This window comes from Aotus nancymaae, unplaced genomic scaffold (assembly GCF_030222135.1).
Source record: "Aotus nancymaae isolate 86718 unplaced genomic scaffold, 86718_ANA_hifiasm-v0.15.2.pri h1tg000010l, whole genome shotgun sequence".
In the NCBI taxonomy this organism is placed as follows: Eukaryota; Metazoa; Chordata; class Mammalia; order Primates; family Aotidae; genus Aotus; species Aotus nancymaae.
In genome coordinates this window covers 37,799,529-37,918,082 of record NW_026988421.1, presented here as the reverse complement: position 1 = coordinate 37,918,082, position 118,554 = coordinate 37,799,529, and the positions used below count along the sequence as shown (strand labels likewise).

Genomic DNA, 118,554 nt, shown 5'->3' with positions numbered 1-118,554 from the left:
CACTGCCACACTTGATCAATTTTTTTGTATTTTTAGTAGAGACAGGGTTTCACCATATTGCCCAGGCTAGTCTCAAACTTCTGACCTCAAGTGATTCACCCACCTCAGCCTCCCAAAGTGCTGAGATTACAGGCATGAGCCACCACACCTGGCCTGCTGACTGTATTCTTACAATGTGACTTAAGGTGTTTGTTTCCTATATTTCCCGTAAATGGTAGTTACATCCACAGATTTGATCAGATTCAGCAAATATGCATTTGGCAAGCATTTGCTAAGCACTGTGCTTGCTACTAAGTGGTATACAAAAATGACTAAGATATCACTCTTAATCTATTGTTTATTATTAATTTTATTTTATTATTTATTTTTTATTTTTATTTTTATTTATTTACTTATTTATTTATTTTTTTCTGAGACGGAGTTTCGCTCTTGTTACCCAGGCTGGAGTGCAATGGCGCAATCTCGGCTCACCTCAACCTTCGCCTCCTGGGTTCAGGCAATTCTCCTGCCTCAGCCTCCTGAGTAGCTGGGATTACAGGCACGCACCACCATGCCCAGCTAATTTTTTGTATTTTAGTAGAGACGGGGTTTCACCATGTTGACCAGGATGGTCTCGATCTCTTGACCTCGTGATCCACCCGCCTCGGCCTTCCAAAGTGCTGGGATTACAGGCGTGAGCCACTGCGCCCGGCCTATTATTTATTTATTTATCTTTTTGAGACTGAGTCTCACACTGTTGACCGGGCTGGAATGCAATGGCACGATCTTGCCTCACAGCAACCTCCGCCTCCCGGGTTCTTGCAATTCTGCTGCCTCAGCCTCCCAAGAAGCTGGGACTACAGGTGCACACCACCACATCCGGCTAATCTTTTGTATTTTTAGTAAAGACAGGTTTCACTATGTTGGCCAGACTGGTCTTGAACTCCAGACCTTGTGATCTGCCCACCTTGGCCTCCCAAAGTGTTGGGATTACAGGCATGAGCAACCATGCCCAGCTTATTTTATTTTTAATTTTTATTGTATTTATTTATTTTGAGACGGAGTCTCACTCTGTTGCTCAGGCTGGAGTGCAGTGCCATGATCTTGGCTCACTGTAACCTCCGCCTCCTGTTTCAAGCGATTCTCTTTGCCTCAGCCTCCCGAGTAACTGGGATTACAGGCACTCACCACCACACCTAGCTGATTTTTGTATTTTTAGTAGAGACAGCGTTTCACTGTGTTGGCCAGGGTGGTCTCGAACTCCTGACCTCGTGATTCATCCACCTTGGCCTCCTGAAGTGCTGGGGTTACAGGTGTTAGCTATCTTGCCCAGCCCCAGCTAATTTTTGTTTGTTTGTTTTGAGATGGAGCCTGGCTCTGTTGCCCAGGCTGGAGTGCAATGGCGTGATCTCGGCTCACTGCAACCTCTGGCTTCAGGGTTCAAGCGATTCTCCTGCCTCAGCCTCCCGAGTAGCTGGGATTACAGGCACGTGCCACCACACCCAGCTAATTTTTGTATTTTTAGTAGAGACAGGGTTTTGCCATCTTGGCCAGGCTGGTCTTGAACTCTGATGTCAGGTGATTCACCCGTTTTGCCCTCCTAAAGTGCTGGGATTACAGGTGTGAGCCACCATGCTCAGCGGAGAAATGTTGATTATTAGCCTGAGTAGTTTGAACTCAACAAAGGCAATGTAAAATGACATTTCAGGGACCTGCTTAGTGCAACACAACACTTACACATGGCCATAAGACCCTGGCTCTCTCTATTAGACTTAGCCCTGAGGGCAAGTACAATAATTCAGCCTGCGCATTCATTGCCAGGCCCACAGTAAGCACTTCAAAAAGAGTATAATAAAAGTGGATTCATGTGCATTTAGCAAATGAAAAAAATTCGGTGCGAAAGACAGTAGTTAAGAGAATTTGGGTGTTGGAATGAGAAAGTTTTGTTTTTTTTTTTTGAGATGGAGTCTTGCTCTGTTGCCTGGGCTGGAGTGCAGTGGCATGATCTCAGCTCACTGCAACCTCCACCTCCTGGGTTCAAGCACTTCTGTCTCAGCCTCCTGAATAGCTGGGATTACAGGCACCTGCCACCATGCCCAGCTAATTTTTGTGTTTTTAGTAGAGATGGGGTTTCACCTTGTTGATCAGGCTGGTTTCAAACTCCTGACCTCAGGTGATCCACCCGCCTTGGCCTCCCAAAGTGCTGGGATTACAAGCGTGAGCCACTGAGCTGGGCCAGAATAGGAAAGAATTCTAAGTTCCTTCCCCAATACTTAATCTTACACTATGATTAAAGTTTAAGTAGGGGCCGGGCACTGTGGCTCACACCTGTAACCCCAGCACTTTAGGAGGGCAAGGCAAGTGGATCAAGTGGTCAGGAGTTCGAGACCAGCGGACCTGGCCAAGATGGTGAAACCCCATCTCTACTAAAAATAGAAAAATTAGCCAGGTGTGGTGGTGGGCACCTGTAATCCCAGCTTTTGGGAGGCCGAGGCAGCTTAAACCCAGGAGGCGGAGGTTGCAGTGAGCCAAGATCAGGCCATTACACTCCAGCCTGGGTGACAGCCAGATTCTATCTCAAAAAAAAAAAAAAAAAAAAAAAGTATGGTCATATGCTGTATGATTACAGACAAACTTATTTGGCCAGTTTGCTGATAAAGTAGTGGAAAATAAGTTTTATTTCAGAAAGTTTTTCTGAAGATAAAATGAGATGATGCACACAAAGCCTTTAGCATGGAGTTTGACTCATTGTAAACCCTAGATAAATGGTAGCTATATCTATTATCAAATGGAGACTCTTGAATTTCTTGTGTCAACCTATTTGACTGTTAATGTAAATATTGTTTGGATATTTACTAAAGAGAAAGGAAAAAGGCTCAGCGCCTGTAATACCAGCACTTTGGGAGGCTGAGGTGGGAGAATTATTTGAGGCCAGGAGTTCAAGACCAGCCTGGGCAACAAAGGGAGACTCCCATCTCTATCAAAGGAAAACAAAATTAGCCAGGTGTAGTGGCTTCTGCCTACAGTCCCAGCTACTCAGGAGGCTGAGATGGGAGGATCCCTTGGGCCCAGGAGGTTCAGGCTTCAGTGAGCCATGATGGTGCAATGTACTCCAGCCTTGGTGACAGGGAGACCCTGACTCAAAAAAACCAAAGCAAAATGAAAGAAAAGAAGAAATTAGTCCAGGCACAGTGGCTCACACCTGTAATCCCAGCACTTTGGGAGGCTGAGGTGAGTGGATCATGAGGTCAGGAGTTCGAGACCAGCCTGGCCAAGATGGTGAAACCCGGTCTCTACTATAAAAAAAAAAAAATTAGCCAGGCGTGGTGGCATGCACCTGTAGTCCCAGTCACTTGGGAGGCTGAGGCAGAAGAATTGCCTGAACCCAGGAGGTGGAGGCTGCAGTGAGCCAATATCACGCCACTGCACTCCAGCCTGGGCAACAGAGTGAGACTCTGTCTCAAAAAAAAAAAGAAGAAATTAAGATTTTTTTCCTATTATATTCCAGGCACTTTATATATGTTATTTTAGTCCTCACAATAATAATTATTATCTCCATTTTACAGATGAGGAAACCAAGGCTGATAGAGGCTTAGTAATTTCCTTCAGATCCTCAATGTATATTTATTGAGTAAAGCCTTACTTTGTGTAAGACTCTGTTCAAGACACTGGGAAAATAATACTGAACAAAAAGACTGGGTCCCTAATGAAACTTACATTCTATCCATGGAGACACACGATATATTAACAATGTAATTACAGACTGTAGTGTTATGAAGAAAATAGACAGGGTTCTGAGATAGAAAATTGTAAGAGGAAGGCTAGGTACAGTGGCTCACGTCTCTAAGCCCAGCACTTTGGGAGGCTGAGAAGGGCGGATTACTTGAGGTCAGGAGTTTGAGACCAGCCTGGCCAGCATTCTAAAACCCAGTGTCTACTAAAAATACAAAAAAATTAGCTGGGCGTAGTGGGGTGCCTGTAACCTTACCTACTCAGGAGGCTGAGGCACAAGAATCCCTTGAACCCAGGAGGCGGAGGTTGCAGTGAGCCGAGATCCCACCACTGCATTTCAGCATGGGGGACAGAGCGACACTCTGTCTCAAAAAAAAAGAAAAAGAAAAAGGAAATTATGAGGAATGTGCTTTATTAGGGTGGTCAGGAAAGCTCTTTTTAAAAGAGAAAGTTCCATTGAGAGCTGAAGAATGAGAATGGGTAAGCCATGCAAAGAGCCAAACAGAGTTCAGGGCAAGGGCCCGGCCACAGGAAAAAGCTAGGAGCTCTGAAGCATGGTAATGAGATTTTTGGCAAGTGCCTTTAGTTGATGGTATGGACAAGGGCCAGATCATGAGGACCCTACAGGGCATGGTAAAGAGTTTGGATTTCATACCAAATACAAATAAGAAGCTAGTGTAAGATTAAAAAGCAGATGAAGAGCATGGTCTTACTTGTTTCTTAAAAGACATTTCCCTTGCTGAGTAAATGTAGTAGAGGGGTCGGAGGGAGGAGAAAAGAGCAGAAGTGAGACTTGTTAAGGAGGTGGATGACAGTGGTACAGGTAAGAGATAAGAGCCTTGGACTAGGGTGATCGCAGAGGAGATAAAATCAACACCACTCCACTACACGTGGAGGAATCAAAGGTTCTGGTTAGTACCAGTGTCTAGATAAGAAAGATTAGCGTGGAGTAAGAAGATAAGAGTTCAGTCTGGGACAGGTCCCATTTTGAAATGCCAGGGAGCCACCTAAGAGGAGATATCAATAGACAGCTGGCTACGCAAAATAGAGATGACCAGCGGAAGGAGCTGTGGATGTAGATATTTCCTTGGGGCGGGGTGCATGTAGGGCATTAGTAAGTGGAGGAACACAAAAAGGACGTAAGAGCTCTCCACTGCACCGGTTAGTTAATAGGTTCCCATGTGTTGTGTGGCCCAGAAGCGCAGTTGCAAGAACCGACTGCGGCATAGGCTTCTGTTTCAGTATTTCCTGGTAGGGCGTCCCACACCTACAGCAGTCGAGTCACGCCAGGAACCGCTAAGACGCTGAAGAGTTCGCCTGCAGCAGGAGGGAGTGGGCAGAGAGCGCGCAGGCCCCAGCGAGCGCTGCATACTGGGATTCGTAGGCCGCGGCAGCTGACTTTTGCGCAGCCTCCTTGAGACGCGACCGCCCGCTGCGCCGCGCGGAAAGGCGGAGCGTGCCGGCGGCCTGCGTCAGTCGATCAGTGCAGTCGTTCTAAAATTTGCTCGGACCCTGCTTTCTTGCTTGGAGTCGCTTTATCGATGATGAATTAGAGTCCTCCAAATGGCATTCAGTGTCCATTTCATCACGATTTGGAACCTGTAGTAGCGTTATCTCTTAACACTTCCTAATTACTCTTTTTCTTTTTTTTTTTGAGAAAGGTTATTGCTCTGTCGCCTAGGCTGGAATAATCTAGTGGCATAATCCCGGCTCACTGCAGCCTTGATCTCTTGTGTTCAGCGTTCCTTCCGCCTCAGCCTCGTGAGTAGTGGGGAGAACAGGCACGCACCACACCAGGCTATTTTTTCCCCCATTTTTGTTGTTGTTGTTGTTGTTGTTGTTGTTGAGACGCATGTGTGTTGGCGGCGGTGGTAGTGGGGTTCCCCCTATGTCGCCCAGTCTGGTCTCAAACTTCTGGCCTCAAGCATCCTCCTACCTCGGCCTGTTAAAATGTTAAGATTACAGGCGTGAGCCACTGAGCCCAACACTAATAATTCTTCAAGACTATTCTGGGCCGGGCGGGGTGGCTCATGCCTGTAATCCCAGCACTTTGGGAGGCCGAGGCGGACATGGGGGTGGGGGTGGGGATCATCTGAGGTCAGGAGTTCGAGACCAGCCTGGTCAACATGGTGAAACCACATCTCTACTAAAAATACAACATAGCCAGGCGTGGTGGCATGCATCTGTAATCCCACCTACCTGGGGGCTGAGGGAGGCGGAGGTTGCCGTAAGCCGAGATCGCGCCACTGCACTCCAGTCTGAGTGACAAGAGCCGAGACTCCGTCTCTTTCTTTTAATTTTTTTTTTTTTGAAGGAGTTTCACCATGTTGGTCAGGCTGGTCTTGAACTCCCGACCTCACGTGATCCGCCCGCCTTGGCCTCCAAAGTGCTTGGATTACAGGCGTGAGCCACCACGCCCGGCCGACTCCGTCTCAAAAAAAAAAAAAAAAAAGGTTTTTGAGTGGCGCTTCCTTTTTGTCCGACATCTTAGCGCGGTTGTAGTGTTCGCCGTTGCTCTCCGAGCTTCGCAATGCCGCCCAAGGACGACAAGAAGAAGAAAGACGCCGGAAAGTCGGCCAAGAAAGACAAAGACCCAGTGAACAAACCGGGGGCAAGGCCAAAAAGAAGTGGTCCAAAGGCAAAGTTCGGGACAAGCTCAATAACTTAGTCTTGTTTGACAAAGCTACCTATGACAAACTCTGTAAGGAAGTTCCCAACTATAAACTTATAACTCCAGCTGTGGTCTCCGAGAGACTGAAGACTCGAGGCTCCCTTGCCAGGGCAGCCCTTCAGGAACTCCTTAGCAAAGGACTTATCAAACTGGTTTCAAAGCACAGTGCTCAAGTAATTTACACCAGAAATACCAAGGGTGGAGATGCTCCAGCTGCTGGTGAAGATGCATGAATAGGTCCAACCAACTGTACATTTGGAAAAATAAAACTTTATTAAATAAAAAAAAAAAGTCTATTTTGGTCTCTGCCTCCAGGAAGGAGGTTCGCTTCTCTTCGGTGCTTCCATTGCCCTCTTACAATTCTCTAATAAGTATAATCATGGAGAGCGCTTACCATATATTCCAATCTATTTATTGCATAAGCTCATTTATTCTCCCCGTAACCCTCTGAGATGGTTACTAGTATTTCCTCTGCGCAGATGAGGGAATTTTGGGCCAGAGACGTCACGTAAGTTGAGACACGGTACGCTGAAATTCCACACTCCTCTCCTGCGTCTCAGCTCCGGACTACTGAGTTCCGGAGCGAGCTGACAGACCAGCTCTTTACGTTACTGGAGGTCACGCCCTGAGGGCGGGGCTCCGGTGAGGACACTACGTCCCATGGTGCCTTGCGCGCCCGCGCAGCCATTGGTCTGGCTACTCGACCCCTTTTTCAAATTGAGGCGCCGAGGCGTTTCTCGGTTTCTGGGACTTTGGGCGGAGACGAGATTGGTGATTTGGTGGCACCGGCTGGTGCGGGACCAACGCCACGGCCAGAGTACCGGGTGGAGAGCGGGGACGCCGAGCTCCGCGCGTCAATCCTCCAGGCTACTCCAGCGCCCAGCACGGGCCAGGGAGACTCAGGCTCCCGTCTGCCGCCAAGCCCCTACGTGCCCCACGGCGCCCAAGGCTGCGGCCAGGCGTTGATTTTTTGGCGGGGACCGTCATGGCGTCGCAGCCAAATTCGTCTGCGAAGAAGAAAGAGGAGAAGGGGAAGAACATCCAGGTGGTGGTGAGATGCAGGTAGGGAGAGGGCTGACAGGATTCCGAGCGCCGGGGCTTTGCTGCTGGGCCCCCTCCTGCGCGGTTTGGGGAGAGGGATTTTGTTTGCATTTCCTGAGGGTCCCAGTTTCTTTGTTGTCCGTGTTCTGTTCAATAAAAATGACACACGGTTGCTGTGTGTGTCTGATTTTCAGGAGAAAATAGGATGTTTAGTTTGATCACTGTTCCATACTGAAAAGTGCGTTCTTATTTTAAACTATAGTCAATAAAGATTTAGGTGTCACTTTTATATGCTACTTCATGTAGTTTGTCAGTTTGGAAGTAAGACTGAATACCTGTTTTGCAGATGGTTTAGCCCTTACAAAGTTGGTATTATCACCTCTAAAAAGCAATCAATCACTTATTATCTTTATTCTAGATGCAGTATTTTCTTCATCCCTACTAAACAAGTAAACATCTCTGTATGTAAACAATTAAGTTATAAAGTGTTTGTTTTTAAAAGATCAAGGCAATTTAAGCTAGTGTAAATTTCTGATTGTGCTGCAGTTTTCCTTTTCATCTGCCTGTTTATTCATAGACCAAATTAACGGATTTTTCGAGATAAGGGGATGTGGAGGGGTGTTCGGCTCTCCCCTGACTGGTTTCCAAATAACTTCTTAATTTTAAAATGAGTTAGAAACTGTTGCTTAGTTAGAATTGATTTATTCAACTTTTTAGAGGCTCTCCACAGTTTACTGAGTATGTGTGTTTTGTGTGTCTGTTTTTGTGGCTGTTGTTAACAGTTGCTGTTGCAACTTTTCTGTAAACCTTTCTAAACTAGGCGCAAGAGAGATTTGCTGGCAATCCTAAGTCTGGCCAGTGACACTTACCAGCTGTAATCTGGGCCTTCTGTTAGTAGTTGCTTGTTTTGAAGATTTTTATTTAAAACTGCAGTGCATATAACAAGTGCAAATTTTAAAATTATTTTGGTTGTTTAATAAAATCAGGCAATATTACCTTTTCCGTGTGCCTTTATTTGGTTTCTTTTTTAAATATTAGTTACAAAATACTTCAGACTTAGAAAAACTTATTAAGAATAATGCAATAAACATATGTGTTCATAATTCAGATTAAGAAACAAAACAATCATTGCTGGAGTCCCCTCTTTCCCCACTCCATCCCTTTTCCTCTGCCCACAGTTAACCATTATCTTGAACTTGATGTTTATGATCCGCATATATTTCAAGCCTTGCCATAGAATAGATTTACTTTATCACCAATGAATAGAATGGTACTTTGCTTGTATCTTGTGTATTGTAAAAAAAATTTACAATAATTTTTATGTAAAGAGATTTTTTTTTTTCTTTTCAGATTTTCAGATTAGCCCTTTTTTTTTTTTTTTTTTTTTTAAGACGGGGTTTCTCCATGTTGGTCAGACTAGTCTTGAACTCCTGACCTCAGGTGATCTGCCCACCTCGTCCTCCCAAAGTGCTGGGATTACAGGTGCAAGCCACCAGGCCCGGGCAGCCTTTTTCTTTCTTTTTTTTTTTTTGTTTGCATGCACTTAGGGCATATGCCTTCTTTCAAATAGCCTTCCTGGTACAAGTCTGTTATTAAGCTTTAGTAAATAGGCAACTTAGGAGTTATGAGGTCCTTGGGTTGGCAAGCCTTTTCTGTAAAGGACCCAGATAAATAAATAGTTATTTTATTTAAATACTCTAGGCTTTACAGGTCATGTGTGGTTTATTTTTTTTGAGACAGAGTCTCGCTCTGTCACTCAGGCTGTAGTGCAGTGGTACAATCTCAGCTCACTGCAGCCTCTGCCTCCCAGGTTCAAGCAATTTTCCACCTCAGCCTCCCAGGTAGCTGGGACTACAGGTGCATACCACCATGCCTGGATAATTTTTGTGTTCTTAGTAGAGACCGGGTTTCACCATGTTGGCCAGGCGGGTCTCAAACTCCTGACCTCAGGTGATCCATGGGATTACAGATAGGAGCTACCACACCTGGGCACATGTGGTTTCTTGTACATTATTTTCTGATCCTTTTTTCTTTTTTTTAAAAAAACAACCCTTTAAAACTGTAAAAATCATTCTTAAATCTTTGGCAGGGCAAGGGCCAGTTTCAACCTATAGGTTAAAGTTTATAGACCCCTACATAATGTGCTACTGGCTATCTTTCTTATACCCCATCTATTCCCTCCCCTATTTTTTCCCAATTCAAAAAATTGTTTTCAAATACACATAAAATTTACCATCTTAACCACCTTTAAGTGCACAGTTCAATGATATTAAATACATAATAATATTCTGCAGTCATTACTGCCATCCATCTCCATAACTCTTTTCATCGTGAAAAACTGAAACTCTATACACATTAAACAATAACTCCCCATTTCCCTCTCCCCTCAACCCCTGACACCTACCATTCTACTGTCTATGATTGTGACTACTCTACGTACTTCATGTAAGTGGAGTTGTAATACAATATTTATCCTTTTGTGACTTGCTTATTCCTACTTTGTGTGATGTCCTCAAGGTTCAACTATTTTGTAGCAAATATCAGAAGGTTTCCTTCTTTTTTAAGGCTGAATAGTATTTATTATATGCATATACCACATTTTGCTTATCCCTTCATATGGCAGTGGACACTTGAGTTGCTTCTTCATTTTAGCAATTATGAATAATGTTGCTATGAATATGGGTTTTCAATTTTCAATTCTTTTGGGTATTTACCAAAAATTATAATTGCTTGTAATATGATAATTCTATTTTTTTTTTTTTTTTTTTTTTTTTTTTTTTTTTTTGAGACGGAGTTTCGCTCTTGATACCCAGGCTGGAGTGCAATGGCGTGATCTCGGCTCACCGCAACCTCCGCCTCCTGGGTTCAGGCAATTCTCCTGCCTCAGCCTCCTGAGTAGCTGGGATTACAGGCACGCGCCACCATGCCCAGCTAATTTTTTTTGTATTAGTAGAGACGGGGTTTCACCATGTTGACCAGGATGGTCTCGATCTCTTGACCTCGTGATCCACCCGCCTCGGCCTCCCAAAGTGCTGGGATTACAGGCTTGAGCCACCGCGCCCGGCCTTTTTTTTTTTTTTTTTTTTTTTTTTGAGACGGAGTTTCGCTCTTGATACCCAGACTGGAGTGCAATGGCGCGATCTCGGCTCACCACAACCTCCGCCTCCTGGGTTCAGGCAATTCTCCTGCCTCAGCCTCCTGAGTAGCTGGGATTACAGGCACGCGCCACCGTGCCCAGCTAATTTTTTGTATTAGTAGAGACGGGGTTTCACCATGTTGACCAGGATGGTCTCGATCTCTTGACCTCGTGATCCACCCGCCTCGGCCTCCCAAAGTGCTGGGATTACAGGCTTGAGCCACCGCGCCCGGCCGATAATTCTATTTTAAGTTTTTGAGGAACCGACAAACAGTGGCTGGACCATTTTACATTCCCACCAACAGTGCATAAGTGTTTTAACTTCTCCACATCCTCACCAACATTATTTTCTGTTTCTTTTTTTTTAGTAGCCATACCACTGGGTGTGAGGTAGTATCTCATTGTAGTTTTGATTTGTATTTCCCTAATGATTAATGATGTTGAGCAACTTTTCATGTGTTTACTGGGCATTTGTATATCTTTGGAGGCGTGTCTATTTAAGTCCTTTGCCCATTTTTAAATTGATTTACTTTTTTGTTGTTGAGTTTTAGGAGTTTTCTATGTATTTTGAATATTTTCGGATATATGAGCTGCAAAAATTTTTTCGCCATTACTTGGGTTGCCTTTTTACTCGTTGATACTGTCTTGTCTTTTCCTTTTTTTTTTTTTCTTTTTGGAACCAGCGCATGGCCTCCTCTTTGCTGATTCTGTGTTTGGCCCCAGTGCAGCCTGTTCTACACTCCGTGTCTGCATTGCTGAAACCAGGCCTACCCAGCACCACGTAGAAGTCCAGGCTGTAGATATCAAATGGATGGGTCACATTTGATACCCAAATCTCTGTGTTACTGGATCTCCAAACCAAAGTTTCCAGTATCCAAGAAGTTCTTTCTTAATTCACACTCCTGCACCTTTAGACCTTCCTCCAGGATTTCTTCTGCTTTGGGCCTTCACACTGTGTACTGGGTGGCAATCTATTCATTTCTCCTGATACCAAAGGATCTGATAATATATCTAGCTTTGGGGAACAGGGGTCTGGCCTATGAACTGCTCCAACACCTTGGCTGCCGGGGTCAGTCGTCTTCAGTCTCCTCCACACAGATGTTGAGAGAATCTCGCTCTGTCACCCAGGCTGGAGTGCAATCTTGGCTCACTGCAACCTCTGCTTGCCAGGTTCAAGCAATTCTTATGCTTCAGCCTCCCAAGTAGCTGGGATTATAGGTATGTGCCACCATGCCTGGCTAATTTTTTGTATTTTTAGTAGAGGTGTGGTTTCACCATGTTGGTCAGGCTGGTCTTGAACTCCTGACCTCAGGTGATGTGCCTGCCTTGGCCTCCCATAGCGCTGGGATTACAGGTGTAAACCACCATGCCCGGCCTTTTTTTTTTTTTTTCTGCCTTTAAAGATAGTATCTTGCTTTATTGCCCAGGCTGGTTGTGAACTCCTGGGCTCAAATAGTCCTCCTACCTCAGCCTCCCAGGTAGCTGGGATTACAGGGATGCTTTTTGATACACAAACTTTTAAAATTTTTATGAAGTCCAATTTGTCTTGTTTTTGTGGCCTGTGCCTTTGGTATTATATCCAAGAAGTCATTGCCAAATCTATTGTTATGAAGCTTTTGCTTTATGTTTTCTTCTAAGAGTTTTATAGCTTTAGGTCTTACATAAAGTTTTAATCCATTTTGAGTTAATTTTTGTATATTGTGTTAGATAAAGGTCCAACCTCATTCTTTTGCATATGGATATTTAGTTTCCCAGCACCATTTGTTGAAAAGATTGTCTTTATTTTTTTCTTTTTTTGAGATGGAGTTTCGCTCTTGTTACCCAGGCTGGAGTGCAATGGCGCGATCTCGGCTCACCGCAACCTCCGCCTCCTGGGTTCAAGCAATTCTCCTGCCTTAGCCTCCCGAGTAGCTGGGACTACAGGCATGTGCCACTATGCCCAGCTAATTTTTGTATTTTTAGTAGAGACGGGGTTTCATCATGTTGACCAGGATGGTCTCGATCTCTTGACCTCGTGATCCACGTGCCTCGGCCTCCCAAAGTGCTGGGATTATAGGCGTGAGCCACCGTGCCCGGCTCTTTTTTTTTTTTTTTTGAGGCAGAGTCTCGCTCTGTTGCCCAGGTTGTAGTGCAGTGGCATGACCTCGGCTCACTACCACCTCCGCCTTCTGGGTTCAAGTGATTCTCCTGCCTCAGCCTCCCAAGTAGCTGGGACTATAGGCGCCTGCCACCACACCCAGCTAATTTTTGTATTTTTAGTAGAGACAGGGTTTCACCATGTTGGCCAGGCTGGTCCCAAACTCCTGACCTTGTGATCTGCCTACCTTGGCCTCCCAAAGTACTTGGATTACAGGCGTGAGCCACCGTGCCTGGTCTATTTTTTCTTTTTTTTTTGAGACGTCGTTTCGCTCTTGTTACCCAGGCTGGAATGCAATGGCGCGATCTCGGCTCACCGCAACCTCCACCTCCTGGTTTCAGGCAATTCTCCTGCCTCAGCCTCCTGAGTAGCTGGGATTACAGGCATGCGCCACCATGCCCAGCTAATTTTTTGTATTTTTAGTAGAGACGGGGTTTCACCATATTGATCAGGATGGTCTCGATCTCTTGACCTCGTGATCCACCTGCCTCGGCTTCCCAAAGTGCTGGGATTACAGGCGTGAGCCACCGCTTCCGGCTATTTTTTCTTTTTTAAGACAGAGTCTCACATTGTCGCCTAGGTTGGAGTGCAATGGTGGGACCTGCTATCACTGCAACCTCTGTCTCCCGGGTTCACGTGATTCTCCTGCCTCAGCCTCTGAGTAGCTAGCTGGGATTACAGGTGCATACCACCACACCCGGCTAATTTTTTGTATTTTTAGTAGAGATGGGTTTTCACCATGTTGGCCAGGCTGGTCTTGAACTCCTGACCTCATGATCCTCCCACTTGGGCCTCTCGAAGTATTGGGATTACAGGAATGACCCACTGCTCCTGGCCTAAGATTGTCTTTTTTCCAATTGAGTGGTCTCGGCAACCTTATTAAAAATCATTTGCCCATATATAAGAGGGCCTCTTTTCTTTTATTCCTTTCCTTTCCCTTCCCTTCCCTTCCCTTCGCTTCCCTTCCCTTCCCTCCCCTCCCCTCCCCTCCCCTCCCTCCCTCCCTCCCTCTCTCCCTTCCCTTCCCTTTCCTCCCTCCCTCCCTTCCTTCCTCCCTCCCTCCCTCCCTTCCTTCCTCCCTCCCTCCCTCCTTCCTTTCCCCTTTCTTTTCCTCTCCCCTCCCCTCCCCTTCCCTCCTCCCCTCCCGTTTCCTTTCCTTTCTTTTCCTTTCCCAGGCTGGAGTACATTGGTGTGACCTTGCCTCACTGTAACCTCCACCTCCTGGGTTCAGGCAGTTCTCATGCCTCAGCCTCCTGAGTAGCTGGGATTACAGGTGCACACCACTACGCCTGGCTAATGTTTGTAATTTTAGTAGAGACGGGGTTTCACCATGTTGGCCAGGCTGCTCTCAAACTCCTGACCTCATGATCCGCCCGCCTTGGCCTCCCAGAGTGCTGGGATTACAGGCGTGAGCAACTGCACCTGGCAAGAGGGCTTATTTCTAAGGGCTATTCTGTTCCATGGTCTATAAGTCTGTCTTGTCTTTTTTTTTTTTCCTGAAGTCACACTCCATCGCCAGGCTGAAGTGCAGTGGTGGGATCTCAGTTCACTACAACCTCTGCCTCCTGGGTTCAAGCGATTCTCCTGCCTCAGCCTCCTGAGTAGCTGGGATTACAGGTGCACGCCAGCATGCCCAGCTAATTTTTGTTTTTAGTAGAGATAGGGTTTTACCATGTTGGTCACGCTGGTCTCTAGCACCTGACCTCATGATCCACCCTCCTCAGCCTCCCAAAATGCTGGGATTACAGGCATGAGCCACCGCGCCCGGCCTTAAGTCTGTCTTTATGTCATTACCACGTGGTTTTGATTATTGCAGCTTTGTTGTAAGTTTTGAAATCAGGAAGTGTGAGTCCTCCAGCTTTGTTCTTTTTCAAGATTGTTTTGGCTATTTGGACTCCCTTGGGATTCCTTATGAATTTGAGGATAGAGTTTTCTATTTCTGCAAAATATGTCATTGGTATTTTAATAGGGATTACATTGAATCTGTAGATCACTTTGGGTAGTCTTGGCATCATCTGTGTCTTTTTTTTTTTTTTTTTTTGTGGTTTTAGTAGAGATTAGGTTTCACCATGTTGGCTAGGCTGGTCTCAAACTTCTGACCTCTTGATTCGCCCACCTCAGCTCCCCAGAGTGCTAGGATTACAGGCATGAGCCCCTGTGCCTGGCACCCCCCCTTTTTTTTTTTTGAGACCGAGTCTTGCTCTGTTGCCAGGCTGGAGTGCAGTGGCCTGATCTTGGCTCACTGCCACCTCTGACTCCCTGGCTCAAGTAATTCTGCCTCAGCCTCCTGAGTAGTTGGGACTATAGGTGCACGCTACCACGCCCGGTTAATTTTTGTGTTTTTAGTAGAGATGTGGTTTCACCATGGCCAGGATGTTCTTGATCTTCTGACCTCATGATCCGCCCCCCTTAGCCTTCCAAAGTGCTGGGATTACAGGCGTGAGCTACCTCGCCCACCTGGCATCTTAACAATATTGTCTTTCATTCATGAACAAGGGATATGTTCCCATTTATTTATGCCCCTTAATTTCTGTCTGCAGGTTTTTTTTTTTGTTTTTTTTTTAGGTGGAGTTTTGCTCTTGTTGCCTAGGCTGGAGTGCAGTGGTGCAATCTCGGCTCACTGCAACCTCCACCTCCTGGGTTCAAGCGATTCTCCTGCCTCAGCTTCTGAGTAGCTGGGGTTAAAGATATGCACCACCACACCCAGCTAATTTTTGTATTTTTAGTAGAGACAGGGTTTCACCATGTTGGTAAGGCTGGTTATGAATTCCTGACCTCAGGTGATCCATCCCCCAAGGCTTCCCAAAGTGCTGGGATTACAGGTGTGAGCCACCACACCTGGCCTCAGCACTGTTTTATAGTTTTCATTTTATAAGTCTTTTGCCTCCGTGGTTAAATTAATTCTTAATATTTTATTCTTTTTCATGCTTTTTAAATAGAATTATTTTTGTAATTTCCTTTTCAGATTGTTTATTCTTAGTGTATAGAAATGTAACTGGAGGCCGGGTGCGGTGGCTCATGCCTGTAATCTTAGCACGCTGGGAGGCCAAGGTGGGCGGATCATGAGGACATGAGTTCAAGACCAGCCTGGCCAACATAGTGAAACCCCGTCTCTACTTAAAATACAAAAATTAGCCAGGCATGGTGGCACGTGCCTGTAGTCCCAGTTACTCGAGAGGCTGAGGCAGGAGAATTGCTTGATCCCTGGAGGTGGAAGTTGTGGTGAGCTGAGATCATGCCACTGTACTCCAGCCTGGCAACAGAGCAAGACTCCATCTCAAAAAAAAAAAAAGAAATTAACTGGATTTTGCATATTGACTTGGTATCTAGCTACTTTGCTGAATTCATGTATTAGTTCTAACAGTTTTTTTCTTTTTCATGGAATTTTAGGGTTTTCTTTTTCTTGCCTTTTTTTTTTTTTTTTAACTATTTAACTTGTATTGATTTTTATTGTTTTTTTTTCCATCAACTTTTATTTTAAGTCCTGGGGTACATGTGCAGGATGTACAGGTTTGTTACATAGGTGAAATGTGTGCTATGGTGGTTTGCTGCACAGATCATCCCATCACCCAGGTATTAAGTAAGCCCAGCATGCACTAGCTATTCTTCCTGATGCTCTCCCTCCCTGCGTCCCCCTGAGTTTTAGGGTTTTCTCTCTCTCTCTCTTTTTTTTTTTAATATATTTTTTATTGTACTTTAGGTTCTGGGGTACATGTGCAGATCATACAGGATTGCTGCATAGGTACATACATGGCGATGTGGTTTGCTGCCTCCATCCCCCATCAACTATATTTGGCATTTCTCCCCATGTTATCCCTCCCCAACCTCCCTACCCCCCGAGTCCCTCCCCTAGTCCCCACCAACTGACCGAAGTTTGTGATGCTCCCCTCTCTGTGTCCATGTGTTCTCATTATTCAACACTGGCCTATGAGTGAGAACATGTAGTGTTTGATTTTCTGTTCTTGTGTCAGTTTGCTGAGAATGGTGGTTTCCAGATTCATCCATGTGCCTACAAAAGGACACGAACTCATCATTTTTTATGGCTGCATAGTATTCCATAGTGTATATGTGCCACATTTTCCCTGTCCAGTCTATCATCAGTGGGCATTTGGGTTGGTTCCAAGTCTTTGCTGTTGTAAACAGTACCACAATGAACATACGTGTGCATGTGTCTTTGTAATAGAACGATTTATAATCCTTTGGATATATACCCAGTAATGGGATTGCTGGGTCAAATAGAATTTTATTTCTGGGTGCTTGAGGAATCCCCACACTGTCTTCCACAGTGATTGAACTAATTTACACTTCCACTAACTTTTTTGTTTTGTTTTGTTTTTGTTTTTTTGAGACGGAGTCTCATTTTGTCACCAGGCTGGAGTATAGTGGTGCAATCTCACTTACTGCAACCTCTGACTCCCTGGTTTAAGCGATTCTTCTGTCTCAGCCTCCTGAGTAGCTGGGACTACAGGCATGTACCACCACACCCAACTAACTTTTGTATTTTTAGTAGTTACAAGGTTTCACCATGTTGGCCGGGTGATCCGCCCACCTTGGCCTCCCAAAGTGCTGGGATTAGAGGTATGAGCCATAGCACCCGGCCTCTTTTCTTTTTTTTTCCCGTGATTCTAGCCAAAGACCGGCCTCTTTTCTTTTCTTTTTTTCTTTTGATATGGAGTCTCGCTCTGTTGCCCAGGCTGGAGTGTAATGGCATGATCTGAGCTTATTGCAACCTTCACCTCCTGGGTTCAAGTGATTCTCCTGCCTCAGCCTCCTGAGTAGCTGGGATTTATAGGCATGAGGCCATGCCTGGCTAAGTTCTTATACTTTTAGTAGAGATGGGGTTTCAATATGTTGACGAGACTGGTCTCAACCTCCTGAGGTCAAGTCACCTTGGCTTCCCAAAGTGCTGGGATTATACGCGAGAGCCACCATTCCAGGCCATCAACTTTTTCCTTTCTTTTTCTTTTAACTTATTTTTTCATTTCTTTTCTTTTCTTTTCTTTTTTTTTTTTTTTTTTTTTTTTTTTTTTTTGAGATAGAGTCTCGCTCCGTCGCCAGGCTGGAGTGCAGTTGCACAATCTTGGCTCACTGCAACTTCCGCCTCCCGGGTTCAAGCATTTCTCCTGCCTCAGCCTCCTGAGTAGCTGGGACTACAGGCCTGCACCACCACACCCAGCTAATTTTTGCATTTTTAGTAGAGATGGGGTTTCACCATGTTGGCTAGGATGGTCTCGATCTTTTGACCTCGAGATCCGCCCGCTTTGGCCTCCCAAAGTGCTGGGATTGCAGGCATGAGCCACTGCTCCCGGCCCTTTTTTTTTTTTTTTTGAGACAGAGTTTTGCTCTTGTTGCCCAGGCTGGAGCGCAATGGCTTGATCTCACCTCACCACAACCTCTACCTCCCAGGTTCAAGCGATTCTCCTGCCTCAGCTTCCCAAGTAGCTGAGATTACAGGCATGCGCCATTATGCCCGGCTAATTTATTTTTTATTTTTTATTTTTATTTTTGTAGAGATGGGGTTTCTCCATGTTTATGAGGCTGGTCTTGAACTCCCATCCTCAGATGATACACCCACCTTGGCCTCCCAAAGTGCTGGGATTACAAGTGTGAGCCACCGCGCCCGTCCCAACTTTTTCCTTTTCGATTTGGATGCCTTTTATTTCTCTTTCTTGCCTAATTGCTCTAGCTAGAACTTACAGTAGTATGTTGAATGGAAGTGGCAAAAGTGTGCGTAGGGCATCCTTGTCGTACTCCTTTTATTTATTTGTTTGTTTGTTTACATCCTGCTGCCTCACTTTCCTGAGTAGCTGGTACTGTAAACACACTACCACACCTAGTTAATTTAAAAAAGAATTTTTTTTTCTTGTGTTTTGAGACGGAGTTTCACTCTTGCTCAGGCTGGAGTGCAATGGCACGGTCTTGGCTCACCGCAACCTCCGCCTCCCGGGTTCAAGTGATTCTTCTGCCTCAGCGTCCCGAGTAGCTGGGATTACAGGCATGCACCACCATACCCAGCTAATTTTGTATTTTTAGTAGAGACAGGGTTTCACCACGTTGGCCAGGCTGGACTTGAACTCCTGACCTCAAGTGATCTGCCCGTCTCAGCCTCCCAAAGTGCTGGGATTACAGGCATGAGCTGCCGTGCCCAGCCAAGAAGTTTTTCTTTTTTTAGAGATGTGGTCTCGCTACGTTTCCCATTCTGATCCTGAACTCCTGGCTTCAAGTGATCCTCTCTTAGCCTCCCATGGTGCTGTGATTACAGGCGCGAGTCACTGTGCTGGCCCTGTTCTTGTTCTTTGAGGGACATTTTTTGGTCTTTGACTATCAATTATGTTTGCTGTGGGTTTTTCTTATGTTGCTTTTATTTTGTTGAAGTAGTTTTGCTCTATTCCTAGTTTGTTGATCTTTTTTTATTTTTTTGGAGACAAAGTCTTGCTCCGTAGCCAGGCTGAAGTGCAGTGGCGTGATCTCGGCTCACTGCAACCTCCCACTCCCAGATTCAAGCAATTGTCCTGCCTCAGCCTCCCAAGTAGCTGGGACTACAGGCGTGCGTTACCACACCCAGCTAATTTTTGTATTTTTAGTAGAGACGGGATTTTACCATGTTTGCCAGGATGGTCTCGATCTCCTGACCTTGTGATTCACCTGCCTTGGCCTCCCAAAGTGCTAGGGTTACAAGTGTGAGCCACTGCGCCCAGCCTGTTGAGCATACTTACGACTAAAGGGTTTTGAATTTTGTCAGCTGCTTTTCCTGCATCAATTGACATGATCCTGTGGTTTCCTTCATTCTGTTAATGTGGTATATTCCATTGATCAATTTTTACATATTGTACCATCTGTATATTCCAGGAATAAATCTCATTTGGTCATGGTGTATGATCCTTGTGCTGCTCAGTTCAATGTGTTGGTATTTTGTTGAGGATCTTTGTATCAGTGTTCATAAGGGATAGTGATCTGTAGTTTTCTTTTAGTTGCCTTTGTCTGGCTTTGGTATCAGGGTAATGCTGACCTCATAAAATGAGTTAGGAAGTGTCTCCTATACCAGATTTTTTTGGGGAAAAGTTTGAGAAGAACTGATATTAGATCTTCTTAAAATGTTTTGTAGAATTCACCTAGAAAACTGTCAGATCTAGGCTTTTCTTTGTCAGGAGATTTTTGGTTAGTGATTCCATCTATTTACTAGTTACGGCTCCATTCAGAATTTCCATTTCTTTCTTTCTTTTTTATTTTTGAGATGGAGTTTTGCTCTTGTTGCCCAGGCTGGAGTGCAATGGCGTCATACAAGCTCACTGAAACCTCCACCTCCCAGCTTCAAGCGATTCTCCTGCCTCAGACTCCCAAGTAGCTGGGATTATAGGCATGTGCCACTATGCTTGGCTAATTTTGTATTTTTAGTAGAGATGGGGTTTCTCCATGTTGGTCAGACTGGTCTCGAACTCCTGACCTCATGTGATTCGCCAGTCTCGGCCTCCCAAAGTGCTGTCATTACAGGCATGAGCCACCACGCCTGGCCAGAATTTACATTTCTTTGTAGGTATTGTGTTTCTAGGAATTTGTTCAGCTGGGTTATCCAATTTGTTGGCATACAGTTGTCGATAATACTCTTACAGTCTTTTTTTATTTCCGTAGAGTCAATAGTAATGTTTCTGCTTTCATTTCTAATTTTAGTTATTGAGTCTTTTATTTTCTTAGTCCATCCAGCTAAAAGCTTGTCAATTTTGTTTATCTTTTCGAAGAACCATCTTTTGGTTTCATTGGTTTTTCTCTTCTCTTTTTTGTTTGTCTCTGCTCTAATCTTTATTATTTCCTTCCTTCTGCTGGCTTTGTATTGAGTTAGTTCTTCTGTTTCCAGTTCCTTAAGTTGTAAAGTTAGGGTGTTGATATGAAATCTTTCTTGCTTTTTAATGTGAGCATTTATAGCTACAAATTTCCGCCTTAGCACTGCTTTTGCTGTGTTCCATAAGATTTGATATGTTGTCTTTTCATTTTCAATCTCTAAGTTTTTTTTTTTTTTTTTTCAGACAGAGTCTTGACCTGTCACCCAGGGTGGAGTGCAGTGTGCTCACTGCAGCCTCCACTTCTCGGGTTCAAGTGATTCTCCTGCCTCAGCTTCCCCAGTAGCTGGGATTACAGATGTGCACCACCATGCTTGGCTAATTTTTTGTATCTTTATTAGAGAGGGGGTTTCACCATGTTGGCCAGGCTGGTCTTAAACTCCTGACCTCAGGTGATCCGCCTGCCTCGGCCTCCCGAAGTGCTGGGATTATAGGCGTGAGCCACCATGCCCGACAAATCTCTAAGTATTTTTAAATTTTCCTTGTGGTTTGTTCATTTAACCCTATTACTTAAACACACACATACACATTTGAAAAATATATCTACCTGCTTTTACTTATGGATCTTTGCAATTTTTGTTCTGTCTGCCTGGAAACTTTTCTGCCAAAATATCTACATGGACTGGCTCCCTTGCTTTTTAGATTCTGCTTAAATATCACCTTCAGCATAGAAACATTCCCTAACTACCCTAAAATCACAACCAACTATCTTCCCCCTTCAACACTTCCTGTCCCCCTTAACCGCTTTCTTTTCTTTTTTCTTTTTTTTTTTTTCGACACAGAGTCTTGCTCTGTTGCCCAGGCCTGGAGTGCAGTGGCACAATCTTGGCTCACTGCAACCTCTGCGTCAGCCTCTCAAGTAGCTGGGAGTGCAGGTACCCACCACCATGCCTGGCTAATTTTTGGATTTTTTTTTTTTTTGAAATGGAGTCTTACTAATACAAAAAATTAACTGGGCATGGTGGCGCGTGCCTGTAATCCCAGCTACTCAGGAGGCTGAGGCAGGAGAATTGCCTGAACCCAGGAGGCGGAGGTTGCGGTGAGCCGAGATCGCGCCATTGCACTCTAGCCTGGGTAACAAGAGCGAAACTCCGTCTCAAAAAAAAAAAAGAAATGGAGTCTTGCTCTTTTGCCCAGGCTGGAGTGCAGTGGTGCCATCTCGGCTCACTGCAGTCTCCACCTCCCAGATTCAAGTGATTCTCCTGCCTCAGCCTCCCAAGTAGCTGGGATTATAGGCGTGCACCACCATGCCCGGCTAATTTTTATATTTTTAGTAGAGACAGGATTTCACCATGTTGGCTAGGCTGGTGTCAAACTCCTGACCTTGTGATCCACCTGCCTTGGCCTCCCAAAGTGCTGGGATTATAGGCATGAGCCACTGCACCTGGCCTAGGACTTGTGTTTTTTAAATCCTCAATCTCCCTTCCCTCGCCATTTTGATTGTTTGAATATTTATATAACTGTAGTGAACCAGCAAATTGATGGATTTGCTAGTGTGATCAGCAGAAACTTTGCAATTTCTTTTTTTTTTTTTAAAGACAATTGTTTTGGATTTATTTATCCTTTTTATTTTATTTTTATTTTTATTTTTGGCTCACTGCAACCTCCGCCTCCCGGGTTCAAGCGATTCTCTTGCCTCAGCCTCCTAAGTGGCTGGGATTACAGGCACGTGCCGCCACGCCCAGCTAATTTTTGTATTTTTAGTAGAGACAGAGTTTTACCTTGTTGGCTGGGACGGTCTCTATCTCCTGACCTTGTGATCTGCCCACCTCAGCCTCCCAAAGTTCAATTTTGCAATTTCTAGTAAGAGAAGTCTGGGTAGGAAAATGATGGCTTGGCAGTTCTCCTCCTTAGAGTACAGATAGTCCCTAAAGCTTCCCTGGGAGTTTTGATAACTTTTAGGAATGTGTGATCTGTATGAATTTTCTATTACTCTGTCCTGGCAACGTGAATGGTATTCATTTGGTAACTTAATTATATGTTCAAGCAAGATACTAGTTTAGGTCTTTTTCCAAAAATAATAGACTAATTGGAAAAGCTTTAGCCACATGAGAGCGATTCACTCCACTTGATGCTCTTGGCCTACCTCAGTATAAGTTGGTTCTGCCTTAGTTTTGTTGAATTTTTAATCATACTGTACATTCATGTGGATTATATGCATTGTGTAGGTTTTAGTACAGTTGACAAATGACAGTATTAACAGATACTACCTGGGAGTTAAGTTTCCCAGGATAACAGATTTGGTCTTCTGATCACTCAGAAGTATACTCAGAATGGGCTCTGCTAGGGGAAGTTCAGGTATCCTTAAATAAATAGCAACTTGGTTTATCTAGTGATAAGGGGAAAATAATTTCCTGTTTGGCACTTTCTCCAAAATATATGATACTCAATGGGAAAAATGAACTCAGGTCAAGATTATATCTCTCCCTTTGGCCCAGACACATATTGAGTATATAGTTATCTTATTGATGCTACTCTGTGGACTGTGGTTCTTTTTAGCTTTCCCGTAATTCCTCTTAGGATGACATTTATTAGGTAATGTAGTTTAATAAATGTTTGAGAACCTACTGTGTGCTATGGATGGTAGTTGGTGCTGAGGAAACAGTAAACTAGACAGGATCTCCTTCCCTAGTGACCTGAGGTCTAGTGGGTAACACATAAAAAAAATTATAAGAGAGGTGATGTTTAGAAAGGGTGTATAAAGGGTGCTGTAGGAATATATAGCAAATATTTAATGTGGTCTTGGTTGGAGTGGGTGGGGGAGGCTCGTAAGATGGAAAGGACTTCCTAAATAAATGATCTTTTCAACTAAATAGCTATTGAGGCATTTTTGTAGATGAGGACTCGATCCAGTTGGCTTGGGTAGTGTAGCCCTTCTGTGCCTATTCACTCATTTGAAAAATGAGGCTAGTAATAGTACCAACCTCACAGTGTTGTGTGGACAAACTGAGTGAGCACATGTAAAGCACTTGAAACAATGAGTACCTGGCACATAGTAAGTACGCAACTTGTTAGTCATTATTTTTATGTATATTTTATTTTGTGCCAAGTATCCACTGGCAGATTAGTATTTTGAACACAAGTTTGACATGTTTTTTCCACTATATCATAACCTACCTTGATCAGATAAGAATAGTAGAAACGGAATTCTGAAAAATAAGTTTGGCATTTTTACAAGTTAAAACCTGTTAGTGGCCAGGCACAGTGTCTCACATCTTAATCCTAACACCTTGGGAAGCTGAGGTGGGATATCACTTGAGCCTAGAAGTTTGAGACCAGCGTGTGCAATACAGTGAGACCTCATCTCTACCATCAAAACAAAACAATTCTATTAGTATCTACTCTAAGAAGCTGCCAGAATTGTAATGTTTTATGTGTCTTTGAACATTTAAAAAATTATATTTGTGAAACTTGAGACACTTATAATTTTACTGTCTGCTTTAGCAGTATCATTTAATCCTGATTTAATCCCTGTCACCAATAGTATGGTCAGAACTTCACATTTTTTTTGACTAATGTAGTTAGTGAGAATGTCATTGATAACATGATAACTAAGAGTTCCTGAATGACCTTTTGTGTTTCTTTTTATAGACCATTTAATTTGTCAGAGCGGAAAGCTAGTGCCCATTCAATAGTAGAATGTGATCCTGTACGAAAAGAAGTTAGTGTACGAACTGGAGGATTGGCTGACAAGAGCTCGAGGAAAACATATACTTTTGATATGGTAACATATGGTGCAATTTCTTGATTATCCACTAATGTAAAATAATTTTAATATACATATTTCCCCTGGAAAATGGTATATACTTAGAAATTTCATTTGTCTCTTTGAATTGTCAGATGGCTTCTAGTAGGCTGAATTATGAATTAGTTAACATACAAAAACCAAAATTATTAATTCATATATAATATATTTTATAATTATTAAAATAGAATAAGTAATATTGAGGTTTTTTTTTTTAAATTCTTTTTTTTGATAGGTATTTGGAACATCTACTAAACAGATTGATGTTTACCGAAGTGTTGTTTGTCCAATTCTGGATGAAGTTATTATGGGCTATAATTGTACTATCTTTGCGTAAGTAAAACACTGTTTTTTTGGGTTTATGAAAAAGCGTAAATGCGTGGCTTTGTTTTGTTTTTGAGATGGAGTTTTGTTCTTGTTGCCCAGGCTGGAGTACAATAGCGCGATCTAGGCTCTCTGCAACCTATGCCTCCTGGGTTGAAGTGATTCTCCTGTCTTAGCCTCCCAAGTAGCTGGGATTACAGGCACCACCACTATACCTGGCTAATTTTTTGTATTTTTAGTAGAGACAGGATTTCACCATGTTGGCCAGACTGCTCTTGAACTCCTGATCCTGACCTCAGGTTATCCACCCTCCTCAGCCTCCCAAAGTGCTGGGATTACAGGCGTGAGCCACCATGCGCAGGCTGTTTTTTGTTTGTTTTTTTAGACGGAGTCTCACTCTGTAGCCCAGACTGGAGTGCAGAGGTGTTATCTCTCCTCACTGCAACTTCCACCTCCCAGGTTCAGGTGATTCTCATGCCTTAGCCTCTCAAGTAGCTGGGATTACAGGTGTGCACCACTGGACCTGGCTAATTTTTGTACTTTTTTTTAAACGGAGTCTTGTTCTGTTGCCAGGCTGCAGTGGTGTGATCTCTGCTTATTGCAACCTCCGCTTCCTGGGTTCAAGCGATTCTCCTGCCTCAGCCTCCCAAGTAGCTGGGACTACAGGCACACGCCACCTGCCTAGCTAATTTTTGTATTTTTAGTAGAGATGGAGTTTCACCATATTGGCCAGGATGGTCTTGATTTCCTGACCTTGTGATCCGCCAGCCTCGACCTCTCAAAGTGCTGGGACTACAGGCCTGAGCCAGCATGCCTGGCCTAATTTTTGTATTTTTAGTAGAGATAGATTTCACCTTGTTGGCCAGGCTGGTCTTGAACTCCTGACCTCAAGTGAGCCACCCATCTCGGCCTCCCAAAGTGCTGGGATTACAGACATGAGCCACCATGCCTGGCCTGTTTCTTTTAATCTGTCATTAATAGTCATATGAGTGTATGTTTGTTTTTGATTTACCACTTACTAATCTTGACAGGTATGGCCAAACTGGCACTGGAAAAACCTTTACAATGGAAGGTGAAAGGTCACCTAATGAAGAGTATACCTGGGAAGAGGTATTTATTGTTTATAACATATTTTAATCTCTAATGTGGTTGAAATTTAACTGAATAAAACTTGTTTGAGGGCCTCTGTCTTGAAATAGAGAAGATCAGAGTACTTGTGTCAAAATGAATTTAGGATAAACCACTACTTCAGTAAAATTAAAGTGTATGGTATGATTCCTGTTTAAGAAACAGCCACACTGGGAGAGGAAGGACCGATATATATGGCACAGTTATGTGATAAAAGAGGTGTCTATTTACAACAGAATGGTTAGAGCAGAATATTGTAGAAAAGTTGGAGTATGAGTGAGGCTTGAAGGCAGGGAGGGCTTTGTACTGAAGGAATGAGTCTCAAAACATTAGCATGGCCAGAGGAAGTATAGTACTATATTCATGATGATCTTAAGTGTTCATGAAATTAAGACAAATGTATTATTTAATATTGAGAAAGCACATACTACATTTTACAAAGATTTCTATGGGTTTAAGTGAGTTTAATAACTAAAGGAGAGAACCAATTCTGGAAGAATGTTGAAAGAAGAACAAAGACAAGTTGAACTATAGCAGAAGTGTTAAAACCTTTTTTAAGGGCCGGGCGCGGTGGCTCAAGCCTGTAATCCCAGCACTTTGGGAGGCCGAGGTGGGTGGATCACGAGGTCAAGAGATCAAGACCATCCTGGTCAACATGGTGAAACCCCGTCTCTACTAAAAATACAAAAAATTAGCTGGGCATAGTGGCGCGTGCCTGTAATTCCAGCTACTCAGGAGGCTGAGGCAGGAGAATTGCCTGAACTCAGGAGGCGGAGGTTGCGGTGAGCCGAGATCGCGCCATTGCACTCCAGCCTGGGTAACAAGAGCGAAACTCCGTCTCAAAAAAAAAAAAAAAACCTTTTTTAAAAAGTTTAGTTTTAAATTTAGTAATGTGTTTAAAATTTAAATGAGTTTAATAACTAGTTAATTGGCTGGGCATGGTGGCTCAAACCTGTAATCCTAGAACTTTGGGAGGCCAAGGCGGGCGGATCACCTAAGATCAGCAGTTTGAGACCAGCCTGGCCAACATGGTGAAACTTGATCTCTACTAAAAATACAGAAATTAGCCTGACATGGTGGCACGTAACTGTAATTTCAGCTACCTAGGGGCTGAGGCAAGAGAATTGCTGAAACCCAGGAGGTGGACGCTGCAGTGAGCTGAGATGGTGCTACTGCACTCCAGCCTGGGCAATAGAACAAGACTCTGTCTCAAAAAAAAAACTGGTTAATTTTCCACCCCAACGTTTTTTTTTTTTTTTCAAGTGGTGAGGTCTCACTATGTTGCCCAGGCTGGTCTTGAGCTCTTGGGTTTAAGGAGCCCAAGAATTCAAGACCTCCCACCTCAACCTCCTGAGTAGCTGTTACAGGCACATACAACCTTACCTGTCCAGTTTTCCAAATTATTGATATTTGGGTAGATCCTTTCTTCTAGTGGTTACATAATTGAGGCATTAACTTATTTTACATATGGATAATAAAGTTATGAAATTGTAACCATAGGAGCTATGGAATAGGCTTAAAGCATAGTTTAGTGGGTCAGAATTATTGAATTTGGCTTTATAAGTAGATGAGTTCCATTGGTTTCCATGTGATGCTCAGGCATGAAGATGGCTAAGAAGTATGACAGGTTTATGGAGGGTTTGAAGACTACTGTTGAACAGACTGTTGTAAGTGACTTCTTTAACATTAAGTTGTTTCTTTTTTTTTGTTTTAACTTAGTTTAACATACTTATGTTTAAATATATTATAAAGGAAGTCCATGTATTTTAACTGCCACAGTAAATGGCATTCTTCCTTTATATTAGTCCTTTTATAATTTCAGGATCCCTTGGCTGGTATAATTCCACGTACCCTTCATCAAATTTTTGAGAAACTTACTGATAATGGTACTGAATTTTCAGTCAAAGTGTCTCTGTTGGAGATCTATAATGAAGAACTTTTTGATCTTCTTAATCCATCTTCTGATGTTTCTGAGAGACTACAGATGTTTGATGATCCCCGTAACAAGGTAATTCAGTCTTTAAGAATGAAATGTCTCTGAATTTTAATGTGTGAGGTTTTGAGAAGTTGGGGCGGGGGGTGGGGGCGGGTGCGGAGAGAGAGAATGTGCATGTGTGTGTACATGTGCGTGTGCGTGTGCGTGTGCTTTAACCAATCTAATGGATGTTCTTTTGGTATTTTGGTCAGAGAGGAGTGATAATTAAAGGTTTAGAAGAAATTACGGTACACAACAAGGATGAAGTCTATCAAATTTTAGAAAAGGGGGCAGCAAAAAGGACAACTGCAGCTACTTTGATGAATGCATACTCTAGGTAAGAAAGCCATAGTCTCTTTCCTAGCCCCATTTTCTTTTAAGAAGAATTAAGAACTTGGAGAAAGTCAGACTGGGGTGGGTCAAGGTACGTGGGTCACATGCTTAGATTCTGTGTTATAAGGAGGGGTTGTTGGTAATTGGCTTGAGATTCATAGGGAAGGGCCCAATATTGGAAAAATGTTAAAAGAACAAAGATAACTTGAACCATAGCCGAAGTATTAAACTTTTTTAAAGTAGAAGAATCCTTTTGTTCTAGTGATATCATATATGGAAGCCCAGGATAAAATATGGCTGCTGTAGTTGATTTTGGTATGGAACGCTCAGAGGCTTACCTCCTTAGCCTTATGAAGGAGCCCCTGAGACACTTTTGTGGAGCCCCCTACTGATATTAGAATATAGCTTGAAAACCCTTGCTTTGAATAGGAATTGGAAGAAGTCAGGTCTTTTAAAATGGCTTCATTTTAATGTGGGAGACAGATGGTCACTAACACTATCTTTCATGGGGTGAAAGGGATGATTTTTTTTTTTCCTCTAAATATCTTTTATTGAAATACAAAATTTCTTTTAAAAAATTGTTTATTTTCCTTTCTTACCACTCTATTCAGTGAAATATAAAATTCCTATCTTAAATTTATGTAAGTTATTGCTTCTCGGCCTTTTGGCTAAGATCAAGTGTAGTAAATTTACATAAGTTAGGAACTCCTTTATTCTCATAAAGACCCCTGTAGGACAAATTTCCAAATTCTACAAATACAGTTTACTAAAACAGGTTTTTGTGTGTGTGTGTGTGTGTATGGTCTTTGAAAGAAACATGAGAATGTAATAGAAAAAGCGACTGGGAATTAGATATCGTGTGTAGTCTCAGTTTTGCAGTTAATTCAGTATGTGACTTTGGATAAATAAGTGAATTTATCTGCATATCAGTTTCTCTGAGCTACAAAATGATTGTTAGGATTAGAAGTCTTATTTCTTTGTTTACTCGTGGTTGAAAATTTCTACAAAATGCCATAACAATTATAGTTGCAACTCTCAAAAAAGTTTGCATTTAAAGCAAGAAGAAAAATATACCATAAAAGTTATTAAGATCATGGAATTTTGGACAATTTCAAATTTTTAATTAAATTTTCACTATAACACTTTCCAATAAAATGGAAATTTTATTCTGTGGATGATTTATAACTTAATTTCATGTAGAATTTAGAGAACTAAACTGAAGAGTAGGTAAAGTTTCTTTAGGTACACTTCACTAAAATATAAAATTTCTATTTTTCCTTTTTTCTTGTATGTAGACTTGTAAAGGTCACTTTTTATGAATGTATGTGACAAAGAGAAGTTAATTCAGTTTTCTCAAATCGAAGCTGACTTCAATGCTTATTTGTGTTAATTCCCTAATGTGGATTAGGAATGGATAGATAATGGTAGAAAATCATGAGATAAATATTATAATTCAGATCTGTAGTTTACATTTATGTTCTTTCTTGTACCTTCCTCTTTTTCTGTAATTTTAAATAATTTAAATAATTTTTATAAAAACGATTATTTATTTATTTATTTTGAGACACTTTCACTCTTGTTGCCCTGGCTGGAGTGCAATGATGCGATCTCAGCTCACCGCAAACCTCCTGGGTTCAGCAATTCTCCTGCCTCAGCCTGCTGAGTAGCTGGGATTACAGGCGCATGCCACCATGCCCGCTAATTTTTGTATTTTTTTTGTAGAGATAGGGTTTCACCATGTTGGTCAGGCTGATCTCAAACTCCTGACTTTGTGATCTGCCTGCCTTGGCCTCCCAAAGTGCTGGGATTACAGGCATGAGCCACCTTGCCCGGCCTTAATTTTTTTTTAAGTAACATGAAAGTGCAAAGAAGAAAATTGAAACTTATCATATTCTCTGTCAACTGTTAACAGCATTAACAAACATAACAATGTTCACCAAATGCCACTGGGTATAGAAAAAATGTCTTTAGTCATCTGTATAATTTCTTTTCCCCTAAGATAAGAGCAGAGTATTTGTTTTGTTTTTTGTTTTTTGGTTTTTTTTCCCCAAACCTCTGTACACTCTGATGTTTTTTGTTTTTTTGTTTGGTTAGTTTTTTTTTTTGAGACAGAGTCTCACTCTGTCACCCAGGCTGGAGTGCAGTGACTCAATCATGGCTTACTGCAGCCTTCACCTCCTGGGCTAAAGTGATCCTCCCACCTGAGCCTCCAGGGTAGCTGGAACTATAGGAGCATGCCACCATACCCAGCTAATTTTTAAATGTTTTGTAGAGATGGAGGTCCCACTATGTTGCCCATGCTGGTTTCAAACTCCTGGGTTCAAGTGACCCTCCTACCTTGACCTCCCAAAGTGTAGGGATTACAGGCATGAGCTACTGCCCCTGGCCTGAATATCAGTATTTAGCAGAAGTCAGACTTTTGAACATTTTATAATCTAGCAGTGATTATCTTGTGTTTTAGTAATCATGCTGTTTACTATTTCTGCTGTTAGGGGAGAGGAGTCACCTATTTCTAGTGACAGTCTCAAAGCAGAGAAATGTACTTGTGCATGTACAATGGGGAATGGGGAGAGTAAACTAATGGCTTGCTTGGTACCATTTGAATTTATGGTAATGACATATTTCAAATGGTTCTTATGAATAGGAAGATTGATTGCAAGCTATCTCTTCTTGACATAACCAGGCAACTGATTCAACCTCACCCACATCCAGTTTTCAGAGGTACCTCAGGCTTCTAAGTCTTTGGTTTTTTTTTTTTTTTTTGAGACGGAGTCTCGCTCTGTTGCCCAGGCTGGAGTGCAATGGCATGATGTCAGCTCACTGCAACCTCCACTTTCCTGGTTCAAGTGATTCTCCTGCCTTGGCCTCGAGAGTAGCTGGGATCACAGGCACCTACCACTACGCCCAGCTAATTTTTGTATTTTTAGTAGAGACGAGGTTCACAATGTTGACCAGCTGGTCTCAAATTCCTGACCTTCGGTGATCCAACACCTTGGCCTCCCAAAGTGCTGAGATTACAGGCATGAGCCACTGCTCCCCTGGCGGGATTCTATGTCTTTTAGGGTTCTTTTTAAGGTAGCTTCTTATTGATATCTCTTTAGCAGGCAGAAGATATGAGAAAGCAACCTAATCATCGTTCTATCCATCTCCTATCTTCCAAAATCTTGTTATCGCCTATCTGATGTTATCTTTCTCCACCCTTATATATTTAGATCTTCCTTTCCTGTTTTCAGTATTTCAGAAGCAGCAAATACTGTTTTACATTTTAATGACTGGGCAACTTGATATTGTTTTCTAGTCGTTCCCACTCAGTTTTCTCTGTTACAATACATATGAAAGAAACTACAATTGATGGAGAAGAGCTTGTTAAAATTGGAAAGTTGAACTTGGTAAGCATCTTCCTTAATACTACTCATTCATTCTTAAAAACCTCATAGAGCAGCTTGAAATTTTGTACCTGAGACAAATTTTTGTGGTCACTGGGTGATTGATTAGCTTTGTAGTGGGAGAAGAAATTTGTTAATTATAGAAACATTATTTTGCTGGCTATTTAATATATTATGTATACTATGAGAATGAAAGTCTTTGAATCCAAATCCAAAAGACTCACTTTTTATTTTTATTTTTAAAATTAAAGGTTGATCTTGCAGGAAGTGAAAACATTGGGCGTTCTGGAGCTGTTGATAAGAGAGCACGGGAAGCTGGAAATATAAATCAATCCTTGTTGACTTTGGGAAGGGTTATTACTGCTCTTGTAGAAAGAACACCTCATGTGCCTTATCGAGAATCTAAACTAACTAGAATCCTCCAGGATTCTCTTGGAGGGCGTACAAGAACATCTATAATTGCAACAATTTCTCCTGCATCTCTCAATCTTGAGGTAAGCCCTTTGAAAGGAAGCTGCAAGTATGGTAGCTGTAATTCTTATTTAGCTGTTATGCATTTTAAAAGTTCATTTACTAGGCTGGGCACAGTGGCTCACACCTGTAATCCAGCACTTTGGAAGTCCTAGGTGGGCGGATCACTTGAGCTCAGGAGTTCGAGACCAGCTTGGACAACATGGCGAAACCCTGTCTCTACCAAAAATACAAAATGTTAGCCGGGTTTGGTGGTGCGCTCCTATGGTCCCAGCTACTTGAGTCTGGGAGGCGGAAGTTGCAGTGAGCTGAGATCATGCTACTACACTCCAGCCTGGGTGACAGAGTGAGACCCCATCTCAAAAAAAAAAAGTACGAAAAAAAGTTTCTTTATTAGCTTCATTCATTCTATGCTATAATGTAAAAGAATCTGGACGTTGCATATGAACATATACAGGAGGACGCTCCTGAAAAGTTATGTTTGTCCTTCCTGGAAGACTTTTTTGTTTTTTTTAAAGACGAGATGAGGTTTCACCATGTTGGTCAGGCTGATCTTGAACTCCCGACCTCAGGTGATCCACCCGCCTTGGCCTCCAAAGTGCTTGGATTACAGGTGTGAGCCACCACGCCCGTCCCCTGGCAGACTTTTTAACCTTACACTTGATCTTAGCCAAAAGGCTGAGAAGTGATGTTTTTAACCTTAAAAAGCCAGTATCTTAATGGCTTTTTCCACACAGTCTTCAAAGAAAATTGCTGTGGTCATTATCAGTGGGTGGTGTGTAGAGATTTAATTGAAGACTTAGAAGCAGTTCTAGTGAGTGCTCGCTAGTGTTGTAGAGGCTGCTTAGAGAACACTGAAGATGGAATTGGATGTGTGGGAACAGAGAGGAAAAACCAAGAGAAGCAACAAAGATGGTAAAATGTACTCTTATTTTATTGCTATCATCTGCCTTAAGTGTAGTTTTTATTTATTTATTTATTTTTTATTTTTAGAGGTAGAGTCTCATACTGTTGCCCAGGCTGCAGTACAGTAGCATGATCATGGCTCACTGCAACCTTAAATTCCTGGACTCAAGCGATTCCTCCCACCCCAGCCTCCTGAGTAGCCAGTACTACAGGTGTGAACCACCAGGCCTGGCTAAGTTTTGTTTTGTTTTTAAATAGAGACAGAGGTCTCACTATGTTACCCAGGCTGGTCTTGATCTCCAGGGTTCAAGGGATCCTCCTGCCTCAGTCCCGAAGTCAAGCAAAGCATGAGCCACCTTGCTTGACCTAAATGAAGTTTAAAAACCTGTAAGTCTCCAACTTCCCCTTCATTTAAAAAAGAAAAAAAAAAACTTTATTGAGATTTAATTCACATATCATAAAATTCATCGCTTGAGTTCAGGAATTGAAGGTTGCAGTGAGCCATGATCATGCTACTGTACTGCAGCCTGGGCAACAGTATGAGACTCTACCTCTAAAAATAAAAAAAGGCCGGGTGTGGTGGCTCACACCTGTAATCCCAGCACTTTGGGAGGCCAAGGCGGGCAGATCACTTGAGGTCAGGAGTTCGAGACCAGCCTGACCAATGTGGTGAAACTGTCTCTACTAAAAATACAAAAAATTAGCCAGGCGTGGTGGCAGGCACCTGTAACCCCAGATACTTGGGAGGCTGAGGCAGGGGAATCACTTGAACCTGGAAGACGGAGGTTGAAGTGAGCCGAGATCGCACCACTGCACTCCAGCCTGGGTGACAGAGTGAGACTTCGTCTCAAAAAAAAAAAGTATGTGTACATGTGTGTGTGTGTGTGTGTGTGTGTAATTAATATAATTTATTATACTCTTATATTTAATAATCTTGGTATGTTTACAGAGTTGTCCAACTGTCACCAAAATCAAAGTTTTGAACATTTTCATAACCCCAGAAAGAAAGCCTGTACCCACTGAAATTCAGTTTCCATCTGCCCCACTCCCAGCTCTAGGTCACTACTGATTTTTGCATCTATAGATTTGCCTATTCTGGATGTTTCATTTAAATGGAATTATGTAATATGTAGTTTTTTGTGACTGGCTTCTTTCACTTAGCATAATGTTTTCAAGGTTCATCTGTATCGTAACAGCAATACTTTATTCCTTTTTATGAGTGAATTATCTATTGTATGGATATAGGACATTTTGTTTATTCATCAGTTAGTTGGTAGATTCATTGAGTTTTTTTTATTTTTATTTATTTATTTTTTTTGAGACAGGGTCTCTTTGTTGCCCAGGCCAGAGTGCAGTGGCATAGTCACTGCAACCTCAACCTCCTGGGCTCAAGTGATCCCCGCTATCTTAGACTCCCAAGTAGGTGGGATTATAGGCACACACTACAATGCCCAGCTAACTTTTATTTCTTTATGTATTTTTTGTAGAAACAGGGTCTCTCTATGTTGCCCAGGCTGATCTCGAACTCCTAGGTTCAAGGGACCCTAGGATGCCTTGGCCTCCAAAGTGCTGGGATTACAAATATGAGCCATCATTGAGTTTAAGAATAGTCTAAAGGAAATTATCCTAAGGGTCAAGACCCTGAAAATTGAAGAGAATAGAAAAAAGGATTGAACAACTTCCTTTTTTTTTTTTTTTTTTTGAGACAGAGTTTCGCTCTTGTTACCCAGGCTGGAGTGCAATGGCGCGATCTCGGCTCACTGCAACCTCCGCCTCCTGGGTTCAGGCAATTCTCCTGCCTCAGCCTCCTGAGTAGCTGGGATTATAGGCATGCGCCACCATGCCCAGCTAATTTTTTGTATTTTTAGTAGAGACGGGGTTTCACCATGTTAACCATGATGGTCTCCATCTCTTAACCTTGTGATCCACCCACCTCGGCCTCCCAAAGTGCTGGGATTACAGGCTTGAGCCACCGCGCCCGGCCGAACAACTTCCTTTTTAAAGGTTGGCCATAGTGGTCTTAATGACTAGATTTAAAAATCAGATATAACTGTAAAATATTACTTGTAAGTTATTGTGTAACATAGTTTAGATAACAGAACTACATTATTCTCACAATATCTTCAGTAATTGACCTTTCCTTTCCATGACAGGAAACTCTGAGTACACTGGAATATGCTCATAGAGCAAAGAACATATTGAATAAGCCTGAAGTGAATCAGAAACTCACCAAAAAAGCTCTTATTAAGGTAATTGTGAATTATTGTAGAGTAATGTAATCTTATTTGACAAATGTGAAAATAAGAAACTGAAGCGGGAGATAATTATTAAACCAGAATTGAAATTGCCCATGGAAGGGTTTTTATGTAGTAAATTAAACTAAGTATCTTACATGTTAGCATATTTGTGTTAACCCATCGTAGTTGTTATCCTCACTGATGCTCAAATTGGCTCATTTCTGGCCAGGGGTATATTAGTCTGTCTTCGTGCTGCTGATAAGGACATACCCAAGACTGGGCAATTTACAAAATAAAGAGGTTTAATGGACTTAACGGTTCCACATGGCTGGGGAGGCCTCATAATCATGGCAGAAGACAAGGAGGAGCAAGTCACATCTTAGGTGGATGGCAGCAGGCAAAGAGAGAGCTTGTGTGGAGAAACTCCCCTTTTTAAAACCATCAGATCTCTTGAGACCCATTCGCTATCATGAGAACAGCACGGGAAAGATCTGCCCCCATGATTCACTCATCTCCCACTAGGTGCCTCCCACAACCTGTGGGAATTATGGGAGCTACAGGATGAGATTTGCATGAGGACACAGAGCCAAACTATATCAAGGGGGTACCTCTTTAAGTGGCTTGAGTCCTTTTCATTAGCCCAGTAGGCTTTGCTTAGCTTAGCTTCTTTCCTGTCTTACTTGACAAGATGTTCAGTGTTCATCTTGAATATTTCCTGCCTCAGTCCTGGAATCAGATGCTTTTCTAAGGAATCCTGGTTCATTTTAGTGTGAAATACTGCTACCAACCTGGGTACTGGAGGTTGTGTTTTTTCTTGGGAAGTCTATATTTTTAGAATGAGTGCATTTAAAGGAGCTTTGAAAGGCCTTTTTTTAATTTTAATTTTTATTTTTATTGAGACAGTTTAGCTCTTGTTGCCCAGGTTGGAGTACAATGGCATAATCTTGGCTCAGTGCAACCTCTGCCTCCCAGGTTCAAGTGATTCTCCTGCCTCAGCCTCCTGAGTAGCTGGGATTACAGGCACGTGCCCCTGCACCCAGCTAATATTGTATTTTCAGTAGAGATGGGGGTTTCTCCATGTTGGTCAGGCTGGTCTCAAACTCCTCACCTCAGGTAATCGTTTGCCTCGGCCTCCCAAAGGGCTGGGATCACAGGTGTGAGCCACTGAGCCCAGCCAAAAGACTTTATTTCTAAACAAATTAACACTGATTTAAAAATGGGTTATAACTTTTTATCATACTTCTTTATGTTTTAAAAGACATAAAAAGGCTAACTTTGTTTTATTTGATGCATATCCTTCCCAAACTGAATGAAAAAAGTACTAAACTGACACTTACAACATTCCTTTTGTGTAGGAGTATACAGAGGAGATAGAACGTTTAAAACGAGATCTTGCTGCAACCCGCGAGAAAAATGGAGTGTACATTTCTGAAGAAAATTTTAGGTAAGCCCTTGGCTATGGAGTTAATGTCAAGAATAAGCATTTTCTGATAACAGGCTGTTTGAAGTAAAACTTACTTATGTAACAGTAAGTAAAATCTTTATACCAAGCGCCGGTAAATACTTCATTCTGTGTGTGTGTGTGTTTGTTTCCTTTTGAGACAGGGTCTTGCTCTGTCACCCAGATTGGAGTGCAGTGGCATGATCTTGGATCGCTACAGCCTCAATCTCCTGGGCTCAAGCGATCTTCCTGCCTCAGCCTCCCAAGAAGATAGGACTACAGGCATGTGCCACCACACCCAGCTAATTTTTGCATTTCTTGTAGAGACAGGGTTTCGCCATGCTGCTTAGGCATCCATTTTGTTTTGACATTAACAAGTAGCTATCAAACACTTTTTAGAAAATCTTTTACTAACTTTTTATTTTTAAATCATTATACATTCACATGAAGGTGCAAAAAGTACAAGAGAGGTTTTATGTATTCTTCACCCAGTTTTCCTCAATGGTTACCTCTTATGTAATTATAATACAAGGCCGGATGCTGTGGCTCATGCCTGTAATCCCAGCACTTTGGAGGCCAAAGTAGGTGGATCACCTGAGGTTGGGGGTTCAAGACCAGCCTAACCAACATGTTAAGGGAATTTGCATTCACAGAAGAATCTTTGTCATTTAAGCCTAATGTGAAGTATAAAATTGTTGGTTGTTATCAAAGAAATAGATGAGCAAATAAAGGCATTTACTTCTGAAACTAATAGTCAAGAAATCAGACCCATTAAAGTGGTTTTGGAAGACCTGTGAGCTTTGTGCTTGAAAAAAGCATTACTCTATTTTTATTTACTGCTTATGACATTTTTTGACTTTGACTTCATCTTCTAATATTTTTGTTGAATTTTATTTTTGCTGTCAAATTTTTAGTTTCTAAAAACTCTTGTTCCCTGTCATCCCTGTCCCTCCTTTTAAAAAAATGGCATCTTCTTATTTTTTAAGTATAGTCCTCAATTCAAAAACATTATTAATGTTATTAAAGTTTTCTTTTCTGTTTTTCTTTCCTTTGGGATCCTTTTTTTTCCCCCCCTGTTGTGATGTCTGTCATTTGTATTTATTTTCTTCAAATGTCTAGTGATTTTTGGCTGGCAGTTAAGATAGATTAGAAGCTTTGTACATGAGTGAGCATTATGGACCTGTGAGTTCATTATAGATGAAAAAGTGGTGATCTCAGTTTTAAGTCTGGGCTTCCATCAGATGTCATTCTTTGTTGGAATTTTTTCTTTTGGGAAAGACATTAGTCTTTCCTGAGAAGACTTGCCCAGTTTGCTTGGAGATTTTTCTGGCTGCTGCTATTTTTGGATTAAAGTGGGTAGAGGGGGCTAAGGATCTCACCATTTAGTATGTAGAATCACACTTAAATGCTCATTTTTTTTTTTTTTGAGATGGAGTTTTTGCTCATTTCCCAGGCTGGAGTGCAATGGCGCGATCTTGGCTCACCACAACCTCCGCCTCCCAGGTTCAAGTGATTCTCCTGCCTCAGCCTCCTGAGTAGCTGGGGATTACAGGCATGCGCCACCATGCCTGGCTAATTTTGTATTTTTAGTAGAGATGGGGTTTCTCCATGTTGGTCAGGCTGGTCTCAAACTCCTGACCTCAGGTGATCTGCCTGCCTCGGCCTCCCAAAGTGCTGGGATTACAGGCATGAGCCATCCTGCCTGGCCTTAAATACTCATTTCTAGTCCCTAAACCTTACTTCTATAATCATGGTGTCTAGTGAAAGTGAACCTGGAAATTCTGCTGCAGTTCCTATAGACTAGTGACTCTCAATGGGAATGGTGTTGGGGGAGTGGTGGTGGTGGATGTTTTTGTCCCCCAGAGGACATTTGGCAGAGTCCAAGGACATTTTTTATTGTCATGACTTGGATGGTACTAAACATCCTAAAATGTACAGGACATCCCCGCAACAAAGAATTATCTGATGCAGTAGTGCTGAGGCTGAGAAACTCTGCTCTAGAGAGTAATCCTTTGTTCTCATCAGGGTTATGTGGTGGTGTGAGAGTGGTGTTTGTGCTGGTGTTTGCATGTGTTGCAGCTGCAGGGAGTGTAATTACTCTGTATACATACTTAATTAAAGTCTCAGTTTTTAGTCCCTAATCTTACCCCTTCCCTCTAAGATACATGATGACTTTAAGTCCCAAATCTTTCCAGCATTTTGTGGCATATTTATATTCTGTATCCCTGATAATAGACACTTAGATTATATTCCCTCCTCTCTCTACTTTGAGTTATAGTCCTCTGTTAACTTTCTAGCTTCTCAAATTTGGTACACATGTGCTTTTCCCCTCATAGGTTAGGATTCTTAGTTTCAGAATTGAGAGCAAGAGAAAAGTATTTGATTTATAAAACACAAACAAGGAATATAATTTGTTTTTTGCAATTTGAATTTATTGCTTATTGATAGGTATCAAGTGACACTTAAGTATCAAGTGATGGTGATAAATGTTGGAAATGAGTTTGTCTAGCTGCCAGAACTGTGTTAGAATAAATTTTGTAAGAGTTAGAAAAAAAATATTAACTGTTAAACTCATGTTAAACTTTATTTTAGAGTCATGAGTGGAAAATTAACTGTTCAAGAAGAGCAGATTGTAGAACTGATTGAAAAAATCGGTGCTGTTGAGGAGGAGCTAAGTAGGGTAAGCATTTAAAATGGTATTTAATGTTATGTGAAAAGCAAATATTAAAAGAAAATTTTAGAATGTGAAAGACTTAATATTTTTTCCTTCAAGTTTTTTTTTTTTTTTTTTTTAGACAGAGTCTTGCTCTGTCACCTAGGCTGGAGTGCAGTGGCACAGTCTTGACTCATTACAACCTCCACCTCCTGGAGTCAAGTGATTCTCCTGCCTTAGCCTCCTGGGTAGCTGAGACTCAGCCTCCTGAGTAGTTGGAATTACAGGTGTGCGCCACTGTGCCGCCTAATTTTTTTTTGTATTTTTAGTAGAGACGGGGTTTCACCATGCTGGCCAGGCTGGTCTTGAACTCCTGACCTCGTGATTTGCCAGCCTCAGCCTCCCAGAGTGCTGGGATTACAGGCGTGAGACACCGTGCATGGCCCCTTCTTTAAGATTTTATTTTGCTGACCCTGATACTGAAAGTAAGTTCTATCATTATTTTTTACTATCATTAATCACATCAAAAAAGCTGGCAGCTTATATTAATCGAACATTACAAGAAATTAACTGAATTGTTTGATTTTATTATTAAAACTACAAAATAGTGAATGCTGAGGCATTTTTGTTTTACGTATTAGATGAAGGAATACAGATACCGGGAGAGACTGGATATTAAATAAAAGTAATATAACTAGGATATGCAAGAGACCTGACCTTTCAGGGCCCCCTCATATTAATACCTTTATTTATTTTAAATTATTTTTTAGAGACAGGGTCTTGCTCTGTTGCCTGGGCTACATACAGTACAGTTGCATAATCATAGCTAACTGCAGCCTCAGACTTCTGGTCTCAAGCAACACTCCTGCTTCAACCTCCTGAATAGCTGGGACTGACATGCACCACCATGCCTAGCTAATTATTTTTTTGTAGAGATGGAGTCTTGCTGTGTTGGCCCAGGCTGGTCTCAAACTCTGGGGCTCAAGCGATCCTCCCACCTTGGCCTCCCAAAGTGCTGGGAATTAGTGGTGTGATCTACCTTGCTGGACCACATTAACACTCTTATATTCAAATCCATTGACAATGTTGAAGGAACCTGAATTAATAGTACTACACCAAACCTGTTGTTTAATCTCGAAAGTGTTGAGTAAGATTACAGGAAGAAACCAGATGCCATATTTATCCTAACCTACAGGGTAACTTGTTACAGCTGCATAGAAATAATTTGTTTCATTTTTCTAATCTTATATTATGAACTAGTCAGATACCTTACCAACTAGATCAGTATTTTTTTTTTAATTCTGTGTTATATTTAGGTTACAGAGTTGTTTATGGATAATAAAAATGAACTTGACCAGTTTAAATCTGACCTGCAAAAAAAAACACAGGAACTTGAAACCACTCACAAACATTTGCAAGAAACTAAATTACAACTTCTTAAAGAAGAATACATCACATCAGCTTTGGAAAGTACTGAGGAGAAACTTCATGATACTGCCAGCAAGGTTTGTCCCTTGCATTGATTTGTACTCACATTAAATAAAGAATGAGTAGAAGTAATTTTCTGTACTTAAGCATTAATTGTGATAATCTGTTTATTCACTCCAAATGGTATTTCTCTCCACTTAAAAAACATTATTTTCCCATTTCATCCATATTTTTCTCGGTGGAGATGTCGACTTATGAAAAAATACTCCTGTTCCTAGAGTTTTGAAAATAGAATATAACTTTATAATATATTTTGTAGACATTTAGAATAGCGATACTGTGATGCATTTTCTTTGTGGGGATGATTGACCTTAATTAGTCATTAAGAATTTAATACGTTCTAATAATGAAAGATGTGGGAGGTATTTATTTTTTTATTAGTTGTACTCTTTTTTTGAGACAGAGTCTTGCTTTGTTGCCCAGGCTGGAGTGCAGTGGCATGATCTCGACTCACTGTAACCTTTGCCTCTCAGGCGAAAGCAATTCTCCTGCCTCAGCCTCCCAAGTAGCTGGGATTACAAATGCCTGCCACCACAACCAGCTAATTTTTGTATTTTTAGTAGAGATGTGGTTTCACCATGTTGGCCAGGCTGGTCTCAAACTCCTGACCTCAGGTGATCCGCCTGCCTAGGCCTCCCAAAGTGTTGAGATTACAGGCGTGAGCCACCATGCCCCACCATTAGGTGTACTTTTGAGAAAATAGTAGAACATAGAAGGGAAAAAAGTTCTGAGGAAGCATAATAACTGCAATAACTGACAAAATCAGTTTTCCTTTCTTGCATAGATGGCTACAGGAAAGGAAATAAACATTACTGGACATTTGGATAAATTAGCATGAGTTAAAGCATTTTTTCTGATACAATGTCTAAAATTTACTAGTTCTTTTTTTTTTTTGAGACAGAGTCTCTGTCCCCCAGACTGGAGTACAGTGGCACAATCTCAGCTCACTGCAACCTCCGCCTTCTAGGTTCAAACGATTCTCCTGGCTCAGCCTCCTGAGTAGCTGGGATTACAAGCATGTACCACCACACTCGGCTAAATTTTGTATTTTTAGTAGAGACGGGTTTCACCATGTTGGCCAGGCTGGAAAATTTACTAGTTCTTACCAAGATAAATCCTTATGTAGATATTTTCATTAGATTCCTTTTGCCATATTCATTTTATCAAAACTTATTTTTAAAAATATAGCTGCTTAACACAGTTGAAGAAACTACAAAAGATGTATCTGGTCTCCATTCTAAACTGGATCGTAAGAAGGCAATTGACCAACACAATGCAGAAGCTCAGTATATTTTTGGCAAAAACCTAAATAGTTTGTTTAATAATATGGAAGAATTAATTAAGGATGGCAGCTCAAAACAAAAGGCCATGCTAGAAGTACATAAGACCTTATTTGGTAAGTTCAGGCTGTTCTGTCCTAGTTTTTATGTGTCAGTGTGATACTGATTTGAAAACTGGTAATTTAATTTTGTGAAACATAGGTGACAGTGTCACCAATACTGTCTACCATGCACAAACTATTTGTTCAGGCTGAAGATTAATGCTTTTACTGTCTTTGTTTTTTTTGTTGTTGTTTTTGTTTTTTTTTTGAGATGGCGTCTCACTCTGTCACCCAGGCTGGAGTGCAGTGGCACGATCTCAGCTCACTGCAACCTCCGCCTTGTGGCTTCAAGCAATTCTCCTGCCTCAGCCTCCCGAGTAGCTGGGATTACAGGCACGTGCCATCACACCTGGCTGATATTTGTGTTTTTAGTAGAGATGGGGTTTCACCATGTTGGTCAGGCTGGTCTCAAGCTCCTGACCTTGTGATTCACCTGCCTCGGCCTCCGAAAGTGCTGGGATTACAGGTGTGAGCCACATTGCCTGGCTTCTTGTTTTTTTTGTTTTGTTTGTTTTGAGAACTGTCTTTGAATTAAAACAAATCTTAGGGTTCCACCCTTCTGTTTTCTTTAAAATGTTATGTTTATTAAATAACATGTTTTTTAAATAACTTATGTTATTTAATGTTAAATTAACATAAATATGTTTACATTTATTAATTTATGTAATAAATAACATAAGTTACTTAATAAACATAAACATATAAACATTAGAAGTAAAAGTCTTCTTTATCCCTGACTCTGGCTCCTCACTGTGGCTCATTCACCATAGTATTATTGATAAATTTTTTGAGCCTTTTTCTAGAAATTTTCTGTGCATAAACATTCTGCAACTTTTTTTTTTTTCTTCTGGGCAAGTATATCTTGATGGTTTGCTATATTGTCAGAATATGTTTGTGTCTCATTGTTTTTAACTATTATATTGTTATCTCCCTTTAAGAAAAAGTATATTTATTTAGTGTGAAATATTATCCTTGTTATAGAGAATTTGGACATCCAGGAATATAAAAATTTTAAAAATAATCTAGCCTCTAGTCTCACTAAGCCAAGCACCATACATTCTGGTATTGATTTCTAGTTTTTCTTTTCTTCTATAAACTTACCATAATTCTGTATATTATTTTTAGTTAGATTAATTTTAGAATATTCTAATTCTTTGTATACTATGAATATTGTTATGGGTCTGATACACTTACAAATATGTTAAGGGCTTACAGAGCACAATAGAAAATGTATAATGTATATTTAAGTTCTTTTAAGCTCATTATTACAGTTTTTACAAGAAGGGTATACTTTTGTCAACTTCTTTGAAATGGTTTGAACTATATTTAATATATTTACGTCAAAGTTTACATCTTTCTTTTTTTTGTTGTTTTGTTACAGGTAATCTGCTGTCTTCCAGTGTCTCTGCATTAGATAACATTACTACAGTAGCACTTGGATCTCTCACATCTATTCCAGAAAATGTGTCTACTCATATTTCTCAGATTTTTAATATGATACTAAAAGAACAATCATTAGCAGCAGAAAGTAAAACTGTACTACAGGAATTGATTGTTAGTACATCCTTTTGAAGGGTTATGTTTGATAAGTATTTGATAAAATATTTTGAAGGGTTATATTTACATTTGATAAGTCTTCATAAACAATATTAACTGCTATTCTTTTAGCTTTGCTCAACACAGTGATAGACATGTCACTATGAGAGAGTACATTTATATTTTATAGAACTAACTTTTTTTTTTTTTTTTTTGAGCCAGAGTTTCGCTCTTGTTACCCAGGCTGGAGTGCAATGGCGCGATCTCGGCTCGCCGCAACCTCCGCCTCCTGGGTTCAGGCAATTCTCCTGCCTCAGCCTCCTGAGTAGCTGCGATTACAGGCACGCGCCACCATGCCCAGCTAATTTTTTGTATTAGTAGAGACGGGTTTCACCATGTTGACCAGGATGGTCTCGATCTCTTGACCTCGTGATCCACCCGCCTCGGCCTCCCAAAGTGCTGGGATTACAGGCTTGAGCCACCACGCCCGGCCTTAGAACTGACTTTTAAAATTTTTTTCATGCATGTTTTGTAATAGGAGTAGGAGTTATTAGTGAGACTTCTAATGACTAAAGGGCAAGTTTAGCACCACATGATATCAAGGGACTTGTTAGTTGGCCCAGAAATTGGTAAGTTACACTTTCCCCAGGGGTTCTGGACCCAACCAGAAGGGGCTATTGGGTAGTTACTTTTAAAACTACAGTAATATGTGATGGTAATAGTGGTTCAAGAAAAGTATCTTTTAGAATTCTGGGAACACATAACAATTCTTAGGGTTAGATCTGTGTGTCTATTCCCTTCTGGGCCCTAACTGTAAATCTTCTCCACAGTTCTATGGAAGTCACTTAACTAATTGCACTTAATATTACTCCTTCATAGTTGATTTTTATATACTCTATATTTTTTAATTGTATGGTTTGTCTAGGAAGTTCTTAGCCATATAATGTATTTGTTTTCTTTGTGCAGGGTCTTTGCCTCCCTTTTTCAGTTTAACAATATTTCTTAAACATTTTCCAAGTAAATACTACATATGTTAGCTGACCCTTTGCCTCAGTTCAGGCTTATGACATTATTTTATAGGTTTTCTCTGTCACCCAAATTTGTACTAACTTTTCAAATATTGATTCATTCATTAAATGGTGGTCTGTGTATACAGGCATACTTCAGAGATATTGCCGGTTTGCTTCCAGACCACTGCAATAAACTGAATATTACAATAAATCGAGTCATGAATTTTTTGGTTTCCCAGTGCATATTAAGGTTATGTTGGCCAGGCGCAGTGGCTCACGCCTGTAATTCTAGCACACACCTGGTGGGACAGTCAGAACACAAACAACATTTATCAATTAAGTTTGCTGTTTTATAGGGGTACAGTTTATGGTACCCCAAGGCAATTATAATAGTAACATCAAAGATCATTGATCACAGTACATAATGAAAAAGTTTGAAATACTGCAATTGTTACCAAAATGTGATGCAGAGACAGAAGGTGAGCACATGATATTTGAAAAGTCACTGATAGACTTGCCCAGGTTAGAGTTGCCACAAAACTTCAATTTGTAAAAATTTAGTATCTGTGACGCATAATAAGGTGAAGCACAATAAAATAAGCTATGCCTGAGTTCATATCTTTCTACTTACCAAGTTAAAATTTTTGCTTGAATCAAAAGAAGAGAGGAATGTTGCTCTCACAAAATTAGTTGAAATTGGTATAATAGCTCTTCTTTCCAAAAGAATACCAGTAGGCCTGTAAGTATTTCTAATGTACATTAGTACATTACAGTGGCTCACGCCTGTAATTCCAGCACTTTGGGAGACCAAGGTGGGCAGGAGTTTGAGGTTAGGAGGTCATTACCTGAGGTCAGGAATTTGAGACCAACCTGGCCAACATGGCAAAACTCTGTCTCTACTAAATACAAAAATTAGCTAGGTATGGTGGCAGGCACCTGTAATCCCAGCTACTTAGGAGACTGAGTCAGGAGAATTGCTTGAACCCAGGAGTCAGAGGTTGCAGTGAGCCAAGATCACGCCATTGCACTCCAGCCTGGGCAACAAAAGTGAAACTCCATCTCAAAAAAAAATAAAAGAAAAAAGAAATTGTTCTATATTTTCACTGGGCTTGAAAAAAGAAAAATTATTGTATTTATTGTAATTGAAGAAATTACTGTATTATTGTATTGATTTATCTATGTGGACTAAAGAATGGAGAATGGGGCTGGGTGCGGTGGCTCACATGTGTAATCCCAGCACTTTGGGAGGCCGAGGTGGGCAGATCACCTCAGGTCAGGAGTTTGAGACCAGCCTGGCCAACATGATGAAACCCCATCTCTACTAAAAATACAAAAATTAGCTAGGTGTGGTGGTGCACACCTGTAATCCCAGCTACTCTGGAGGCTGAGGCTGGAGAATCACTTGAACCCAGGAGGCGGAGGTTGCAGTGAGCCGAGATCATACCACTGTACTCCAGCCTGGGAAACTCCATCTCAAAAAAAAAAAAAAAAAAAAAAAAAAAAAGAATGGAGAATGGAAATGTAGAATTTTAATGTGAATGTTTAGCTACCAAAATATTTAAAATATCATTTAGACAGGTTTATGGAAATGAAAATATTTTAAAGACCTATTTGTTTATTTTTAAAACTAGAATGTACTCAAGACTGATCTTCTGAGTTCACTGGAAACGATTTTATCCCCCACTGTGGTGTCTATATTGAAAATTAATAGTCAACTAAAGCATATTTTCAAGACTTCATTGACAGTGGCTGATAAGGTAACAAACACTGTGTTCTTAATATCTCAAAGTTGATGTGTTAAGAAGGAAACTCATTTTTTTTTCCTTCAAAGATAGAAGATCAAAAAAAGGATCTAGATGGCTTTCTCGGTATACTATGTAACAATCTACACGAACTACAAGAAAATACCATTTTTTCCTTGGTTGAATCACAAAAGCTATGTGGAAACCTAAGTGAAGACCTGAATACAATAAAGCAAACTCATTCACAGGTATGTTGGTTAGCTGACGTGGGGAGTACAGAAAGAGAGTTTTATGATGATTTGATATGACTTGATAATCTATGTTACGCAACATGAATACTGTAAAACGTGAAACCTGAAAATACTGTAGGCACTGTTGCGTATAACAGTAATTTTTGAAAAACAATTGAGAATACTTCTCTTAATATTTGAAGTTTTGCTACCCCATATAGAACCACAATATGACAAAAAGCTCTTTTCTCATGGACTGGATGGCATGGATAGTTGTCCTTCATAAACCAAGCCCTACTTTCTCTTATTTCTGTCTCACTGATAGACATTTAAAGCATAGTAAATTGATACAATTTTTAATTCTTATTTATTATAAATGTAATTCATGATTTATCTTCCCTGTAAACTGTTCCTCATTATATGAGGCTTTAAACCAAAATCAAGCCTTCAAACCATAATCTATAAATATCGGATATATGAAAAACAGCTTCTGGCATTCTTAAGACTTTAATAATGACTGAAGTTTTATTAAATGAGCCTATTATGATATGACAGAACTCTTATAATAGTTAACATTTATTGAGCAATTCACTGTGTGTTTATTCCTTCCATCAATGTAGATATAAATTCTATTACTAGCCAGTTTTCTAATGAGGAAAACTGAGACCTTGTGAGCATCTAATAGTGTGTAGATCATCTTAGAGAAGCTGGTGGTGATTATATTGCCTGAAAAGCATCCGTGTTTGAGTGGCTCTTTTACGGTTTCTTGGCAATTTAAAATTGCAGCATTTTCTCTTACATCTGCATAGGGTATTTGCCTTAAACCTGTTGAGAACTTTTTAGGTGTATATTCTTTTATTTATTTATTTATTTTTTTGAGACAGAGTCTCGCTCTGGCGCCAGGCTGGAGTGCAGTGGTGCGATCTCGGCTCACTGCAACCTCCGCCTCCTGGGTTCAAGCAATTCTGCTGCCTCAGCCTCCCGAGTAGCTGGGATTACAGGCACATGCCACCACACCTAGCTAATTTTTCCATTTTTAGTAGAGACAGGGTTTCACCATGTTGGCCAGGATGGTCTCGATCTCTTGACCTCGTGATCCGCCTGCCTCGGCCTCCCAAAATGCTGGGATTACAGGAGTGAGCTGCCGTGCCCGGCCCTTTTTAGGTGTATATTCTAAGGCTGATTCTTTTTTTATAAATTTGCTGTTTTGAAATGCTTAAAATTGGTAGGCAGCTGTTTAAAAAAAACAAAACAAAACAAAACAAAACCAATCTGATCTGAAAAGTATCTTAGCATGGATAGTTTGGTTTCCCTGGCTTTAAGAAAGCAAATTCACTATGTGAGTTATTTCTTAGGTTTTCCAGAACTTGAAATGAGCACTACTAAAATATAATTTGTAAAACTTTGAACACATTTACATGTAGATAAATCTGATAATAATACCTGCATTATCATTCAAATTATTAATCTGATAATACCTTTGAGACTAGTAAAAATATTGACAGACTTTATTCATAATCAGAATGTTAGATATGTATTGTCAGCTGATGTATTATTCAGAGATACTGGCCAACCAGCAGACTGAACAGTGAATAAGTATGTTGGATGCATTTTCAGCTCTTCCTTGCTCCTTGGGATGGCTTCTTCATTTTGCAATGTAGCATGTTAGAGGCCTATAAGAGCTTGTTTTCAAAGATGTAAAATATGATCAAAGATAAGAGTATTTACATTTTGTTAATATGATCCAACTAAGTTCTGTAAAATTTTTTAGCTCCAGTAATTGATAGTAATTTTGGATTACTTGACCTGTTGAGTATATCATATTAATTTTTCCTTCTAGTAGTGTTATCAGTTAAAAAGCAACTATATATATATATCTGTCAAAGTTGGTCTTACACATAATGTGATATATGGGGCTATTTGATTAGTTTTGAGGTACACTGAAAGTAATTTGTTACAGCTAAAATAGTGAAGTTTGCTAATTATTTACTTTTTAAAAAATCCTGGCTGGGTATGATGGCTGACATCTATAATCCCAGCACTTTGAGAGGCTGAGTCAGGGTGATCACTTGAGGCTAGGAGTTCAAGACCAGCTTGGTCAACATAGCAAGACCACGTCTCTACAAAAAAAAATGTTGTTTAAATTAGGCAGGCATGCCAGCTCATGCCTGTAGTCCCAGCTACTTGGAGGCTGAGGTAGGAGGATCCCTTGTGCCAGGAGATTGAAGCTGCAATGAGCCTTGATTATGCCAATGCACTATAGCTTGGGCAAAAGAGTGAGACCCTGTCTCTAAAAAAAAAAAAAAAGAAAAAAATCTTACATTTTAATATCACTTCCACTGCTTTCCTCTGTGGAAGAGAGGTAGAGTTAAAGATTCAAGAATTTATATAATTCTTACCTATGGACAATACTTCATGTTATCAGTCATAAAAAATGTTCAGGTGTCATAATTTTAAGTCTTTTCACTTCCCATACTTTCTAACAGGAACTTTGCCAGCTAATGAATCTTTGGACAGAGAGATTCTGTGCTTTGGAGGAAAAGTGTGAAAATATACAGAAACCACTTAGTAGTGTCCAGGAAAATATACAGCAGTAAGCTATTTTTAAATTCTCTTAAAGTTTTCTGTAAGTTTGAAATTATTTCTGAAGAAAAAGCTTTAAATAGTACAAATAATTCCTCTGTGTACTTTCAAATTTCTCATTTGTTAATATTTTATTATGTATGTGTATATATGTGTATATACATACATGCACATGTCTTTTCATTGTGTATTTGTGCTCTCTTTTAAGACAGTGAAAAACCTGGCTCTTATCCACAATGTATTTTCTAATTTCCTCAATCTTAGAAAACACATTAAGTAATTTCACAATTTCTAACCTATATTACTGATGAAAAATATACTAACTAGAGCAGGGTTTGGCAAGCTATGGCTAGCAGACTGGATGCCTGTTACTATAAATAATTTCGTTGGGCACTGTCATACCTATCTGTTTACATGTTGCCTTTGGTTATCTTTGGCTGCCTTTGCACTGCAATGGCAAAGTTGAATCATTGTTTCCAAGTCATTGAACAATAGCCTAAAATATTTGCTATCTGACTTTTCAAGAAAAAGTTTGCTGATTCCTGTATTAGGGTTTTGTTTTGTTTTTTTTGACACAGAGTCTTGCTTTGTTGCCCAGGCTGGAGTGCAGTGGCACGAGTGCAGTGGCATGATCTCGGCTCATTGCAACCTCCGCCTCCTGGGTTCAAGCGATTCTTCTGCCTCAGCCTCCTGATCAGCTGGGAATACAGGCGCATATCACCATGTCTGGCTAATTTTTTTGTATTTTTAGTAGAGACGGGGTTTTGCCATGTTGGCCAGGCTGGTCTCAAACTCCTGACCTCAACTGATACACCTGCCTCAGCCCCCCAAAGTGCTGGGTTTGCAGGCGTGAGCCACTGCACCGGCCTGTATTAGAGTTTAATGTTGCTTTGTAGTCTCATTGCTTGCCAGTTTCACACACTTATCATACACTACAGTCAGACCTATGTGTTCTTTTAGGAATTTTTTAACTTTATGGTTTAACATTTAAATTCATGATCCCTTTAAAAATTTTTACATAACAGGAGATTTGTCAAGGTTCAGTTTTTTGCCTATTGAGTATTCTCTACTCATGAGGGGAAAGATACTATATTTACCCTATTTTTGCCCACTTAATTCCTAAATTAAACTCCTAAAGCTTCAAACTTTCTTTGGTGTGAAGAACTTCTTGTAGTCTTTAAGGGTGGGTCTGCTGGCCACAAATTCTGTTTTGTCTAAGAATGTCTTGATTTCCTCTTCATTCTTGAAAGATATTTTCACTGGCTATGGAATTCAGGGTTGACAATTATTATTTTTTGCAGCATTTGAAATATGCTGTTCCATTTTCTTCTGGCCTCTATGAAATGAGAAATCCACTGCCATTCAAGTAATTGTTCCCGTATAGGCAATCTCTCTACAGCTGTTTTCAAATTTTTTTCCCTTTAGAAACTTGATTATATTTTGTCCACTCTTTTTTTTTTTTTTTTTTTTCTGTAGGTTTATGCCTTTCACCAAAACTTGGGAAATTTTCGTCTATTAATTCTTTGAATATTTTTCAGCCTCATACTCTTTTTCCTCTGCCCCTATGACTTTAATGACACAAATGTTAGATTTTTTTATTATGGTCCCTCAGGAGATATGTATAATATATTTCTTAAAGGTATATTTATTCTCTTAGTTGTTAACTGGGGAAATTCTATTGATCTGTCTTCATATTCACTGAGTCTCCTTCTGTCATCTCTAACCTATGTTGGTTTTGTTTTTTTTTTTTGAGATGGAGTCTCACTCTTGTTGCCCAGGCTGGAGTGCAATAGCACTATCTCAGCTTACCACGGTCTTCACCTCCTGGGTTCAAGTGATTCTCCTGCGTCAGCCTCCCGAGTAGGTGGAATTACAGGCATGTGCCATCACGCCCAGCTAATTTTGTATTTTTAGTAGAGACGGGGTTTCTCCATGTTGGTCAGGCTGGTCTTGAACTCCCAACCTCAGGCGATCTGCCTGCCTTGGCCTCCCAAAGTGCTGGAATTATAGGCATGAGCCACTGTGCCCAGCCATAACCTACTGTTAAACCCATTCAGTGAGGTATTTTATTTCAGTTATTGTCTTTTTTATTTTTAGTTTTGTAATTTTGATTTGCTTTTTTTTTTTTAAAATGCCCTCTCAACCCAGCTTTTCCTAACTCTGGGAAGAAACGGGAAGAGAAGGCCTGGTTTGCTTTTTTTACACCTCGTTTCTTTGCTAGGATTTTTTTTTCCAGGCATATTAATTTCTTGTTGGAGCATTTTTATGATGGTTGCTTTAAAATCCTTGCCAGACAATTCTAACATCTTTTGAGTTTTCTCATTGTTGGTGTCCGTTGATTGTCTTTTCTCATTCAACTTGTGATTTTTGTGGTTCTTGTGAGAAGTGATTTTCTATTGTATCTTGAACATTTTGGGTATTATGTTAGGAGATTCAGGTTCTTAAAGTATTTTTTAGTTGGCATTTACCCTGTTTAGGCTTAGCATACAGGTCCAGGCTCACTTTTGTGGGCTGTGGTTCGACTGACAGTTTAGTTTTTACAGCCCTTGCATTGTTATTCTGATATGCTTTGTTTGTGTGCTACCCACATGAGAAAATTTGTATTCTGCTTTTTTTGGATGAAGTGTTCTATATGTGTCAACTTGATCAAGTTGATCGATAGTGCTATTGAGGTCACCCACGGCCTTACTGAGTTTCTGTATACTTGTTCTATCAATGACTAAGAGAGAAGTATTGAAATCTCTAACTATAATTGTAGATTTATTTCTTTTATTAGTTCTGTCAATTTTTGCCTTGTGTATCTGAAACTTTGTTGTTGGGTGCATATACAATCAGGATTATCATATCTCCTTGAAGAATTGACCTCTTTATCATTATGTAACATCCACTTTTGTTTCTGATTATCTCTTTTGTTCTGAAGTCTTTTTTGTCTGAAATTAATACAGGTACTCCCGCTTTCCTTTGATTGCCATTTGTATGATGTATCCTTCTCCATCTCTTTATTTTTGGCCTAAGTCTTTATATTTAAAGTGGGTTTCTTATAGACAGCATATAGTTGGGTCTTCCTTTTTCATCAAATTTATAATCTATGAGGGTTTAGTTTTATTTATTTATTTATTTGAGACAGCACCTTGCTTTGTGACCCAGGCTGGAGTACAGTGGCACAATCTTGGCTCATTGCAACCTCCACCTCCTGGGTTCAAGCAATTCTCCTGCCTCAACCTCCTCAGTAGCTGGGATTACAGGCACACACCACCACGCTCAGCTAATTTTTATATTTTTACTAGAGGCAGGGTTTCACCGTGTTGGCAAGGCTGATTTTGAACTTCTGACCTCAAGTGATTTACCTGCCTTGGCCTCCCAGAGTGCTAGGATTACAGGTGTGAGCCACTGTGCCCAGCCCTTTTTTCAGTTATTGTGACTTTCATTTGTAGGTTTGGTTTTCAACATCTTTGTTTACTCACTTGGTTTATCCACATGGTGTACCATCTAGTGGTATTAGAGAGTCACTTCATTACACAAGGTTTAAAGCTTGTCCTATAAGATAACTTTGAATGCTGTTATAGGGAAACTTGCAGAGAGGGAAATCAATGAATTTTAAATGTATATCTAACTAACATTAGTTTTATATCAAGTTTATGTTATATTGCTCTATATGTATAATTTGTCACACCCCAATATAATTTTCTTTTAATTATTAGAAAGCTTTATAGCTGATTTAAATGTAACATTTGTAATGTTTGTGATTTATTTTATGTACTAGGCAAGTGAAACTGCTTAATAACAGAATAAATGACTGATTGTCCAATTTAGGGACTGTACAGGAGGCTGTAGTAGATGCCCTGAAATAACATTGCCTGGTAAGAGGGATAAAACAAGCAGACAAATTTTGAAAGCATCATAACTGGAGGAGGGCTGTGAAAGGTTTCATAAGAAAAGATGATCCTTTCAAACGTCATTTAATGGCAATCTGCTGTGAAAAGACATTGGCCACGGCCTCCATTCTCAACGTAGAAGATGTATTAAGATCACGGGCCCTGGAGCCAGACTGCCCACATTCGAATCTGCCAGTTAAGAGCTGAGTGATCTTGGGCAGTTATATATCCTTTGAGTCTTAATTCCCTATTTCAACGGTGTCATACTCTTTTCCCATAGGAAATCTGAGGATATAGTCAACAAAATGACTTTTCACAGTCAAAAATTTTGTGCCGATTCTGATGGCTTGTCACAGGAACTCAGAAATTTTAACCAAGAAGGTACAAAATTGGTTGAAGAGTCTGTGAAATACTCTGATAAACTCAAAGGCAACCTGGAAAAAATATCTCAGGAGACTGAACAGAGATGTGAGTCTCTGAACACAAGAACATTTTGTTTTTCTGAACAGTGGGTGTCTTCCTTAAATGAAAGGGAACAGGAACTTCAGAACTTATTGGAGGTAATAACTTTGTAACTGGAACTTACTTTGGGGAGAATAATGATAATCAGAAAATTAAATATTCTTGGCTATATCGATTTCAAAACAAATGATATTTTAAGTTATAATGACAAACTTTTAATACTTGGTATGCTTATACATGATCTCGTTTTGTGCTTTGGTATATGTCTTCTAGATCTTGGGATTAATTTAACATTTGTCCAGTTTCTTTCCTGAATTTATCCTTGGTTTCTGACTTAGTAGACTCTTCAAAGAAGAGCACCCTGTCTTTTGATATGTAATACCTTCCACTTATAAAATGCTCTTTACTTTTCTCCAAGTACATTCAAACCTATTATTGTTTTAAGTATTTAGGTTATTGCTCTGGTAGCCAAAGGATATTCGATAGGTTTATGGATATGCTTGAACTTAACACTTGCATGAGCCCTTTATGACTTGGTTTTTTCTTTCTTTGCAATAGAAGGATTTTACTAACATTCTCAGGAAGTAGGTACAAAGAATTTACATTTTCAATCTATATAATCTATTTTCACTAAAAGGAACTAGAGTTTGTATACAAATAGCTAATTTCACATTTGAGGTGGGAAATGTACAATATATGATCCTAGAGATCTTGGTCATACCAGAAAATAAGGAAGCTGTTAAAGATTTCTGTGGTTGTCAAAAGGACTTTGTAGCCAGCTTCCCCATGTTCAAATGTGGTATAATTTGAGCATCAAAAAGAATAATGGCCATAATGGATTAAAACACATCAAATATATTAAAACTTATGAAGTCATAAAAATTTCATAGTTCTCCTTTGGATCATGCTAGGGAAGCAACACATTGTCCTGAAAATGGGTAAATAAGAAGAAACAATATAGCATCCATCTGTCTTTCCTAAAAGAAACCATATCTTGGTTTAGCAAGGTAATGAAAAAATATGTTTCATTAGACTCTCAGCTAATAAAATGGAGAAGAAATGATAAAATTAATATATCACCAGTATGCAGCTCTTAATAAAATAACCCCTGTGGATGTTAATGATGGCTTAAACCATTTGATCAAAAGCTGAGGCTAACCATACCTAAACTCACTGATAAATCTTAACATGAGAGACATAGCAAAACATTTTGTGTTTGCAGTACTACCTATGAAATAAAAAATTAAACCTGAATTAGGTCTAACCAGTTTGTAGAAAATAAAGCATAGAAATGCAATTGACCAAATCGAGAATTTGAGATGTTCAGTAGAGCAAAGACCTCATTTCTTTGGCAACACTTTTTCAGGGGAAAAAATATGAGAAAAGATAACTTATAGATCAAAAGAGACTAGAGGTCCTTAAATCTTAGTTTGCCTGAGGCACTCCTTGTTGGCATTGTTATATTGAAATGATTATTAACAATGGACCCTTTCACACTAAAAGGTGTCCCAATTTGGATGATAAATTATATTGTCACCAACTTAAGACCTATAAACCAAACCTAGTGGTGAATTTTGGTTCAAACCAAAGCAATTGTGACACACTTTGGAGACAACTGGTGAAGTCTGAACATGGACTAGACATTTGATAAGAAGGAATCAGTGTTAACCTCTTTAGGTGTGATAGTGGTCTTAAAGTGCTCTTACCTGTTAGAGATACATGCTGAAGTAAATGGATAAAATGATACAGGATTTGTTTCAAAATAAGCCTGGATTTGTGGAGGAGTTAAGTGGCCAGTCTTGTTGGTAAATATTTGTACTCCACTTGTTGGTAAATGTTGAAGCTGGGTAATGAATACAAGGGAGTTAATTATACTGTTCTCTCTACTTTTATATGTGTTTTAAAATCTTTTATTACTGGCAGCCAGGTGTGGTGGCTCATGCCTGTAATTTTTTTTTTTTTTTTTTGAGACGGAGTCTTGCTCTGTTGCCCAGGCTGGAGTGCAGTGGCACAATTTTGGCTCACTGCAACCTCCGCCTCCGAGGTTCAAGCGATTCTCCTGCCTTAGCCTCCTGAGTAGCTGACATTACAGGCACACCACCACGCCCAGCTAATTTTTTTGTATTTGTAGTAGAGACTGGGTTTCATCATGTTGGTCAGGCTGGTCTCGAACTCCTGACCTTGTGATCTGCCCGCCTCGGCCTCCCAAAGTCCTGGGATTACAGGCGTGAGCCACCTCGCCCGGCCTCATGCCTGTAACCTTTGAAGGCCGAGGTGGGCAGATTGCTTGAGTCCAGGAATTTGAGACCAGCTTGGGCAACATGAAACCTCATCTCTTCAAAAAATACAAAAATTAGCCAGGCATGGTGGTGCATGCCTGTAATCCCAGCTACACGGGAGGCTGAGGTGGGAGGATGGCTTAAACCTGGGAAATCAAGGCTATAATGAGCCCTAGTCATGCCACTGCATTCTAGCCTGGGCAAAAGAGTGAGTGAGACTTGTCTCAAAAAAAAAATTATTATGGAAAATTTCAAGGTAAGGGAAAATATGATACTGAGTAAAACAGCGGCAACTTTAATTTTAGTAATAAAAACGTATTTGCATCATTTACAGGTTGTAAACCAGTGTTGTGAGACTTCAAGTTCAAACATCACTGAGAAATCACATGGACATAAGGCAGCTAATGAGAAACAGCACAACATTTTTCTTGATCAGATGACTATTGATGAAGAAAAACTGATAGCACAAAATCTAGAACTTAATGAAACCATAAAAATTGGTTTGACTAAGCTTAATTGCTTTCTGCAACAGGATCTGAAACTGGATATCCCAACAGGTACTTTAAAAGAGAAATAGAATTGTTAAATTTTTTGAAGTTGAATTCAACTCTCAGTAGTGTCAGATATTCAGAAAAATTAGTCCTGCCATTGCCTGACAGGAATTTACCATCTCACTGTAATCAACTGAAAATGGGAAAACTGGAAACTTAAAATAGTTTTAATCAAGCATCATGATATAGGTGATATAAACTCCTAGAAATGTGGTATCATAATTCAGTAAAATTTCACAAACGTTCAGGGAATTTACTTTGTTAATAGGGGATATTTTTAAAACAAATAAATAAAAACCTAGCACTGTTTATAAAAGGATATTTTAATACCACAAATACTGGAGAGATGTAACTTACTAAATCTAGTTTAATGCAAAGTTTGCTACATTGTGCATTTTGTTCTATGTCCCTCTCATTTTGTCACAGACCATTGCCATTTAGGAATCCCTGTTTTAAGAGATCGGGGATCACCGTGGACTGTAAGCATTTAGGAATCAACATTTTTAGAGATCAGATATGGCAAACATCATTGTAGGCTATAATGATTTTATATTTTTAGAAGACAAGATTCATTTGGAAGCTTTAGTATTTTTTAAAAATATTTACATCTCATACTTTAATTTTTACCTCTTATCTAATGTCCATTAAAGGTACTACACCACAGAGGAAAAATTATTTATACCCATCAATACTGGTGAGAACTGAACCACGTGAACATCTCCTTGATCAGTTGAAAAGGAAACAGCCTGATCTGTTAATGATGCTAAACTGTTCAGAAAACAACAAAGAAGAGAAAATTCAGGTAAATTTAAAGGATCATTTTATAATAGAACTATCTTACGAACTCTTAATGTGGCTGACTTCATGTGAAGAATTTTACTGTTCACCCTTCAGTCTTACCCTGCCTCTCATTAATGATAGTTGCCTAGCTCTTAGCCTTATTTTTTTTAATCTTACCAGTTTTTAAATTATGCTAGTAGATAATAATAACCAATATTTAATATTGTGTTTAGTAACATATTTATATAGGAACCTCTACTCTCTATAAAAATATATTAGGAATTATTTTCATTATTTGTAGACTTTGTTTATACACACACACACACACACACACACACACACACACACACACACACACTGCTTATGTAGATTTGTCTTTCTACTAATTTTGTTGAGGTTTAACTTTTATATTATACCATGGGCATATGTTGTATTCAAAGAAGAAAACTGCCCTTCCTTTGTGATGACTTTGAGGCTCTTGGACTTAGTCACTCATCCAGCTTCTTCTTCTAGGATGTGGATGTAGAAAAGGCAGCTCTGGGGCAGTATACTGAAGAACCTCTAAGTCAGGAGCCATCTGTAGATGCTGGTGTGGATTGTTCATCAATTGGCGGGGTTCCATTTTTCCAGGTACTGATGATATCATGTCAGATAACCCTTCCACATCTGCTTTAAGTCATTCATTTGCTATTCAATATAAAAGCATTATTCTTGGTGAGTAGAACAATAGAAACCTTTCAGTTATTCCTTAGGATGGCTTGTTAACTCTTATGATTTGAATTATTTTTAAAAATCTGATACTGATAAAGGGTTTTCTGTAGAATATATGAAGGCAAAATTTGACTTAATCTACATCCTTAGGTGATAATCTTTAGCTAGTGCTTCTATTCCTTTTCCGCTTCCTATATACTCAGAATGGACACTGAGAACAGTCATTCCTCTCTTTCTTCTACCTTTGATATGGAAGTCTTGGAACCTATCTCTGCCCATAATCACACTTTGAAGGCAAAGGGCTTGAAAAGATTGAGAAACTGGAGGCCTCTTAGGTTACATTAGTGATTTCTCCTGCCTGAGGCTCTCCTCTTGTTAACTGTTGCCCCATGTTTCCTGAGCTCCTTGCCTGCTCTGATCCTATGTCATTAAATCCTGCGACCTCTCCTATACACTTGTTTTTGAGACGGAGTCTTGTCCTGTCACCCAGGCTGAAGTGCAGTGGCACGATCTCGGCTCACTGCAACTTCTGCCTCCCGGGTTCAAGTGATTCTCCTACTTCAGCCTCCTAAGTAGCTAGGATCACAGGCGTGCGCCACCACACCCAGCTAATTATTTTGTATTTTTAGTGGAGATGGGATTTCACTATATTGGCCAGGCTGGTCTCAAACTCCTGACCTCAAGTGATCCACCCTCCTCAGCCTCCCAAAGTGCTGGGATTACAGGCGTAAGCCACCGTGCTCAGCCTTCTACCCACTTTTTAACACTGTTGAGAACATAGTTTATGATTTGTTTCAGCATTGATGACTGAATACACAATAAATGTCACTAGTCCCTTAATGTTCTCTATGGGTAAGTGGAGGATTCCAGTGAAATACAACTTCCAAATGAGGCTCTATAAAATGTTAATATCTTTTCCTTTAGTTTGAAGGTACAAGCCTAGACAAAGTGTGTGATGGAAAAATTTCCTTACATAGGACATTGGTATCTATCTACATTTGCAGTTGAAGTACTGCTTCTGATATGCATATGCTTGTACCTTTTTTTTTTAATATGTAGACGGGGTCTTGCTACTTGAATTCCTTGCCTCAAGGCAATCCTCCCACCTCAGTCTCCCAAAGTGCTAGGATTACAGGTGTGAACCACTGTGCCTGGCCCCTTGTTTCTGTTCTTAATAGATCTATAGGTCTTTCCCTTAAGGTCTAAAGATTCTCCATCCCTGCATTCAACTGTTAAAAAAGTTCTAACTCAGATTCTCATCAATTCCTCCCTGTCTCTGGGCAGTTTTATCCCAAAATTCTTGCTACCTTTTTTAAAAATTTTCTACTATGAGAGAACTATAAATATGTTTCTTTCAGTTTTCATCCCTTTCTTCTATCTTATAAAGTTAGGAAAAGGGGAAGGATAAGAGAACGTTGGTGACTGCTTAATCCCTGGTCAGAAATTCTTTTATTATTATTATCTGTGGCATTTTGAACTAGGCTTAGTGATTCAGCTATGGCAAGGAAGTCCTCACAGTACCAGAAAGGGTTTGGGATGGGGTTTTAGACCTTTAGCTGAAGTCCATAAATGATCTTTTCTCTAGTAGCAGTGTGATGTGGGGATTTTCTTTGGGTTTAAAACTTTATTATTATTATTTTTATTATTATTATTATTTTTTGAGATGGAGTCTTGCTCTGTCGCCAGGCTGGAGTGCAGTGGCACAATCTTGGCTCACTGCAAGCTCCGCCTCCTGGGTTCAAGCGATTCTTCCACCTCAGTCTCCTGAGTAGCTGGGACCACAGGCGCGTGCCACCACGCCCAGCTAATTTTTGTATTTTTAGTAGAGATGGGATTTCACCATGTTGGCCAGGATGGTCTCGATCTCTTGACCCCATGATCTTCCCACCTTGGCCTCCCAAAGTGCTGGGATTACAGGCGTGAGCCACTGCGCCCAGCGGGTTTAAAACTTTAAAAGTTGGTTTATGATTTGTCTCAACATTGATGACTGAGTGTACAATGAATGTCACCAGTCCCCTTAATGTTCTCTATGGGTAAGTAGGATTCCAATGAAATAGAGCTTCCAAATGAGGAATATGAAATAGGTTTTACAAATAAGATAAAATCCAATTTTTAAAAACTAAGCAAAAGTGTTTTTAAGGTGGTCCATGTATCAGTTTCTCTGCTTTAAACAGAATTGGCTTTTCTGCATGACAGGAAATCTTTGTTTCCTTAGAGCAGGGTTTCTTGACAGCAGTGCTACTGGCATTTTAAACTGGATAATTCTTTGTTGTGGGGGGCTTTCCTGTGGACTGTACTGTGTCAGTATACAAGAATGACAGTGTACTATGTGAATACTCACTCAAAGCCAGTAGCACTCCCTGAGTGTAACAACCAAAAAGGTCTCCAAACATCCCCTCTGAGAGCACAATCACTCCCTGATGAGAACCACTGCCCTGGAGTAAAATCTTTATGTCTTAGAAAATAACACAGAAAATTATTATTTCTTTCTCTCTACTCCTTCCATTAGTGATAAAATAAAGAAGGCACTTGGCACTACTTGCCAAACAAATTTTTGGCTCAAACTTGTGCTGAAACTTTTCTGAAGTTTTCTACACTTAAATTTTCTTGCCTGTAACCCAGAGAACTTTGAAAATAGAGTATAGTTAATGTGTATCAAATGTTACTTTATATTGACTTAATTTTCTCCCCTTAAATCCACAGCATAAAAAATCACATGGAAAAGACAAAGAAAACAGAGGCATTAACACACTGGAGAGGTCTAAAGTGGAAGAAACTACAGAGCACTTGGTTACAAAGAGCAGATTACCTCTGCGTGCCCAGATCAACCTTTAATTCACTTGGGGGCTGGCAATTTTATTTCTAAAGAAAACTTAAAAATAAAGCCTGAAACCCTGGAATTTGAGCCTTGTGTGTAGATGTTAAAAGAATATATATATATCAGCTGGGCATGTTGGCTCATGCCTGTAATCCCAGCACTTTGGGAGGCTGAGGTGGGTGGATTGTTTGAGCCTAGGAGTTTGAGACCAGTCTGGCCAACATGGCAAAACCTCGTCTCTACTAAAATACAAAAATTAGCCGGGCGTGGTGGCACACTCCTGTAATCCCAGCTACTGGGGAGGCTGAGGCACAAGAATCGCTTGAACCCAGGAAGCAGAGGTTGCAGTGAGACAAGATCACACCGCTGCACTCCAGCCTGGGCAACAGAGCAAGACTCCGTCTCAAAAACAAAATTTAAAAAAGATATAAGGCAGAATTGTAAATTTAGCTGAATTTTGATATTTACCCATTTTTCTGTCATCCCTATAGTTCACTTTGTATTAAGTTGGGTTTCATTTGGGATTTGCAATGTAAATATATTTCTAGCTTTTCATATAAAGTTCTTATATAACAAATGAAAGGTATTTTTCTTGTATATTATTAAGTAGTGAATATATAAGAACTGTACTGTTCTTCTAGGCTTGAGTTTACATAGGTGAATATCACCAACACCTGGCCTTAGAAAAGGACCATGTCTTTTTTTTTTTTTTTTGCTATGACTTATGTATTTTCTTGCCTCCTTCCTAGACGTTCCTATTTTGCTTTCTTGTCGGCTCACTTTTTCCCTTTTTATTTTTCACCAAACCATTTGTAGAGCTACAGAAGGTATCCTTTCTTATTTTTTGGTAGCCAGAAGTTTACCTAGGAATCTTTTAACAGTTTTTTAGTGGTTATTTTTAAAAATCACTGTCAACAATAAATCTAACCCTAGAAGTATCCCTTCTTTCAACATTTTTTATTTGTTTCCCCAAGATGTGAAAGGGTTTCATTCCTGTAAGAGGCCTAACAGATTTGCCCTGACAGAGTTCACAAAACTCACTTCTCTAGAATGTAAATTGCTATTATGGGAGACTACCCAGAGATCTGACTAATGGCCCTGTGCCCACACTCTAAGACCTGTGTCTTTTGGAGAAGATCACAATGATTTAAGGACTTTTTGAAACTTCCAATTATGTCTAAAAATTATATTCTTTTGTTCACATGATGAAACTTTGTTGTTCCTTGCTTGTATGTAATAAAATATGTATGTGTATCTTTTTCTCGATTTAAATCTTATCCCTTAGAAGGGCCCTAGTATTTCTGATCTGGCAATCATATTTCTGGAAGTTGAGATGTTTCACCTTGAAGAACCAGAGCACTTGGAATATGTACAAAGAATAAATTTTGTTCCCACAACGTGTTTAGTGTGTAAATTTTAGAGACATTTGACTTTGATAGCTAAATTAAACCAAACTTTATTGATGAATTAGAAAATATGCTACAAGGAATTAAATTGACCTTGTAGAATTAATTATCTTAATAAAAATAATGGCTATAATTTCTCTGCAAAATCAGATGTCAGCATAAGCTATAGATAATATCTAATAGACTGCCCTCAGTAAATCCATGGTTAATAAATGTGGTTTCTACATTAAGCTGCTTGCTCCATAATTTCTTATCTGGCAACAGGTATGTTTAGAGAGTTAGGCAAGCTGCATTCATATTCCCAAAATAAACTATGCAGGTACCATCAAAGAAGAAGGACCCTAGTAAACATGTAGGCTTTTAGTTGCACTCCAAGGGGCTATCCTAGGTGCAAGGTTAGTGAGAAACAGGCCCTCACACAGCCTGAAGTCCAGCTTTAAGTCATCTCATTCCATGACTGCTTAAAAGTTATCTGAGAATGCTGATGCAACTAATTTCACTGCCTCACAGAAGCAAAAATAAACATCCAGAACCATAAATTAGCTCTACCAATTTTCATACACAATGTCTAGCCCTCAGAATGTAACCAAGAGTAGCATCAGCAAAAATGGCAAAGTAGGTAGCTTCAAGGACCTGTTCCTCCACAGAAACACTGAGAAGTCAAGCAAAAACATTCAGAAACAACTGTCAGAACTCAGGAAAATAGTTTACAGCCACCAAGCATTTGCTGAATCAAGAAAAAGGCAACCTATAAGGAGAAGGAAAGCTTGGCAGTGGTTTACTTGCCCTTCCCCCATTCTCAGCTCTGTAACAGTCTTGAAGACACAGACCACATTCTCAGTGTGGGGTTCGGGTCCTGGGTTTCTAGGGAGAAGAGAGATCTTTGTTGTTACTGTTTTGGGAGACAGACGACCCAGGCCGTCGTGTAGTGGCACAATCTCAGTTCACTGCAGCCTCCCAGGTTCAAGCAATTTGTGCCTCAGCTTCCCTAGTAGCCAGGACCACAGGCACTTGCCACCACACCCGGCTAATTTTTTTGTATTTTTAGTAGAGATGACGTTTCGCCATGTTGGCCAGGCTGGTCTCAAACTCCTGACCTCAGGTGATCCACCCTTTTTGGATTTGTTTCATTTAACTCAGAACTCAATCAGGGTGGGAGTGGCAGGTTTGTTTCTAAATATTGTAAGGAAAATGAACCATCTGCTGTCACCTGGGACAAAAAATCAGAGTTGAGGTAAGCAAAGGAGTGCCCCAAAGCCTGAGAGGAAAGCAGGAGAGAGAATTTCTTAGGGAAATTAGGTTATTCAAAAGCAGTCATGTATATTGGGGGATTTAGAAAGCCATGCACATTCTCAGGTCAGGCTGCACACTCAGAAAAAGACCTGAGAAGACCCCAAGATTTCATGTTGGGCTGATGTGTAGGCTCAGTGCAAGCAGGAAGTAAAGGCTAAGGCCAATTTAAAATGGCCCAGATAAGCACTGAAGGTGTGTCCCAATACAGCCAATCAACAAAAACTGAGGGTTTTTTTCTTCTTTTGTCAGTTTTTGGGGCAACCAGTTTTCAAAGAAATCTCAACACACTGGCTGAACACAAGCAAAAGGAAGAGACCTTAGAGACTGTGTAAGTCAAAGAACAGAAACCTTACAAAATAGTTCAGAAAAGTCACAGGTGCTGTGACACATCTGTAATCCCAGTACTTTGGGAGGCCAAGGTGGGAGGATCACTTGAGTCCAGCAATTCAAGACTATCCCGGGCAACATAGTGAGAGCTCGTCTCTACAAAAAGAAGAAAAATTTTAATCAGCTGGGCATGGTGGCACATGCCTGTAGTCCCAACCAGTTGGGAGGCTGAGGTGGAAGGGTCTCTTGAGCCCAGGAGTTTGAGGCTGCAGTGAGCTATGATCCAGCCTCGGCAACAGAGCAAGACCTTGTGTCTAAATATATATAAGTCACTAAACCACTACAGCCCATAGCAAGTAATAAAAAACAAACCCTGAGGAGTGAAGAATCTGGTTTCCAGCGTTACCATATTATAGTAAAGTAATATTCAGCTTTCAACAAAAAAACTATGAAGCATGCAAAGAAAGTATACCCTATTCACAGGAAAAATTAGAATAAAGTGTCTCTGAGGAAGAAATGGACTTACAGACAAATTTTGTAAATATTGTCTCAAAAGTGCTCAGAGCTAAGGGAATACAGGGTAACAATGTCTCATAGAGATTATTAATGAAGAAGTTATAAAAAGGAACCATACAAATTAGGAGTTGAAAAGTACAATAAAAAAGCGGGGGAAATCACTGAATGGTTCTAATAGCAGATATGATCAGGCAGTAGAAAGAATCAAGGAGGCTGAGGCAAGTGGATTACCTGAGGTCAGGAGTTCGAGACCAGCCTGGTCAACATGGGGAAACCCCGTCTCTACTAAAAACACAAAAATTAGCCAGGCGTGGTGGTGGGCGCCTGTAACCCCAGTTGCTCGGGAGGCTGAGGCAGGAGAATTGCTTGAACCCAGGAGGTGGAGGTTGCAGTGAGTGGAGATGGTGTCACTGCACTCAAACCTGTGTGCAAAGTGAGACTCCGTCTCAAAAAAAAAAAAAAAAAATCAGTGAAGCTGAAGGTAGATCAATTGAAATTATCCAATCTGAAAAGCAGAAGAACAAAGGAAAGAAACAATTCAAAAGACCTATGGATTACCAGCAAGCATACCAACCTTTGCAAAATAGGAGTTTCAGAAGGAGAGGAGAAGAGAAAGGGGCAGAAAGAATATTTGAAGAAATAACGACCCAAACACCTCAAATTTGTGAAAACACTTGAATGTACACATCCAAGAAGTTTGTGGAGCTCCAAATAGGATAAGTCAGAAGAGATCCATATTAAGACACACATAAACTGTCCAAAGCTGAAGAGAGAATCTTGGAAGCAGTAAGACAGTGGCCATGAGAGAAATGCAAATCAAAATCACAGTGAGATACCACTTCACATTTATAAGGATGGATATAACAAAAAATACAGGGGAAAAAAAAGTGGTGTTGGGGATGCTGGAAAATGGGTATCTTTTTTTTTCTTTCTGAGATGGAATGTTGCTCTGTCGCCCAGGCTGGGTGCAGTGGTGCGACCTTGGCTCACTGCAACCTCCGCCTCCCGGGTCCCAGTGATTCTCCTGCCTCAGCCTCCAGAGTAGCTGGGATTACAGGTGCCCACCATCACACCCAGCCAATTTTTTTTTTCTGGCTAAATTTTATATTTTTAATAGAGATAGGGTTTCACCATGTTGCCCAGGCTGGTCTTGAACTCCTGACCTCAAGTGATCCACCTGTCTTGGCCTCCCAAAGTAGTGGGATTTTGGGCGTGAGCCGCTGTACCCAGCCTGAAAATGGGAACCATTGTACATTCCTCATGGGAGTGTAAAATGGTTCAACCACTATAGGCAAAGAGTTTGGTGGTTCCTGAAAAAGATAAACATAGAATTACCATATGGCCCAGCAATTCCATTCCTAGCTGTCTGCCCAGGATAAAACATGCCTCCACAAAAATTTATATACAGATGCCTATACCAGCACTATTAACAATGACCAAATGGTGTAAACAACCCAAATGTCCATCAATATATGAATGGATAAACAAAATGTAGCATATACATATGACAGATTACTCAGCCATAAAGATGAAGTACAGATACCTGCTACCATATGGATAAACCTTGAAAACATGCTAAGTGAAAGAAGTAAGACACAATAGTTCACATATTCTATGATTCCACTTTTAGGAAATATCCAGAATAAGCAAATTCATAGAATCAGCAGACTGGTGGTAGTTAAATCTGGTATGAGGGGAATGAAGAGGGACTGCTTAATGAGCATGGGATTTTCTTCTGGGGTGTTGGAAATATGCTGGAACTAGCCTGTAATCCTAGCACTTTGGCCAAGGTGCGTGGATCACCTGAGGTCAGGCCAAGGTGGGTGGATCACCTGAGGTCAGGAGTTTGAGACCAGCCTGACTAACATAGGGGAATGCATGTAATTTTTGTATTTTTTATTTTTAGTACAAAATTTTAGTAATTTTGTACTAAAAATACAAAAATTAGCCCCATGTGCTGTTGGGTGCCTGTAATACCAGCTACTTGGGAGGCTGAGGCAAGAGAATCACTTGAAACTTGGGAGGTGGAGGTCCAAATACATTCACACTGAGAGGGCTTCAATATGTGGATTGGCAACAGGGCACAATTAAGTCTATAGCACTGTATAAACCCTAATCAGGATAAATACAAAGTCACACTTAGGTATACCATAGCAAAACTGCTAAAAACCAAAGATAAAGAAATACCTTAAAAGTAACCAAAGAGCAGAGGCAGGTAGATTGCTTTGAGCCAGGAGTTCAAGACCAGCTTAGGCAACATGGCAAAACCCTGTCTCTATTAAAAATACAAAAACTAGCTGGGCATGGTGGTACATGCCTGTAGTCTTAGCTACTTAGGAGGCTGAGGTGGGAGGAGGGCTTGAGCCCAGGAGATGGAGGTTGCAGTGAGCTGAAATCATGCCATTGCATTCCAGCCTGGGTGACAGAGCTAGACCTTGTCTCAAAGAAGAAAAAAAGTAACCAAGGAGAAAAAAGATTATTTTCATAGGAACAATTAAGCTGACCATGATTTTGCAACAGAAAGAACGAAAGCAGACAATGGCACGATACTTCCAAATTACTGAATGAGGTGATGTCAGTAGGAATAGTGGAGCAAGTCCTCTAAAAACCTATTCCTCCATGAAAACAGTGAGAATATTGAGATAATTCGTTGAATAAAAAATTTCAGAATTCTGAAATTAACCAAAGCTTTGCAATAATCCAAGGAACTTTTTTTTAAGGTTGTATCTTAGTAAGAATGATGAGTTTTGTGGTTTTTTTTTTTTTCAGATGGAGTTTCGCTCTAGTTGCCCAGGCTGGAGTGCAATGGTGCAATCTTGGCTCAATGCAACCTCCACCTCCTAGGTTCAAGCGATTCTCCTGCCTCAGCCTTCCGAATAGCTAATTTTTTGTATTTTTAGTAGAGACGGGATTTCTCCATGTTGGTCAGGGTGGTCTTGAACTCCCAAACTCAGGTGATCCACCCACTTTGGCTTCCCAAAGTGCTGGGATTACAGGCGTGAGCCACTGCACCTGGCTGAGCTTTGTGATTGTTTTAACTTGCCCTATTCTCAACCCTCTCTCTAACTCCCCATTAGTCTTTAAAACCAACAGTTCTATCATCATAGTGAAGACCAGTAGCCTAGCAGCCCCTTGTTAGGACAGAATGGGTTTGGAGATTCCCAAAACAGCATTATTTGAGCACTGTCATTATTTAGCCTGACAATTCCCTGGAAACCGTCATTCACAAGACTTGCCTTGGCCAGCCATGGTGGCTTATGCCTGTAATCCCATTACTTCAGGAGCCTGAGGCAGAAGAATTGTGTGAGGCTAGGAATTCAAGACCAGTTTGGGCAACATAGTGAGACACTTTCCCTACAACAAATTAAAAAAAATTAGGTGTGGTGGCACACACCTATAGTCTCAGCTACTCAGGAGGCTGAGGCAGGAGAACTACTTGGGCCCAGGAATTTGAGGGTTCAATGAGCTATAGTCACATTGCTGCACTCCAACCTGGGTGACAGAGCGAGACCCTGTCTCTAAATAAAATAAAATAAAATAAAAATAAAAAAACAAATACTTGCCTTTATTTGACTCAACTCAGACCATGCTCAATGAGAATAACATTTCACCTGGGACATTTGTTGAAAATAATCAGTAGCCTGGTAAACATGTAGCTGACTAAGGCAGTGATAACAGTTGAGGCAAACAACAAACTGCCCCCATCCCCAAAAAAAACAAAACAAAAAAAATCAAAAGAAGAGCTAGGGAATGAGATGTCTATAGGAGGCTTTCAAAACTGCTGATGTGGCCAGGTGTGGTGGCTCACACCTGTAATCCCAGCACTTTGGGAGGCTGAGGCGGGTGGATAACCTGAGGTCAGGAGTTCGAGACCAGCCTGACCAACACAGTGAAACCCTGTCTCTACTAAATATACAAAAATTAGGGGCCGGGTGCAGTGGCTCATGCCTGTAATCCCAGCACTTTGGGAGGCCGAGGCAGGTGGATCATCTGAGGTCAGGAGTCTGAGACCAGCCAGACCAACATGGTGAAATCCCATCTCTACAAAAAAATATAAAAATTAGCCAGGCATGGTGGCAGGTGCCTGTAATCCCAGCTACTCGGGAAGCTGAGGCAGAAGAATCGCTTGAACCTAGGAGGTGGAGGTTGCAGTAAGCTGAGATCATGCCATTGTATTCCAGCCTGGGCAACAAGAGTGAAACTCTGTCTCAAAATAATAATAATAATAATAATAACTGTTGACATATTCATGGGACTCTAGAAGACCATGCACATGTATGGGCTTATGTGCATGCTCACATCTGTGCACATGCCCAGGAAAGACCTAAGAAGGTCCTAAGTTCTAACACAACATCTGGTTGACCTTGAGGCACTAAAAAAATATGGCAAAAGCAAAGTCAGCATTTTTTAATGCCCGCCTGAGTGTGAAGGTGTGCCCCAACACAAACACACACAGAACCTCTTGGAAGTGGGCTGGGAGACTAAATAGATTCAATCATTTAAGTAAATATCTAATCACTAGCTGACCACTAAGCTAAATGAGCAGAGACTTCAGTGACAAAGAAGACATATTTCACAGATTCATTTGGAAAAGCCACTAAAAAAAAAAAACCATCAACAGCAACAACAAAAAACAACATCAGCAAGTCCTTAGAGGGGGAAATAATTTGTTTTCCAGAGTAGTCACATTGTAATATTAGAAATGTTAGTTTTTGGCTTGGTATGGTGGTTCATGCCTGTAATCCCAGAACTTTGGGAGGCTAAGGCAGGTGGGTCATTGAGGTCAGGAGGTTGAGACCAGCCTGGCCAACATGATGAAACCTCATTTCTATTAAAGATACAAAAATTAGCCAGATGTGGTGGCACATGCCTGTAGTCCCAGCTACTCAGGAGACTGAGGCATGAGAATTGCTTAAGCCCAGGAGGTAGAGGATGCAGTGAGCTGAGATCGCACCAGTGCACTCCAGCCTAGGCAATAGAGTGTGACTCTGTCTCAAAAAAGTCATTTTTCTATAAAAAATTATGAGTATTGTTCTTACACAGAAAAATAGCAATCTATAGAAACTATCCTTGAGGAAACTTGGATGTCAGACTTACTAGGCAAAGAATCTAAACAAACTATTTTAAATGTGTTCAAAGTGTTAAAGGAAATCATGTTTTAAAAAAGCAATAACTGAAATTAAAAATTCACTAGAGGGACTCATAAGCAAATGTGATTAAGCAAAAACAAAGACTCAACAAAGTCAATTGTGATTGTCTAGTCTGAGGAACAGAAAGGAAGAATACATAAAAATGAATAGAACATCGGCCGGGCGCGGTGGCTCAAGCCTGTAATCCCAGCACTTTGGGAGGCCAAGGCGGGTGGATCACGAGGTCAAGAGATCGAGACCATCTGGTCAACATGGTGAAACCCCGTCTCTACTAAAAATACAAAAAATTAGCTGGGCATAGTGGCACATGCCTGTAATCCCAGCTACTTGGGAGGCTGAGGCAGGAGAATTGCCTGAACCCAGGAGGCAGAGGTTGCGGTGAGCCGAGATTGCGCCATTGCACTCCAGCCTGGGTAACAAGAGTGAAACTCCATCTCAAAAAAAAAAAAAAAAAAAGAATAGAATATCAGAAACCTGTGGGACATTATCAAGTATACCAACATATACATAATGAGAGTCCTAGTAGAAGAGAATAGAAAAGGACAGAAATAATATTTGAAGAAACAATTGGTAAAAATTTCCTAAATTTGCTGAGAAACATTTATCTCCATATCCAAGAATCTCAATGAACTCCACTAGGACAAACTTAAAAAGATCCACACTTATTCACATCATCATAATCAAACTGTCAAAATCCAAAGAAAAGATAATCTTGAAGAAAGAGAAATGCAATTAATTATTTAGAAGAGCTCCTTCACATGATTAACAGCTGACTTCTTATCAGTAACCATGAAGGCCAGAAAGCCATGGGATGACACTCAAAGTGCTGAAAAAAAGACTGTCAACCAAGAATTTTATATCCAACAAAAGCAATCTTCAAAGATGAAGCAAAATATAAGTAATTCCCAAATAAACGAAACTGAGACAATTTGTCATTAGCAAACCTGCCACACAAGAAATACTAAAGGGAGTCCATTAAGTTGAAATGAAAGAACACTAGACAGTAACTTGAGACTACACAAAGAAATAAAGGACACTGGTAAAGGTAACTAAATAGATAAATATAAAAGACCATATGAATATATTTTTGCTTATAATGTTTTTCTTTTGTCTGATTTTAAAGACTACTGCATAAAGTTGTAATTATAAATCTGTGCTGATGGGCACACAATGTATGAAGATGTAATTATGATAACATTGCAAAGAAGCGGAAAGAACAGAGCTATGTAGGAGCTAGGTTTTGTATACGATTGATATTAAGTTGGTATTAACTTAAACTAGATTGTTAAATTAAGTTGTTAATTGTTATCTCCAAAACAACAAAGGAAATGACTCAAAAATATATATAGTAAAAAAAAAATCCCTACTGTCAGCAACCATTATTTTTTAAATGAAAAATAAGAACATAACAAAAATGACAAGGGAATTAAAATGGTATATTAGAAAATATTTATTTAATATAAAAGAGGACAATAATGGAAAACAGAAAGGAAAAATGACATAAGACATATAGAAAACATAGCAAAATGGCAGACATAATTCCTTCCTTCATAGTAATTACATGAAATTGATTAAACACTCCAGTCAAAAGTAAGAGAATGGCAGAATGGATTTTAAAAATGGTGCAACTATATGTTGTCTACAAGCGATACACTAGATTCAAAGATATGAATATGTTGAAAGTAAAAGGATGGGAAAAGCTACGCCATGCATACAGTAACTCAAAGAGACTTGTAGTGGCTATTATCCCACAAAATGGATTTTAAGGCAAAAATTGTTACCAGTTAAAAAAGGGACATATTTTAATGATAAAAGTATCAATTTATTAGCAAGTGATAACTACAAACATATGTAATTAACAACAGAACCCCAAAATACATGAAGTGAAAAATAAGATAATTGAAGAGAAAAGCAGACAATCAAAAAATAACAGTTGGAGACTTAAATATGCCACTTTTACTAATAAAACAAATAGGCAGAAGATCAAGAGGGTAATAAAAGACTTGAACAATACTATAATCCAATTAGACCTAACGGATTTTTATAGAACATTCGACCAAACAACAGTATAAGACACATTTTTCTCAAGTGGGGATGGATCATTCCCAGGATAGACCATATGTTAGGCCATAAAACAAATCTCAATACATTTAAATTGATTGCAGTAATACAAAGTATTTCTCCAACTATAATGGAACAAAATTAGAAATAAACAACAGAAGGACATTTGAGAAGTTCACAAATATGAGGAAATTAGACAACACACTCCTAAATAACCAGTTGGTTAAAGAAAAAGTCACAAGGGATATTATAAAATACTATGAAAGGAATGAAACAAATACATAATATACCAAAATTTATGGGATGTAAGTGAAACAAATATATAATATACCAAAATTTATGGGATCTAACTAAAGCAGTGCTTAGGAAGAAATTTATAGTTGTACAGACCTACATATATTATAGATTATATAACACATGTATATTATACATTATATAATATATATTTTATGTGTGTGTGTGTGTGTGTGTGTGTGTGTGTGTGTATATATATATATATATATATATATATTTTTTTTTTTTTTTTTTCCTTTTCCCCAGAATCTTGCTCTGTTTCTCAGGCTGGAGTGCAGTGGCATGATCATACCTCACCACAGCTTGAAACTCTGGGCTCAGGTGATCCTCCTGCCTTAGCCACAGTTGGGACTACAGGTGTGTGTCACCACACTCAGCTAATTTTTTTTTGAGATGGGGTCCCACTCCATCACTCAGGCAGTGGCATGATCTCAGATCACTGACACCTCTGCCTCCTGGGCTTAAGCAATCCTCCCACCTGAGCCTCCCCAAGTAGCTAGGAATAGAAGCATGCTCCACCATGCCCAACTAATTTTTTCTATTTTTAGTAGAGATAGGGTCTCACCAGGTTGCCCAGGCTGGTGTCAAACTCCTGAACTCAAGTGATCTGCCTGCCTCCGACTCCCAAAGTACTGGGATGAAAGGTGTGAGCCACAACACCTGGCCAAATTTTTTATTCATTTTTTGTTTTGTAGAGATGGGGTCTTGCTATGTTGCCCAGGCTGCTCTCACACTCCTCACCTCAAGCGGCCCTCCTGCCTCAGCCTCCAGAGTAGCTGGGATTATAGGCACAAGCCACCATTTAAAATTTTCCAATTTTACATATGACTTCCTCTTTGATCAATGGGTTTAGAAGTGTGTTAATTTCCAAATATTTGGAAATATTTGGGGAATTAAACGACTTAAAATTGAATTAAACTTGAAGTCAATAATACATAGTTGGGGAAATTGAAGTCTTTGCTACTGTGAAGAGTGCTGCAGTAAACATATGTGTGCATGTGTCTTTATAATAAAACGACTTATAATTCTTTGAGTATATACCCAGTAATGGGATTGCTGGGTCAAATGGTATTTCTAGTTCTAGATCCTTGAGGAATTGCCACACTGTCTTTCACAATGGTTGAGCTAATTTACACTCCCACCAACAGTGTAAAAGTGTTCCTATTTTTCCACATCCTCTCCAGCATCTGTTGTCTCCCAACTTTTTAATGATCGCCATTCTAACTGGTGTGAGATGGTATCTCACACCAGTGTGAGTTTTAATTTGCATTTCTCTAATGACCAGTGATGATGAGCTTTTTTTCATATGTTTGTTGACTGCATAAATGTCTCCTTTTGAGAAGTCGCTGTTCATATCCTTCACCCACTTTTTGATGTTTTTTTTTTTCTGTAAATCTGTTTAAGTTCTTTGTAGATTCTGGATATTAGCCCTTTGTTAGATGGGTAGACTACAAAAATTTTCTCCATCTGTAGGTTGCCTGTTCACTCTGATAATAGTTTCTTTTGCTGTGCTCTTTCTATGATTACTTTTATTTTTAAATGTGTAATAAACCCACAATACATTCCACTATATTTTTTTGAAAGTCAATAATTTTTATAGAGATCAAAAATAAAAGAAAGTTTTTATATTTAATTCTAGTCATTTCCAGAAATCTTCATTTTTTTATGTAGATTTCTTTGCTTTGTGTATGATACCAGATTCTGTGATATCATGTTCCTCTTGCTTAAAGAACTTCCTTTTTATTTTTTTTGAGACAAGTTCTCACTTTGTCACCCACGCTAGACTGTAGTGGTATGTTCACAGCTCACTGCAGCCTCTACCTCTTGGGCTCAAGCAATCCTCCCTCCTCAGTCTCCCAAGGAGCTGGGACTACAGGTGTGGCTAATTGTTTTCTTTTTTTGTAGAGACAAGGTCTCACTATATTGCCGAGGCCGGTCTCAAACTCCTGGGATCAAGTGATCCTCCTACCTTGACCTCCCAAAGTGCTGAGATTACAGACGTGAACCATTGTGTCTGGCCTAAGAACTTCCTTTAACATTTCTTATAGTACAGGACTGTTGGTAATAAATTGTTAGGTTTGTTTTCTTTTTTTTAAATTTTTTATTTTTGAGACATAGTTTTGCTCTTGTTACCCAGGCTGGAGTGCAATGGCACGATCTCTGATCACCACAACCTCCGCCTCCTGGGTTCAGGCAATTCTCCTGCCTCAGCCTCCTGAGTAGCTGGGATTACAGGCACGCGCCACCATGCCCAGCTAACTTTTTGTATTTTTAGTAGAGACGGGGTTTCACCATGTTGACCAGGATGGTCTCGATCTCTTGACCTTGTGATCCACCCGCCTCGGCCTCCCAAAGTGCTGGGATTACAGGCGCGAGCCACCGCGCCCGGCCGCAGGTTTGTTTTCTAAAGAAGTATTTATTTTGCTTTCATTTTTGAAAAGTATTTTCATTTAGTATAGAACTATGGTTAAATGTATTTTTTTCTCTCTCTCTATACACACACACGTGTGTGTATATATATATATCCTACTAGTTGTGGGAGATAAATATATATATTTATATATTAGAAATAAATATAATATATTTACATAATATATTCAATATATTTATATAATAAATTTATATTTATTGTATAGATATATATATTTATATAAATATATTTTTGTATAATAAATATAAATATATATATAAATATAATATATGATACATAAATATATTTATTTAAATATATTTATATAATATATTATATTTATCTCCCACAACTAGTTGAATATTTTTTAAATGTCACTTCATTGCCTTCTGGTTTGCACAGTTTCTAATGAAAACCCTGGTATAATTCTTATACTTGGTTCCTCTGTATTTAATGTGTCTTCTGTTTTTGGTTGTCTTCAAGTGTTTCTCTTTCTCTTTGGCTTTCAGTAGTTTGGTGGGGGCCTAGATTGCTAGACAGCGTTTCTTTTTTTTTTTTAAGACAAGCATGTTGCTCTGTTGCCTAGGCTGGAGTTCAGTGGTGTGATTACAGCTCACTGCAGCCTCGATCTCCAGGGAGGGAGTTGACTCCTGGGCAGGATTCAGTATAGGGCAGCAAGTGCTGAGGTTTTACAGGCCTCTCTCGAAACCTTGCTCTCAAGGCCCTGGGCTTGCCTTAAAGAGCTCTGAAATGCCTCTGGGATCATTCTTCCATTGTCTTAGTAAATGGAACCTGGCTTTCTTCTATTCCTACTAATCTCTCTAGCAAATTGTCGCTTGGCCATGACCTTGATTTGCTCTCCTAAAGATGCATTTTTACTCTTTACCAGGCCAGGCTGTGAATTTTCTAAATCTTTCTGCTCTGCTTCCCTTTTAGTGCTAAATTCAATCTTTAGATTATTTCTCATCAGGCTGGGCGCTGTGACTCATGCCTGTAATCCCAGCACTTTGGAAGGCCAAGATAGCAGATCACTTGAGGCCAGGAGTTCAAGACCAACCTGGCCAACATGGTAAAACCCAGTTTATACTAAAAATACAAAAATTAGCCAGGTGTGGTGGTGCATGACTGTAATCCTAGCTACTTGGGAGGCTGAGCCAGAAGAATAGCTTGAACCCCGGAGGCAGAGCATGCAGTTAGCTGAGATGGTACCACTGCACTCTAGCCTGAGTGACAGGGCCAGACTCCATGTCAAAAAAAAAAAAAAAAAAAAAAAAGAAAAGAGGAGAAAGAAAATTAATTATTTCTCATGAGTTTCTTGGTGGGGTAAAAAAATTGTTTCTATCCTCTCATAGCTTACTACATGCAGTTAAAAGTTACCACAAAGCTCCTTCACTATTTTGTAGCTTAGAGATTTTCTCCACCAGATATTCTATTTATTTTTTATTTTTTTGAGATGGAGTTTCACTCTTGTCACCCAGGCTGGAATGCAGTGGTACAGTCTTGGCTCACTGCAATCTCCACCTCCTGGGTTCAAGCGATTCTCCTGCCTCAGCCTCCCAATTAGCTGGGATTACAGGTGTGCGCCACCACGTCCCACTACTTTTTTTGTATTACTAGTAAAGACGGGGTTTCACTATGTTGGTCAAGCTGGTCTTGAACTCCTGACCTCAGGTGATCCGCCCACCTCAGCCTTCCAAAATGCTAGGATTAAAGGCATGAGTCACTGTGCCCAGCCCAGATATTCTATTAATAGTTCATCACGCTTAAGTTCTGCCTTCCACAAAGCCTAGGTCATGGACAAAATTCCATCAAGTTCTTTGCAACGGTATAAGGATGATCTTTACTCCAGTTTGCAATACCTTATTCCTCATTTCTATCTGAGACCCCATCAGAATGGCCTTCACTGTCCATATTTCTATGAACAGTCTAAACAACATTACTTAAGTAATCTGTAGAAAGTTCGAAACTTTGCCGATAGCTTTTCTCTTCTTCTGAGCCTTCTTGAGAATTGCCTTTAGTGCTCCATTCATGGCAGTCTAGGTGTTTTCTAGCCTGCTCCTCCAAATTCTTCCAGCCTCTATGCATTACCCAGTTCCAAAGTTGCTTCCACATTTTCAGGCATTTGTTATAGCGTCAGCCCTGCTTCTTGGTATCAGTTTTCTGTCTTGGTCCATTTTGTGCTGCTATAACAGAATATCTAAAGACTAGGTAATTTATAAAGAAGAAAATGTATTTAACTCACAAACTTTCGAGTTCTGGAGTCTAGAACGTCCAATATAAAGGTGCCAGCATCTAATGAGGGCTCTCCTGCCACATCATCCCATGGTGGAAGATGAGAGAGTGGGAAAGGATGAGAGAGGGCTGAACTCGATTTTATAACAAACCCACTCTCTCAATAATGAACCCACTCCCGTGATAACAACATTAATCCATTTGAGAGGGCAGATCACTCATGACCTAATCACCTCTTACACATCCCATCTCTCAACACTGTTGCGTTGGGGATTACATTTCCAACACACAAACTTTGTGGGATACATTCAACTCATAGCATTTGCACAATTTAGGAAGTTAAAAAATCAATCAACCAAAAATTGTTTGCCCTTAAATGGGAGAGAAGAAAAGATGGGCTGAACTAAGGTTTTTTTTTGAAGCTGGTCAAATATTTTCATAACTTGCTTCTGTTGATTTTTCTTTTTTTTTGCAAAACTTTCCCAAGACATTTTTAGACTTAAAAATAAAGTTGATGTTACAGGTGCTGGTCAGCCTTCTTACTTGCACCTCAGACACTGAGACAAAGGAGGAGGTCCAGGGCCATGCATTGATATCTTCCAGGACACTTCCCAACCCCTAAACTCAGTAGTAGTTGAGTATGACATTTACAGGCTAGAGAGACCCAAAATATCTGTTACACCTGAGTGCTAGGTGGAAGTTGCATCAGCTGCTGCCCCAAGCGAGCTTCATCTTCTGATTGTGGGCTTTGGAGGAACGAGAGAACTGGCTCTTGGCCACTGTGAGGGGTACAGCTTTGTCACTCAAATATACCTTATTGTGGCATTCAGGGAGCCAGGGTCCAGAGCTACAGGGCTGGGGTCCCTGGCTCACTTCCACATAGGCCATCACATAACCTGTCATAAAGGCATCAAAACCAGCTTGGTGCAATCCATCCCCAGGCACTGGGTCAGGACTGGCCTGGCTCCCTGGCACTTCTGAGGTAGCTGTATCAGATATTTCAGGCCTTGCTGCCTTAATCCCCATCTCTAAGTCATTTTTGTTGCCTTGCTTGGAGTGAGACAGGTTCCTAGTTTCATCCTCAGCCGCTTCCTGCTCAGTTTTTTCAGCCTTGAGGCTATCCCCATGGATCTGCTTCTTGGGAGGACCATCCTTAGCTTCTTCCCCAGAGGTCTGTGTCCCCCGTAGGTTCAACAAAGCCCTCTTCCGTTTTTCCCGCTGTCGCCGCTGTCGCCGCTTGTCCTCTGCCGCAGCCTCATCAGTGTCAATGATAAGGTCAATGTTGTGGGACTGAGGACACTGTGGTCCCAGGGAGCACCAGCCATAAGCCGAGAAGTTGTCACAGATGCTGGTAGGATGAGGATGGTGGGTTGCTGGGGGCAGGCAGCAGTGGTAATCAATATGGGCCCTCAAGCTGGAAGGATAGTTGCAGAACTCCAGGGTAAGCTGTGGGCTGCCCGCTGCCCGCTGCTTCCCATTTTCCCATTCACATTTCCGGAAGGCATATTCTAAGTAGGAGGCTACGAAGCGTGCACGAAACTCAGCAGCATATTTGGTGTCATAAATGCCTGCCGGGAACATCTCACACAGGTTAGCAGTGAAGGTTCCCAGACTCTCAGGGAGGTGTGCATAGAAGTTCTGGTACAGGAACACCAAGTCTATAAGGCCATTGTGTAGCACCAGGGGCCGGCGGGCACGGATTAGCTCCAGGAATAGGGTCCGTACTGACTGGCTCTGGCTCTCATCACCCTTGTCATTGCCCTTATAGTAGGGGATGCCCTGGGCATACTGCTGGTTGAAGTTGAAGCCATGCTGTATCAGGAACTGCACAGACTTTGGTTCTATGACATACTCCTCCATGCACAGCAGAGTGAGATTGAACACTTGAGCCAGATAGGAATGTCCTTGTCTGGCTGCTGCTTGAAGCAGGTGAGGCCCAGGGAGAGGATAGAACGGGTCCTGGCAGCATGACACACGGCCTTGTAACTCGATGCACTGGTTCAACAAACTCTTCCTGTCCCCAGCCCACTCAGCACTGTGTCCACAGCCATGAAATTGGTTGTCTTTATGGCTAGCAGGAGGGATGGCCACATCTCCTTAAAATTGTTGCTTTGAACATCTACTACAGGAACCCGGACTATTAGCTCCTCCACAGATGTTGTGCTCTTGCTGACACCACCGTTGGAGGCTGCGGGAGCTGAAACTGCGCCATTGTCGCTGTCGGCGGCCATGACACCGTTCATCTCCCACCTGAGTCGTCTGTGGGTACGCAGAACTTCTGGTTGTTTTGTTTTTTTTTTTGATACAGAGTCTTGCTCTCTTGCCTAGGCTGGAGTGCAGTGAAACAGTCTTGGCTCACTGTAACCTCTGCCTCCCAGACTCAAGTGATTCTCCTACCTCAGCCTCCCAAGTAGTTGGGATTATAGGCATCTGCCACCACACCCAGCTAATTTTTATATTTTTATTAGAGACAGGGTTTCATCATGTTGGCCAGGCTAGTCTTGAATTCCTGACCTTAGGTGATCCAGCTGCCTTGGCCTCCCAAAGTGCTGGGATTACAGGCGTGAGCCACTGCACCCAGCCAGTTTTTGTTTTTGTTTTTGTTTTTGTTTTGGTAGAGATGGGGTTTCACCATGTTTCCCAGGCTAGTCTTGAACCTCTGAACTCAAAAGATCCTCTTGCTTCAGCCTCCCAAATTGCTGAGATTACAGATGAGAGCCACCATGTCTGGCCTGAGCTAGCTTTTTTTTACAACTATTCTTCTGCCACCAGACAAAATTTATTCTACTCTTCTCAAATAGGAGGAAGTAGAGAACTTACTGGGTCAGGCATAGTGCTAAACATTTTAAAGCCAGTAGTACCTTTAATCCTCACAACCCTATAATATGGGTGTGATTACTAGCCTGACTTTTTTTTTTTAAAGGCTAAACTCAAAACAAAACAATAAAAAACACAGGCTGAGAAAGTGTAAATGCCTTGCCCAACATCACAGAGTTAGGAAGTTCAGAGAAGAGTCCATACTTTTACCTACTGGGTAACACTACCTTCTATATACAGGAATATATATATATACTGTACTTTTCTTACCTTTGCTTAGCATCAGAACTGTACAAAAAGTTCTGATGCTAAGCAAAGAAAAGATAAGAAAAGGTAAGAAGATAAGAATATTGTCCATGTAATATCTGGCTCATTGCCACACTAGTGGCTACAGAATCTAGAGTATTAGATTCATTGAATTTCCAGCTCTTGAATCTTCATGTTATATGTTCATTATGATTAAATCCATTACAATAACTACAACAAAATCAGATAGTCTAGGGTTTTTCAGGATATTCATTTACCAATAATACCATTATAACAAAGCTCCTTGAGGGCAGGAGGCTTGTCCTATTAATAGTCCTATTAGTATTTATATTTTTCAGTATATTCCTCAGGTACCATAGACCCTGGGTAAATTTCTAACTGAAAACCTTCCTATAATAACAGATTTCCAAAATCCAGACAGGGCACATTTATTTCAAGCAATATTTGCTGGAGATATGCTCTATTTTACTATAAAAGAATTAGAAGAGCTCCTTGAGCTACTTCTCTCCATTATCGTTACTGTAGTTGTCATTGGCATTATCATTATCATCATCACCATGGCAACTGTCATTTATTAAGTGCTTACTCTATGCTAGTGATTTACATGCAACAACTCACTTTATCATCACAATAATATTATGAGACAAATATTACCACCCCATGCTACTTAGAGGACATTGGGGCTTAAAGAAGTTAAGAAACTAACCAAAACACACAGTAAAATTGGTAGGATTTGAATTCAAAATCATGTTTGCATTTGATCCATTATTGGGTATATACCCAAATAAATACAATTCATTCTACCATAAACACACATGAGCTTGCAAGTTCATGGCAGCACTATTCACAATAGCAAAGACAAGGAACCAATCCAAATGTCCATCCAAAGTAGACTGGATTAAAAAAATGTGGGCAGGCACAGTGGCTCACACCTGTAATCCCAGCACTTTGGGAGCCTGAGGTGGCAGATCACAAGGTCAAGAGATCGAGACTATCTGGCCAACATGGTAAAACTCCATCTCTACTAAAATACAAAAATTATCTGGCCATGGTGGCACACGCCTGTAGTCCCAGCTACTTGGGAGGCTGAGGCAGGAGAATTGCTTGAACCCGGGAGGAGGTGATTGCAGTCAGCAGAGATCGTGCCACTGTGTTCCAGCCTAGTGCCTGGTGACAGTGCGCGACTTTGTCTCAAAAAAAAAAAAAAAAAAAAAAACCACACCATAGTACATATACAGCATGGAACACTACACAGCCATAAAAAAGAATGAGATTATGTTCTTTGTAGCAACATGGATGGAACTGGAGGCCATGACCCTAAGCAAACTCATGCAGGAACAGAAAACAAAACACCACATGTTCTCATTTATAAGTAGGAGCTGAACATTGAGACAAAGAAGGGAACGATAGATGCTGAGGCTGAATTGGAGGAGGAAGGTGAGGACTGAAAAACTACCTAAAGAGTACTATGCTTATTACTTGGACAAAATACTATGTACACCAAACCCCGGCAACATGCAGTTTATCTGTAGAACCAATCTGTACACGTACCCTTGAAACGAAAAGTTTTAAACAATCATGTTTATTTGACTCCATTCATTCACCTTTTCAAAAATATCTATTGCTCACCTACTTTATGCCAGATACTTTCTAGAAACCGGGTTCAAAATTCAAAAAGTACAAAAGTGGCAGCATAAAGCCACTTCCCATCTCATTCTCCCCTGCCCCTCTCCACCGCTATGACTACACCACTATCCAGCTTCCCTCTCTTAAGCATCCCATGTTATCAGTTTCTGGTGAGGCCTATAACTTCAGTCAGGGAGTTCCTTTTTGGGTCAAATCTTGGCATGGGCAATTTCTCCTACCACTGTCACACCTCTCCAAATGACCTCAGACTTCTCTGATAAGCCAATCTTAAATAATTCAGTGTTTCAGGCCCATTTTCACAGCTGGGGGAAACGTGTCTTCGGGAAGCCAGATTCTGTTTGAACTGAGATGAAGTCCTTGTGGAACGGGAGGGTGAGTTCCTGTCGGTTAATTCACAATGTCTTTACCCTGAGGCCTCTGTTTTTCTAGGAGGGGGCCATCCTCCGCTTTCATGGATCCCCACATTTAGAAAGTCCACACTGCTTCCCTCCACCTCTCTCGACCCGAACTCTCTGACGCTGGCAGCCCTGCAGAACACAGGTCTTGCGACTTCTTTGTGGGCCTGGGATTTGTTGCCTTTTCCTTTTCTCAAAACAGAATCTTTAGAGTGCTCCTTAAAGTGAAGGATGGTGGAATTTTGTGGCCATATGATTTGAGAGGACATTGTGAAAATTTAAAAATCAGGAACAGACTTTGGACTGGCTTTAAGGTTTTCCATCAGACGTTGAGTTCTCTGGCAGTAAGTCCCTCTTTCCTCACTTTCTCAGTGGTGATTAGAAGGGCACCTGGTTGGTGAAAAAAATGCAAATTAAGAGGCACAGGATTGAGAGGGGCAGGCTGGTGTGCTGAATAGAGGCACCCGTGGTCCAGACAGCATGAGTCCTGGTTTATTATTGATATTGGCAGTACTGGTCAGGTGTGGTGGTTCACACCTGTAATCCCAGCACTTTGGGAGGCTGAGGCGGGCGGATCACATGAGGTCAGGAATTTAAGAGCAACCTGACCGATATGGTGAAACCCCATCTTTACTAAAAATACAAAAATTAGCCAGGCTGTGGTGAGACATGCCTGTAATCCCAGCTACTCAGGGGGCTGAGGTGGGAGAATCGATTGAACCCAGGAGGCAGAGGTTGTGGTGAGCCGACATTGCGCCACTGCACTCCAGCCTGCTTAATAGAGTGAACTCGGTCTTGTCTCAAAAAGAAAAAAATTTTTTAAGGCTCTTCATAAAGTTGTGTAATAACCACCACAATAACTGTTAGAACATTTTCGTCACTCCAGAAAGAAACCCTGTACCCATCAGCAGTCACCCTTCATTAATCCCCAACTTCCCCAGCCTTGGCAACCACTATTCCACTTTTCATTTCTATAGATTTACCTATTCTGGGCATTTCATATGCCCTATTCTGGGCATTTCATGTCCAATCTTTTGACTTCCCTGGGCCACACTGGAAGAACTGTCTTGGACCACACTAAAATACACTGACATTAACAATAGCTGATGAGCTAAAAAAAAAAAAAATCACAAAAAATCTCATAATGTTTTAAGAAAGTTTATAAATCTGTGATGGACTGCATTCAAAGCCATCCTGGGCCACATGCGACCCATGGGGCCATGCGTTGGACAAGCTTATACAAGATTCATGCAATATGTGGGTTTTTGCCTCTGACTTCTTTTGAAAATAAATGTTTTCAAAGTTCATCCACGAATCAGAATGAAGTGCTGATACGTGCAGAGTGTGTCTCCAAACTTCATTCCATTTTATTACCAAATAAATAATATTCCACTGTATGGATATACCACTTTTAACACAGCCATTCGTCACTTAAGGGACATTTGGGTTGTTTCCACTTTTTGGCTATTATAAGTAATTCTGCTGTGAACATTTGTGAACAGGTTTTTGTGTGGACATATGTTTTCCTTTCGTGGGAATATACCTAAGAGTAGAATCACTGGGTCACATGATAACTTTATGTTTAAACTTTTCAGCCATTGCCAGACTGCTTTTCAAAGCTGCTGCTTCATTTTACATTGCCACTAGCAAAGCATGAGGGCTCCTAATCTCCACATCTTCACCAACACTTGTGTTTTTAAAATCATTATAGCTGGCTGGGCACGGTGGCTCACACCTGTAATCCCAGCACTTTGGGAGGCTGAGGTGGGTGGATCACGAGGTCAAGAGATCGAGACCATCCTGGCCAACATGGTGAAACCCCGTCTCTACTAAAAATACAAAAATTAGCTGGGCATGGTGGCATGCGTCTGTAGTCCCAGGTATTCGGGAGGCTGAGGCAGAAGAATTGCCTGAACCCAGGAAGTGGAGGTTGCAGTGAGCAGGGATCACGTCACTGCACTCCAGCCTGGTGCCTGGTGACAGAGTGAGACTCTGTCTCAAAAAAACATTAAAAAAAAAATATCATTATAGCTATCATAGTGGATATGAAGTGGTATCTCATTGTGGTTTTGATTTGCATTTCCCTGATCACTAATGACGCTGAATGTCTTTTCATGTGTTCATTGGCTATTTTTATATCTTCTTTGGAGAAATGTCTATTCAGACCTTTAGCCCATTTAAAGAATTGGGTGCTCTTTTTACTATTGAATTCTTCACCTTTTAAATTGAGCAGTTACTTAAATCTCTACCTAAAGCTCCATGGTCAGTAAAATTCACCCACATGACAGTGGTATGTGATGCACCTTGTAGAACATAAAATGTGAAAAAGGCCAGGTGCGGTGGCTCACGCCTGTAATCCCAGCACTTTGGGAGGCTGAGGCTGGTGGATCACCTGAGGCCAGGTGTTCAAGATCAGCCTGGCCAACATGGCAAAACCCTATCTCTACTAAAAATACAAAAATTAGCCAGATGTGGTGGTGGGCACCTGTAATCCTAGCTATTCAGGAGGCAGAGGCTGAAGAATTGCTTGAATCCGGGAGATGGAGATTTCAGTGAGCCAAGATTGTGCCACTACACTCCAGCCTGAGCGACAGAACAAGATTTCATCTCAAAAAAAAAAAAAAAAAAAAAAAAAGAACATCACTGAAGCAATGTCATGATGCCTACTGCTTATGTATTTCAGGGTTCTGATTCCATTTATGATGTGGATGTAGCATTTCTATTTGATCAGATTAGCATTTTGTAAGTTAGTAAAGCACTACAGCACTAATTAATTAGATTTTGTTAAATATTTAAAAAACATATGATTTGATATGAAATTTGATAAATGATTTAGTTATCCCAACAGTTGAAGATAATAAAACTTAGTATAAGTATAAATAGAACCAAGTTATTATAAAATCCATTGATACTTTCAAGCTATAGATAACTTGAATTTTTACCTCTAAATATATTTATTAAAAGTAAGTTGCAAAAAGTTTACCCAAATTCCTTCTAGATAAATTAGAAGTGAGAAACACCTTCTCTTCTTACAAATTTGGTCTTTTGCACAACAGCAATGGCTAAAATAAATGGGGCCAAATTTTTGGAGAAAGTCTTGTTTAATTCAGAATATAATTAAAATCTCATGTAGCTTTATTGGTTTTAGTATCCAGCAGAGAAAAAATATTGAAACTCCAAGAGATTTTGAATTAAATAGCTACAACAGTTTTGTTTTATTAGTTCTGACTGTGTGAAAAAAAAATCATAAGGACAACTTTGGAAAAATCTAGTTCTTTCAGGGCCCCAAATGACTTTTAAAACAATAAAACAAACTATAAAATGTACACAAGTGATATTAAAAATTATGTAGTTCAATAAATGTGACATTCACAAATGTGGTTGTAATTCTTTTTTAACTTTAGCAAAGTGAACATGGATCTGACGATTGGATGTAGAAAGGTAGTGTTATATAGCTTAACAGAATTAAGTGCTTCAATTTGCCAGTGAGGATTATGTAGCTGAGTTGGAATGTTTCACCAATGCCTTTTAAGATCTCCATCTACTTCCAAGGATCTGTGGCTAAATCAAAGAAAGAGAGGATGCTTCTTTCATTAGTGATTATTTAATAATTTTATGCTAGTGATTATTTCCCTAGCATTTTAATATTTATTTTTAAAAGATTTGTAGATTTAGGTCTTTTGGTTGGTGGCTGAATCATGCACAGAGTAAACTAGTACCATAAACTCATACTATTTCTGAAGATGGGGAATAATTTAGATATTCCCCATCTTGATTATGGGGATGATTTACTGTGGCTGGCTATGATTTACTGTGAAAGCAGTAAGTGAATTGGAGTCATCATCTGTTACTTATGGAGTGGAAGGGGCAGGAAAAAGGAGAAAAACACAAACAAGGGGAAAACGTTTTGTGAGAAAAATAATAAGCACAGTTTTCTGCTTAGTTTACTGAGGTCCCAATCTTTGAAGACCCAAACATAACTTGTGAAGGTAAGTTTGAACTTCAGATAATAACAGTTCTTTCTTTGTCACCAGAGCTTGTCTCTGTCCTTGGAACACAGAAGAGCACATTGAATTCATTAGGCCATGGCATGAGAATGATGACTGGTGGAGGTGGCACAGCATCAGAGCTGACCCACAGAGGGATCAATGATTCCCAAATAACTCTTCACTGATAGTTTCTAGGGTCAAGGCAGTACCTGAAATTGTATGCAATCTTCACAAATCATTCAGAACATTTTGCCTTTAACAAATGGATGGTAGGCTGGGTGTGATGGCTCATGCCTGTAATCCCAGCACTTTGGGAGGCCTAGGTGGGTGGAACATGAGGTCAGGAGATCGAGACCATCCTGGCCAACATGGTGAAACCCCATCTCTACTAAAATACAAAAAATTAGCTGGGTGTGGTGGTGTGCACCTGCAGTCCTAGCTACTCAGGAGGCTGAGGCAGGGGAATCACTTGAACCGAGGAGGCGGATATTGCAGTGAGCTGAGATCGCGCCACTGCACTCCAGCCTGGCAACAGAGTGAGATTCTGTCCAAAAAAAAAAAAAAAAAGATGGTAAAAAGAAATTTGAAGAGATTAAAAAAAGGTGCTTTCATTTTTTTCTCATTTTTATATTAAAACTTTCAAATCTACAGGAATTATGGTAATTTAATTACTATGTGAACAAAAAAGCTAAAATTAGAGTACAACAAATACCTGTATACTCTGAAATTATAGCATAACAAACACTTGTATACTCTTCGCCTAAGTTCACCAACTGATAATTTTCCATACAGGCGTACCTCATTTTATTGTGCTTTACTTTATTGTGCTTTGCAGATATCGCAGTTTTTACAAATCGAAGGTTTTGTGACACCCTTGCATCAAGCAAGTCTATTGGCACCATCTTCCCAAGAACATGTGCTTATTTCATGTCTTTGTGTCACATTTGGGATATTGCAAACTTTTTAGTATTATTATATCTGTAATAATGATCTGTGATCAGTGAGCTTTGATGTTGCTATTATAATTGTGTTGAGGCACCACAAACTGCACCCATATAAGACGGCTAACCTAATAAATGTCATGTGTTCTGACTGTCCTACTGACAGGCTGTTCCTCAGTCTCTTTCCTTCTCTCTTTGGGCCGCCTTATTCCTTGAGAGACAACAATGTTGAAATTGGGCAAATAAATAACCCTATAATGGCCCTTAAGTGTTCAAGGGAAAGCAAGAATCGCATGTCTCTCACTTTCAATCAAAAGCTAGAAATGATTAAGCTCAGCGTTGAGGCCATGTAGCAAGTTAAGATCCACTAAAAGTTAGAGAAGCTGTGAACACAAAGGAAGAGTTCTTGAAGGAAATTTAAAGTGGTACTCCAATGAACAAACGAATGCTAAGAAGTGAAATAGCCTTATTGCTGATCTAGAGAAAGTGCAAGTGGTCTGGATAGATCAAACCAGCCACAACATTCTCTTACATGAAAGCCTAATCCAGAGCAAAGTCCCAACTCTCTTCAATTCTATGAAGGCTGAGAGAGGTGAGGAAGCTGCAGAAGAAATGGTGGATGCTAAATGAGGTTGGTTCATGAGGTTTAAGGAAGGAAGCCATCACCATAACATAAAAGTGCAAAGTGAAGGGCCGGGCGCAGTGGCTCACGCCTATAATCCCAGCACTTTGGGAGGCCGAGGCGGGTGGATCACGAGGTCAAGAGATCGAGACCATCCTGGTCAACAAGGTGAAACCCCGTCTCTACTAAAAATACAAAAATTAGCTGGGCATGGTGGTGTGCGCCTGTAGTCCCAGCTACTCGAGAGGCTGAGGCAGGAGAATTGCTTGAACCCAGGAGGCGGAGGTTGCGGTGAGCCGAGATTGCGCCATTGCACTCCAGCCTGGGTAACAACAGTGAAACTCCGTCTCCAAAAAAAAAAAAAAAAAAAAAAGTGCAAGGTGAAGCAGAAGATGTTGATGGAAAAGGTGCAGCAAGTTACCCAGAAGATATAGCTAAGCTCATTAATGAATGTGGCTATACTAAACTGATTCTAAACGTAGACCAAAAAGCCTTCTATTGGAAGAATATGCTATCTAGGATTTTCATAGCTAGCAAGAAGTCAATGCTAGCTTCAGAGTTTCAAAGGACAGTCTCTCTCTTGTTAGGTGCTAATGTAGCTGACATTTAAGTTGAAAGCAACGCTTATTGACCATTCTGAAAATCCTAGGGCTCTTAAGAATTATGCTACATCTACTCTGCCTGTGCCCTATAAATAAAACAACAAAGCCTGGATGTAGCACATCTTTTTGCTGTGTGGTTTACTGAATATTTTAAGCCTACTGTTGAGACCTACTGCTCAGGAAAAAAAAAATATGCCTTTCAAACTATTGCTGCTTACTGACAATGCACCTGGTCACCCAAGAGCTCTGATGGAGATATACAAACAGATGAATGTTGTTTTCACGCCTGCTAGCACAACATCCATTCTGTAGTCCATGAATCAAAGAGTAATTTTGATTTTCAAATCTTATTAAGAAATACATTTTGTAAGGCTATAGCTGCCATAGATAGTGATTCCTCTGACGGATGTGGGCAAAGCCAAGTGAAACCCTTCTGGAAAGGATTCACCATTCTAGAAGCCATGATACATGGGAGGAGGTAAAAATATCAGTATTAACAGGAGTTTGGAAGAAGTTGATTCCAACCCTCGCAGATGACTTTGAGGGATCTAAGATTTCAGTTCAAGAAAGTAACTGCATATGTGGTGGAAATGGCAAGAGAATAGAAGTGGAGCCTAAGGATGTGACTAAATTGCTGCAATCTCATGATACAACTTGAATGGACGAGGAGTTACTTCTTACGGATGAGCAAAGAAAGTTTTTTTTTTTTTCTTTTTTTTTGAGATGGAGTTTCGCTCTTGTTACCCAGGCTGGTGTGCAATGGAGTGATCTCGGCTCACCGCAACCGCCGCCTCCTGGGTTCAGGCAATTCTCCTGCCTCAGCCTCCTGAGTAGCTGGGATTACAGGCACACGCCACCATGCCCAGCTAATTTTTTGTATTTTTAGTAGAGACGGGGTTTCACCATGTTGACCGGGATGGTCTCTATCTCTTGACCTCGTGATCCACTCGCCTCAGCCTCCCAAAGTGCTGGGATTACAGGCGTGAGCCACCGCACCCAGCCTAGAAAGTGTTTTTTTTGAGATGGAATCTACTTCTGGTGAATATGCTGTGAACATTATTGAAATGACAACAAATAATTTAGAATATTACATAGCTGGGTGCAGTGACTTATGCCTGTATTCCCAACATTTAGAGAGGCAGAGGCAGAATAGCTTGAGCCCAGTAGCTTGAGACCTGCCTGGGCAATGTAGTGAGACTCCATTCTCTAGAAAAAGGAAAAAAGAAAAAGGACCAAAAAAAAAAAGAGAGAGAGAGAGAGAGAGAGGCTATTACACAAACATACTTGATAGAGCAGCAGCAGGGTTTGAGAGGATGAACTCCAATTTTGAAAGTTCTAGTGTGGATAAAAATGCCATCAAACATCATCACATGCTACAGAGAAATCTTTTATGAACAGAGGAGTCAACAGATGTGGCAAACTTCATCGTTGTCTTTAAGGAATTGCCCAAAGCCACCCCAACCTTCTGTGCCTCCCACCCTGATCAGTCAGCAGTCATCCACATCGAGGCAACACCCCTCACAAGCAAAAAGATTATGACTTGCTGAAGGCTCAGATGATTGTTACCATTTTTTTTTTTTTTTGAGACGGAGTCTCACTCTGTTGCCCAGGTTGGAGTGCTGTGGCATGATCTTGGCTCACTGCAACCTCCACCTTCAGGTTCAAGCAATTTCCAATTAATTTTTGTATTTTTAGTAGACACAGGGTTTCACTGTATTGGCCAGGCTGGTCTTGAACTCATGATATGAAGTGATCTAGCTACCTCGGCCTCCCAAAGTGCTAGGATTAAAGGCATGAGTCACCACCCCCTGCCGATCATTAGCAATTTTTTAGTAACAAAGTATTTTAAAATTAAGGTATGTACATTAAGGTTTTTTAAGATATAATGCGATTGCACACTGAATACATTATAGCATAGTGTAAAGATAACCTCTGTTACATGCACTGGGAAACCAAAGAATTCCCATGACTTGCTTTATTGTCATGTTCATTTATTGAAGTGGTCTGGAACTGAACCTGTGATATCTCCCTCTTTATATATACATATATGTACTTATACACAGATACGTGTGTATAAACATATATGTAGATGTGCATGCATATAGAGGTGTATATGTATTTGAAGTAAGCTGTAGATATGACCCATCACCCCTAAACACTTTAGCTTGCAACTCCCAAGATCGCATTTTCCAAAGTAACTTACAATACCAGTATCACCTCTAAAAGAAGATTAATAATGTCAACTAACGTATACCTCATAGTTCGTCCACATTATCCCCCCATAAAAGCAATGTCTTTTACAGTTTTTTAAAATCCAGAGTCCAGTTAATTGGGATATCATGAGGGCTTGTGAAAATCCTCATCCTCAACATTTCACTGTTAGTTGATGATGATTTTTTCTTGAATGAATTATTACATTTTGTGATTTTATCAATTTTTCTACATCTGTTAGCTGGCATTCTTCTAGCTTTCACATTCACTGCACCTTTCTCTGCGTACCACTACAGACTCACGAATTGTTATATTCAAAGTGGTATAATCCATAATGTATTTTTAAAGTTTAAATCACCCCAAATTTGGCCAATGGAAAACACTCCAAGGCAGTTTCTATTTTCTTTTCATGGTTTCCAGCACAAGATGTCTTTGAGCTTACCTTGCACTTTTCTTGCCCTAGACCTAGAAGCAGCCACTTCTTCAAGGACTTACTTATATGATGAATAGGTGATACATCCATATAGTGCAAGCCTCCAAATATTCAAAGCTATACATGCTCCCTCCAACCCCACCCCTCTCTTCATAGACAGCCAATGTTAGTTTTTTTAATCCTTCCAGAGACAGTTTATATCATAGAGCAATACATATTATACAAATTTATAATTTACATGTACTACATAAATATAATAGATCAATTATATTCTTACCTACCCTCAACGTGATTTAACTCGAATGATAGCGTAGTACACTCCTGAGTTTGTCTGGGTTTGTAGCTCTTGTCTGTCATTAGATTTTGAAAGATATCTATTATCTTACCCTAAAAAGATTAGGAGCCTTTAGGCTAAGTCTCAGATGTTTCAAATGAGAAAAACTCAGGGAGGGTGACTTGACCAAAGCTGCATTAACTAACAACACTCACATGTTATTCCCTGGACTTAGAATGTCCAAGTACCCTGGGCTTGCTAACATCTACTCACTTTTCAAACATCACTACTCGGGAAGCTTTTCCCTTCCTTAGTGTTTTCCAGATAAACCCTTGTTACAGGTTTTAGATCATTATGTATGTCTCCTTCCTTTAATACACGCATGTATTAAAATTTGTTTCCTGTCTCCGTGAGAAGGACCACATCTGTTCTGTTCACTGCTGGCACACAGTAGTTGCTCAACAAAAATGTGCGGTCAGGCTCACAGTCCACGCCTCTTCTACTGTGGTCCTGCTGCGTTTGGAGAAATAGTTCCAAGCTATAAGCTTGAAAACCTGAGAAGTCTCAATAGAAAAAGCTGGGAAGTCTTTCCATTTCCACGATTAATGGAGGACCTTAGCAGAAACGGCTCACCGCGAGGTGTGACGACCGCGGGAGGGCGTCAATCAAGAAAATGCCCCCTTGCCCCGGAGGCGAGTGGAGCCGCACAGCCACACGGGCTAGCGGTACGGACTGCTTCAATAGAAAACACGTGCAAAACCAGAGAGCCAGACTGCGCGCAGCTGCGACCCTCAAGAGCCGGCAGAAAAGACACGGAGCAGCCCCCACTGGATTGAAGACTGCACAGCCCCCGCCCAGCACGGTAGGACCCGGGCCTCCCCTTGACTGTTGCTCGGAGCTGCTTCTGCCAGCATCCTCGCGGAAGTGGCTTGAATCAGGGACCTCCAAACGAACCGGGTGGAGCGGCCAACAGTGCGCAGCACCTGAACTCCAGCCATCCAAACCCCGCTGGGTCGCAGCTAAGGGACGCAGAGCAGCCCTAGGAACGCAGGGCGCTGTCCCGCTCTGAGCACCCGAGGCGGCTGGGGTGACAGCCAGCGCAACTGTTAATCCAGGGAGCGCACCCACCGGGGAGGCGTCTCAGGCCAGAGGCCTCTGCTCCGGCCGAGTCCCGCTAACTCCCCGTCTGGAAACGACTGCTGCCACCGGGGCCCAGGCCCGGACGGCGCCCCGAATTTCAGCAGAGGTGCCTCCGGGCCGCGGACAAGGCCGCTGGAGCCCGCACTCTAGGCGGCAGCCTTCGTCGCATCTCCCCCGACGGACGCGGCCCCAGGCTTTCCTCTAGGGCGTCCTCGGAGCCCCCAGGGGCGACGACGGCGGCGGGGCACCAGGGCGCCGGGTGCTGGGTGCCGGGAGCCTGGGAGTTAGCGCTCCCAGGGGGCGGGGAGCTCGGCTGGCTGGGCGGGCCGGGGTGGGGGCGGGCGGCAGCTCCCGGGGCCCCGCGCCATTGGCCGCAGGGCCCGGCGTCAGGAAGGGGCCAGTGAGCGCGGCCCCACCCCGCGGCCGGCGGAGCCTATCGCCGGGAGCGCGGAGCGCGGATAAATGTAGCGCCGCGGCGCGGGCCGGCAGCTCTGAGAGGGGCCGGAGGGCAGCTGAGCCATGCAGTACCCGCATCCCGGGCCTGCGGCGGGCGCCGTAGGGGTGCCGCTGTACGCGCCCACGCCGCTGCTGCAGCCTGCGCACCCGACGCCCTTCTACATCGAGGACATCCTGGGCCGCGGGCCCGCCGCGCCCACTCCCGCCCCCACGCTGCCGTCCCCCAACTCCTCCTTCACCAGCCTCGTGTCCCCCTACCGGACCCCGGTGTACGAGCCCACGCCGATCCACCCCGCCTTCTCGCACCACTCCGCCGCCGCGCTGGCCGCTGCCTACGGACCTGGCGGCTTCGGGGGCCCTCTGTACCCCTTCCCACGGACGGTGAACGACTACACGCACGCCCTGCTCCGCCACGACCCCCTGGGTAAGGCGGTCGGGCGAGGGTGGGGGCGAGGAGGCGCCACTCGGCAGGTGGCAGCGCCCGGGAGGCCGAGGGGGCGAAGGGGGCAGGCGTAGACGGCTGTGGCAAAAGCGATGAAAAGCAGCTGTCGGGCACGCGCGGGGACGGGCGGCGCGCGGCCGGGGCTGACCGCACCGTGACTCAGATTGGTTTTCCTGCACCTTGCAGGCGTCGGGGCGTGCGGGCCAGCGAAAGACCTCGCGGCTAGGGCAGCCGTGGACCGCGCGTGTCACCCGGGGTTGGGCTCCCTTGGCGGGAGGGACGAGGAAAGGGGCGTCGAGGCGCCCCTGGCCGGCCCCCGTGGGGCAGGGATGGCTTCTGGGCCCGGGCGGCTACGGGGCTGGACCTGGTTCAACAGGCTTGTGCAGTGAAAGAGCCTGACCCTTTCCGTTCATACAGGAAATCTTGAGTTCTCGATAGGAGTAAATCTGGTTTCAGAAGCTGTTAAGTGTTTTCCTGGCTGCATGAAGCAGACCCTTCCCCCGGAGTAGTGCACGCTGCTGATTATTTTATCGACATCCTCAATACAGACAAATTCAGGAAACACTCGACTTCTGATAGCCGGGATCCGTTTTTCTGATATTGTTCATTTCCTCTGTGTGGGATGTGACTTTATGGCAGCTAAAATAACCAGTTGCTTCCTATTTTTTTTCGAGGCTGTTTTGCACCAGTCTGAAGCCTGACGCAAGCAAAATCTCGAAAAAACAATGCTAGCTTTCAAAGCGTTGAGGTGCAGGCCTGTGGACTGATGGACGCACGGACCGACCGACACTACTTTGGAGGAAGCCACAGCCCCTGGGCGCCAGTTAGGAAGGGAAGCAGGGACACATAGGGCATATATTCTAGAACTTCGGGGCATGTCCCCTCAGTGTGCGGCTTAAGAAATAAGCCGCCCATGGTCCGCGCTGTGGTTGACCCTTGGCGCCTTCGAGGTCTGAAGCCCTAGGGTAAATAAGGAAACGGGGCGCCTCTAGAGTTTTAAATGAACTCTGTTATTGGAAGCTTCACTAGGGACCCTGAAGACAAATAACGTCTTAATTAGCATTTTAATGTCACAATTTTTATGGCGCGGCCTCTAGCTCAGCCCTCCACCTTCCCTTCTCACGGTTACCGGGAAGGGGATTGTATTTTAGTTCATCTTTTTGTGTTTTTGAGTTGTTGTCCTGTCTGTCTAATTCCAGCCTCGAGAGTTTGATGATGCGGCCCGTGCCTGGCTCTGGTCGCTTGTCGGGACTGGAGCGGGACCCTCAGCCGGGCCGGGCCTGGGGACAAACGTTTTCACTGTGCGCCCTGAGTTTCCTTGGGTTACTGCTGGGACCGCGCAGGAGGAAGCAAAGGGTTTTTCGAGCTAGACCAACAGGAAACACATTGACGGAAATGTTGCCATAGCCCATGGGGTGGCTTTAACTGGCCGCCCCCGCGGGCTGGGTGTGAAATCAGAGGAGGCCGCGGCTCCCCCAGCCAGGATTGGAGGCTCTTCGCGCGGCCCTACGCGGGCGTCCCAGCCCGAGCGCTTCCCGCGCAGCCAGGCCTTGGCGGTGCAGCGGCCCCACTCCACCCCTAAAACGCACACACACCCGGTTCACGATGGAAGATCCAAGGGGGCGAAAAGTGTATCAATCCGAGAGCCACTGGGCAAAGAGGGTCGTGGCATTGTAAGCCCAGTCGGTAGTGCGCATTCTTTTGGGGATTAAAGATGTGTCTGGATCTAGCTGTAGGTGTGACGGTTGTGTGTGGGTGAGTGTACCAGGGTGGGCCGTGTGCATCTGCAGTGTTGGTGTGTGACTTCGGGCCTGTTTGTGGGTTGGTGGGAGCTTGTTGGGTCCACGTGCCGGTGGGTGTATGTGAACGTGTCTGGTTGGGTGGCCTCTGGCCTACCTTTGTCATCCCAGGGGGTCTGGCCAGGTCGCTCCAGGGCCGTGGGTGAGCGCTGCTCTTCTCGCCCGCAGGTAAACCTCTACTTTGGAGCCCCTTCTTGCAGAGGCCTCTGCATAAAAGGAAAGGCGGCCAGGTGAGGTTCTCCAACGACCAGACCATCGAGCTGGAGAAGAAGTTCGAGACGCAGAAATACCTCTCTCCGCCCGAGAGAAAGCGTCTGGCCAAGATGCTGCAGCTTAGCGAGAGGCAGGTGAGCTCGCCAGGGGCCTGGGGCCGCCTCCGGTGGGGATGAAGGCTTCTGGGGTGGGGGTCGCCGGGCCACCGAGAGAGAGGCGACTAGCGACCCTGCCCTCTGGCAAATCCCGACGCGGGCCCGTGGCGAGTTTTCTTTCTCTCTTTCCTGTAGGTCAAAACCTGGTTTCAGAATCGACGTGCTAAATGGAGGAGACTAAAACAGGTATGGACATGGTTCTGTTTCTATGGAAATAAATATTTTTATCACGTTATCTCTGCGAGGCTGTTATGGGTTGTATGCAAAAGTCACTTGAGAGACTATTTAACCTCTTCACCTTGATTAAAAAGACAAATAGTCCTGCTGAAATTCAGGATGAGTTGCTCAGGTGGCAGTAATGCTAAAAGCACCTAATGGGGTTCCTATATCAATTATGCTTGGGTTTTCGCACACTGGCTAGTAAAACTCCCAGCTAATTGTTTTATAAATCCCATATGTTGTTTATCTAATTAACGCAGGAAAGATAAAGTAATTGACAGTAAATGACTTAAGCAGTTATCTTTGGGAGAAAATTGTTTCTTTTATTTACACAGCCATAATAAAACCAGGCAGAACTCAAGGGTAAATATAAAGAAACAAACACCTTTAAGTCTTGTTTGCACTGTTTTTTAGAAGAATTAACTGTCAGGGAGTTTAAAAATTATTTTCCATCTAATGCCAGCTCTTAAAAGGAAATATAAAACTTGTAAGAAAATATTCAAGCCTGTTTGGAAAGTAGCTTAAACTTTCTACCAGTCTTTCTTCCAGTGACCTTGTTTCGCAATATGTGATAAAAAGTAAAGGGTGATTTAGTTTTTAAAAGAAGGTCTATTGACTTAAAGCTAAACATTCATTTTTGATGTCCTAATCTGGATGTATCCTCCAAAGTTATCTGATAATTGCTGAGTTGTTCACTTGTCATTGTATATGCAGTTTATAATAAATAAAACATTTTGAAACAATGGAGAAATTTAAAGCAAAGTGGATTTTAAAATGTATTGATCATTACTTTTTCATTCAAAAGAAAGTATCCCAAGGAATATTTTGAAACAGAAAATAAAATTCCTGTAATTTCATTACTGTAATGTGATTTAAATATTTGCAGATTCACTCTCAATTTCTGACCTTGTGAATCTATTTGTTGAGACTATAGGCTTGCAACTATATAACAAATAGATGTTGTAATATTTCTAGGTAGTATTTATAAGCATTTTAGACAGGTGTAGGATTAAAAATTCACTAGCTTATATATTTAACAGTTCTTGGTCAAAGGCTTGACTCTAGTTTACCAGAAACCTTAAAAATAGTGATTTCTATGCATTATCAAGATATTTCCCAGAAATTTGCCCCAGATTTTAAGTAAATTGTAGCTAATTGTCTACAATCTCAGTCGGCAGCATTCTTCCAGATCCACATTTTTTTCTTTGCCATGATTCTGTAACTTGTTATATATTTATATACATGTAGATGTTTATAAATTTGCTCCAGAAAATGAATGAAAAAAGATCCAGTCTAATAATTTTGAAACTTTATTCTTAATTCACCATTTAGCATTCTTATTTTTGAAATGTCTGGAAGACTATTAATTGGCAAAGTTTAAATATTTAAAGAATGAAATTAGGATTTATCTGTAGTGATCTGATTTTCTTTCCCCCTTAAACTTTTGAGAATATTGAAACCATGGGTTTGGGCTGGTGTTAAGTAACCAGAATTTGTGTTCAATTGGTATAATACATCTGCATTTATATTCACGGCTGGTTCTCATCTTGTAAGCATATAATTTTTGATATGACAGAAACTTTTCTTCCAAAGTGAGAAAAAAGCACAAGTATGTATCTCCTGAATAAGAAGATGATAAACTGAGAACACTCAGTAAACTAAAAATTAAAAGACAATACCGGATGAAGAGAGGTTTTGATTTATGCCTCTCACCTATCCATGTTTTATGATCCTTCCAATCTCCATTTTCATTTCTTTATTCAGGAGAACCCTCAAAGCAATAAAAAAGAAGAACTGGAAAGTTTGGACAATTCCTGTGACCAGAGGCAAGATTTGCCCAGTGAACAGAATAAAGGTGCTTCTTTAGATAGCTCTCAATGTTCGCCCTCCCCTGCCTCCCAGGAAGACCTTGAATCAGAGATTTCAGAGGATTCGGATCAGGAAGTGGACATTGAGGGCGATAAAGGATATTTTAATGCTGGATGATGACCACTGGCATTGGCATGTTCAGAAAACTGGATTTAGGAATAATATTTTGCTACAGAAAATCTTCATAGAAGAACTGGAAGGCTATATAAGAAAGGGAATCAATTTTCTGGTGTCCTGGAAACCTAAAATATTTGGTGCACTGCTCAGTTAACAAACTGACATGGAGAACTTAATTTTGACTTAACAAATAGTTTATGTACTGAACTTAGGTTGTTTTGATAAAATGACATAACAGTGATTCAATTCATCCCCCTTTTAAGAAAAAGTAAGTTGTTATTTCTATTTATGAAAAAGTAATTCTGAACTTTCTGTTAAATTTTTAAGTTATAGCTTTAAAGGTTTTAATAGGACCTTCTTGAATGAATTTTCTGTAATCTGTGTATCTCCCACTTAATAGTAAGGCAAAGGGGTACCCCAAATCCTGAGGGGCCTACATTTTAGGCAGCCTTGGAATATTTTAAAAGGAAAACATTCTTTTATATGACATTCTTTTACTGCTGTCTTAAATCTAAAGCCATTTCAGAGCTCTTGTCTAAGAGATGTATGTTCGTTTTGTGAGATATAGTTGATAAGAATCTTAAATGCTTGTTTTGCACTATCACTTAATACCTATTTGACCAAGGTGCTGAGGGGATAGTAGCTTCCAATTCAAGCAGAAAAACTGACCTGACTAAAATTAATCGCAGATGAACTAGAAGTCACAGGTTAATTAAATGTAAGTAGATTGTAGATACTGTTTTATATCAAACTATGTTTATAATGTGTATATAGAATTGTTCACTGTAAAAAAAATTGCCAAAATGTGTTTTTTTAAGTAAGTAACTTGACTATATAATAAAACCCAACGTGGGACGATAAGTTTAATTAATTGATTTAAAAAAATCTGCACACCTTTTCTTAAAGGACCTCCTGAGTGCCTGGTGCGTTGCTGGGCTCTGGGGACGGGAAGTGATTGGGGCTGGATCTTGCTGGGGCTCTCACTCTGAGTTCCAGGACCGCGGGTGGGTACCTGGAACGTGGGTTGGGGCCTCTCCCGGGGCGTTTTCCTTGGGGCTGGTTGTGTGTGAGGCTAGGGCACTGTTCCTATCGGCGAATCCCGAGCTGGACAGGTTTGAACCACGGGCACGCCAGGCGATGAGAAGAGCGGTGGCCAAGGCCCGCTGCGCAGCGAAGCGCGAGGCCGTCCGGACCCCATCGATTCTCTGGCCCTCGCCGTCCTTGACCGGCTGAGTCAACACCGCGTCATCCCTCGGCTCCGGAGCCCGCTGCGCGCTGCAGGCCCGGGGTGGGGAGGTCCGCGTGGGGGGATGGGAGGCCCTGGCCGAGAGGAGCGGGGAGGTGGTTTGCTATGAGAGCGGTCCTCGAACTCGGGGAACTTCAGAACCTTCTGGAGGGATTGTGGAAACCCATGGCTAGCCCCGTTCCTAGGGTTCTGATGTGTTGGGACTGGGCTGGGACTGGGAATTTGCATTTCCAACAAGCGCTGGGGTGACGCCAAAACTGCTGGCCTGGACACCACCCCTGGGTGGTGTGATGTGAGCACTCGGGGTGTGGAAGAAGCAGGTGGGACCGGCATCCCTCCCTCCCGCTCACCCTCCCACCTGCTTCCCTGGTAACTCTGGCCAGCCAGAGGCTGGGGCAGAGTGCTGAGAGGAAGGAAAGACGAGGGGGAATAGAGGAATGCGGGGCTTATCCAGGCTAGTGGGAGTGAGGTTTGATGACTGAGCAGAGGGCGCAGTGTGGAGGACGGGGCACCATGTGATGGAGGGAGAATGGAGTGCTGAGGTGAGGTGGGTGTGGAGGCCCAGGTTTCTGACTCTCAGGGTATTGCTAGTCTGTGTCAGCTGCTTGTCTAGCTGAGCCATCAGGTCTCTGCCAGTCCAGGAAAACTATGACAGAGACTTGTTGAGGAGAGACCCGGAAATTTCTCTCTCTAGCCTTGGCCACCATGGAGGCCTCTAGTTGTAGAGTTGGGTACCTCCTGGCTAAGGTCCTGTGAAGGAATGACCCTACCCCTTGCCTGGCTCCCGGGGCTGTGGCCCTCCCAGATTTGGACACTCAGTTGAAGACAGTGAAAAGGTCATTGTTCTTAGGGACTTGTCACATCCTGCCTCCTTAGATTCTAAAAAGTCCCCTGGAATTGTGGGTGAATTAAGATTTCTGAGAAAAGCAGTACTAGTTTTTAAGCAGAGAGGTGTGTATAGACTTGGAAGTTTGAAGATTTGGGTTGGTGTTTTAGTTCTTGGCCTCATTTGTAGAACGAAGATGGTCTAGTTGAGCCACATTACCCCTTCCAGCTCCCAAATTCCCAACTCAGTTCATGCCATCATTGTTCTCCCTATCCCCATGTCTCTTCAACCTTGGCACCCAAAGTAGCCACCCAGTGGGAGAGTTTCCTTTCCCATCAGCTGTGGGCTCCAAGCTCCAGACCCTGCCTAACAGATTACATCAAGGTTTCAAAGGTCATAATCCATCTCATCTGAAAAGGGGACTGTCCGTATCAGACAGCTTGTGGACATAATATTGAATTAAAGTAATCCTGAGATCCATGTGTGTGTTTCACTTCTGGAGATAAACCCTGGTTAATGTTTATTCTTGAGAGTAACTGTATTATGACTGTTCAGCAAAGAAATACAGACTAATGTATTGATTGACACTAGAAAAGTTGAGGGGTAAAATCTAGTTTTAAAGTTGACAATTCCCTGAAACCAGGCTTCTTCCCAATTTCAAGCTTGTCCTAACTCTCTTCAAGTTGCTCCCATTCTGAATCTAAACATGTCCTTAAGAATCAAGAGCATGTTAACTGGAGGAGGTGCAGTATTCTCAGGACACAGGTAGGCATTCACTTTTCTGAAGTGCACCATTGCAATTGCCAATGAAGGTTTAGAAATTCCTCCTACGATCCAGGCATTTTTCATTTGTTTGTCTTTTGGCTATTTCATGTTGAAGCAGCACGTATGACCTTTACAGCACAACTCCTGTCTTGTTTTTAACTCTTTTTATCAGGAGATTCAACTTGAAAACGGTTATCATTTAGCAGAAAGACAAACAGAAAAGCACATTTTTGTAAGCAAAACGTTAATGATTGGAAGAATTGCCCTAATTTCACCATGACAGTGTGTGATTAATCCCCTGGGTCGTGTACTTATACTTTAAGTTATTCAGTTCATTGGTCTTTGATATTCAGAACCCTTTCTAACTTAATATGATATTGATTTTGTTGGATGATGTACTTTGACTCTTTAAACAACATCACTTTTAGAGATGACTAGCCTACTGTGTAGTATTTTATTTAGAGAACTATTGCATAACATTACTTTTTCTTACTTTTTATGGTTTTCTCAGGGTGAAAGCTGATAACACATCTTGTGGGAAAAGAGGAAACCATCTGATAGTGAAAGTACCTATTCTCTTTCAACTTTTCTGACAAGCTTGTGTGTGTGTGTGTGTGTGTGTGTGTTTCATTACTGTGAATATTCATTTTAGTTAATTGGGCAGGATAGGGATTTAAGAAAACTTATTTGGACTTGGGGAAAATGCATTTTGCTGGGGACAGAAGATATTAAAATTCCCACTCCAGATATATTGCCATGTGGAAGTTGATGAACTCAAAATCTCCTGATTTTGATTTTTTTCAAGATCTAATAATCAATGAGCCTTAAAATCTGTGGTTGGAGTTATTTATGTGACTACTGACAATATGGGACAGAATGTGAAAACCAAACAATCACCCAGGATGCTTCTAAATGATTGGGAGTTCAGGCCAGGCACGGTAGCTCACATCTATAATCCCAGCACTTTGGGAGGCTGAAGTGGGCAGATCACCTGAGGTCAGGAGTTCGGGACCAGCCTGGCCAACATGGGGAAATCCTTTCTCTACTAAAACTACAAAATTAGCGGGGTGTGGTGGCACGCGCCTGTAATCCCAGCTACTTGGGAGGCTGAGGCAGGAGAATCACTTGAACCTGGGAGCGGAGGTTGCAGTGAGCCAAGATTATGCCAATGCACTCCAGCCTGAGCAACAGAGTAAGATTGTCTCAAAAAAAAAAAAAAAAAGACTAGGAGTTCAGTATTTTGTAGTCAAAATAATCACGTTGTACTGATTGATATTTTTCAGTCCATAGAGGTTTTAGGAAGTCCCAGTTGGATTCTGTATTTGTCTAATTTTTTCCCTTGACATGTTTTTTTTTTTTTTGTATTGTTGATAAACCCAAATAAGAAGCACTTTGGAGACTCCTCCCACTCACCCAAAGATCTGAGACCCCAGGTCCACAGAAGGAAGAGCAGCCACCCCTTCACATGTGGCTGTAGGAAAACCAGAATCACACCGTTGTGGATGCAAGCATGGCTCGCAGCAGGGCAGATGGAACCCCTACCCCTCTCTTGCTGGCTGAGGGCCCGGGGAACAAACTCATCCTCAGCCTCCGTCCCTCAGTTCCTAGAGCGGAGCGTGGCTCCCCCGAGAGAAGGCGTCCGTCCCAGGCACGCAGTGGGCCCGAGTGTCAGTCAGAAAAGCTAGACAGCCCCAGTGATTCCCTTCTTTTGAGACAGCTCTTGGGTTCGCAGTTGCAGGCGGGAAACCTGTTCAGTCGGATGTACACAAATCTCTCTGGACAATACAGAGGGCTGCGGCGAGAGGACCTTGGAGCTGGCAGAGGCATTTCCTGTCTGCGGAGGATCTTGACTTTGGAGCATCCGGTCGCCGCCGCGAACGCTTTCCTGCGTTGCTGCTTAAAAAAACAAAACAAAACAAAAACGAGTCACTGCAAATATCCTGCGACTTTCCAGGTGAAAGCCAATGAAGCCGCTTTCCACTTTAAAAACATTTGTTTAAAACGTATTTTCTAACCATTCCTTAGACTCCTTATTTTGGAAGGGGAGTTTGGTATCCTTGAAAAACCTTAAGTATTCAAAAATCTCATTCTCTCTAAAGTCAGCTTTTTAGATGAACAAGTACGGGAAAGAGTTAACGGCAGAGGGTCCCTCCCCTGCTGCCCGCAGACGCTTGAGTAGGAGATGCCCATAACCTTGTTTATGTTTTTCTTTCATGGTTTATGCCCTTCCATCCTTCTTCTCCTCCCCACTTTTCCTTCCTCATCTTATTCATTCCCTTTCTCCTTTCCCCTCCTTGCCTTTCAGGATTCCTCATCTTCATTCAGTTTACTTCCCCATTTAGAATGGAAAATGACTGATCTCCATTCTTTAGATGTTACTATTGGAGCCAAGATTTTCCAATTATAGAAATGTTCAGCTTTTAGCTGAGGTGAGAATCCTGTTTGAGGGGAACGTTGCTGGAGTCCTAATGCGTTGCTCCTATCCAGCCGGGGATAAATTTTTAATTTATTTTATTATTAAGCAATAATAATAACATAGGCTGGGACTGGTGGCTCACACCTGTAATCCCAGCACTTTGGGAGGCCGAGGCAGGCAGATCATTTGAGGTCAGGAGTTTGAGACCACCATGGCCAACATGGCGAAACCCCACCTCTGCTAAAACAAATACAAAAATTAGCTGGATGTGGTGGCAGGTGCCTGTAATCCTAGCTACCCCGGAGGCTGAGACAGAAGAATCACTTGAACCTGGGAGGCGGAGGTTGCAGTGAGCCACTGCACTCCAGCCTGGGCCACAGAGTGGGACTCCATCTCAAACAATTAATAATAATAATAATAATGATAATGATAACATAAATAGAAGAGTAATAATCCTGTGTCCTAGGGTCGAGGCACTCAGTAGCACTGGAGTGTAACGGAGCTGACAGATGCTGGAATAAGGGGTGGGCAGCACATGCTGTGGCAGAGCCCGCCAGGGACTCCCAACCAAAGAAAATGAAAAGGAATGCTGTTCCACGGAGAAGGACGGTCCTGTCCACAGGCCTGGAGGTGAGAGAGGGCGGGGAGTATGCATGACTGGACTCCAGAGATTTTGGATTTCAGAATTTTGAATCAGGGATTGCGGACCTAGGTTTGCTTTACCCACCACACAGTTATCTTTGTTTTTGCATTGGCACTTTCCTCTCTCTGGAACTCTCTTCCACCCCAGACACAGCCTCATGGCTTGCTCCCTCCTCTCCTTCAGATACGGCCTTCCCTTTGCCAGCCTTTTCACGATGGCAATCTCCTCTTCCTATCCCCAACCACAATTTAATTTTTTCTATTTCACTTAATGTAATGGGATATAATATTTTTATTGCCTTATTTATTATATGTCTCTTCTCATTGATATATGAACATCACGAGGGTAAGGATTTTTGTCTGTTTGGTTCACTGCTATATATCTTCAGCCTGCCCTATTAGGCACTTGGTAAATATATGTTAAATTAATGAATTACTGAGCATGTACTATGTGCTGCTAAATATTATGTGAATCTTTCACTTGCTTTATATCATTTAATCATCAACGACCCTATGAAGTAGAGGCTGTTATCAACCCCATTTTCCAGTTAAGGAAACTGTCACCGAGAAGTTACGCCCAAAACCTCAATTACTATACCGGTCAATGTAATGAGAACTTCCTCACTGAATCGGTTGCACTCTTGAGAAGATATCAAATCAAGTCTAATTCTAGCTGTAAGAAGAGAGTTGAGGTTTTTTTACTTATCTTATTTAATCTTTTGCCTTGATTCAATCTAGCATTATATCTGGAAGGAATTATGATACAGCATAAGATATAAGCAATTTCTGTGTATGTAACATATTATTCTATTACATTAGAAAACTAATAAGCTGAGTGAAGTATCATTTCCCCCTCAGTTTTCTGGGGGAAATGAGCATTATAAAATATATTTTATATTTTTCAAAGTGTTAAAAAAAAACAATTGGCTGGGTGTGGTGTCTCACGCCTGTAATCCCAGCACTTTGAGAGGCCGAGGTGGTTAGATCACGAGATTGGGAGATCGAGACCATCCTGGCCAATATGGTGAAACTCTGTCTCTACTAAAAATTAGCTGGGTGTGGTGGTGTACTCCTGTAATCCTAGCTACTCCGGACACTGAGGCAGGAGAATCTCTGGAACCCAGGAGGTGGAGGTTGCAGTGAGCTGAGATAGCACCACTGCACTCTAGCCTGGCAACACAGTGAAATTCTGTCTCAAAAACAAACAAGAAGTATTTTCCTCTGGTTCATGTTATTTGATGTTGCAATTACATAAACTATTTAGTATCGTTATGTTTATTCTTCATCTGGCCCATGGAGGCATGTTCTACAAGGGACTCTGGCATCAACATGGCAATGTGATGGCTTACGATTTGCGTCCCCAGCATTCAGCACTATGTTTGACTTGCAGTAAGCTTTTAATAAATATTGTACTACAGAATGAAAGTGAAAGCCATGTGCCCTCCCTCAAGGAGAGGGGAGTGATTTCCCTCCCTCCCCAAGCCCTGCACCCTCATTATACTTCCCATTCCTTGGCTACCAGAAACACAGCTTTCCTAGATGGCTTTGGGAGCACAGCAGAAAGAAAGCATAGTGGGTAGTGGGTAGACACTTGACAGGTGCCAACTTGGGCCAAGGGTGAGGGGAGGACATATTTAGGTCTATTTAAGGTTAAATAAGCACTAAAAGAAGATGTTCTCTGCCATCTTTTTACCAGCATAAATTTGAAGAGGAAGTGCTTCTGTGCTTTTCTTGGCCATTTTTCCCTTTCACACTTGACAATTTCATTCAATTTCCAGTTCACGATTCTCAATTTCCATCAAGAGTTTTATTTAAAATCTACCCAGTTTACTGAAAACAAAACAAAAACAAAAACAAAAAAAACCCAGCACTATTTGGAGTAGGCTGTGATCACTACTATTTTTATCAGCATCATCTATTTAGAAAATGGAAGCAGGAAACCCAAATATTTTTAAATGATTTCTGAAAGTATTTTGTGAATTGCAAAGAAACAAGTGTAGAAGGAACAGAAAGTGTGTTTGCTTCACATGCTCTTTCAAATTTTTAACTTTCCTTAGCTGCATATGGAATTTGCATTACTATAGACTTTCCATTAATTGTAGATTAGACCAGACTAATTCAATAAATGTTTAAAAAATGGACCCTGAGTGCAGGTTCAGACGTCTGGAGGAAACGACTTGATGGTACGGAGGTGGAAGAGGGTGAGAAGTTATGATGATGTATGGTGCTGTTGATTAGTTAATTGAAGGTAAAATTTTTAGCTTCACCAAGCAATTACCTGATCTCATTAAGGTCTTTAAAATCACCTAAGTACCATTTTGCCTGAGGCAGCTGCCCCTTGTTTAGATGTTATTTTAGGCATTAAGAAAAACACAGTGTTAATAGTGACCAGGGAATTTATGCATGCAATTTCTGGTGTGTATTGTTCTGAATCTTAGCCATTATTCAGTATTATCCATCCTGTATAAACATGAGGCACTAAAATATACCGGCATTTTGTATGATGTTTTACTTTTCAAATGTATTTTAAAGCATCATATTTACAAGAGTTTTTTTTAACAAATGAAATTTGTAAAGATATATGGATTGTCAATTTTTTCAAGAAACTACTTCTAAAAGTATAACATATATATTTTAAAAGCTCACAAATCATAGGTGTACAGCTTACAACATGACTATACTATGTAACTGGAATCTATATCTTGAAATAGACCATTACCAGATCCCAAGGAGCTCTCTTTATGCCCCCTCTAGCTCACTATCCCCAACCTCACTCCAAGGGACTGCACTAACCCAGTTCCAAATGGCATAGATTCATTTGCCAATTTTTGAACTTTACAAAAGTAAAATCCCACAGTATTTTCTTTATCTCTCATTCCTTTAGTTTTTAGGGTTCTTTTTTTTTTTTTTGGAGACGGAGTCTCACTTTGTCACCCAGGCTGGAGTGCAATGGCATAATCTTGGCTCATTGTAACCTCCACCTCCCAGATTCAAGAGATTCTCCTGCCTGAGACTCCCAAGTAGCTGGAATTATAGGTGTCTGTCACCATGCCTGGCAAATTTTTGTATTTTTAATAGACATGGGGTTTCACCATGTTGGCCAGGCTGGTCTCGAACTACTGACCTCAAGTGATCTGCCTGCCTGGGCCTCCCAAAATGTTGGGATTACAGGTATGAGCCACTGTGCCCGGCTGCCCTTTCCTTTAGTTTTTTTGCTGGTAAAATTCATCCATGTTATGGTGTGATGTTGTTTGTTCATCCTCAATACTGCATAGTAGTCCATTGTACGAATTTTCATGTCAGTTGAAATAATGCATCTAAATATAAAAACTGTACTATAAAATTTACATTTGAAAACAATGACACTGCTCACATTTTATTGGACTCCAAGACTCCTAGGTGGAGAGAAGGAAAGACAGCAGAAAGACAGGAGCATCAGGCTGTCAAGAAACAAATTACTGAAACCTTTCACATATCAGAAGGGCTGGGAATATCAGTAACCAAAATATCACTTATTTTTCTTACTTAGGGGGGTTGAATGAAAAAAAAATCACCTCGATTGGGTGTGGTCACTCATGCCTATGATCCCAGCACTTTGGGAAGCTGAAGCAGTTGGATCACTTGAGGTCAGGAGTTCGAGACCAACTTGACCAACATGGTGACACCCGTCTCTACTAAAAGTATCAAAAAAAAAAAAAAAACTAAAAAATTAGCTGAGCGTGGTGGCAAGTATCTATAATCCCAGCTACTTAGGAGGCTGAGGCAGGAGAATTGCTTGAACCTGGGAGGCAGAGGTTGCAGTGAACTGAGATTACGCCAATGCACTCCAGCCTGGGTGACAGAGCAAGACTCCATCTCAAAAAAAAAAAAAAAAAAAAAATTCTAAAGACAACTTTATTTAGTTCTGGACATAGGTCTCCCTGTAGTTACAATATTTTATTTCAGTAATTTTAGGAATTTAGTTTGCATTCTATTCTACTTTCATTTTCCTGTTAACTTTGACATCTATAATTATAAAGCTGCTATGGGATGGTGTGCTGGATTTTATGCCTAGATTTGCTGTTAAGTGGCAGTGTGTCTCTGGACATATCACTTACCTTTCTGTTTCCTCATCATGAAATGAGGCACTTGGACTAGGTCATTTTTTTTTTTTTTTTTTTTTTTTTTTTTTTTTTTTGTGAGACAGTCTCACTCTGTTGCCAAGCTGGAGTGCAGTGGCTTGATCTTGGCTCTCTGCAACCTCTGCCTCCTGGGTTCAAGAGATTCTCCTGCCTCAGCCTCCCAAGTAGCTGGGACTACAGGCACAGGCGCATGCCATCACGCCCAGCTAATTTTTGTATTTTTAGTAGAGACGAGTTTCACCATGTTGGCCAGGATGGTCTTAATCTCTTGACTTTGAGATGCAGCGGCCTCAGCCTCCCAAAGTGCTGGGAATACAGGCATGAGCCACTGCGCCCAGCCTTTTTTTTTTTTTTTAATTCGAGACAGAGTCTCACTCTATCGCCCAGGCTGGAGGGTAGTGGCGCAATCTCTGCTTCCTGAAACCTCTGCCTCTCGGATTCAAGAGATTCTCATGCTTCAGCCTCCGGAGTAGCTGTGATTACATGCAGGCACCACTCCCGGCTAATTTTTGTATTTTTTGGTAGAGATGAGGTTTCACCATGTTGGCCAGGCTGGTCTCGAACTCCTGACCTCAGGTGACCAACCGCCTCGGCCTCCCAAAGTGCTGGGATTATAGGCATGAGCCACCACGCCTGGCCTAGGTCATCTTTAATGTTGCATTTAACACTAAGATGCTATGCTTTTCTGTTCTATATCTTTCTAAACAACACATTCATCTCCTAAACTTCAGTGGCTATGTGTTTCAGATGTTGAGGGGTGTGAAAAATCTTTTATTTCACTAGCCCTCTGGTGTTCACTTCCTAAGCAGGACTTTGTCTTACACTTAAGTTCAATTCTAAGGTTGAATCAAGGTTCGGTCTCCATCAAAGCCTATAAAAGCTCACCCTAGGGAAGAGTTCTTAGGAAATCATTTCTAATATGCCCAGCTGTTCATATATTTTCAAACAAATAATAGGATATTTAAGTAAACTTGAATATTGATTATACATTTCTTATCAAATCATTCAAGTATTCATTCAGAAAATATGGATAGAGCACCTACTATGTGGCAAGTGGTATGCATAAGGCACAGTAGGATGACTATGAAGATCGGAGAAAACATCCTTTGAATTCAAGGAGGAACCTATTTTTATCCTAAGCATAATTATTATTTTGCTTGCTATATAATAATTCCATGCTGTTTAAGTTCTTGTATTTGTCTTACAAAAGCTGTTAGCCAAACAACCCATAGCAAAATATTTAATAACATATGGGCATTCCAAAGTCATAAATAAGAAACTAAATGAACCTCCTTTTGGAGCATCTCCCCACAAATGCCAGCTTCTCTCCTCATTTCCATCCTGGGGTAAATGCCCACTTCACCCTCCAACACAGTGTGGTTTAAATAATAATAAAATGTCTCCAACAGATGGCATTATCCGGCATCCCACACCCAGGACTGTCATCTCTCCCTCAACATTTGAGGCTGTGTATCTGCCCATCTCCCCTGGTTTCCTCCAGGTAACCCCACCTTGGGCAAGGTCTGTGGTCTTCCTTCTCCTGCTCCTCCAACACTGCTGGGTTACCCCCAAAAGAATCAGTTTTATTTGCCTTTTCTCCTCCTTCTCTTTCTTTCTTGGTTTCACTGGGAGCCAAATAATCATTTAAGATTCCAAGTATCAGATTGGGTCAGTAAAATTATAATCTTTGAAGTAAAAATTAGGGAAAGTGCTCAGAAATGCCTTGGAATCTTCAGAGATTGATAGAGCTTGGCTCTGTGTCCCTACCAAATCTCATCTCGAATTATAATCCACACGTGTTGAGGGAGGGACCTGTAATCTGTGTGTGGAGGGAGGGAAGTGATTGGATTATGAGGGTGTTTTCCTTCGTGCTGTTTTCCTGATAGTGAGTGAATTCTCATGAAAGCTGATGGTTTTATAAATGATAGTTTTTCCTGCACCCTTCCTCACTTCTCTCTCACTGCCTTGTGAAGGAGGTGTCTGCTTTCCCTTCTGCCATGATTGTAAGTTTCCTGAGACCTCCCTGGCCATGTGGAACTATGAGTCAATTAAACCTCTTTCCTTTATAAATTACCCAATCTTGGGTAGTATCTTTATAGCAGTGTGAAAAAGGACTAATACAGAGACCCTCTACCACCATCTAAGAGTAGGGTTTTATTTGTTTGTTTGTTTGTTTTTTTAGATAGGGTCTTGCTATGTCACCCAAGCTGGAATACAGTGGTATGATTATAGTTCACTGCAGCCTTGAACTCCTGGGCTTAAGTCACCCAAGCTGGAGTACAGTAGTATGATTATAGTTCACTGCAGCCTTGAACTCCTGGGCTCAAGCACTCTTCCCACCCAGCCTCCCAGAATGCTGGGATTACGGGTGTGAGCCATAGCGCCCAGCCTAAGAGTAGTTTTGATTCAACATTGTTTTCAGTTTTTATTCCTTGAAATATTAGTTTGATTTATATGATTTGCCTTGCAGATAAGGACTATTTCAGTTACATAAAGATTAAGAGGCTTCAGTGGACTGTATCAAGCCTGATCTATCTATCTATCTATCTATCTATCTATCTATCTATCTATCTGTCTGTCATCTATCAGCTATCTAAAATTATGTTAATTTTAGCTGGACTTGGTGGTTCGCATGTGTAGCCCCAGCTATTCGGGAGGCTGAGATAAGAGGACTCAGGAGGTTGAGGCTGCAGTGAACTAGGATCATGTCACTGCACTACAGTCTGGGTGACAGAGTGAGACTCTGTCTCTAAAAAAACTAAAACTAAAATAAAATCACATTAATTTTCCTTGGTTATTAAAGCCGTACCTCCTCAATGCAAAATATTTGAAAATAAAGAAAAGTATGTAGAAGAAAACAGCAATCCGTAATCTCACCATTGAGGCACTGAAGTCTGTGGAAACTTTAGAAGACACTTCCCTTAGTTGTTTTTCCCCTATGTTTGTATGTATAATATTTTAAAATTTTGACTTTTTTCATCTTAAAATTATTTTTGAACAGGTACAAATGTAAATAGTACAAAAGGTAATAAAGCAAAAACTGCATGTCCCTCCCATCCCTCCTACCCTGCCCCCCGGCCATCTTGTTCTCAGTAAAGTGACCTCTTACTGATGTTTTTGGTGGTCTTCCAGTGATGGTCTAAGCATATACAAGCACATTTGTGAATATCTTATTTTCTTCACTACAGACCATAAGGGACTGTACATTCTTTTCTCTAGCTTGCTTTTTCATTTAGCAATAGAGCTTGAAGATTGTTCCATATCAATGTAGATAGAGATCTTTCTCTTTTCTTATTTTTTCTTTTCAACTGGCTGGGTTGTGTTTCATTTTATGTCTGATTTCTAACTAATTTGATGTACATTTAGGTTGTTTGTAGCCTTTTGCTGTTACAAATGAGTCAATAGATGTCTGTATGCATCTCATTTCTGCTCTGGCATATCTGGGACAAACTCCTAAAGTGAAATTGTGGTATGTGCATTTTTTGTCTAGATAGATATTGCCAATTCACTCTCTATATTTTATCATAATTGAGGCTACGCTAAACATGAATGTTTTTCCTCTTTTGAATAAGTTAATATTTTACATAAATGTGAATATTTTCTTTTATTAACATCATTTAAATGGTTGCATAATATATTGTGTTTTATTTTTATTGACATAATAATTTTATATATTTATGGGGTACAATGTGATGTCTCAAAACATGTATACAGTGTGTAATGATCAAATTAGGGTAATTAGCATATCCATCACCTCATTCATAGTGTATTTCTGGTGGAAACATACATGCATTAATATATAATGCATGTTATATAACTTATAATTAGCATGTTATGCTAATTACCCTCATATAGATATCAATCTATATATATATATAAAAGTATATGTATATGTATATATATTTTTAGAGGTAAAATCTCACTCTAGAGAGCAGTGGCATAATCATAGCTCACTGCAACCTCCAATTCTTGGGCACAAGGGATCCTTCCACCTCAGGCCTGCAAGTAGCTGGAACTGGGTACATACTACCATGCTTGGCTAATTTTTAAAACATTTTTATAGAGATGAAATCTCTCTGTTATCTAGGCTGGTCTCGAACTCCTGGCCTCAAGCAATCCTCCTGCCTTGGCCTCCCAAAGTATTTGGAATTACAAGCATGAGCTATAATGGGCATATAATGTATTATTAGGTAGAGATGGCATAATTTCTTAATTCTCTTGTTGGGTTACTGTTGTTTTATTGTTATAAAATTTTCTAAAATGAGAATGTTTTCCCTCCATTTCACTTTAATTCCTTCTAGAGTATATTAACAGAAAGTGAATCATTGAGCCAAAGGGATGAATATTTGATAAATATTGTGAAATTACTCCCTGGGAAAGTTCTATCAATTTATATCAGTGGAGATAAAGGCTCATTTCTCCATATCTTCACCAATGGGAGTGCTGTTTTTCTAATCTTTCTTAATTATTTAGGATAATAGTATGCTGTATTTTAGTTTTACATTTTATTTCTTTCGTTATTCCCAAAGTTGAATTTTTTTTTTTTTGGACTAGTCAAGTGCAGTAGTGAGAAGGGGGAAAGAGTAGAACAAGGAGTTCGATCTGTAACTGTGAAAAATCAATTGGGATAACTCACTACCTTCAGACCAGCCCCAAAGTTGAATTTTTAAAATATGATAATACTTTATTTCTCTTTCTTCTTGTCTTAGTCCTTTACTTGTGGATTTATTTGAATTCTTTTTTTTTTTTTTGAGACAGAGTCTTGGTCTGTTTCCTAGGCTGGAGTGCAGTGGCACTATCTCAGCTCACTGCAACCTTTGCCTACCAGGTTCAAGCAATTCTCCTGCCTCAGCCTCCTGAATAGCTGGGATTACAGGCGCGCACCACTATACCCAGCTAATTTTTGTATTTTTAGTAGAGATAGGGTTTCACCATGTTGGTCAGGCTGGTCTCTAACACCTGATCTTGTGATCCGCCTGCCTCAGCCTCCCAAAGTACTGGGATTACAGGTGTGAGCCACCTTGTCTGGCTTGAATTCTTTTATTATTTTTTAGTTTTTGAGACAGAGTCTCACTCCATTGCCCAGGCTGGAATGCAGTGATGCCATCTCAGCTCACTGCAACCTCCGCCTCCTGGGTTCAACTGATTCTCCTGCCTCAGTCTCCTGAGTAGCTGGAACTATAGGTGTGTGCCACCACGGCTAGCTAAATTTTTGTATTTTTAGTAGAGACAGGGTTTCGCAATGTTGGTCAGACTGGTCTTGAACTCCTGACCTCAGGTGATCCACCCGTCTCAGCCTCCTAGAGTGTTGGGATTACAGGCGTGAGCCACCTCACCTAGCCTTCTGTTCATAACCCTTGCACTGCAGATGAAAGTGCTATAAGAACCTACAGAGCACCAAACTCAAGAAACAGAACTTAGGAAGCTTTATGTGTATAATTGATGGAATTCTCTGACATGGAGAAGCAAGTGCCTTGCCCGCTAGTCCATTTTGATTTTAAATTATAGTGTGCTACTCCAGTTGTGCATTAGAAAAAGTCTTTAGGTTTAAAAAATAGCAAACATTTGCTGGAGGCTTATATTTTTCCCAAATCTTTATGAATGTCCTCAGTAAAGTTAAATATTTTCTTTATTTAATACATACTCATTAAAAATTTTCAAGTTTATTGAGGTGAAATATAACATAAAATTGGCCATTTTAAAGTGAACAATTCAGTGGCATTTAGTACATTCAAAATGTACAAACACAACCTTTATTTGTTCCAAAACATTTTCTTTTCTTTTGAGATGAAGTTTCGCTCTTGTTGCCAGTGGCATGATGTTGGCTCACTGTAACCTCTGCCTCCAGGTTCAAGTGATTCTCCTGCCTTAACCTCTTGAGTAACTGGAATTACAGGCATGCACCACCATGCCCGGCTAGTTTTTTGTGTTTTTAGTAGACATGGGGTTTCACCATGTTGGCCAGGCTGGTCTCGAACTCCTGACCTCAAGTGATCCACCCACCTTGGCTTCCCAAAGTACAGGGATTACAGGGATGAGCCACTGTGCCTGGTCTGTTCCAAAACATTTTCATCTTTCCAAAATAAAACTCTGTATGCATTAAGCAGTTATACTCCCCACTCTTTCTTCTCCCCATTTTCTGGCAACCACCAATCTGCTTTCTGGATGGGTTTACCTATTCTGAATATTTCACACAAGTGAATAAATAATACAATATGTGATCTTTAGTGTCTTATTTATAAAACATTAGCATAATGTATTTGAGGCTCATCCACATTATAGCATGTATCAGTATTTCATTCCTTCTTATAGCTGGACAGTATTTCATCATATAAATATAACACAGTTTATTTATCCATTTGTTAGTTGATGGACATTTGGGTTGTTTCCACCTTTTGGCAATTGTGAGTAGTGCTGCTATGAACATGTGTGTCCAAGTACTTATTTGAGTATCTATTTTCAATTATTTGAGATATATGCCTAGGAGTGAAATTTCTGGGTCGTATGGCAATTCTATATTTAACTTTTCGAGGAAATTCTAAACCATTTTCCATCATCCCTGCACCATTTTACATTCCCACCAGCAATGTTTGAGGATTCCAATTTATTTGTTTTTACCAATACTCGTTGTTTTCCTTTTATAGAAAAATTATAGCCAATCTCATTAGTATGAAGTGGTATATCATTGTGGTTTTAATTTACATTTTTCTAATGACTAATAATGTTGGGCACCTTTAATATGCCTATTTGCATTTGTATATCTTCTTTGCTTTTTTTTTTTTTTTTTGAGTAGTCAAGTGCAGTAGCGAGAAGGGGGAAGGAGTAGAATAAGAAGTTCGATCTGTAACTGACTCTGAACAATCAACTGAGTAACTCACTACCTTCAGACCAGCCTGTATACGTTCTTTGGAGAAATGTCTTTTCAAGTTCTTTACCCATTTAAAAATTGTGTTGTTTGTCTTTTTTGTTGAGTTGTAGAAGTTTGCTGCATAATCTGGATACTAAACCATTATCAGATATTTGATTTGCAAATATATTTTTCCCATTCTGTAGGTTGTCTTTTCACTTTTTAAAAACTGATACCTAACAATTGTAGGTATTTAGAGGGTACATGTGATTTTTGATACGTGCATACAATGTATAGTGATCAAATCAGGGTACCTGGGACATCTATCACCTCAAACATTTATCATTTCTTTTTGTTGAGAACATTCCACATCTTCTAGCTATTTTGAAATATACAATAAATTATTGATAATCATTTTTTCACTTTTTTGATAAGGTCCTTTTTTGCATACAAATTTTTTATTTTGATGAAGTTCCATTTCTCAACTTCTCTTTTGTTGCTCAAGCTTTTGGTGTCATAGTTAAGAATCCATTGCCAAATCCAAGGTCATAAAGATTTACTCCTATGGTTTCTTCAAAGAGATTTATTATTTTAGCTCTTATATTTGAGTTCTGATTCATTTTGAGCTACTTTTTGGATATGGTATGAGGCAGCTTCCTTCTTATTTATTTATTTATTTTTTTGAGGATGGAGTCTCACTGTGTTGTCCAAGTTGGAGTGCAGTGGTATGATCTCAGCCTCCTAGGTTCAAGCAATTCTCCTGCCTCAGCCTCCTGAGTAGCTGGGATTACAGGTGTTTCCACCACACGTGGCAAATTTTTGTATTTTTAGTACAGACGGGGTTTCACCATGTTGGCCAGGCTGGTCTTGAACTCCTGACCTCAAGTGATCCACCCACCTTGGCCTTCCACAGTGCTGGGATTACAGGCATGAGGCCCCGGGCCTGGCTGAAGCTTCATTCTTTTCCAAGCTGATATCCAGCTGTCCTATTACCACTTAAGGAGATTATGCTTTTCACATTGTTTTAGCACCCTTGTTGAAGATCAATTAGCTATAGACATATGGGTTTATTTTTGTACTTTAAAAAAAAATTTTTTTTTTTGAGATGGAGTGTCACTCTGTTGCCTAGGCTAGAGTGCAGTGGTATGATCTCAGCTCACTGCAACCTCCACCTCCTGGCTTAAAGTGATTTTCATGCCTCAGCATCTTGAGTAGCTGGTACCAAAGGTATATGCTAGCACACCCAGCTAATTTTTCTATTTTTAGTAGAGACAGGGTCTTGCCATGTTGGCCAGACTGGTCTCGAACTCCTGACCTCAAGTGATCTGCCCGCCTCAGCCTCCCAAAGTTCTAGGATTACAGGCGTGAACCACCATGCCCAGCCCTGAGCTTATTTTCCTAAGAATTACATACTGTCTCTGTCAAAGAGGAGAGACCATTGGAACTTAATGCATTGTTTACTTTAGGTTTACAAAAGGTTAGATAAACAAAAAGACTAAAAATCTGTTTGTACTAGTGAACTTTTCTTAATTGGTAACCCACAGTTAGGTTGATAGATATACTGAAGGCCATTTTTCTTGTTCACATGTAGTACTTAATTTTTGTCAAGTTTGTGACTGCTCAGTTTTGCATCCTCCTTTGTCTTCCTCTTTTCATGACCTTATTTCTTCAGATGAATATTTTGAGGTTATTTTCTATTTTGAGAAAACTATACAAATCTGATTTATTATCACAATAGCTCAAAAGTAGTTCCTGTTGAAGCTCTCCACATTGTCAATACAGTGACCTTCTGTCAGTCTCCTGTACTAGATGGGAAACTCAGGCTGAGATTTCTCCAAAGTGCTTTCCACAGTGGCTGAACTAATTTCATTTCCCACCAATGGTGTACAAGCATTCCCTTTGCTCCACAGCCTTGCCAGCATCTGATGCTTTTTGACTTTTTAATAATAGCTGTTCTGACTGGTATGAGATGGTATCTCACTGTGGTTTTGATTTGCTTTTCTCTGATGATTAGTGATATTGAGCATTTTTCATATATTTGTTGCCTGCTTGTATGTCTTCTTTTGAGAAGTGTCTGTTCATGCCTTTTGTCCCCTTTTTAATGTGGTGGTTTGTTTTTTGCTTGTTGGATTGTTTGAGTTTCTTATAATTTTGGATATTAGACCTTTGATGCAGTTTGTGAATATTTTCTCAAACGTTCTCAAGCTTTCAGCAGAGAGGGTAGCTTCTCTCTGCAGCTAGTCCTCCCATTGTCTCTCCATCCTCTGCCCTATTCTTGCTGAGCCTGGGGCTTTTATGGACCTCAGAGGGGAGGAAGTATGTGCTGATTGGTCCATTGGTGGCCATGGGCACCCTGGAGGTGGCACCACATGTCCCTACTCTAGTCTGTGGGACTGGCAGCCCAACCCCCAGCCTTCGGTAGGTTGTCTACTTATTTTGTTGATAGTTTCTTTGTTGTGCAGAAGCTCTTTCATTTAATTAGATTCCTTTTGTCAATTTTTGTTTCTGTTACAATTGTTTTTGAGGATTTAGTCATAAATTCTTTCCCAAGACCAATGTTCAGAATGATGTTTCCTAGATTTTCTTCTAGAATTGTTACAATTTGAGGTCTAACATTTAAATCTTTAATCCATCTTGAGTTGATTTTTATATATGGTTAAAGGGAAGGATTCAGTTTAATTCTTCTGCATATGGCTAGCAAGCTATCCCAGCATCACTTATTGAATAGGGAGGGCTTTACCCATTGCTTATTTGTGTTGACTTTGCTGAAGATTAGATGGCTGTAGGTTTGTGGTGTGATGCCTTTTGAATGTGTTTTTTTCTTTTCCACTTAGCACAATGCATTTGAGGTTTATCTGTGTTCATATGCTTATTAGTAGTTCCTTCGTTTTTGAGTAGTATTCCATAGTATGGCTGTACATCAGTTTGTTTATTTGCTACTTGAAGAACATTTGAATTGTTTCCAGTTATTGGTGATTACAAATAAAGCAGCTATACACAGTTCACATAAAGGTGTTTGTGTAAACATATGTTTTCATTTCTCTTTTCATTTCTCTTGGGTAGGCATCTAGGAATGGGATTCCTGAATTATAGGATAAATGCAGGTTTAATTTAATAAGAAACTGTCAAACATTTTCAGTTTTGTGTAATTCCTGTAATGAATTACCATGGTCTTAGTGGCTTAAAACAACAGAATTTTATTGCCTCACATTTCTGTGAGGCTAGAAGTCCAAATTCAAAATATTGACAGGGCCATACTCTCTCTGAAAGCTCTAGGGGAGAATGCTTTCTTTCTCTTTTTTTTTTTTTTCTTTTCTGAGACAGAATCTCACTTTGTCACCTGGACTGGAGTGCAGTGGGGCAATCTCAGCTCACTGCAGCCTCTGCTTCCTGGGTTCCAGCAACGCTCATGACTCAGGCTCCCAAGTAGCTGGGATTACAGGTGCCCACCACCTTGCCCAGCTAATTTTTGTCTTTTTAGTAGAGATGGTGTTTCACCATGTTGGCAAGTCTGGTCTCAAACTCCTGACCTTAACCTGACCTTAAGTGATCTGCCCACCTTGGCCTCCCAAAGTGCTGGGATATTTAGGGTATTGATTTTCTTCCTGGAAACCTCTGTGGCCAGTGGTGCCTTTGCCTGAGTTCTTGTATACAGGAAGAATGGGGTATGCAGGCAAGTGAAAGGTGAAGAAGTCAAAGGGGAGCTTTATTTAGTGTTAGCACAGCTCAGAGGAGACCCATAATGGGTAGCTCCTCTCTGTAGGCAGGTTGTCCCATGGAATGTTCAGCTTTCAGCAGAGAAGAGGCCCTGGAGACGGTGGCTCCTCTCCACAGGCAGGTTGTTAAGGACATCTCTGCAGGTCTCTGAAACTTTCAGCAGAGAGGGTAGCTCCTCTCTGCAGCTAGTCCTCCCATTGTCTCTCCATCCTCTGCTCTCTTCTTGCTGAGCCTGGGGCTTTTATGGACCTCAGAGGGGAGGAAGTATATGCTGATTCGTCCGTGGGCAGCTGTGAGCAGCCTGGAGGAGGCACCACAACTCCCCAGTCTGGTCTGTGGGACTGGCAGTCCAGCCCCCAGCCTTCAGGCTTTCTCTGGCCTGAAGGTGTGGCCTTGCTGGAACCTGCTCCCTTTCCCCCAGGAATCTGTCTCCCTTCTGCTGCCATTTATGGCCCCAGGGCTCAGGCACAACCCCGCTTGGAGATTGGAGCAGGCACTGGGAGAGGAGAGAGGCCAGGCAGTGGGAGCAGACACCCCCAAGCCTGCAGGAATGGGTGGGGAAGGGCCTTTTTGGGTCCCTGAGGGTACAAGCTGCAGAGATGCCTGGGTCCTGTGCCTGGGAGGGTGGTTGCAGCTGAACCCAGGGAGCTCCCACCCCTCCAACTTGGAAGGGCCTTCCTCTGCTTGTCCCTGGCTTCTGCCTGCTCTGTGGAGTAGGAGGCCCAGGTCTGCAGCTGTGGGTCCAAGGGCTTCAGTTGTACCTGGGAGGGCAGATCCTGCCTGCTCCTGGCCACCTCTTAAGAGCACAGGGAGGCTTGAATCCACAGCTGCAATTTGGGTGGCTATATCCCCTTCCAGGGGGACAGGGCCCTGCCTGCTCCGTAGAGCGGGAGGCCTGGATCTGCAGCCATGGTCAGCTGCCATCTCTGGGATTACAGGCATGAGCCACTAGCCTGACCCCTCCTTCCTCTTCTCACCTTCTGGTGGCTCCTGGCAATCCTTGGAATTCCTTGGTTTGCAACTGTGTCATTCAATCTCTGCCTTTATCTGCATATGGGCTTCTCTCCTGTGTCTTTCTGTGTTTTCTTTTTTAAAAGTGCA

The 118,554-nt window shown here is 41.2% G+C and overlaps 2 protein-coding genes and 3 pseudogenes across 2 annotated transcripts; 4 read left to right on the top strand and 1 right to left on the bottom strand.

Annotated features, from left to right (window-relative positions):
- Window positions 1-6,132: 6,132 nt before the first annotated feature.
- LOC135273942 (small ribosomal subunit protein eS25-like) lies at window positions 6,133-6,673 on the top strand (annotated as a pseudogene).
- A 449-nt stretch (window positions 6,674-7,122) lies between these two features.
- Window positions 7,123-61,835, top strand: KIF11 (kinesin family member 11). Its single transcript, XM_012454781.3, has 22 exons — window positions 7,123-7,444; window positions 24,123-24,255; window positions 24,512-24,609; window positions 25,632-25,710; window positions 27,551-27,736; window positions 27,916-28,040; window positions 31,335-31,425; window positions 31,674-31,916; window positions 34,953-35,048; window positions 36,392-36,480; window positions 39,070-39,157; window positions 40,447-40,635; window positions 41,807-42,014; window positions 43,381-43,553; window positions 46,177-46,302; window positions 46,377-46,535; window positions 49,004-49,110; window positions 53,256-53,535; window positions 56,051-56,273; window positions 56,918-57,069; window positions 57,561-57,677; window positions 60,462-61,835. Exons 1-22 carry the CDS (start codon window positions 7,368-7,370, stop codon window positions 60,591-60,593), a joined length of 3,171 nt encoding a protein of 1,056 aa, XP_012310204.1. The 5' UTR covers window positions 7,123-7,367; the 3' UTR covers window positions 60,594-61,835.
- On the top strand, window positions 28,685-28,747 carry LOC135274121 (U2 spliceosomal RNA; annotated as a pseudogene).
- Window positions 61,836-76,970: 15,135 nt separating the features above from the next.
- LOC105718895 (target of EGR1 protein 1-like) lies at window positions 76,971-78,496 on the bottom strand (annotated as a pseudogene).
- A 13,594-nt stretch (window positions 78,497-92,090) lies between these two features.
- Window positions 92,091-97,740, top strand: HHEX (hematopoietically expressed homeobox). The gene is made up of 4 exons (XM_012454782.2): window positions 92,091-92,483; window positions 94,469-94,647; window positions 94,804-94,854; window positions 96,652-97,740. Exons 1-4 carry the CDS (start codon window positions 92,123-92,125, stop codon window positions 96,871-96,873), a joined length of 813 nt encoding a protein of 270 aa, XP_012310205.1. The 5' UTR covers window positions 92,091-92,122; the 3' UTR covers window positions 96,874-97,740.
- The last annotated feature ends 20,814 nt before the right edge of the window (window positions 97,741-118,554 follow it).

Bases quoted from the DNA above. Each gene is read 5' to 3' on its own strand.
- KIF11 (XM_012454781.3), top strand. From the start codon at position 7,368: ATGGCGTCGCAGCCAAATTCGTCTGCGAAGAAGAAAGAGGAGAAGGGG. The intron at 25,711-27,550 runs GTATTTATTGTT...TTATAATTTCAG, and splicing joins AAGAGTATACCTGGGAAGAG to GATCCCTTGGCTGGTATAAT. The intron at 57,678-60,461 runs GTACTGATGATA...TTAAATCCACAG, and splicing joins GCGGGGTTCCATTTTTCCAG to CATAAAAAATCACATGGAAA.
- HHEX (XM_012454782.2), top strand. From the start codon at position 92,123: ATGCAGTACCCGCATCCCGGGCCTGCGGCGGGCGCCGTAGGGGTGCCG. The intron at 92,484-94,468 runs GTAAGGCGGTCG...TCTCGCCCGCAG, and splicing joins GCTCCGCCACGACCCCCTGG to GTAAACCTCTACTTTGGAGC. The intron at 94,855-96,651 runs GTATGGACATGG...TTCTTTATTCAG, and splicing joins AATGGAGGAGACTAAAACAG to GAGAACCCTCAAAGCAATAA.